Source organism: Anolis carolinensis, chromosome 1, assembly GCF_035594765.1.
Source record: "Anolis carolinensis isolate JA03-04 chromosome 1, rAnoCar3.1.pri, whole genome shotgun sequence".
Lineage (NCBI taxonomy): Eukaryota > Metazoa > Chordata > Lepidosauria > Squamata > Dactyloidae > Anolis > Anolis carolinensis.
Window position 1 is genome coordinate 157,269,259 of NC_085841.1, and position 144,179 is coordinate 157,413,437.

Sequence of the window (144,179 nt, forward strand, 5' to 3'; positions counted from 1 at the left end):
TGATGTTATGATGGCCAGACCAAACATCTCTACAAAAACGCACAGGTGGTTTCCCAACTATAACTGTCCAAACACCACCAAAATCTGGTCACCCAGTAAATACTGGAGCTGAAAATCCAAGTTTTTAGGAACAGTGTCACACTGTTTGGCAGAAACTGAATTCACATTCTCTGATCTTCATTTTGACTAACAAGGAACACGTCTGTATTCTTCAGCCAAAACTACAGACTGGAGCCCCATATCAGATACAATTTACAAATCAGAAAGGATCCAAACAATTCTTTTCCACAGTGTTGTACTAATTGTGTGCATGTTAAGTGGTCTACATTGTGCCCTCACAGAACAGTGTTAACAGGCTCCTGACTGAGAAAGCTGGTCACAGAGCAGGGCTTCAATTGGGTTCTACCCAATGCCTGGTTAGACTTATTCCAGGTTTTCCATCAGTGAGGCTCCAGTCACCATTCATTTACCACCACCAGATGGCTAGAAAACCAGGCAGCTTACACCATTTCCTAGAATGGGATGCTCAGCGGCCATTTGTTTATTTCAGAAGTTGACCAATATTTAACAAATTTGCTTGACTGCACAAGACCTAATATCAAATTAATTTTTTTCTATAAGCCTTAGCTGGTTCAGAAAAAAAAAACAGGCTGAATGGCTTGGCAAATATATGGGGCTAGACAGTACTGGAAACAGACGCCAGGAAAGAAACTGAGTGCCAAGCCAATGCTGTCAAGGTAACCTCAGTGTAAAGTCTTCCAACACAACAAGCTGAGGGAACTCTACGCCCCCTGACATAACATTTTATCATAAAAATCTGATGGAATGGTGGAAGGGGCTGGAAATCCTCTCTGGTCTCTTTCCTTGAAATTTCTTGTCTTTTCTTGTCTCTTCCCTTGAAAATTTTTGTCTGTTCTTGTTATTAAACTCATAGCAATATTGGGTGGGGGGTATTAATGAAATCATGGTTTGAATAAATTGATTCCACTAAAAAAGAGAGTAAGTTTATAGGCCTTGTTGTTTAGATCTTTGGTTGGAATCAGGAATACTTGGCTACTCTGAATGAATTCAAGTCTCTAGGACCAGATGAACTACATCCAAGAGTATTGGAGGAACTAGTGGAAATATATTTTCCACTAGAACTACTGGTAATAATTTTTGAGAATTCTTGGAGAACGGGAGAAGTCCCAGAAGACTGAAGAAGGACAAATATCATCCTTATCTTCAAGAAGGGGAAAAAAAGAGGACCCAAACAATTACCATCCAGTCCGCCTGACATCAATACCAGGAAAGATTCTGGAGCAGATTATTAAGGAGGCAGTCTGCAATCACTTAAAAAAGGGATGTGGTGATTACTAAAACACAACATAGATTTCTCAAAAACAAGTCATGCCAGACTAATCTTATCTCTTTTTTCGATAAGAGTAACAAGCTTGGTAAGGTAAAGGTTTCCCCTGGCGTTAAGTCCAGTCGTGTCCGACTCTGGGGGTTGGTGCTCATCTCCATTTCTAAGCCGAAGAGCCGGCGTTGTCCGTAGACACCTCCAAGGTCATGTGGCCGGCATGACTGCATGGACCACCGTTACCTTCCAGCCAGAGCGGTACCTATTGATCTACTCACATTTGCATGTTTTCAAACTGCTAGGTTGGCAGAAGCTGGAGCTAACAGCGGGCGCTCACTCCACTCCCTGGATTTGAACCTGGGACATTTGGGTCTGCAAGTTCAGCAGCTCAGCGCTTTAACACATTGAGCCACCGGAGGCTCAGCAAGCTTGGTAGATGCAGGGAATATTGTGGATGTAGCATATTTTGATTTCAGTAAGGCCTACAACAAGGTCCCCCATGACCTTCTTGCAAACAAACTAGTAAAAATGTGGGCTAGGCAATGCTACTGTTAGATGGATCTGTGTTTGGTTAAATGATGAACCCAAAGGGTGTTCACCAATGGTTTCTCTTTATCCTGGAAACAAGCAACTAGTGAAGTGCTGCAGGGATTTTTCCTGAACCCAGTTCTGTTCAACATTTCTATTAATGACTTGATGAAGGTTTAGAAGATATGCTAATCAAGTCTGCAAATGACAACAGATTGGGTGGGATAGCTAATATTCGAAAAACAAGTCTTTGAAAAATAACATATCTTGTTTACTCACAATATCTTGTATTAATTCACCATATAGGCACATTTCTTATTAATGTTCAGTTATAGATAGGATGTAGTTACGCTGTAAGAGCCCATGGTGCTCTTACAGATTGCTGGTTGGAATCTGGGGAGAGCACGGATGAGCTCCCTCTTTAAGCTTCAGCTCCCCATGTGGGGACACGAGAGAAGCCTCCCACAAGGATGGTAAAACATAAAAAAAACTCATCCGGGTGTCCCCTGGGCAACATCATTGCAGACGGCCAATTCTCTCACACCAGAAGTGACCTGCAGTTTCTCAAGCAGCTCCTGACACGAAAAAAGGTTTCTGTTTTTAACAAATAGTCCATAGTCCAAAGTATAACTGTACTCACTGTTTCTCAAAATAGGCATATAGTAAACTGTTCTGCATAAGTCCAAATGCAAACTGTTTCCATTGAAATCCAAAAACATACACGTATCCACCTCCACTGAGGTCTAAAGCAGAGTGCAAACAGTCCTGAGTCTGAACATGCTCAGTACAATCATATATCCATAGCCCCTCCCACACCAAAGAGGTTGGTCAAACTGGCAAATCAACACATAGAGTCCCACTTATTCAACGTTCTGGATTATCCAACGCATTTTTGTAGTCAATGTTTTCAATACACTGTGATATTTTGGTGCTAAATTCGTAAATACAGTAATTACAACATAACATTACTGCGTACTAAACTACCGGTACTTTTTCAGTCAAATTTGTTGTATAACATGATGTTTTGGTTCTTAATTTGTAAAATCATAACCTAATTTGATGTTTAATAGGCTTTTCCTTAATCCCTCCTTATTATCCAACATATAATAATAATAATAATAATAATAATAATAATAATAATAATAATAAACTTTATTTATACCCCGCCACCATCTCCCCAATGGGGACTCGGGGCGGCTTACATGGGGCCATGCCCAGAACAATACAATATAACAAAATATAATAGAACAACATATTCGCTTATCCAACGTTCTTCCGGCCCGTTTATGTTGGATAAGTGAGACTCTACTGTACATACAATTGTTGTTTATACGTTCAGTTGCTTCTGACTCTTTGTTACCTCATGTATCAGCCCACGCCAGAGCTTCCTGTCAGCCATTGTCACCCCCAGTTCCTTCAAGGTCTGGCCATTCACTTCAAGGATACCATCCATCCATCTTGCCCTTGGTCAGCCGCTCTTCCTTTTTCCTTCAATTTTCCCTAGCATCATTCTCTTCTCCAAGCTTTTCTCGGAGTACTTTATCGTTGCCTCTAATATTCTTCCCTCCAGTGAGCAGTCGGGCATTATTTCCTGGAGTATGGACTGGTTTGATTTTCTTGCATAAAATACAGGTTAGCAAATACATACATTAACAAATAGTGAGGGCTTGGAAGGTTGCTATGTCCAACAAGCAGACTCAAAGAAAGTGCTTGGGATTTTGGCCGGTTGGCCAGACAACAGCTCAGCGCTGGCACACATACTTGTTCTGGGTTATAGGCCTGTGTGGAAGGGCCTACTGTTAGAGCTGCTATCCCAGGGCCCTTCCATAGCCCTATAACCCAGAATATCAAGGCAGAAGATCCACAGGATCTGCTTTGAACTGGATTTTATGTGTCTACACGGTCACATAATCCAGTTCAAAGCATATAATGTGGATTTTATACAGTAGTATAGAAGGGGCCTCTTCCACACAGCTGAATAAAATCCCACACTATCTGCTCTGAACTGGAACATATGGTAGCGTGGAATCAGATATCCCAGTTCAAAACAGATATTGTGGGGTTTTCTGCCTTAATATTCTAGGTTATAGGGCTGTGTGGAAAGGCCCTCAAAAGGAAGCCACAGGATTGAAAGCAGGGTGCACACTACCTCTCCCAAGCAGAGGGAGGGAGCCTCAGGGCTGAGGAGACCTTCCAAACTTTGCTCGCCCGCAGGCAGCGCCAAATTGTGAGGTCTCGCGGGATTTGCGGCCGGCCTGGGTGCGCGCCCCCTCCCTCACGGCTCCTGCCGGGCCCCGCCCCCATTCCCTCAGAGGGAGGGAGGGAGGGAGGGAAAGCCCCTCCTGGCGCCTTCCTCCTCTTCCTGTGGAGAGCCCTCGCTTCCCGCCCCGCGGATGGGAGAGTCGCCGCGCCCGGCCTGAGCTTGGCCTCGGCTCCAGAGGGGCTCCTTGGGGACGGCGGGGTCGGCTCGTCAGCCCTGTAGCAGGGCTCCCGCAGTATGGGTAAGGGCCTGCTTCGAGAGAAAGCGAGACGTGGTGGGGGAAGGGGAGGGGGTCCCTCAGCGGCGGTTTCCTTGGCGACGCTTCCTTTCCCTTCCCCTCGCCGCGCTCCCTCCCCCTTGTTGTGCTGCGTCCCCCGCGTGCAGAGCGCAACGTGGCCTCCTTGGCGCCCGCCCCGCCGTCTGCTTTCGCTTCAGGGAGGGAGCTCTTTGGGCCGCCTCCATCCGCCACTGGGAAAGGAGGCCCGATCTAGCCCTGCGACCAGATTGAGCTTTTCCAGACAAGAAACAATCAGGGCTAGCTAATACCTCCCAACAAAGGACCCCCCCAGGCAGGAAGCAGCCAGGCTTTGAAGCTGCAAGGCCATTCAGTGCTAATAAATGGGGGCTGTTGCAATGTTCACACCTGCCTCAAGCAGACAAGAGTTTCTCTCATCCTGGACATCATTTCACAAATATATAGTACAATATAGTAATATATAATGCTAATATTGTGCTATGCTAATAATATAATGCAGTGTATGTACATATGACTTGTAACCCACTCTGAGTCCCCTTTGCGGTGAGAATGGTGGGATATAAATGTAATAAATAAATAAAAACCCCACTTGCCTAGTTTCCAATGGACCTCACAACCTCTGAGGATGCCTGCCATAGATGTGGGCGAAACGTCAGGAGAGAATGCTTCTGGAACATGGCCACACAGCCCGAAAGACATACAACAACCCTGTGATCCCGGCCATGAAAGCCTTCGACAACACGTCAAGAGAGAATGTTATTGGAACATGGTCATACAGGCCGGAAAACTCACAGCAACCCACAGATTGAGCTTTGTTTTTTGTATTTTTGTCCTCATTTTGGGAATAAGTGCGAAGGCACCTCTTTATAAACCCACTTCCTTTACTTCATCCTTGTGTTAAACTGGACATTCTGCCTTACCTTTCCCATTGTGTTTGGAAAGTGTGCTTACTCCTTTCGAAAACTCTACTCATGATGTTTGGGTGACTAAAGCGTTTGCTGCAAATGTTTGTATCACATGGAGCCATACTCTGTCCTGTAGCATCGAATCATAGTCTATTGAAAACGGATTCCTAAACTGGGTAAACTTCCAGGAAGTGGTGTTGGAAGACATGAAAGGGTTGGCTTGTCTGTGCCTGTTGGCAAGTGCACCTCATTGTCTTCCTGAAGTTGGCATACTAGTTGCCAGATACTAGAGAAAAGCCAAAATGTATTTATTTATTTATATCCCACTTTATCTTTCTATACGGAGACTCAGAGCAGCTTACAATAAAAAATACTACAACTTAAAAAAATGTGTCAGAAGCAACGTGAGAACATACTGAAAGTCACTTCTGGTGTGAGAGAATTGGCTGTTAAAATATACAAATATACAATAATAAAAGTATATCATATATTATTATATATTATCAGTAGTAATTATATTTGATATATTAGTATTATTATATTACAATATTAATATTATATATTATTTTATTGTATTATATTGTATTACATTATAATATTATCAATTTTATATGTACAGTAGAGTCTCACTTATCCAACATTTGCTTATCCAGTGTTCTGGATTATCCAACGCAGTCTGCCTTTTAGTAGTCAGTGTTTTTGTAGTCAATGTTTTCAATATATTGTGATGTTTTGGTACTAAATCCGTAAATACCGTCATTACTACGTAGCATTACTGCGTACTGAACTACTTTTTCTGACAAATTTGTTGTTAAACATGATGTTTTGGTGCTTAATTTGTAAAATCATAACTTTGATGTTTAATAGGCTTTTTCTTAATCCCTCCTTATTATCCAGCATATTCGCTTATCCAACGTTCTGCCAGCCTGTTTATGTTGGATAAGTGAGACTCTACTGTATATACAGGGTGTTTGAAAAAGAACTCCCTAGTTTAATGTGATTTAACTTAAAACTAGGGAATTATTTTTCAAACACGCTGTATAATATGTTATATGGGTTGTTGTGAGTTTTCCGGGCTATATGGCCATGTTCCAGAAGCATTTTTTCTGAACATTTCACCCACATCTATTACAGGCATGCACAGAGGTTGTGAGGTCTGTTGGAAAAATATGCAAGAGAGGTGTGTATATATATATATATCTGTGAAAGATCCAAGGTGAGAGAAAGAAGTATTAGCTGTTTGAGGCAAGTGTGAATGTTGCAATTGATCATCTTGATTAGCATTGAATGGCCTTGCAGCTTCAAAGCCTGGCTTCTTCCTGCCTGAGGGATCTCCTTTGTTGGGAGGTGTTAGCTGGCCCTGATTGATTCATGTTTGGAATTTCTCTGTTTTCTGAGTGTTGTTCTTTATTTACTTCTCCTGATTTTAGGGTTTTTAAAAAAATATCAGTAGCCATATTTTGTTCATTTTCATGGTATCCTCCTTTCTGTTGTTCACATGCTTGTGGATTTTAATTGCTTCTCTGTGTAGTCTGACATGGTGGTTGTTAGAGTGGTCCAGCATTTCCGTGTTTTCAATAATGTGCTGTGTCCAGGTTGGTTGATCACGTGCTCTGCAGGACTCTACTTATACTATGCAGCTGTGGACAAGTCTACATAGGGACCACCAAACACAGCATTGCCCAAACACAAATCAAGGAACATGAAAGGCACTGCAGACTAACTCTACCAAAGAAATCGGCCATAGCAGAGCACTTGATGAACCAACCTGGACACAGCATATTATTTGAGAACACACAAATGCTGGACCAGTCTGACAACTATCATGTCAGACTACACAGAGAAGCCATTGAAATCCACAGAATGCTACTGGAACATGACCATACAACTCAAAAAGCTGACAGCAACCCAGAATATGAATGTCTAACAAGAATGCATTGAATTAGGGAGATTAATTGGAAAGTGCTGCATCAGCCCATATGTATATTTGGAAACTGTTGGAAAATATTCCTAGGAGATGATAGGTGTAGCACAGCCAACATGGGGTACTGACTTGGATGGTGGATGGGGCAATTCAGCTATGGAAACCCATTGGATGAATTTGGACAAGTCATTCTTTCAACCCCAGTGGAAGGCAAGGGCAACCCCCCCCCCAAAAAAAAAACAAAAACAAAAAAACAAATCCGGCCAAAACATTCTCATGAGGGTTTTGTCTTAGGGTCACTGTAAGTCAGAAACAACTCCTAAACACACACTTATCAAGACAACTAAGATTTTTGTTTTGAAAACAATACTCCTGATTTAGTGCCTCATAACTAGCATTGGCAATGAAATAATTGAAGGAAGTGCTCAGCAGTGTTGTAAAACTTATATCCTGTTTTGATTATTTGTGGGACCGAAGACATTGTTGCATACATCGTGTGGGACCTGATAATACTTTCTTGAAATTTCTTTCCATTAGGAAGAGTGTGTAGTTTCCCACTGGATTTTGTTCTTTTTATCTGCGTATAAATTGGTATATAGTAAAATAAAGCTTAGTACAACATATATCGAATAGCAAAGAATGACTATATATGTGTTTATATAATTATCGAGATTTATTTGAACTAAAATCTTTGCTTCACGGTCTGTTTTTATGCAAATATAATCAGCCGTCTACATTCACTGAGGTTTAGGAATGCAGAACTCACACAAAAGTGGGAAAAGTGTGCATTAAAAAAATTATTATCTGAGAGAACACATCTCTAGCAATATCTGTATCCTCCAGATTAATGCTGTAGTCAACATCTACTGCAAGGTAGCTCCAGAATATCCTTAGGGGGGCTACAAATGACTAGAGAATAGTTCTTGCTAGGAATCTCTAGGTCCTCTAGCACAATTCTCTGTTGTGACCTTCTGCCATAGAAGTGTGTAGAAGGATCTAGAGCAGTGGTTCTCAACCTGGCCCCCCGAAATGTTTTGGCCTTCAACTCCCAGTTGAACTCATTACAATTGGTAAACTGACTGGGATTTCTGGGAGTTGTAGGCCAAAAACATCTGGGGACCCCAGGTTGAGAACAGAAAACATTAATTAAATCTGTAAATAACCAAATCTGCAAAAGTGAAACCTGCCAGTGTAGAGGGTTGACTGTATACAAAACTCTACTGAAATAAAGGATTTCCAGTCCAGGAGTACCATAGGGTCACACAAGAGAACCTAGAAAATCCTTAGAGAAGTCATATTTTATTGGATGTGGATGAATGCAACTGTGGAGATCAGGCCTGTAGGTACCGAGGTCATTCTACCAATACTGTATATTAATTAGACTTATCAAGTGTTCAGTGCAACGTTTCCAAAGACTACAATATATTTTGTTGTATACATATACCCACGGGCACACAGGAGTGGTCATGCTACAATACTTCATAAGTATCTACTGATTAGGAAATACTTTCGAAATCCATTTAAACTTGCTAATCGAGTCCCACCATTAATGTACATTGCTTTGAATGACTAATGCTGTCAATCTTGTTGTTTACTTCAAAATTGTAGAACTGTTTTATCAGAACATAAAGGAACAGTGTCATCATTCTCTATTAAATTAGAGATGCAGGTCTTCAAAATTGTTTTTAGGGCCCAAAATGTGAGATTATTATTATTTTTTACATAAAACAACTGCCAGTCTCCTGAAAGTGTAAAGAGTAATTGTGGTATGTGATATTTGAGAATACGGACAGCATTTAGAAATAATTAAATTGATCCTTCTTTACTTTCAGGAGTTGTGTGGGGAGACACCAGAAATCTCAGTGTGAATGTGTCTCCCCATGCCTCATGTTGCTTCTCACCCCTGTTATTAGAACTGAGGTGGCATGTTTGATTGGTAGGAAAGAGATCAAACATTAACACTGCATGCTCATAGCAAAAATGTGATCTGTTGCATGAAGGGAGACTGAAGTGACAGGTCTTTCAATACATTTAGAGTCCTGGCAGCATAGTCAAGGCATGGTAGGCAGATTTTTTTATCTCTTGTTTTTTTTTTTTTTTATACCACTTCTGGTGGAAGCGTACTATAGAATTGCCTGGAGAATCTGCGCAATTCCTAGAGAAGACTCATCTCTTAGGAATTTTTTTCGTCCTCCATGGTGATTATAGTAATTTTTGACAAAAGTTAGTCATTTCAATAGAGTTGGTTGTTACATTATTTCAGATATGGCTAGGTGAAGCCACAGTACTGGTCCAATTGGTATGGGGCTTGTTCTGTGTTACATTATCTTAATCCATTTGCTAATCTGGTCTCTCCTCATGCTTTGATGCAAACATATTAGTGCTTATTCTCCTTTTGAATTGGTTGTTCAAGTTATGCTTAGTATATTGCTGTATAATCTCTCTGTAAAATTATATGTAGCAATCCTAATTTAGACACAGGACAGAACAGGGATATTAATTTAAAGGACAGGGTTTATATATAGTGTAGTGGGAAGGAAGCAGTCAGCAAGACATAGATGCATTGTGCATTGTCCAGCAGTTGTTGGGAAATCCACCACCTTCAGCTGCCATCCTGCTAGTCATGGAGTGAGAGGGAGGCAGCCAGCAAGACACTGCTACTTCGTGTCTTCTGTATTACATAAAACTATCTAAGGAAGTCCTCAATGGCAGAACAGGCAAATGATAAAATGGTCCATGTTGCAATGGCTGTGAAGGTGGACAAAGGCTGCAACATATAAGAGGCCACCAATCATTGTAGTGTCCCGCCATTGGATTAGAACCTAGATTCTATGAAGATTTTGTGTTGATTGCTGTGCACTAACCCCCACAGATAAAACAAATTCATGCACAGGCCTCTTCCAAGCAAACCAAAACCAACAAAAGTCCCATGACAACCAGCAAGTGGCAACGGACAGAGCTATGAAATCTGGAAGCCCTGAGCTAAAAAGTGACTCTTAAGAATATTGGTCCTTATTTTAAGGGATTAATTTGAATTACAAGGTTATATTTTTACTGAGAAAAGCAGAATGTGAGGGAGTACAGTAGCTAATACTTTTTTGCTTAGAATTTGAATGATACTTTATCCTTACACATGCATAGTACAATAGTTAGGCAGCTCCAGTTTTGGAGAGCCTGCAGGCTCAGTGTCCCCCTTCTTCCTTACCTTGATTGTTGCTGCCCATTTATTTTCCTTTTAGTTTTCTCAAGGGTTGCAGTAAATTATTTCCAAAGTCAAATTCAATATACCTACATATAATTCATACTGAATTGGGTAAAATGTAGCATAATTCTTCATTTTCTTTAAAATTGTCTGTGCTTAAGGATGGTTTATAAATTTTGATTGCATAGCACTTCTGGAGGAAACTTGCTAGAGTAGCTGCCTTGGTGTGTGTGATACTATACCGGCTGTTCATAAGGCCCTCTATGTATAAATCATCTTTGTCTCTTCTCTCAAATGCTTTACTTTTGCTTTTCTCTATTTGTTTTTCCCCTTTGGAAAGTGGTAAACCTAATGGGGAGAGGGATTAAACGGTATACACAAGTCAACAATAGTCATTTGCAATCTCTCTTTTCCAGCCAGACTGGTTATCTTGTAGAGCAGCTTATAGTCATAGACTTGTCCAAGGGATTTAAAGTTAGCTGGACTAGCTTAGTGTCCTGTTAGAACTTTCATAATGTCATTTTCACATAGTTTTTGCTACATGAGTAAAGAGAAACCCAACTTATAAAATATTATTATTATTAATAATAATAATTTTATTCTTGTACCCCGCCTCTATCTCCCCTCAGGGGCTCAGGGCGGCTTACAAATGCAAAAGAGTATACATACAAAAACATCAAATACTGAAAACACACAAATGAAAAATTAAAACATACGATTAAAATCAAACCATTAATAAGACAAAGTTAAAACACATCAATAAAAACATAAGGATGGGCTGATAAAAATAACTACTAGAAAAAGGAATAGTTTGAAAACTAGTTGGATTATATATGTCTTGAGAACCGTAATATTTTCAGATACAGTAGAGCCCCGGTTATCCAAGTTAAACGGGTGGGCTGCGCCTCGGATAGCCGGATCTCTTGGATAATAGGGAGGCCCAGTAAAGGCCTGACGGGGAGTGGGGAAACACAGCGCCCACTGCTCAATTGCACTGGGCGCTTCATTTCCCCAAAGCCCAGCACCTTTACTGAAGGGAAGGGGAAAGCCTTCCTTTCAGTAAAGGCGCTGACAGGGATTGGGGAAATGCGGCGCCCGCTGCTCAACCACAGCAGGCGCCTCGTTTCCCCAAAGCCCAGCTCCTTCCCTTCAGTAAAGGCCTGACGAGGGCTTGCCCCTTGGGAAGCACCCCGAGAGGGGGCACTTCCTCCTCCCTCTCCTTCTCTCGAACTCGAGAGAGGGAGAGGGAGGGGCGCCCCCGGCAGCGCCTCAGATAACCCAGCGCCTCAGTTTACCAGAGCTCGGTTAACCGGGGTGCTACTGTAAAAGTAAAGGTACAAATGCTGATAGCATATAAAACGATTGTGAAAATTGTAAGCATTGCTCAGCATATACCTCAGCTGATCAGGTATATGAAATAGACAACATTGCTCAAGGCCGGTTCCACACAGGGGAAAAGTCTGGTCCCACCTGGGTTTAAAAATCTCAGTTCAGGCCAGATTTCTATCCCCACACTGGCAAAAACTCTGCACTTTCCAGGGGGGGGGGGTGTGGAGGAAGAAAATCTGCTTTGTTTTACTGCTTTGTGTTGAATTAATTCACTTTTACCTGAGACGTTGTTTGGACGCCCCAAGTAAAAATGCAGGAGCTCACACATTTTGTGAGCAGCCTGGATGCGCCCCAAGTGAGCATGATGAACATTTTGCTCTGTAGGTCTGAATTTCCAGAACACTAATTACTTAAAGTAACTTGTCAGTATGACAATTTCCAACATAATTGCAAAGATAGCAAGATGCATTTATCTGTTTGCAGAATGTTAATTGTTTGGCTCCTTTTACTTGTATGTATTCCAAGGTTACCACTTTCTGGAAGATTGGAGAAATTATGATTAAGACATAGTGATGGAGTTGGTGGTAGTGGTGGTGGTGGTTGTTTTTGACATATTGCTACAGTGGGAGAGAGTATCTATTACAGATGGAGTAGAATTTTTTCAGAATATATATGAGAGGTAATGATGCATATCCATATCACAATATAATTGTGTCTATTTGGAAATGCCTAGTGCAGTAGTTCTCAACCTGTGGGTCCCCAGGTGATTTTTTTTTTTACTAAATTTGTAGACTTCTATATTAGTATATGCAGTAATGTGTGCCTTTGAGTAATCTGGAATCAGTATTAATTGATTTGAAGGTAGAAATATTTTGACACAGTTTCGCAAACAGTGGTTGGCTGAACTTAGTAATAGTCATTGTTTCTTTTAGCTAAAGCCAGTCCTACCATTCTACTATGTTTGTTGTTTTTAGCTGATGGCACGTTGACGTCAACAAATGAATGAGCCCTCCAAGTCACTCCATCATCAGTAGCCCTTCTCTTACAGTCCCAGAGCCATGGCTTCCTTGATGGCATCTGTCCATCCAAAATACATCTTTTCCCTATTGCCTTCTACCTTAATAAACACAATTGTATTTCCTAGTGACTCATGTCTTCTCATGCTGTGGCCAAACCATGACAAATAAAATTCAAGCTTTATTTGCCTTGCGATCCATTTATTTATTTTTTAAACAGTATCCATAGAACTCTTCTTCCAGTACCACATTTCAAATCAGTTGACTTTACTCCTCACGTTCTCGACTGTTTACTTTCACTTCCATACCTAGAAATGGGAAACATGCTGGCACTGACTTTCCTAACTTTAGTCCTTATTGATAAATATTTTCACTTGTGGAATTCCTACAAACTGAAATTCTCTTCAGAGATCTTAACTGCAACTTCCATTCTGATAATGACTGAGACAAGGTATTTATAATCTTGAGCTACTTCAGTACTTTCATGGTATACTTGGAGCCCCCAGATGGCGTAGTAGACTAAGTGACTTGAAGGTTGGGTTGCTGACCTGAAAGCTGCCAGGTTCGAATCCCACCCGGGGAGAGCATGGATGAGCTCCCTCTATCAGCTCCAGCTCCATGCGGGGACATGAGAGAAGCCTCCCACAAGGATGGTAAAACATCAAAACATCCGGGTGTCCCCTGGGCAACGTCCTTGCAGACGGCCAGTTCTCTCCAGAAGCAACTCCGGTTGCTCCTGACACGAAAAAAAAAATTGGTATACTTTTGTATATTTTCTTTTTTTCTTCTATTTTGTATTGTCTTGCTTAATTTTCTTGGTAATTATTTTAATTATTTGCTGTATTCTACTAGTAGTCTTGTGTCATCTGCATATCTTAAATTGTTGAGTTTCCTTTTTTCAAGTTTCAGGCCTTCTTTTGTTTATTTTTTTTTCATGTATGATATATTCAGTACACTAGTTAAACAGACAATGTGATAAAAAGCAGGCTTGCCTTGACCTGCGTGTCAGTTGGAAACCATTCCAATAGTTTGTTTTTGTTGACAGATTTTAGTTAGAATCAATACAATTCTAGAGGTATTCCATCTTTCTGGTGATTTATTTCTCTCAAGTGCTCTGAGTACAGCTTTCATCTCACTTTCATTTTATTTTTTTTATTACACAGTAAGCAGATCTATGCTAGTTACCTTGAATTTTTTGTATTGATTTATTTTTTAAAAGCAGGATGCTATATCCAATTCTGCTTAACTGAGAAGTTTTATCAACCATTCAGTCACAGATGGAATTGCATTTCCCTTTCAGTGATGAGCATATATTATTTGGGCAGCTGTAACTGCGTATTGAAAAAATACCATGTCCTTTTTGTCAGTTTGTGTCACTTTCAAAAACTGGGGATTTGTCTTCATATGGTTCTTCCTCAAAATAATCTGTCATCCTTCCGTGTCTTTTATATTGTTTTTAAGTGTATTTTCCCATCTTTTTTATTTCTACTTGGTGCCTTATGTATTTATGCAAAAATGAAGTTTCAGTATTTTTTTTTAGAACTAACAAACACTGCATTTTAAAAAAAAGAAAACAAAATTAATGAACAGAAGAAAAGATTATCAAACTAGTTTTTCAAGATTTGCAAGATAGCAGTAGTGTAATTATCTTATCTTAGTGTGTCTCTTGTAGGCCCCTTAAGGACCTTAGCCTGAAATTTGTGGAAGCCTTTAAGGCCTTTGTATAAAGTACTCAGTTTGGACTGAAGTACACATTACTTATTTAACAGAAAATTTGATACTAGAGGCAGAAATGATATGGAAATCATACGTATATATTTCTGTACAAAAAGATGTGTTCAACAAGTTTCACTAAACTTTTTATTGAAAACTATCAACATGCATGTGCAAAATAAAACAACCAAATCAAGCAAGGCTTGTGTAAGTAAACAAAAACATTTTGTACTAACTAGAGACTTGAAGATTTGTTCCAAAATGATTCTAGGGAGAATTCTCTTCTTTCACTCTCCACTTTCTGTGATTTACATTGAGTTGGGCAGATTTATAGACTTTTTTAAACATCTTGAGAGTAACTTGTGAGGCAGGCTTATCTGCTGTCCCTTTTTACTCTGTGTTGCTGTTCTCACATACTTAATAAGGGATTGTGTAGGCAGCTGGTGTTTGCTTTGCCTGTAGTAGGCTGGCACACAAGCTATGGTAAAATCACATTACAGTAGAGTCTCACTAATCCAAGCCTCGCTTATCCAAGCCTCTGGATAATCCAAGCCATTTTTGTAGTCAATGTTTTCAATATATCGTGATATTTTGGTGCTAAATTCGTAAATACAGTAATTACAACATAACATTACTGCGTATTGAACTACTTTTTCTGTCAAATTTGTTGTATAACATGAAGCTTTGGTGCTTAATTTGTAAAATCATAACCTAATTTGATGTTTAATAGGCTTTTCCTTAATCCCTCCTTGTTATCCAAGATATTCGCTTCTCCAAGCTTCTGCCGGCCCGTTTAGCTTGGACAAGTGAGACTCTACTGTATTTCCCAGTTCAAATTTTACTGCACTGTTTATTGCAGCTTACATGCTGCCTTAACCCAACACTTCCTTCACTATCCTCCCAGTGCTAGTGCTGCCAATACATGCCAGCTAGAAGACAAAGAGGAAGAAGCTGGAATTAAAAAAATGTAAAAATAGCTTCTTTGCCATGTCAGAGGCTTTGCTAACTGACATGTGCCCTTATTAGTGGTCTAGCATCTGCTCTTAAAAGTTTTAATAATCAGCAGTTAAATGTGTGTTTTTATAGTGCTGCTGGATTAAAGAATGAACAGAAAGGACTATTGGAAATTCTTTGGGATTCAAATAAATAGATCAGTAATGGCATTCCAAGTCAACCTGACTTAATCTGGGATAGATTTATAGACCCCCTCTGGCTGCACACAGCAGGAGACATTTTGCACAATTGCAGATAACCTTTATGTCATCTACTGCAACACAGCCTTATTGTCAGCTACTACACTTAGCTTACATAAAAGGTCGAAAGTAGAAGTTGGGAACCGCAATGGTTTTCAAAACTATTCTGGTTTGAAAACCACTGCAGTTAACCACTTCTGGTTTGAAAAACCATTCTGGTTTTGATAAGTAGGTGGCTTTTGTAAAACAGTGCATTAAGACTTTGAAATGTCTTAATGCGTGAATTCCCTCTTTTGGCAGCTTTCATAGCGGCAGTAGGGGGGAGCAGAAAAGGGCAGACAAATGAGTTTGAATGGTTTGTAGTCAGAAGGATAGCTTTGGGTGCCACATATGACTCTTGGGATATTACTTAACACTGGTTAAACGCAAAGTAACTGAAAACTTTCTTCAACAGCCCCTATTCCCTGTATTCTAACAATATGCAGTTCTATATGTTGGAGTCAGATTTGTAAAGAGTAAGTTAGAAATGAGAGCTGAGCATACGAGGAATTCAACATCTTGAAAGTACAGTAGAGTCTCACTTATCCAAGCTAAACGGGCCGGCAGAAGCTTGGATAAGTGAATATCTTGGATAGTAAGGAGGGATTAAGGAAAAGCCTATTAAACATCAAATTAGGTTATGATTTTACAAATTAAGCACCAAAACATCATGTTTTACAACAAATTTGACAGAAAAAGCAGTTCAATACACAGTAATGTAATTACTGTATTTATGAATTTAGCACCAAAATATCATTATATATTGAAGACTACAAAAATGGCTTGGCTAATCCAGAAACTTGGATAAGCGAGTCTTGGATAAGTGAGACTCTACTGTACTAAAGAAAAAAGACAGAGAAAAGACCCAACACTGAGGAAGAGACAGTTGATAAGTAAATAAGGCAATTGTAAACAAAAAAGTAAATCACAGAGGTGATTATGTATCTTTGTTTAATCAATTTTGAACGATTCTTGTATTTTAAACTGCATAGAACAGTGTGCAATCCCAAATGATGGCTTTCAAAAGAACACCAAGGTCAGGAGGGGTAATCAACCACCTAGGAAGGAGAAATGTTTACCTCTATTTCCATCAGTCACCTTCCCTTTTATTTCACCCTATATACCTGTAATGTTCTGATGTACATCTCTTTAGGAAATTGGGGGGGGGGTAGCAAAGCGGTTTGAGGCCAATTTGTGTTCAGTGTAATCATCTTCCTGACCTCGAACTGGTTCTAGACCTGTCAGTCAAATCACCCCGCAGTACAACTTTTTGAACCAGTTCCAAGCTGGATTATAGTGTCGAAGCACCCCCACTGATGTTCTACCCTGCCCTTATTCTGAAAAAGAAATACCAAGCCAACTTTGTTTAAAGTTCATGGCGAGAGCATGGTCAATGACCTTGGAGAGCTGCATCTAACCTGCAGGCTTTAGTTTGAGGACCCGTATTCTAGGTAGTACATATTTGAAAGAATGGATTTCTTCCAATTGTCTTTTTAAGGTCTGTGGGCTAGATGTGGCCCTCCAAGGTCAGTTACCCACCCACCCTAAATTTTAGGCTTTGGATGGAATTAAGTCTGAAACAACATGTCAGATTACTGATGTGATAGATAACATGTTACAAAAATGCCATCAGATAGCAGATACTGCTTGAACATTCTGTCTAATATAAACATGGTTATATGGGCAATAGTTTAAAAGGATGTAGATATGCCTATATTGTTTTGACATACAGTAGAGTCTCACTTATCCAACATAAACGGGCCGGCAGAACGTTGGATAAGCGGATATGTGGATAATGAGGGATTAAGGAAAAGCCTATTAAACATCAAATTAGGTTATGATTTTACAAATTAAGCACCAAAACATCATGTTATACAACAAAATTGATAAAAAAGTAGTTCAATGCACAGTAATGCTATGTAGTAATTACTGTATTTACGAATTTAGCACCAAAATATCACGATGTATTGAAAACATTGACTACAAAAATGTGTTGGATAATCCAGAATGTTGGATAAGCGAGACTCTACTGTACTTGTTCTATAAACCATACTAATTTTAATTTAAAAACTGAGTAAAGGTTGTTGTCCAGTTGTATGCATGTGGGCATTTTTTTTCTATTTCAATGACTTTCTTTATGTGTTCTTGTTAAGGACTAACCTCCACAAACTTAACAGAGCTTATGTCTGAGTAAATATGCTAGTGTTCAGCCTGGAAAACTCATTGAGCATTTGTTTATCAAGTGATTTTCTTCAGTCATTTGAAACATTAAACTTTATTATTTAAGTTTACTAACAACCAAACCACATATACAAATAGTCTCCAATTCTCATGGCAGAGGGAATAGGAATAGTCATTCGGTAACATTTTGGGAGCTCATAGAATCATAGAGTCGAAAGAGGCCTCTGCCAACCCTCTGCCAAGAAGCAGGAAAATCACATTCAAAGTATCCAAAACAGATAGCTATCCAGCCTCTGCTTAAAAGCCTCCAAAGAAGGAGCCTCCACCACACTACAGGGCAGAGTGTCACTCCTGAACTCTCACAGTTAGGAAATTCTTTAGTTTTAGTTTTTAGTTTTTACACAAAGTGGGTAAAGCTAAAGAGCACTAACTACAATGTTAAAACATTATAGTTGGCCTTTTGAATCCACAGATTCTCCATCCATGAATTCAGCAGGCTGTTGAATCCATGGACAGAGAATTTGTGGATACAGAGGACCAACTATAATTTTAGAAGGCAGACATAAGTCTGTTGTGGCCCTTGATGAAAATGAGTTTGGCACCCCTGATTTACAAGTATGTGCTGAAATCAAAAATATACAGATAATCATCTGTAAACCTGTATATTTATGTAACAAGTAAAAGATATACTGCTTCTGAATATGACTGTTCCATTTTAGTTCTAAACTTCATTTATATCCTTAATCTTAAGAATTTATAGAAGAAAGCGAGCCATTTTCAAGGTAATGTGTCTGTACTGATGTTGTAAACTACTGTAGAAGCCTACTCAAAAACTATAGGAACCAAATACACTATAGTAGAAGATTCTACACTGGCTTGCAAATTTGTGTGTCTAGTTTGCACAATTTTCATCATAGAGAAGAAGCAAGAAACAAAAGTATTAGAATTCATTTTTTGATGCTCAGGGTTCATTTTGTAAATGTGTAGGTGGTAAATTGCTCCCCTGAAAGCTTTTATGTACACACAAAGAATGAGAATGAGGGAAAGTGACTAGATTTCATTTTGTGCACCATACTTTGTATAATTTTATAAAGATTATAAGTATTTTCATTTTGTTATTTTTAATATCTTTATTTGGAAGGAATCACACAGATGGACTAATTTTCAAATGAGTAAACTTGTATTTCCACATGTTTGAATTACACACTGACTTCCTTTTTCCCCTCCTAGTTGAGTATGTTGTGGAGTATGATTATGATGCAGTACATGATGATGAGTTAACCATTCGCGTTGGTGAAATCATAAGGAATGTCAAAAAACTAGAAGAGGAAGGATGGCTAGAAGGAGAACTAAATGGGAAGAGAGGCTTATTCCCTGACAACTTCGTTAAGGCAAGTACTTCATGTTCATCTCTGTTCTGTATTGGAACTTTGGACATTAAATTATGCCTTTGTTACTAAAATTTCATAAAAATGATTTAAACTATGACATGTAATTCTGAAAGTGTTCATTGGAGAATATTCTATAATGTAAAAAAGACATTTTTATTTGCGTAAACAGTTATTGTTCCAGTGATTATTTGCAGCCTCTCTCATTTTCTTACATAAAGGTATTTTGCAAAAGGTCTCTTTCCAAACATTTGAATGATGTGATTTCAACTGAAAATTTTTGTTTGGTTTATGGATGGGAATAGGTACCCAATGCATATATTTATTTTTGTTTGTTAGTTCAATTATGATTCTTCCATGTTTAGAAATTATTTGATCTCATCTATGGGTATGAAATTGTACAAGGTAGGTTAGAGGTAGAAAGTATAACTATGCTTTTGTACCTTTGGCCTCTAATACATACAAGAATACATACAAGAGAGTGGATGGTAAACAAGCGAGATTATCCTGTACGGAGAGAGACATTCCCCTATTTTTTTCATTTTCATTTTCCTCTCTTCCCAAAAATACACATGCTCATTTTTCCTTTAGTATAAATCAGGGGTTCTCAAACTTTTTCAGCCGCAGAGTCCTTTTTGAAGCAAAAGTTTCTCGTGGAACTCCAAAGAAATGTTTATCTGCTGTATTATATATTATATTTATATATTAGGCATGGGTTGCCAGTGGCAGATGAATGGGAGGGTGTTTGTGTGAATTAATTCACACAGTGCAAAAAAAGGAAAGATAGAAAGAGAGAACAATAAAATATTTAAAGTGAAGAACAATTTTAACTAACATAAACTTAACAGTATTTCAGTGGAGAACCCCCGGGGCCATCCAGTCCAACCCCCTTCTGCCATGTAGGAACAACACCATCAAAGCACCCCAACAGATGACCATCCAGCCTTTTAAATAACAATGATAGTAATAGCTGTAGAAACAGTCAGGCTGGACTAGAGCAGGGGAGGAGAAGGAGGGAGGAGGAGAAGTAAAACCCAGAGCCCCTCAGTTTGCTTCACAGAGCCCCAAGGCTTCCGTGGAGCACAGTTTGAGAACCACTGGTGTAAAATATATTCATAAGTTCATTTCTTCAAAATTAAAGGTGTGATGTTTAAAATTTCACAAACATGCTAAATTGTACAGTTACTGTCACGACCCAGGCTGCAGAGCACCAATAACCATACACAGAGGCCAGAATCTATCTAATATCTTTATTGAAGGAATATATAAAGTTAATAAAAACAAGTGTAGAAAATAGTTCAGAATTAGACCTTTCAGGAAAGGTCAGAATTAGTCCAAAAAAGCAATGTCCAATAAGAAATATTAAGGTCCAAAGTTGTAATCCAATAACCGAAACACTCACTTTGCCAAGCAAAGTGAGGGGAGATGACAAGGTCCTTTAGTCCATGAAACTTGAGCGAGGCTAGGAAATAACTTGATACTTGAAACAAGGCTTGAACGTGGAACAAGGTAACTAAGAACAAGAACAAGGTCCGTGGAATAACTTGATAAATCCGTGGAACAAGGCAAGGATTGATCCTGGGAAACAAGGCAAAGTCCGTAGATAAACAAAGGCTGGGAAGCAAGGCGAAGGCTGGATAGCTAGGCAAAGGCTTGAGCAGGAGCGAGGCTTGAATCGGAGCGCGCTGTCCAGACACAACTCGCTCCGTAGGCTGACGAATTGACTCCGCGAAGTTACTACGCGGGTAAAACACCTAAATAGAGTCTAGCTTTCCCGCCGAAGCAGTTCTCTGGGAATCAGAACCGAAAGCTAACTCTGAGACCAGATGTGAGACTCCCCAAAGATTCTCACGAGAAGCAGTCTTAATTGGCCACATTCTTAGCTGCAATCCTTGCACTCCTGCGCGAAGCTGAATCCAAACTTCTCTGTTGTTTACAAAACTCCCGGTGCAAGAATACGGGAGAAGTAGGCTCTGGGCTTGTTTGACATACTTCTGGGAGACAACTTTCTTGCAGGTGCAAGGTTCCCAGATCTGCCTGGGAAAGATCTGGCTGAGAGGAATCCAGTTCAGACTGGGAAGGTAAAAAACCCAAGTTTTCATCTTCATCAGGAATTACAATGTCCTGAGCAGGACTACAAGGCCCATGGGTCATCACACTATCCCCCTCCTCAAGGCCCCTCCCAAACTGGGGCCCTCTCCCCGAGGCGCGAGGTCGTGGTTTGGTGGGATAGGTCTGATGAAAGCGACGGGTTAGATCAGGAGCATGGACTGTGGAGGCGTCTTCCCAAGAGCGTTCCTCAGGGCCAAAACCCACCCAGTCAATGAGATATTGTAGGCGGCGGCGGTGAAAGCGAGAATCCAAAATGTCCTCAACCTCGAACTCCTCCTCCCCATTCATCAAAACAGGAGGGGGGGCCGGTTGGTCTGTATCAGGTCGCACACCATCCGCCGGAAGGAGCAGGGAACGGTGAAACACTGGGTGAATGCGCATTGAACGCGGAAGTTGGAGTTTGAAAGTCACGGGGTTTAATTGCGCCACCACTGGATAGGGACCAATGAAACGGGCATCTAACTTCCGGCAAGGGCGGTGGGAGGGCAGAAAGCGAGTGGACAGGAAAACCCGATCTCCTACCTTGATTTCGGGGCCCGGCTGGCGATGTTTGTCAGCGTGGCGTTTATAGTCCTCCTTGGCTTGATCCAGTTGCTGGAGTAAAAGTTGTTGCACCGCTGTGAGTTCCTGCAGCCAATCCTCTGCTGCGGGAACCTCTGAAGTTTCAATGACAGGGGGGAAGAAACGTGGATGGAAGCCGTAGTTTGCAAAGAACGGCGTTTCTTTTGTAGAAGCTTGAACTCCATTGTTGTAGGCAAACTCAGACAGTGGTAACAGAGAAGCCCAATTGTCCTGTTGATAGTTTACATAACAGCGAAGATACTGCTCCAAAGTGGCATTGGTGCGCTCCGTTTGCCCATCTGTTTGGGGATGATGAGCTGAAGATAAGCGAGAGTCTATGCCCAATAGTTTTTGTAGTGCCTTCCAAAAACGAGAGGTGAATTGAGATCCACGGTCTGTGACCAAACTCTTGGGCAATCCATGTAGTCTGAAAACATGTTGAAGAAATAGATCCGCAGTTTCCTTGGCCGTGGGGAGGCCTTCGCAGGGAATGAAATGGGCTAACTTGGTGAATAGGTCCACCACCACTAAGATCGTGGTGAATCCACAGGAAGGTGGTAGGTCAGTGATGAAATCCGCGGAAATTATTTCCCATGGGCGAGATGGGGTAGGAAGGGGGTGTAAAAGCCCTGAGGGCTTCTCCCTTCGTATCTTGGAGCGCTGGCATACTGGGCAGGTGTTGACATATTTTTCCACATCCTTGCGGATCTTGGGCCACCAAAAATCCCTTAGGATCAAATGCATAGTTTTAAATAGTCCGAAGTGTCCTGCTGGTTTGCAGTCATGACACAGACGCAGCGCTTTTTCCCTGCCCGGTCCGGGTGGGATATAAACATGATTTCTATAGCAGAGCAGCCCATCTTTAAGCGAAAAGGGAAAATGCAGACCTTGGCGAAGTTGGTCCTGCGCCCAGGCATCTGCTTGCTGACTAGCCCTGATTTCTTGAGCACAGATGGGTCCTGGAGTAGGGGAAGTTGAACCAATGGGAATGGATTTGGTGTTCCCCACTGTGAGCGTGGCAAAGTTCTCAGGTTGTAGCAGTTGGGATTCAAAGGTCTCCTTGCGTCCTGCAGCGTATTCCGGTTTACGTGACAGGGCGTCTGCTTGCTTGGTTTGGGCTGGGGTCACATAATGGATCTGGAAGTTGAAACGTTCAAAGAATAAAGCCCAACGTTGCTGCCTCTGATTTAGTTTGCGGGCAGTTCTTAGATGTTCTAGATTACGATGATCAGTGTGGACTTCAATGGGAAATTTGGCCCCTTCTAGCCAATGTCTCCAAGTTTCAAAGGCTGCCTTTATGGCCAGTAGTTCTTTTTCCCAAATGGTGTAATTCCTCTCTGGTGTGGTTAGTTGACGAGAATAAAAGGCACAGGGGTGGAGGTGATCTCCCACCGGTTGTAAGAGTACAGCCCCAATTGCCACATCAGAGGCGTCCGCTTGCACCACAAAAGGGGTTCCAGGATTTGGGTGCTGTAGAATTGGCTGGGAGGTGAATAGTTTCTTTAGTTGCTGGAACCCTTTCTCTGCTTGATCAGTCCAGCGGAAAGGCTGCTTTCCACGGATGCAGCTAGTGATGGGGTCGGACCAGCGGGCAAAATCTGGAATGAACTTGCGGTAGTAGTTCGCGAACCCCAAGAAACGCTGCACCTCTTTCTTGTTAGTTGGCGCCCGCCATTCCAATACTGCTGAAACTTTGGCTGGATCCATGGAAAGCCCTAGAGGCGAGATGCGGTAACCAAGGAAATCTACCTCTTGTAGATCAAAAGCGCATTTTTCCAGCTTGGCATAAAGTCCATGATCCCGCAATCGTTGTAACACCATTTTGACGTGGTTCTCATGTTCTGATTGTGATCTGGAAAACACCAAAAAATCGTCCAGGTAGATTATCAAGAACCTGTCTAGATAGTCCTGAAAAATGTCATTGACAAAATGCTGGAACGTTGCGGGGGCTCCGCATAAACCGAAATTCATAACTCGGGACTCAAATAATCCGAATTTGGTCTGGAAGGCGGTCTTCCACTCGTCCCCTTCCCTGATGCGAACTAAGTTGTAAGCCCCCCGAAGATCCAGCTTGGTGTAAACCTTGGCTCCTCGAAGCCGATCCAGTAGATCCGAGATTAAGGGCAGGGGATAGCTGTTCCGCTTGGTGATATTGTTCAATGCTCTGTAGTCCACCACCAAGCGTAGTTCCCCTGACTTCTTCTTCACAAACATCACTGGGGAGGCGGCTGGGGATTGAGAGGGTCTGATGAATCCCTTGCGAAGGTTTGTCTCTAGGAATTCCCTGAGAGCTTCTTGCTCTGGTTCAGTCAGGGAGTAGAGATGCCCTCGCGGGATCGGGGCCCCCTCCACCAAGTCAATGGCACAGTCATAAGGTCTATGTGGGGGTAATTTTTCGGCTTCTTTCTCATTGAATACATCCCAATACTCGGAGTACTTCTTTGGCAAGGTGATGATGGGCTCGGTGTCTGTGGCATGGCATACCTTGGCTACGAGGCAATGGTTTTGGCAATACGGTGAAGCAAACTGCAGTTCTCTGTTGGACCAGGAGATGTTAGGGTCGTGGAGAGTCAGCCATGGAATTCCCAAAATCACAGGGAAATGGGGAACCTCGGTAACAAAGAAGGAAATCTCTTCCATATGTTCCCTTATCCACATCCTGGTGGGTTCCGACCACTGACTTACGGGGCCCGTCTTGAGGGGACGGCCGTCTATGGCTTGCACCACACGGGCATTCTTGAAATCATGATATTGTAATCCCAGAGAGTCGGCATACTCTCTATCGATGAAATTGTTGGTAGCTCCAGAGTCTATCATGGCGTGGATCATGACGGGTCCCCTTTTTGCTGACCATAATGTGACCACGAGAAGGAACAGGACCCCGGTTGGCGGCTCTTGGATGGATTTTTTGACCGGGTTGGCGAGCCTCTCTACACCCGGTCGTTGGCTTCCCCCGCCGGCTGTGTGCCAGTCGGCTCAGACGCCTTCGTCTCCGTGGAGGACGCCGCCGCAAGACGGGCGGCAGGCTTCCCTTTGGCTGGGCACTCTCTGGCGAAGTGGCCCCCGTTCCCGCAGTACCAGCAGAGGTTTAAGCGTTGACGACGGGCCTTCTCGGCGGCATCTAGTCTGGGACGCACATTGCCCAACTGCATCGGCACCTCCTCGCCTCCTCTGGGGTATGGGGTTGGCGGTGGGGGTCTCCACACCGGACGTGGCTGAACGCTGGCGGGAGCGGGGGGTTTTGCCCCGGCTCTACTGCCCTGGCCTCGAACCCACTGTTTCCTGTTGGCAATCATGACTTCAGCCCGTAAACATTGATCAATGAGTGCCTCGAGGGTCTGGGGAGGATCCACCTTGGAGATTTCTTCCAGCATTTCAATGTTGAGACCCTCCCGGAATTGTCCCCTGAGGGCTACATCGTTCCAGCCGGTGTTGTGGGCCAGCACTCGGAACTCGGCTATATACTGAGACATAGGTCTGTCTCCTTGGAAAAGGCGACGGAGTTTGTGACCGGCTGCCTCCAAATTGTCCTCGATTCCCCAAGTCTCCTTGAGGTGGTCCAAGAAGTGTTGCGCTGATCTTAGGTGTGGAGAGACTTGGTCGAACAGTGCCGTCGCCCAGCTGGCCGCTGGCCCGTCTAGAAGACTGTAAACCCATGCCACTTTGATGTCTTCTTGGGGAAACTCGGCAGCACGGGCCTCCAGATAAGCTTGACATTGGCGACGGAAGACATGAACCTTAGAAGCTTCTCCAGTAAACTTGGTTGGCAACGCCATGGCCGGAAGACGAACTCCGCGTTCCTTCAAACCCCTTATTTCTCCATCCTGTGCATTGAGCTTATCACGGATTCGGTCCACCTCTTCCTTGTCGATGGTGTAGGTAATCGGCTGGCCACTCGGCCCAGGTACGACTCCGGTAGACATTCTGGCCGAGGTTAATTGGTGCTTAGGGTGGCGGAGTCAAACTGTCACGACCCAGGCTGCAGAGCACCAATAACCATACACAGAGGCCAGAATCTATCTAATATCTTTATTGAAGGAATATATAAAGTTAATAAAAACAAGTGTAGAAAATAGTTCAGAATTAGACCTTTCAGGAAAGGTCAGAATTAGTCCAAAAAAGCAATGTCCAATAAGAAATATTAAGGTCCAAAGTTGTAATCCAATAACCGAAACACTCACTTTGCCAAGCAAAGTGAGGGGAGATGACAAGGTCCTTTAGTCCATGAAACTTGAGCGAGGCTAGGAAATAACTTGATACTTGAAACAAGGCTTGAACGTGGAACAAGGTAACTAAGAACAAGAACAAGGTCCGTGGAATAACTTGATAAATCCGTGGAACAAGGCAAGGATTGATCCTGGGAAACAAGGCAAAGTCCGTAGATAAACAAAGGCTGGGAAGCAAGGCGAAGGCTGGATAGCTAGGCAAAGGCTTGAGCAGGAGCGAGGCTTGAATCGGAGCGCGCTGTCCAGACACAACTCGCTCCGTAGGCTGACGAATTGACTCCGCGAAGTTACTACGCGGGTAAAACACCTAAATAGAGTCTAGCTTTCCCGCCGAAGCAGTTCTCTGGGAATCAGAACCGAAAGCTAACTCTGAGACCAGATGTGAGACTCCCCAAAGATTCTCACGAGAAGCAGTCTTAATTGGCCACATTCTTAGCTGCAATCCTTGCACTCCTGCGCGAAGCTGAATCCAAACTTCTCTGTTGTTTACAAAACTCCCGGCGCAAGAATACGGGAGAAGTAGGCTCTGGGCTTGTTTGACATACTTCTGGGAGACAACTTTCTTGCAGGTGCAAGGTTCCCAGATCTGCCTGGGAAAGATCTGGCTGAGAGGAATCCAGTTCAGACTGGGAAGGTAAAAAACCCAAGTTTTCATCTTCATCAGGAATTACAATGTCCTGAGCAGGACTACAAGGCCCATGGGTCATCACAGTTACAAACAAAGCATCATCTGTTGCCAAAGCAGTAAAATAGATGTGAGCTTGATTTGAAAATAGGCATTGCAGAGATTTTCATTTTTCTGAAAAATGCTGCCTCACCAGCACTACTTTTCATGGTTTTGAAATTTTCCAGAAACAAAGAGCGGTGTCAAACCCTTTCCAAAGAAAAGGTGGCATCTGCAGTCAACTTGAAGGAGGAGGAGTATGGCACTGATGCAGCAATAGTTAATAATAATAATAATAATAATAATAATAATAATAATAATAATAATAATAAAGTGCAGACTGTGCAAGGAAACCGATGAAACCATTGATCATATCCTCAGCTGCTGTAAGAAAATTGCACAGACAGACTACAAACAGAGGCACAACTATGTGGCCCAAATGATTCATTGGAACTTATGCCTCAAGTATCACCTCCCTGCAGTTAAGAACTGGTGGGATCACAAACCTGCAAAGGTTGTGGAAAATGAACACGCAAAGATACTGTGGGACTTCCGGATCCAGACTGACAAAGTTCTGGAACACAACACACCAGACATCACAGTTGTGGAAAAGAACAAGGTTTGGATAATTGATGTTGCCATCCCAGGTGACAGTCGCATTGAAGAAAAACAACAGGAAAAACTCAGCCGCTATCAGGACCTCAAGATTGAACTTCAAAGACTCTGGCAGAAACCAGTGCAGGTGGTCCCAGTGGTGATGGGCACACTGGGTGCCGTGCCAAAAGATCTCAGCCGGCATTTGGAAACAATAGACATTGACAAAATTACGATCTGCCAACTGCAAAAGGCCACCCTGCTGGGATCTGCACGCATCATCCGAAAATACATCACACAGTCCTAGACACTTGGGAAGTGTTCGACTTGTGATTTTGTGAAACGAAATCCAGCATATCTATCTTGTTTGCTGTGTCATACAACGTCGTTGTGTCAATAATAATAATAATAATTCCTTCTCCTCCTCTTCTCTTGCTTTATATCTCTTAAAAAGAGACCCAAAGCTGTTAATAATAAAATCAATGTAATATCTTCTATATATAAAAGGCTTTTGGCATCACGGCGACGCACAAAACAACAAAATCCAAAACCCCTGTCAGGACCCAGGCTGCAGAACACCAATAACCATGCGCAGAGACCAGAATCTATCTTGAGTGGGGTTTTTGACCGGGTTGGCGAGCCTCTCTACGCCCGGTCGCTGGCTTCCCCCGCCGGCTTGGCCCCAGCCGCCTCGGCCGACTCCGGCTCCACGGTGGACGCCGCTGCCAGGCGGGCGGCGGGCTTCCTTTTGGCTGGGCATTCTCTGGCGAGGTGGCCCCCATTTCCGCAGTACCAACACAAATTCAAACGTTGGCGGCGGGCCTTTTCGGCAACATCCAGTCTGGGGCGCACATTGCCCAACTGCATCGGTTCTTCCTCGCTTCCCATGGGGTTTGGGGCTGGCGGTGGAGATTTCCATACTGGTCGTGGCTGAATACTGGTAGAAGCGGGGGGTCTCACCCCGGCTCTTCCACTCTGACCTCGGAGCCACTGTTTTTTGTTGGCAAGCAGGACTTCGGCTCGTAGACAATGATTAATGAGTCTCTCAAGAGTCTCTGGGGGATTCACCTTAGAAATTTCTTCCTGCATCTCGAAGTTAAGGTCCTCACGAAACTGCCCTCTGAGGGCGATATCGTTCCAACCGGTGTTCTGAGCCAGCACCCGGAACTCGGCTATGTACCGGGACAACGGCCTGTCCCCTTGAAGGAGTCGCCGGAGTTTATGGCTGGCCGCCTCCTCGTTGTCCTCGATTCCCCAGGTCCTCCTAAGATGGTTCAAGAACCCTTGCGCGGAGCTTAGGTGCGTGGAACCTGCATCATACAGCGCCGTCGCCCAATTGGCCGCAGGCCCATCTAGAAGACTATAAATCCACGCCACTTTGACATCTTCGTGGGGAAATTCAGCTTGGCGGGCTTCTATGTACGCCTGGCACTGGCGACGGAAAACATGAACCTTGGAGGCTTCTCCAGAAAACTTGGTTGGAAGCGCTAGGGCAGGGAGGCGCACTCCACATTCCTTCAAGCCCAGAATTTCACCCTCCTGTGTTCGGAGAGTATCACGGATCCTTTCGAATTCATCCTTGGAAATGGTGTAGCTGAGCGGTTGGTCTTCCGCCCCGGTTCCCGTAGACATTCTGGTCTTAGGTTAATTGGTGCTTAGGGTGGCGGAGTCAAACTGTCAGGACCCAGGCTGCAGAACACCAATAACCATGCGCAGAGACCAGAATCTATCTAATATCTTTATTAAGGAAATATATAAAGTCAATAAAAACAAGTGTAGAATATAGTTTAGAAGTAGACCTTTCAGGAAAGGTCAAATATAGTCCAGGAAAACAATGTCCAATATGTGATATTAAAGTCCAAAGTTATAATCCACTTCACCGAAACACACACTATTTGGCAAGCAATAGTGTGGGGAACTGTCCATAGTCTTTGAGGCTTAAGGTAAATCCGAAGGAAACTGGAAAACAAGGCTTGAAACTGAGAAGCAAGGTCCGTGGTTTAAAACGCGAGGCAAGGCGAGACTTGAAACTTGGCAAGATCAAACTGGAAACAAGGCAAACATGAATCAAGAACTGAGTCCATAGAAGTCCATGGTACAAGGCTGGGCAGGAAACTTGATCCGGGAACTGGGAACTGGAGTACGAAGTCTACACACGATCTCACTCCTCAAGCCGACGAATTGACTCCGCAAGGATTTCTTTGCGGGCAAACACCTATATAGGATCTTGTTTTCCCGCCAAGGAACACTTTCTCTGGGGAACAAGAAACGAAACCTATACTGTGTCCAGATGCATGACTCCTTAAAGTTTCCCAAGGGAAACAGACTTAATCAGCTAATTGTCTGGCAGCTATCCTGGCGCTCCGGCGAGTCGCCTCTCGAGCGCCTCTATCTTGATTATAATAATCCCGGCGAGAAAATGGGGGAGATTTCTGCTCAAGGCTTGTTTGGCTGACTTCTTGTGGGCAAACATCTTGCAGGTGCAAGGGCTCCAAATCTGGCAGAAACGGTGGGAAACCCAAGTTTTCCTCTTCATCTGCCACAATAGTACTAGGAACGGGACTACATGGCCCATGAGTCATCACAACCCCCCAAACTCAAAAATTGGCAACACAATCAATCATCCCCGTCTTAAGTAAGATACAACACAATTATACTAAAAACACAATCACAACACCAACAACCCCAACAGGCGATGTACGCATGTGCCACAATCCTCCCAACCCTTTCCTCGCGCGCGCGCACACCCCTCGCTCACCCTCTCTCGCGACCTCCACCGCCCTCGCGCCCTTCACCCTGTTGCTTCATCTTCCTGCCTTCTCTGCCCACCTGATAGGTGGCTACTCTCTGCGGGCCTCCAGGTGCCCCCCCACGGACCCATACACTTTGCCGCCTTCCCCGGCAGCCGGAAAGGCCGCGGAGGCTCCATGTGGCTGCTGCACCTCCAGGCCTCAATTTCCACCCTTCTCCAACAGCCGACACACACACACCACATCTCCATATCCATGTACACCCCCTTCCCCCGCTACCTCCTCGCCCCTTCCCGGGAGGGTGTCTCTTTCCCGGGACGGCGTCCTACATGAGGCCGGTGCTTGGGTGCCTGGCTAGGCCTCGCCTCCCTTTTCAGGCAGCAGGCCCAGCCAAACCCTTCCTCCACCTTTCCCTCCTGCAAAGGGCAGCCGCTGAAAGCCCAAGGCAGCAGGATGGCGACAGAGGACAACAACCCTCTGTGGCTGTGCTCCGACCTCAGCCAGCAAAACATTCTGGACTCCAACTCCCAGAAGCGCTTGCAAGCTTCTTCAATGGCTATGAATTCTGGGAGTTGAAGACCCAAGCGGTTCCCACCAATGCCAATGGACGGCATTTGGGACTCCAACTCCCAGAAACCCTCCCCGGATGGTTCAAAGGCCAGGAATTCTGGGAGATGAAGTCCACAGTACCGGTTGAAAAGACCATTGGCCAGGCACCAAGGGAAAAAGGACAGGAAAAACAAAGTCACCCTCCTTTTCTCTATGACTGGCCTTCATGGTCTATTATTATTAGCAATAATAATAATAAGAATAAAAATAATCCAATAATAATAACCCAACCACATATCCTAGGAGTGACAGTTAAACTGATAGTTAAATAATAATAATAATAATAATAATAATAATAATAATAATAATACATGCACAATGTCACATATAGGAGTATTATTATTATAAATTTAAACCATAACTATCCATATCTCACATTTCTGTCTATCTAAACAAACATACATGGAATTTCATGTCTACACTTTGGCCCCGTCTCCAAGACATCTCATTAAATATCCCTATTATACAAATACAGGGTATATTTATCCAAATCTAGGTAAATCCCAAAATCCATCAACATCAGTATTTCAGATTTTTCTCTATCGAAAGAAACATATTGGAATGTCACGCCTCCATCTGGGCCCATCCACAAAACATCTCATTAACTATGCACACTATGCAAATGCACGGCATACATTTATATATTAATTTACTAAATTTACATCCTGCCCTTCTCACCCCGACGTAGACTCACAGAAGCCTATAAATAATATATACATACAATACGTTATATTATTATCATCGCACAATATCAACATTACATATTACGTACTATATTCTACTATACCACTATACTGTCATATTATTTCTAATAAAAATAAAAAACAAATACAAAAAAACCCAAAATAAAATAATAAAATTAAAAAACATAAATAAAATAATATAATTAAATAATAAAATATAATGCATACAAATAATAAAATAAAATAATAAAAACACAAATAATAATAAAACAATAAAAATAAAATAAATACAAATAATACAATAAAAATAATAACAAACACTAAAAAAAATCATTAAAAACACCCAAAAACACTAAAAACACTCACTCAATAAAATACTATAATAACACAAAATAAGTAAAAATAATACAACAAAATAATAAAATATAATAAATAAAAAACGTAAGTTACAATAACATTAATTAAAAAATACAAATAACATCAAATAAACATTCCACAACAATTTTTAACCAATACCACCACCACTTTGCCACAGCAACGCGTGGCCGGGCACCGCTAGTACAGTATAATTTAAAACCTAAAAAAACAGAAACATTAAAATAAAATTGGTCATAAGACAATATAAAAATAAATAGTTAGAACTGCTTAAAAACCTTTTAAAATACAGGTTCAGGCAGATTCGTACAGAGAAATGCGATCATCCACATAGCCTGGACCAAGCTGTATAGGGCTTTAAAGGCTGCTGGAACAAATTGGCAGCCAGTGGAGCTGTTGCAAAGGGTGTGGAGTGGGGTGGGGGGTTGCTTGCTCCCTATAGCCAGTCCCACACTGCAATGTGGCTGCAGCTCTTTGGATCTGCTAGAGTTTCCAAACACTCTTCAAAGGCAGCCCCACATAGAGTGTGTGATCATAGTGAACATGAAATCAGTGAAATTACAAGTCCCAGTTATTGTAGAAAAATAGGCTCCAGTTCATAAAAATAGTCTGAGAAGCCAGCCTTGTGCCTCAGAACCGCTCAGGAAAAGATACATTGATGAAAAAGTGTTGCTGACTCCTGCCTTTTGAAGTAAGAGCTACAATTCCAGACTGAATAGAGTCATTTGATTTTCCCAAGTCAGACATCATGCACCTGGCCTTATCATGTCTTGATGCAAATCCAGCTCACAAACCTGAGAAATTTTGATTTACTTCAGTACTTTGGGTCATGGTACTACCTGCCGTTTACCTTGCAGTTGCTTCTAATGTACATTACTGCTGCATTGGAACTCAACTATTTGACTTGTTTGCTTCTGTCCCTCATCTGCCATTGAAGTGCCACATCTGTTGCCCCTTTGGTCTCCAAATGACCACACCTGAACTGGATCTGAGCTGTAGCTTATTCTGGAGCCAGATCAGATTCTGACCACCTTTCTTTAGTAAATGTTTCGTGGTACAGCCCATAGACTGGCATCACTTATTACTACAGGGTAGGTCTCACTCTACTATACCACCCACCCCCTCGCCAATTTAGATCAGTGCATAGTAGCCAGTGCTTTTGAGGTTAAAACTGTAATCCAGAAAATGGCACATTTCCCCACTAAAAATCATTTGTAGCATGTGAAAAAACATGTACATGTGGCTGAGTAGACAAAATCTGAAGCAGATGCAGGTTTTTCATTCAAAATGCTCACTAGATGGCAGCCACAATCTTCTTGTAAATAGGTCATGATTACTAAGAGACCCAGTAGTACGTGCTTTCTGAAAAATATTTTCTATGAAGCAGTTTATCAAGTAAATAAAATGACTTAATATTTCACTACATTGTGGGTAAATAGTACTTCTGATATTAATATATATGTGATTAATACTCTTAGAGAAGATCTGCTAGTTTGATTAAACACTCAGTATACTTTTGCTAGGAGCCCAGTGGCGAAGTGTGTTAAAGCACTGAGCTGCTGAACTTGCAGACCGAAAGGTTCCAGATTCAAATCCCCGGAGCGGAGTGAGCACCCGCTGTTGCTCCAGCTTCTGTCAACCTAGCAGTTCGAAAACACACCAATGTGAGTAGATCAATAGGTACCGCTCTGGCGGGAAGGTAACGGTGCTCCATGCAGTCATGCCAGCCACATGACCTTGGAGGGGTCTATGGACAATGCCGGCTCTTTGGCTTAGAAATGGAGATGAGCACCAACCCCCAGAGTCAGACATGACTGGACTTAACGTCAGGGGAAACCTTTACCTTTATCTATACTTTTGCAAGAGGGGGGATAGCCTTGTGACTTAAATAAGGTAAAGATAAAGGTTTCCCCTTGACATTAAGCTCATTGAAAGCCAGGATAGAGGTTATATGGGATATTTGTAGCAAAACTTTCTTGGTGTCATTGTCCTTTAAAAAAAACATTATATATGTAGATATTTCAAATATTGGGCATTCATTCTTGACCTACACTTGAATATTATGGGTTTTTTTCTACACTGGATAGAAGTCAGAAATGGGTGTCTGTTTCAGCGTGGATGTGCATTATAATATCATTTGGCTAGAGCAGCAGTTCTCAAACTGTATTCCTTCCTACATTTGTGGCTCATGGCCTACAGAGGCTTGCTGGGCACGTGGCATAACAAGTCCCGGGCTGAGGTGCCTTACCCAGCGCACGGCCTAACAAGCCCCAGCCTGGCAAGCCCTGGCCTGGTGAGCCTTGCATGGCAGAATGGGGTAGGACTGAAGGTACCCTGGGGCTGCTTTTCTTGGTGGTGGTGGTGTTGTTACGAAGGCTGGGTGGCCATCTGCTGGGGGTGTTTTGATTGTGTTTTTACTGCATGACAAAAGGGCTGGACTGAATGGCCTATGGGGTTTCTGCTCCTCCTCCTCCTCCTCCTCTTCTAATTCTTCTTCTTTGGCCAGATGGCCAACTGTTGGGGTGCTTTGATTGTGTTTTTCCTTCCTGGCAAAAGGGGGCTAGATTCTAGCGTTTCTGCTGTTATTTTTATTGTTGTTGTTATTATTATTATTATTATCATTCATTCATTATAAGATGGCCAACTTTTGAGGTGTTTTGATTGTATTTTTCCTGCATAGCAAAAGGGGAGTGGACTAAATGGCCTCTCGGGTTTCTGCTGTTCTTATTCTTATTATTCTTATAGTTATTACTACAAAGGCCAGGTGGCTGTTGGGGTGCTCTGATTGTGTTTATCCTGCATGGCAGAAGGGGGCTGAATATATGGCCTCTGAGTTGCTGCTGCTGCTGCTGCTGTTGTTGTTGTTGTTGTTGTTGTTGTTACAAAGGCCAGATGGCCAAATATTGGTGCTTTGATTGTGTTTTTCCTGCATGGCAGAAGGGGATTGGACTGAATGGCCCTGGGGGTCTTCCACTGAAATACTGTTAAGTTTATATTGCTTAAAATTCTTCTTCATTTTAAATATTGTATTTGTTTTATTTTTTGCACTGTGTGATTTAATTTATTCAAGCACATTCTCCATCTTCTACTGCCCCGGCCCATGCCTGAGATATACATACATACATACATATACACATTATATATAATGTATAATATAACATATAAACATTTATTGGGGCTCCATGAAAAACTTTTGCTTCAAAAAGGTCTCCACAGCTGAAATATTTTGAGAACCCTTGGGCTAGAAGAATATATTTCATTCAGTCCTCATAAAATGAGCAAAGGGAAAAGGAAGAGATTTTATATAAAATAGCAACCTATTATGATCGATTATGATGGAGCTCCTAGTGACGCAGCGGGTTAAACTGCTGAGTTGCTGAATTGCTGACCGAAAGGTCGGAGGTTCAAATCTGGGGAGCGGGTGAGCTCCTACTGTTAGTTCCAGCTTCTACCAACCTAGCAGTTTGGAAACATGTAAATGTGAGTAGATCAATAGGTATCTTCCGGCAGGATGATAACGGCACTCCATGCAGTCAGGCCAGCCACATGACCTTAGAGGTGTCTACAGACAACACCGTCTCTTCAGCTTAGAAATGGAGATGAGCACTACTCCCCAGAGTTGGACTCAACTAGACTTAATGTCAAGGGGAAACCTTAACCTTTTTATTATGATCAAGAAACTGGCTGCTTTTACCAGAGGGCCATAACTTTTTTGTAACTTGCAGAACAGTTATGTGGGTTTTAACTGCAAATCAATTGAAAGAAAAAGAAATAGAAAATGATTGGTACTCCTCATAAGGGAATTGTTTAACCCTCAGTATATATTGAATAATTTTGAATTTTACTGAAATGTGTATAAAAGTTATTTAATTTCATTGCATTTAAAAAAATCTATATGTAAGGTCTTTTTGGCAGTTGTGAATTTTGCTGATGATCATAATCATTGATCATTACCATAATCATCTCCTCTTTTTGCCTAGTGGAGTTTTTATTATCGAGTACAGATGAGTGGTAAAGTGTTGGAGAAAAAGCATGGTGCTTTGCCCGTACAGGGGTGTATTTGCTCTCACAATTGCAAAACAAAACCAGGAAGCTTGTTGAGTTATGATTTGAACTTTGCTCATAGCAGTAACTTGGTTTAAAACTTCCTTGGATGCATGCAAACATGCACACATACCTGGGTGTGTTAAAGCAAACATGTCTTTAGAACTAGTAAGTTCTTTATGTTCCTTGTTAAAGGTGGGATTTTTTTTTTGTTTGTTTGAGAATGTTGTTTGAGCCTGGTGAAATAATTGTAGTTCAATGTATTTTGATTTGCATAATTATTTAGCAATGTATGCTATTGTGTTTGAAGCAGTGCTTGTAAAATACTGTATATGACATTTCCTAGATTCAGGTGACCTTTTATTTGGGGTTCATTTTCTTTATATATTTCAATTTAGATACTGCTTTTCAAACATTTGTATCTTTATGAATGCACCAGTGTGAATTCATTTAAATGTAAATATCAGGGAATAGTGCTTGGGGCACATTTTTTTTGTCTCTGTTCAAAATATTTGCATTGTGTATATCATATTTAGTTGTTGCTATACAGTGTTCCCTCACTTACTGCAGGGGTTAGGTTCCAGGACCAACCGCAATAAGTGAAAATTCGCGAAGTAGGGACACTTTATATTTATACATTATTTTAGTAGTTATACAATATTTTAAGTCTTTATCAACCAATCGTGTGTTGATAAATTGCCTCCTTCTCCTCCCATTGCCGCTTGGGCTCCTTTTCTCTTCCTTCAGCTTCTCCTTCCTCCCTTCCTTATGCTGTAAATTGTAATTTTTTATTGAAAAAACGCAAAACAGCAAATCCGCAAAAAGCGAACCCCGAAGTAGTGAGGGAACACTGTACTGAGAAAACAAAATAGGTTTTAGTTGGCAATCCTTTCGGGTGTTGATACATTTACTGTCACTGCAAACATTCTTACACATGATTTGTCATGCTTTGCCTAAAATGTAAGAAATTCTCTCATGTAGTCAAGATTTAAATGATTACAGGCTTAGATGTTTAAACAAATGTTGTGAAGCATTAAAGGGCCAATTTCTTTGTTGTTTTTTTTATAGTGATCAAGTTCTCTGTTCTTAAAAAATAGTGTTATACCCAGCTAATATCATTGTGAATTCTGACTTTTAAATCATCATTTCCCAGTCTGGAGTTTGAAGTGCTCCCTACAATCTAAGATTGCAGACCATGGTTAGTTCTCCTACAACATCTTCTGTCCTTCCTCTTCTTTCTATATTACAGTGATTGTTGATACTACCTTTTTCATTTCTTCCATACAGTTGAATGGCCCTACATGATCCTATAACTCTTGTTTCTTCTAATTTTGTTCTTCCTTTCTGCTTCTAGATATAGGTCTACATAGCTCACTTGTTGTGACTTTCCCTCTCAGTTAAAATTGATAAAAAGCTGTTTTAAAAGTACAAGTAACTGTGAAAAAGTACAAATACTACAAGATTGCTTCCTCTTAAAAGTTCTCATTTCAGTTCTCAAACAATTGTCAGAATCTATATATAAAAATGTAATGTGCGGTTTTACTATGGAGTAAACAACAAAACCACTGAACCAAATCACACCAAATTTAACCACAAAAGACATACAGTATATACTCGAGAATAAGCCGAGGCACCTAATTTTACCACAAAAAACTGGGAAAATTTATTGACTCGAGTATAAGCCGAGGGTGGGAAATGCAGCAGCAACTGGTAAATTTCAAAAATAAAAATGGTCTCTGCCTCTTTCTTTCCTTACTTCCTGCATGCTTGTTTTGCTTTCTCGTTATCCGTCCTGAGCCCAGTTCTGTTCAACATCTTTATTAATGATTTAGATGAAGGGTTAGAAGGCATGATCATCAAGTTTGCAGATGACACCACATTGAGAGGGATAGCTACATAATACTCCAGAAGAGATTCAAAACGATCTTAACAGATTAGAGAGATGGGCCAAATCCAACAAAAGGAAGTTCAACAGGGACTCCACTTGTGCAGAAAAAATGAAGTGCATTATTAGAGACTAGGATGGCACTTATGGGGGCTTTTATTTTGGTGTTCCTGCATGAAAGCAGGAGGAGGTTGGACTATATGGCCTTTGGGGATCTCTTCCTACATGTTGTTGTTGTTGTTGTTGTTGACTGGGTTGCCACTTGTTGGGGCTTTTATTGTGCTTTTCCTGCATGGGAGCAGGAGGGGTTGGACTACATGGTCTTTGGGGGGGGGTCTCTTCCAACATTATTATTAATAATAATAATATTGTTGTAGATGAAGGGAGAGATAATGCAAAGAGAGATCCTTTTGAGAGGCCAAAAAGTCCGGTTTATTATTTCAGCTGAGTCTCTGGAAGTGGAATCTCTTCCAAAAAAGCAAACCAGAGAGACGATCAAGGCGTGGATTTGCCTTTTATACATTTTCAGACAAAGAACATGCTTCTACATACATCTCATCATTAGTACGTCACTTCACATGCTTACATACATGGGCATAAATATGCACAATCAGCATTTTCCTATCTTAAGTACTCTTAAAAGCGTATAGCAAGTCACAGACACCACGGCTGGGCTTTAGTACATTAATCATGGCCCCTTGTCGAAAGGGAGGGGGAGAAGTCAGCTCTCCTTCCATTAAGCTGTGCTAGGAACCAATTCACACTGGAATGTATAGATAACTGGGCCCCCTTCTCCCCCCCCTGTCCTGTCAGCTTGTGCATCCCTAAAATCTAACACAGAGAGAGTCTGATTTTTCTACATTTCACTGCATCTAATGTGCATACAATATATGTCTAAAAATCCATATTTTTCAGTTCCTCATCAATATTACTATTACTATTATTATTATTAGAGGCTGGATTGCCACTTGTTGGAGCTTTTATTGTGCTTTTCCTGCATGGGAGCAGGAGGGAGTTGGACTACATGGCCTTTGGGGGTCTCTTCCTACATTATTATTATTATTATTATTATCATCATCATCATCATTATTAGAGGCTGAATTGCCACTTGTTGGGACTTTTATTGTGCTTTTCCTGCATGGGAGAAGGAGGGGGTTGGACTACATGGTCTTTTGGGGTCTCTTCCTACTCTATTACCTCCATGGAGCATGCCTTCTCTTGATTTCTCTTGAAATCCACAAGCATGTGGACAATTTTAACAGAAAGGAGGAAACAATGAAAATGAACAAAATCTGACTACCAGTATTTGAAAAACACTAAAATCATAACAGTAATGAAAGAGCAAGGCTCAAAAAGCAGGGGAATTCCAGACAAGAATCAATCAGTAAGTGAGGTTTATTTATCTGTGGAATGTCCTGGGTGTGGGAAAGAACTCTTGTCTGCTTAAGGTACTGTAAATGTTGCAGTTTGCCACCATTTTATGGCCCACAGTTTCAAGGCCTGGCTGGTAGCTGCCTTGGGGAATCCTTTTTTGGGAGGTGTTACCTAACTCCTCCCAAAAAAGGATTCCCTCAGGCAGCTACCAACTAGGTTTTGAAGCTGCAAGCCCATTCAATGCTAATCAGGGTGTCCAATTGCAAGAGTCACATGTACCTCAAGCAGATAAGAGTTCTTTCCCAGGCTTCCCAGGCTCAGACTGAAATGCAGTCAAACCGAGTGGACATCCTTGCAGGTTTTGCATTGTGTTTTAAAGGCAAGGAATCCCACCATCCAACCTCAGGCCTGCCATGCTCTCTTCTTTCTCCCTGTTTTAAAGCTGTCCCCCCCTCTCTGGGAGGGAAAAGGAGAAAAGGGGGGGGGCTCTCCTTTTGCTTTTTCCGAAAAGATCAAGGGTTGGGAAGGGACCACAAAGATTGGGCGAAGGAAGCACTCACAAACACCTCCCCTTTGGCTTCTTTCTCTCCTCCTCACACCTATTCCCTTTCGCACAGAGAGACCCAGAAGAGCAGCACACAGGCTGCCCCATCCCTTCAAACTGGATCAGCTGCTTTCCAGGCTCCCATTGCAAAATCTCAGTTTCTCTCTCTCCCCCACCTCTTTCGCAGGGATCTCTCCCTTCTCCAAACACATAATCTACACACAAAGATCCACTTTTGTCCTCTTTTGCATTATTATTTTCAGTGAGGGATGGGGATTCATTGTCCTTCTATCAAAGGAGAAAACTTGCAAGTTTTGTTTGTGTGGTTCAGTCTGATCCAGGAAGGGAAGTGAGGAAGAAAGAAGGCTAATGAGGTGGGAAGAGGTGTCAGGAAAGCTCACAACTCCCTGAGATCTCTGACACACACACACACACACACCTCAATATTGGTGGAAAGCTCACAGCAACCCAGTTTTTAATCGCTTTTGTGGATCTGGGGGGGGAGGGTGTTTCTTTCTCATTGTTGATGTATTCTGGCATTGAATGTTCACCATCTTTCCTTGGAAACTACCCTGAGTCCCTTTGGTGACCTTTTGGTGACCTTTTGATGAGTAGTGTAATGAGGGAAACACGGGGGAGAGGAAGGAGAAAGAAGACGGGCACTTCCAACCCCTTCCCCTTTTGAGGTCTCCTTGGGAGGAGACGAGTGCCAGATAGATAGCCTTGGGATTGGAAGCTGGGCAAAATCACATATACACAGAGAGAGGAATGTTTGCAGAGGCAGGCCCCCTGCTTTGTGTCCCGTTTGGTGAGGATGGAGGGGGAAAGGAGAGAGTGCAGCCTCCCCTTGGGGTCTCCTTGGGAAAAGAGGGTGCAAGGAAGCCCCACTCCCTCCAGACTCACTGGCTCCTGGTGATGGGCGGGCAGGGGAGGGACTTTAGGAGCCTGCCGGCCTTCTCTCCTCCTAAAGCAGCACTGCCGCCATCGCTTTGGAAGAGGAGGAAGGAGACAAAGAGAAGGATAGCAGGCTTCCTCCTAAAGTCCCTCCCCCACCTGCCCACAGCCTGGAAATGGCAGAAGCAGTACTGGGGAGAAGCAGCAGCAGCAGCCTTCCTCCTCTTGGCTGTCCCCACAGCCTTCCTTGCCTCCTTCCCCCCTCTTCCTCCTCCTTCTTCTCCTCTTTTTTGCCTGGCTGCTGCTGCCCATCTTCCCCTTCCTCGTCCTACATGGCCAGCCAGCTAGCCCAGGAGGAGGAGGGGCAGTGGTAACAGCAGCGGCAACATTGGAGCCTCGCCTGCGAGCTACCACTCATCATCCTCCTCTGGCCCCGCTCCATGGAGGCGAAGGCCAGCCGGCTTCGAAGCCTCGCCTCCATGCTGCTGCTCCTTGACTCCAATATAAGCCGAGGGAGGTTTTTTCAGCCCTTTTGGCAGAACCTAGATGTTCAGGAGCTGAAACGCAGTCCAAACTTGGCAAGAAGGTAAACCAACACCAGGTCTACTCAAGAGTAAGCGCACCATCAGGCCGCTTGGAGCTCAGGATCAAGAGACGACGATGCTTCCCAGTCAGAAGTTAAGTTGACACCGTGCAGAAGGGTTTCAGCGCAAAACATTTTATGGAAGTTCATAAGCTCCCCCAGAGCAGGTGCTGGACTCCCCAATTCTTCCCAAGAGAACTGGTCCGCCAAATACATTGCACCAGGTGCCTGCCTCCCTAATCTTCCCAAGAGAACTGGGCTAGTCATAATCGCCTCGCTCCGCTAATCTGGCGCTTCTGAGAACGGTCTGTTTTTAGAAAAGCCCTTCGATCAAACAGTAAACCATCCGAAAAACCTGGGAGAGGCGGCACTGTCTCAAGGGCATCTTTAATTGGCTCTGGCATGGAAATGTCAACAGTAGGCATCTGGAAAGGAATTGAATCTTGCTGACTTGGGAAAAAAACCAAGTCTTCTTCAGTTTGGTCAGCAATGGCCGCGGGGTCAGGGGCCAAAGGTGCCTGAGACATCACAGTGACTTTGTCTGCAAAATGGTGCTCAAACTTGCTTCACCAAGTTGCTGAGTTCTCTGAGAGCTCCCTCACCTTGGGGTGGGTGGGTGAAGGAGCTCCCTGACAACCCGGAACAACTCTGATGATCTATGAGTTGCAGACGCTATGCGGGCAGTCGTGAAAGCCTTCCTGGCTGCCCGCAAAGCTGCGGAGTAGGCCTTAATAGCGGCTCTAGACGATGCTCAGTCGGAGACATCATGAGTTCTCCTCCAGCAACACTCTAGTCCTCTTCTCTTGTGTTTCATCACAACCAGCTCCTCAGAGAACCAAGGAGCTGAAGTAACTCTAAGCAATGAGAGAGGACGCTCGGGGGCGACTGTGTCTAACGCCCTGAGCATCTCGCTATTATAGTGATCCACCAGGGCGTCGACAGGAACGTCAGCCTCCATGATGGGAAGATCCCCAAGAGACCTCAGAAAACCATCCGGATCCATCTACTGGGGCAGACCATCTTAATCGGTCCGCCACCCCTGCTGAGATTGGAAGTTGCGGTTATTCTTAAACTGATCAGATGATGGTCGGACCATGACAATGGAATAATGTTTTGAACTTCCACTCCAACCAATCCACCGTCCGCCCCAAAGACTAGATCAAGTGTATGCCCCGCCTGATGAGTGGGCCCCGATATTATTTGGGACAGCCCCATGGTCGTCATGGCAACTATGAAATCTTGAGCTGCACCTATTTGGGTGGCCTCCACATGGATGTTGAAGTCTCCAGCACTACCAAGTGCTGGGAGGCCAGCACCACGCTCGAGACCACCTCTGCTAGCTTCAGCAGGGAGACTGCTGTGTTGCGGGGTGGACGGTACAGCAGCAGAATCCCCAAGCTGTCCCGGGTACCCAATTTCAAGTGGAGACACTCAAATCCAGAGGATTGCGGAACAGTGCATCTGACCAGGGAGATGGACTGCCAAAAGACCACCACAACTCCTCCTCCTCGCCCACCTGGCCTGGCCTGCTGGTTAACCCTGAAACCCGGAGGACACAGTTGGGAGAGGTTTACCCCCCCCCCCCAGCTCATCCAACCATGTCTCGGTGATGCAGGCCAGATCCGCCCCCTCATCCACGATCAAATCATGGGTGATGGATGTTTTGCCATTGACAGATCTGGCATTAAGCAGCAGGGCCTTCAGCACGGGTGGTCCGTCATGAAGGCTACCACGTCTATCCTTCTCCAGGGTTGCAGTAACTTCGTTGTGCTTCTCCCTGGGATAACTGCGACCACCCTTCCTCCTCCCCCACAGGACCTCAGTGGGACTCCCCCAGCTCTGGTCTTCTCCGGTTGGGGAGATAAGCTGGAAGGAACTTACATTTGGGGGCACTAGTCAGCTCTCTAACAAGAGAAAGCTTTCCAAAGTCCTGTTCTGCATAGAATGTACAGATGACTCCTGGGAGAAAAGGAGGAGGGAAACCTCTGGGGTTGGAGGTGGGCTGAATTGGGGTAAAGTTTGAGGGCGATGGCGAGATTGTGGGCTGGGTTGGGAAGGGGTCGATAGAATTTGGGGTGTCCTTGAATCAAATCCTGGCAATGGGGAAGAAGGACTAATTACAAGATTGGGAGACCTATTTTTATTAACAAGTGTAATGTTATAAGGGCGCAAACTCAGTCCAGCTATCAGGGGGCGAATCAGGGGGTCCACATAATGTTAATGGAAAATAAACCTGTCCTAAGCCCCTGACTATGTTTTTGTTAATTAAATAGGTTCAAGTTGTCAGGTAGTTAGCAGGAATCTGGGTGGTGTATGTATTGAGTAGTATTTGTTTTGATTAGCTAAAGCTGGAGTAGATCTATAGGATGTATGAAAATCCCATTTATTTCCATTGATGTAGTCAAGGTGAACTAACATCAGATTTAGCCCTTTCTGAAATGGCTTTTGTAGAATAGTTGTAGGATTTGTCTGTAGGTCTATGTGAAAGTATTTTTCTCTGATTCATGTCTTTGGTATAGATCGTTTAATCTTCCCTATTTTGTTTTCACCAGGAAGTTCAGAGAGAGACGGAAACTAAAGATGACGATTTGCCAGTCAAGAGGGAAAGGCATGGAAATGTAGCAAACCTTGTTCAGCGCATGAGCACTTATGGTCTTCCAGCAGGAGCATTTCAACCTCATTCTCAGGGCAAAGGCCTCAGGAGGAGTAAGTTGTTTAATGACTAGACTAGCATATTCCCTTGTTGTTATCTCTTCTGGGTTTTTTTGTGTGTGCGCAGGGGAGTAGACTTCTTGGTGTATTCTTAGAACATGTGGTACTATATATTTTAATTTATTTGCTTAATTATAAATGTGAAATTAGTATGAAAACAATCAATTTAAAATATATATCCTGAAGGACTTTTATGTACCTGCTTCCTAACTTCTAGGAAAGTAAAACCAAAATTCATGTAACACAGCTTGCACTTGCATAGCCACCTGTTTTGTGATGTTTTTGAGTAGTAATGAAAATCAACGGGGAGCAATAAAAGAGGCTTGTACATAATGGATGCAATTATAAATGCATTTCTATGTCGTTTTAAGTAATAATTGCAGAAAGAACGAATTGTAGATAGGAAAAACACATTGAACTGTCAGATCTTGAAACTTCCTTAGTAGAAGTATGCTCAATTATTTTAATGTTATGATAAGGTAGATGAAATGGATTTTTTTTAAGCAGGTTAAATTGGCAGATAGGCTTTTCAATCTGTTTTCAATATTAGTGGCATCAGATTATGTCCGATCAGGAATGATAAAATATCACAGAAAGATAAAACTGTATTTATACATGTTTCCCCCATATTTTCATGCTAGTTACATTCACTGTAGATTACTATCAGTACGGTGGCATCAGTAGCAGAAACTGCATGAGCGATAACACTATCTAACAAAATATGGGAAATGTTCTGTTCCTGGTTTGAAAGTGTTATTTCCTGTTTAATTGTTTCATTTTTGTGACTGCCACAAGCTGTGCTGAATTGTTTGAAACTCTTTGAGATATCAGTTGAAAACTACAGTAAAATGTGTTGCATGAAGTTTTTGCAGTTTAATAAACTTTTTCCATGTTTTTGTGATAGAACCAATTGGGAAATGACGTTTATAACCCAGAAACAAAAATCATGTTACATAGTGTAATAGAAATCAACCCAAATGGTCTAGGTGTCACAACTAATTTTAGAAAACATATCTGGAAATTAAGTTAGTTCAAGGTTGTTGAAGTACTCTGATTTTTACCATGAAAACTATTCTGTTTTCTTTCATATGAGTTTGCCCCTGTGCCTGTTGTTCCAATATGTGGATTTTTGCGTGTAATTCACATGTATACAGTTTTGTATAATACTCCTATTGACAAAACTTGTAGCTTACCAATGTACTATAAGTTTTGCTGATTCATTTGTAAATTATTTAGTGACTTAATTGTATGCTTATTGAGGTTTTTTTTAAATGTCCTAGATAGGAAATGCTTGTAGAACTCACTTGAAGTGGGAAGTGTAGCTATGTTGTTTTGTTGCAGTAAAGTCAGCAGAGAGCCTTGTGCCATCTCAATGACTTAGACATGATTCAGTTTTTAATCAGTGTGATTGCCAAAAAAAAAAAATGGAAACATCCACTCCTGCTTATGATACAGCTTGTTTTTCACATAAACTCCTGTTTATCAGCTAGGAAGCAGGCATTTTCTATCTCCTCTTTGCAGCCATTCCAGAAAAAGGAAACAGAAGGGGGGAGGAATAATGGTCAGATCCTCACCTATGATTTGATCATGTACTATTATACTACAAAGGATGTAGGCAACAAAATGGTATGCTATAGTATAAAAATGAGGATGGATGAGATAAAAGGAGTTTTGTGTTCTCTTTAAGATTAAACTATTTACTGCAACATAACCTCTTGTGGATCACAATCCAGACTTGTCCATTTGTTTATAGAAGTCAGGATGTGTATGCTCCACAAGCCCTTGGTGTGTTAATACTGTTTTTTTTTCTGTGTCCCATTTCATGCCCTCCTGCACAACTCTTGAGTACCATAACCCATAGATTATAATCCACAAAAGTTCATGCTATAATAAGTCTTCTTAAACTTAAAGACACCACACGTCCCTTCTGTGAGCCACAAGATTCCATTCACATGCTATAGAAGGAAAACAAATAGTGCACTTCGTTTCCTTTAAATAAATGTATAAAACATCCCCTGATAAACTTTCCTTTTGAATCACACATTTTCTGCTCTCAACAGGATCAAAAAAACGGCAGTGTAAAGTTATGTTTGAGTATATTCCTCAGAATGAGGATGAGTTGGAACTGAAGCTGGGAGACATTATAGACATTCATGAAGAGGTAAATAATTTTACAGAATTTAGGTAAAAGAAATGAAATGGGTATTCACAGAAATAAACAACTGATTTGTAAACCTTGAATACAAATATTCTGATATTCCAAAATGAATTTTATTCTATTAGGTTTTATTAATTAGAAGTGTGCATGTGTATGTACCTTTAAGTCACCTTTCAACCCCAGTATCCCCATTAATTCCATGGGGTTTTCTGAGGTATAGATATTCAGAGATGATTTTGTCAATTTCTTCATCGGAATTATAACTTAAAAGCACTTGGTATCTGTTGGCAGTTGTATGAATCCTTTATATAAGCTCAATTTGTACAGGAATAAAACCTGAGCCTTTTAGTGACTTTTCATCTGGAGGGCACATAGAAGGAGACAGCAAACTCCCTCTTGTGGTTGCAAAAATATTTCAATATAAATATTGAAAATGAAGTAATTGGAACATTTGAAATGAAGATGTCTAAAGGTGAAAAAAACACAGGATGAAGGGAGGAAAGTTAATATTGTGAATATATGCAGTGTATAGAAAGCAGTGAAACTGTAAGGAAACTATATTAGAAAAAGAGAAATTGACATAAAGCTGTAACCATAATCTGCTTAATCAACTGAGTAAAACTGACTGAGACAAGGGTGGAGTTTTCTCAATATATGTATGAGAATTTCCAATACTTTCAGGGAAGACATTTGCGCACATTAATGATTGAATCATCAGATATTCTGACTATGTGGCCCAGTGCAAGAGGAAATGTCTGATTAGTTTAAATGTTGAAAAAAAAATAAACAGATTGGTTAATTCCACTTTTACAAGCTTTGTGGCTCACTGCCATAAGATTGAAATGAGATTTTCATAAAAATGTCTGGAAACTAATTTGGTGAGAATCCTGCATCCTCTCCACAGGTTGAAGAAGGCTGGTGGAGTGGAACACTAAATGGCAAATCAGGCTTATTTCCTTCTAATTTTGTAAAAGAGTTGGAGGTAAAAGATGATGGAGAAACACATGAAGTCCTGGATGATTCAGGTAGTTTTTGCTATATTTCTGAGCAGATATTGTGCAGAGTACTATGGATAAATACAAACTGAACATCTCTTACTTAGAATTCCAAAATGCAAAATACTCCACATTCAAAAATAACCACCTGGGATGCAGAGATGTTGGTATTTTTGCTTTCTGATAGTCCAGTGTATGCAAACTTAGTTTCATGCACAAAATTGTCAAAATATTATGTATACAATAAACTTCAAAAAATGTGTATAAGGTGTATATGAAACATCTCCAAGGTACATATATAGAAATATTGGTATTCCAAAATATGGAATACTTCCGATCACAAGCATTTTGGATAAAGGATACTCATCATGTACAGTCAAAATCAAATAATATGGAAGTATTTAATCTAAAGCATATGTCTAGACTTACTAGAATTACTTAGCCATTAACCAATAATATATGCAAATATTTAAGGGATAAAAACTCAGTTTCATGTATTGTAGAAGGCTTTCATGGCCGGAATCACTGGAGTGTTGTGTGGTTTCCATGCTTTCTGGACATGTTCTAACAGCATTTTCTCCTGACATTTTGCCTGCATCTTTAGATCCTCTGAAGATGCCAGCCACAGATGCAGGCGATCCATAAAGAGAAAATGCTACTAGAACATGGCCATATAGCCCAGAAACTATGCAACACTCCAAAAACTCAGTTTGTTAATCTCTGTTTATGTAATGCTACATCTTTCTGCCAAAAAAGGCTCTTGATAACATTTGGATGTCTAATAGAATACCCTAAAACTAAATCTTGTTTAAATAATATAAAAATAATAATTAAAAACACAAAAATACAACTATAGCAGACATGACAAGTACCCCAACACATTGGATCCTTCAGCAGTAGCCCAACAAACATGCCAGGTGCCTCAGTGAGTAAAAATGTGGCTGCTTCCTGGCAGAAGTACACTAAAGAAGCAGCCAGGAGTCTGGCAGTAGCCATCTAGAAGGCCTTCCCTCTCTTCTCCTGCAGAATGCATCTTGGCAGGACCAAAAAAAGACTTTCCCTAAAGATCTTGAGACCAGGCAGGTTTGGATGGGTGACTACAATCATTCAAACAGCCTGGCCTTAACCCTTATACAGCAGTGAGTCGTAAAGCAATAAAGTAAATAACACATTAAATTATGACCAGAAGGAACCATAATTTGTTGTTGCTAAATGAAATTCTTTTCTCCCTGTAGCCAGGCCTAACATTGTGAAAAGCTGTACAACTTTAAACACTTTTAAAGATAGCAATTATAACAATTGTACAAATAGGCTATAACTAAGATATGTTCCACTATGATTGAACTGGTTACAGCTGGTGCGGTGGCCTCAGCTACGCAGTGAGTGGATAGGTGAGGCCACTTCCGTCACTGAGATCTGGGTCTCTGATGCAAAACATTCTTTTAGCTGGAGTTCTTTTGGCTCATGTTAAATCCCTCTTCTCTGATCTGCATTTCAACCAACTATTTTTAACTTGTACAGATTATATGATTATTTAATCTCATGTAATCCAATGCCAACTCCAACCACTGATCTAAAATAAAAACAGCTTTTTTGGATTTAGATCAAAAAGAATATTACGTGTGTGTTGCCAGAAACTCCTCGAACTAGTAATTTCAAGTGCATATTAAAATACAGTAAAACCCCACTCGTCCGAGCATCCGTGCAATCCGAGCGGGTGAACGGGAGGGCAGCAAAGGCACTCCCCGTTCACCTGTTCGCTGGCGTACGTGTTGCAAGGTAGATAGCAAGCTACCTAGCAATACGCACAGGGTGCTCGCCCCTTGGGAGATGCCCCCTGCGTGTTGCTAGGTAGATAGCAAGCTACCTAGCAACACTCAGGGGGCACCGGTCCAAGGGGCAAGCACCCCCTGCGTGTTGCTAGGTAGCTTGCTATCTACCTAGCAACACGCATGGCTGGCTCCTTCGACACGCCGGGCGCCAGTGCTGCCGGCCCCTGTCGTGACGAAGAAGCCGAGGCACTGGCGGGCGGGTGAACGGGAGGGCTTTTGTGGTCCTCCCCCTTCACCTGCTCAATGGCTGGCCCAAACGCCCACCAAAGAGAGAAGTTTCCTCTCCATTCGGCAGGTGCTTGGACCCAGAGAAGCAGCAAGCTCTTCTGGATCCAAACCGCGGCCATGGAGGCTTCCCCTGTATTTTTGTTTTAATTGATATATTGTATTACTGTTTTCTCTTTTTATAGTGTGATTTGTATTATATTGCCTATATTTAGTCCTATGTTGTTTGGGCCTCTGCCCCATGTAAGCCGCCCCGAGTCCTTGCGGGGAGATGGTGGTGGGGTATAAATAAAGTTGTATTATTATTATTATTTATTAATTTACTGAATTGCAAAATGAACAATTTATGTTAGGGCATCATTTATTAGTGTCTAAAAAGACCAACACCTATGGTGTCAAACTGCTCGCACAACAGACCATAGTGTGACTTGTCCAAGTGGCAGTTATGATAAACAACAGTAAACATCATCACGCGCAACAGAGAATGAGGCAACCTCCCAGTGTGTTCCTTAAATAGCTTAACCTCAGACATCCTATGATCCAAAGTACTATGGGAATTTTGTGCAATGACATAGAAAGCTTTCCATATCACTCCTCCTGGTGCCTTGATTCTGAAGATCTCTTAGAGCTAGGAAGTCAAAAAAAGCTGGCTCAAAGTAGCCCATCAAGAGTAGCAAACTTCCCCCCCTCCTCCCACCCACTATTATCTTCTCCCAGCATCTGTTCTCTTCTTGTTCTGCTATGAAAGAATGATACCCCTGCTACCACCTTCTCCTATCTTTCCCCCCTCTTGAAGTGCCTGTATACTTTAGAATTAATACAGTTTGGCATCACTTTAACTGCCATCGCTCAATGCTGTGGAATCATGAGAGTTGTAGTTTTACCATGACCTTTAGCATTTTTTACCAAAGGATGTTGGTAACTCACCAAACTACAACTCCCATGATTCCATAGCATTGAGCCATGGCACTTAAGATGGTATCAGTCTGCATTAATTCTACAATGTCAATGCACCCTTTATCTAATGACACAGGTGAGTGAACTATTTTAGTAACAGAAATAGGAAACATGGGATCCAACATAACTGTGCTGGTAGAGCCTTCTGCCCAATCAGGAATAAACAGAAACTGGACTGCATTTGGTAAATCCAATCCACATATTAATGTGCCCCCCCCTTAACAGCGTATTCTAAGGCTACTGTCTTCCATCTTTCCAGAGTCTGTTTTTGCGGGCCCTCCCTCTCCTCTGACTTCACCAGGAAATGGCAGTGAGCCCGGACCTGCACCAATAGCACAACCAAAGAAAATCAGAGGAGTAGGGTTTGGCGATATTTTCAAAGATGGCTCAGTAAAACTTAAAACAAGACTGTCCAGTAATGATTCAGAAGAGAAGAAGCAGGATAAAGTAATTTATATTTTCTTCTTGTCTAAAATGTCATATTTTTCAAAACATAACATTGGTTGTTTATAAGCAGCGGATATTTCATCCTATGTCTTCTGTTTTTATAACCAAAGTAAAATAATAATTATTGTTATTTATACCCTGCCTTTCTCCTGAAATGGTTTCTGAGTAGCTTTATTCTAACACTTTTTAAGAATGTTGCTTCACTGATAACATCAGCCATAGTAAACCATCCTTCAGTATTCTATTTATTGTCTGCATAGAAACAGTTAACAGTTTATCCACTTCTAAAATGTAGTTGATCTTCTGAATAGTGAAACCAAGTCATTTGCTGCATAATTAATTATCATGTATGGTAAATACATGTAAGAGTCACACATATCAAATGTGTATTTATCTTTATATTTCTTGTGTAGCCATCACCCACACATTCATCTGGACCAAAAGTAACACAATTTTCTGGTGTTATGAAATCTGAAGTGACAACAGAGGTAACAAAAGCAGAATCTGAAAACAAACAGAAAGGTGTGACTATTTTATTTTGTCTCTGCATGTTATTCTGCACTTTTCAATATAAAACAATTTTAAAAGTTCATATTTCATGTTTTGATTTGTATTCTTAAGAAATCCTGGCTTTTCTCACATAGTTTCACAGGATCTAGGGCCCCTTCTACACTGCCTTATAAAATTCAGATGATCTGCTTCGAATGGGATTATATGGCAGTGTAGACTCATACAATCCAGTTCAAAGCAGATAATGTGGGTTGTCTGCTTTGATAATCTGGATTATATGGCAGTGTAGAAGGGGCCTATGAGAGTGTCTTATTGTTTCTCTCTCTGGTGAAGAATTATGTTCCCTCCATAGTGTCCTGTGACACATTTGCTTTCTAGTGGTTCAGTGGACAGTAAGGCCCCATCTGTACTGATACATAAAATCCAGATCATCTAATTTGAATTTGGTTATATGGCAGTGTAGCCTCATATAATCCAGTTCAAAGCAGATAATCTGGATTATATGGCAGGGCAGAAGAGGCCTAATTGTGTTTCATGCAGAAAACTATTAAAATATTGTGTATAAAGTGTATATGCAATATAAGAGAATGCCTTTTTAGACTTAGGCCCCATCTCTAATATATCTCATTATGTATATGCTTATGTAGGATGCCCAACCTGTAATATTAAAACAAACCACTTCACCTTATGCCAAGTACTCAGGCTTTCTTTTTTGATTTTTCCAGGCAGCACACACATATTCTTGCACTTTAGACCAGTGGTTCTCAGCCTGTGGGTCCCCAGATGTTTTGGCCTTCAACAGCTGGTAAACTGGCTGGGATTTCTGGGAGTTGTAGGCCAAAACACCTGGGGACCCACAGGTTGAGAACCACTGTTTTAGACCCTTCATGATTGGTTACTGTGTTACTAATAAATTTTTCCCTTTGGAATTAGACAGTTTGTGCATATGTCATGTCATCATAGCAGCTCCTTCAAATTAACAGTTAGTCAGTTTGCTTATCTGCTGTGAACCACAGTTGTGTTGTTTACTGCTACCACTCCAGTCCTCACTTCTGTGTCTTATGGGAACTGCTCATAAATCCTGGCTTTCCTCCTAGCACTTCTCTCTTGCTTATTTAATTAAAACTGCTTTGTCTGGTGAGCATACAGTTTATGCTCTACGCATTCCTTATCACTTTGGTGCTAACATGAGCAGCAAATCAAGTCATGGATTAAAAAATAATTTATGTTAAAGTTTTGTGTTTTTAATAATTTTACATTATAATTCCAATTAAGCATAGTCTGTTAACAAGTTTCCCCCCAAATGTCTTATTGGAGATCTCTGAATAATTGCATTTATAAAACATTTGAAATGTGCAAAGCATGCATAACACACATAACCTTGTCCTTTCAGCTAAGGAGTATTGCAAAGCCTTGCATGCCTATGAAGGTACCAATGAGGATGAACTTAATTTTAAGGAAGGTGATATTATCCAGATAATAAGTAAGGTAAGAGTCCATATTCTAATTGGAACACTTTGTTCCATTACAACTAATCAAATCAAAATAGAGCATTCATAAGTAAAATATGCTGATTGGTCCAGTCAAGATAGATACAGACTGCTTAAGCTAATAAGAAATGACTGTTTTTAATTCTAAATAGCACCATGTATGTCTATGGGTAAAATCATGTAGGATGTTTGATAAAAAGCATATTTGTATTGAGTTTTTCTTCCATTTCTTCTTGCTGGTCTGAATGATTCAGAAAAAAAGTAATACTTTTTGTCTAGCGCCATCTTGTGAGCAAGTGTGTGTGCATGCACACATACAACTATACACATACACAAACACAGTTGTACAAATTGTACAAGGCAAGGAAGTCCAGCATGGCCTGAAGTAGCTGAGCTTATGAAAGGAGTTTATTTTGTGCAGAGGAGCATTTGAGATGGAAATGTCTAAGTATTATGGACTAAAGATACCGTATAAAGGATTTTGTACATATTCTCATCCTTGATAAGAAATTATTTTTCAACAGAATAACCTTGAAGAGATTTTTACCTCTGTAAAATAAAAAGACCAAATACCTTATTTATTTATTTATTTACCTTATTTATATCCTGCCTTTCTCTACCCCTAGGGGGATTCAAGGCAGCTCACAACCGACACTTATACAGTGCCTTAAAACATAAAACATAAACATGAGATAAAATTGGATTAAAATTAATACAATTAAAACAATAGTGCCTTCTCATTACACAAAGCACCATAGTTTTCACAAAACTGTACATTTTATAAATGAAAATATTTCAAAATATTGATTCAAAACCTTCTGAAATGCAACAAAATTAATGAAAAATACGCAAGAGCCCAATTTTAAAAAACTTTCATAGCAGTGAAAAATCTTTTTGAATGCTTTATTTTAAATACAAGAACAAAATAACCCAAGGGTTACATACCTGTTATGAACTCAAGTTAACATGTTAATGCACTGATATGGATGAGTAAGAATGATCTGTAATACACCTAAGATTCTAAAGAATACTAATGACTATTTTGTGAACTCACTGCTACCTTAAATGCTTATGATTAAGGAACCATTCTGCACTAGATGTGGGACTCATTTTTGGTTCCCTAAAATTGATGGAGCTTTATGAGATGTGTACCATTGTCTAAAACACCTAGAAGAAACCAGTTGTTATGTTTCTAATTCAACTGTATCTATAACTAGCAGACGGGAGGGGGGTCCCATGGAATAAGGATTATTTCTTTCCATGTGCCCCAAAGCCAGTTATGAGGGGCTATGAAATCTTTCAGGGGTTGGCTTTTACACAGAGTGTTGCAGGGAAAGTGGTAAGGGGGAAGAAGGTGTATTTATTTATTTGTTTATGTTTATTTGGATTTTGACCTATAGTGTTGTGTTGCTTTATGTTGGGAGACAGAGAGAAAATTGTCTGAAATACGTGTGTATGCTGCAACTGGTTTTTATTTTTCCTTTTAAAAAGCTCTGTTTGTTCTAGAACACTGGAGATTCAGGATGGTGGAAAGGCGAGCTCAATGGCAAAGAAGGGGTTTTTCCAGACAATTTTGCCTTTCAGATTACTGAACTGGATAAAGATTTCCCTGTAAGTTCTCACTAACTATTTTGAAGACCCTATGGAAATGTTTTTTATAATCTGATAAAGAATTTGTGTCTTGCATCCTTTCTCTCTCTCTCTCTCTCTTTTTTTCTTTTCTTTTCTTTTTTTTTATCTTAGCCCTTAGGACCAAAATGGGGAACCTGTTTCAACTTGAATTCAATTTCAATTAAGTTTTCAGGAGACAAAAAGCACAGGACCCAAAATATCAGCATATTTTAACTGGATTCTCTTATTACCACCAGCCAGGAGAGACCTTTTAACCTTTTACAATTGGGGGGATTGCAGGAGAAGGAAGTTAGAAACGGTGGCATACCCACTAACATGGTGTCATGGGGAAGCGAGTTTGATTCTTTGGGATGTTCCAGTGGACCCAACTAGGGCTGCAGATTTGTTCTCTGGCCCTGAGGTTCCCTATCCCTTTCTCAGAAAATAGTTTTATATTTGTGTATGTGCACGTCCCTTGACACCCCTTCTTGATTCATGTCAACCCATGAATCGTGTTTTGTTAGGCAAGGAACACTCAGATGTGGTTTTACTGGTTTCTTCCTCTGAAACAGTGTTTCCAACACCAGGCATTTGTTGGCTGTCTCCCAGCCAAATACTCACCGGCTTATTTTCCAAGGTCAGACACAATCTGATGCCTTTTGGGTATTATTTAGGCCACTAGTTTAATATACAGCTATATATTTTAATTCAACGTGGCTGGTGAATGGCCAAGATCACCTGAGCAGACATAATCTTGCAGATACTAGAACATATCATTAACTTGACTCATGACAGCCAGTCCAGATGGAGCTATTCAGGAACAATCAAGTGGGATTGTGCGCATGGCATAGCACAACAGAATGGAGCATAAGCTCATTATTTCTTAAGCTGCTCCTCCTGACATTCCCACAGGATGCCCAGAAGAGATGTATCCTACTCTGAGAAGTAACAACATAATATAAACAGGGAACTATGGAAATAATGTGTTTAACCAAACAGCACATGAGATCTGTCAAAGCAAAACATCTAACAAGAATATCAAATACTATAGTAGATTGGCTCAGCAAGACAACCATAAACACAAATCAGAGTGGATACTGCAGAAGACAGCCTTTCAAAGAGTAACCAGGTCTTTGGAAGACCTCTGATAGATCCCTTTGCAAATCTAGAAATAGTCAGATGTATGAGACACATCAGACCAATTATAACCATGCTGAACCTGAGAACTTTTGTGACCAAAACTCATGTACTTAGCTACTGAGCTCTGGGTCTTTCATGGCAATAAGGCAGTCCTAAGACTAAATCAAGGTTTTCTCCATTTGCAGGGAATTGTTAATTATGTCATGAATCTGTTCACTGACAGGAACATGCCTCAGCTACTTTGCAATAATTCTCAAGTACACACATTCACGAACCATTATAAGATGGATGTGTTCATCTGCTAAGGCTTCATTTAGATGACAGGTCTTCCATGGTATTTTATGATAATCCCCTATGGTTAATTCTGATTAATGAATGTATTAACAAGTCTGTGATATCCTCACTATAAGAACCAATGTGTGAAGTGATTTGAGCACTGGACTATGTCTCTGGGAACCAAGGTTTTAATCCTTTTTGGCCATGAAAACTGGTTGGCAGACCCTGGGCAAGTCACACTCTCAACCTCAGAGGAAGCCTCTGAACAAATCTTGCCAAGAATACCCTGTGCTGAGTTTACCATAGGGTCACCATAAGTCAGAAACAATTTCAAAGCATGCAAATTCTTACTGAGGGTGGTTGCTACTTTCCTTGGAGAAAACAGCAAAATAGCAAATATATAGTAGAGCACTAGTGTATTGTGAAATTTAGCAACTGAGTGTGTAATCAGCATAATATTAGATTATTATTTTATTCTTTTTTTAAAAGGCACTATTTTTAATATGGTGGTTATAATTTAATAATTAACAAGTGATCATCAACCAGTCAGTGTTAAGATCAGGGTACCATCGGACCTTAGATTTACTAATGAGTTGGATCAATGGATTACAAACAACACCGAGGTACAACTAAACAAAAGAATCAGGTGGCATAAGGTCAACACTGATGGAGATAAATAAGTCCCTTAATTCCTCAGACTTTGCTCATTGGTCAGCTACAATGCAAACCCCCTCATCCGATTGGATGGCAGTTAACTCGGTGTTAGAGAATATATGCGGCCAACTAAAAAACCATTTAACTGAGAACGCTACCCCATCAATTACCAAAAGATATAGAGCAGATTGGTTCGATACTGCCAATCCATTAGGAAAAGACTTAAGAGCCTAATGAGAAAGGGGTCTCAATCTAAGCCTATACATAACAATATGTTAGAACTGAGAAGGAAATATAAGCAAACCACTAGAGCAAAAAAGAAAACCCATTCAATATCCATCTGGAATGAGCTAGAACTCCCTGCTAAAGGGAGGAACACAGTCCTCTTCTGGAATTCAGTAGCTGGAATTCTTAAAGAAAGGAAATATGCATTTGATGCCCCTATTCCTGCAGCGAATTGGGAGATCTACTTTTCACAACTGTTTGCCCCCTTCGTCCCTTCCAAAGAAATATCTTATTCCTAGTATAGACAGCCCCAAAAATCTGCCAGACTGGCCCCTGACTACTGTACAGGAAATAAAGAGTATAATTGAAAGCCTTAACAACAATAAAGCTCCTGGAGAAGACTTTTTACCACCAGAGTTATTTAAATCCAACCCTGACTGGTTGGCCCTCCTAATAGCAGGTCTATGTAATCACATAAATAACACTGCCAACATTCCTACAGGTTGGAAATTGGCAATAATTATCCCTATTTACAAAAAAGGGTGCAAAAAAGATCCAAAAAACTACAGACCTATCAGCCTAATAGATATAGTGGCCAAAATCTACTCTAAAGTACTTATTTCTAAATTAGAGCTTTGGGAATATGAAAATAAAATCCTATCAGAAGAACAAGCCGGCTTCATATCAGGAAGATCCACCATGGATAACTGTTTTATCTTAAACCACCTAATATATAAACATCTAAAAAGAAAGAGTAGACTTTATGTTGCTTTCATTGATCTAAAAGCAGCCTTTGACAGCATCAACAGAGAGCTCCTCTGGCAAAAACTAACAGTACATGGAATAGACCGTAGATTACTACTCCTGATCAAAAGTTTATACTCCAACAACCATATCCAGGTTAGGACGGGAATCAGTGGTGCCTTGACAAAGAGAATTGACTCCTGCAAAGGTGTAAGACAAGGCTATTTATTAGCTCCTTTACTTTTCAACCTTTATATCAATGACCTGCCAGACCACCTCAGCAGCTCCGAGGTCCATATGCCTATAATTGGTAACAGACACATAAATACTCTTCTATATGCGGATGACATGGTTCTGATGTCTAATACCCAAATAGGTTTACAAAGATTACTGATTTACTTAACATCTACACCCACAAAAACGAGCTGACAATAAACAAAACCAAGTCAAAAATTATGGTGTTCGGTAAGCCCATCTAGATACAAATGGGTTCTAGATGCAGAGTATATAGAACAGGTTAGCTCATTTAAATATCAAGGCTTAGTATATTCAGAGACTGGCTCTTGGCTGACACATTCTCAGTCTTGTGCGATCAAAACTAGGGCACGCTCCAACACACTGGCAAGACTGCTAACCCACAGATATCCTGGCTCTTTAACTTCAATAATCAAAGTTTATAAAGCAAAAATCCTCCCCATGATACTATATGGAGCAGAAATCTGGGGCCTAAGCAAACTACCAATACTAGAACAAACACAATCAAAAATTTTAAGACAGATACTTGGCGTTGATGCTAAGACCACCGCTGCCGCAGTTAGAGCAAAGTTAGAAATACATTCTATCGAAGGTCTCGCCAAAATCAGGGCATTTAACTACTAGTCTAAAATAAAAAATCTTTAAAACAACAGACTGTCAAAATTGTGCTTCTTAGAACAATATAATGGCTTTAACCAAGACTCCTGGGCAGAACAAACTATCAAGGTTTCTTTGCACCTGCGGATTACAAATTACTTCATCAGACCAGAATAGGGATGCCGAAAAAAGGACAGTAATCCAAAGAATCCTAGATATTGAAACCCAAAAAGACATAGCCACCTGAAGTGATTAGGATGCTTTAAGCGTAATTTCCAGAGGGCTCTGTACCTAAAAGCAGATATGCCAAGACACCTAAGAATCACTTTCACTAGGGCAAGATTCGAACAAATGGAGTCCTTGGAGAGACATGGCAGATTCAATCATATTATACAAAGTCCCAGAATACTTGTAAAGTATCTATACACACAAACGATTGTCTATGTACAAAGAAAATGTGTCCAAATGACATATATTGTTACAGTTCCCCGTACAAAGCTCAATTTGGCCGTACCCGACAAAATGAAAAGGAGCAACAGCTCTAACACACAAGTTGTTCAAGTCTGGTATTGGTTCCAATACATATAGGCTTCAGGGATACAGTCAATGAAAATATCTTCCAAACAGATGGTTGGTCGTGTTGCTGTATACTGGATTGAAGAAAATAATGATGGAGCACCACTCTCAAAAAAGTCTTCAAAAGTAAAGTCCAAATAAAGTCCCAAGTCTACAGGGGTCCCGGGTATTTTTGACCCTGTTTCAGGGAAAAACCCTTTCTTCAGGAGTTGTTAAACTCAGCAACAATGAATTTCTATCTAAAACAAAACATAGAGTAACAAGTATTTTACCAGCAGTATTAACAGAAGTAAAGGTAACCCATATAACAGTATTATACTTACATAGTGCTAAATGCTTTCACTGAGTGACTCTGCTTGTGGTGATTTCAACTGCGAGTAATTCTGGAGGTTCATTCAAAGGTATTTAAAGAGTACTTGAAGGTTTAAAGGAAACAGCTAAAATTAAGTGATTCATTACTCCAAACACATAATCCAAATTAAAAAAAGCACTGGCATCTTCTTCAAGATATTTCAGGTTGTGATAAATTACCTATTTTTGGAAACAGGCGTACTAAAAATATTAGAGAATATTTAATCTATACAGATTTAATCACTCCCATTAGTACACCGAAGAGCACCCTGAGAGGCCATTATCCTTGTGGTCACTGTAAGTGTTGTCCTCAATCTTGGAAGACTAAGGAGATATATAATCATATATAATCATCGGAACAAAGTGGGCACCACACTAAAACATTTTTCTACTTGTAATAGCAGCAATGTAATCTACCTCTTGACATGTGACTGTGATCTCTGGTATATCGGAAAAACAACAGGTCCTTGAGAATCAGAATCTCTGAAGATAAATCCAGAATCAAAAATTTATCTACAGAATCTCCTTTATATTCACACTTCACCCAATACAAACATTCATCTACCTCATTTAAATTTTGTGCTCTGGAATGCATCTCTCAAAAACCTTTCATGGACTTGGAAAAACTATTATCCCAAAGGGAAATGTACTGGATCTTTAAGTTTAAAACCTTTTCCCCTCAGGGACTTAATGAATCACTTAATTTTAGCTGTTTCCTTTAAACCTTCAAGTACTCTTTAAAAACCTTTGAATGAACCTCCAGAATTACTCGCAGTTGAAATCACCACAAGCAGAGTCACTCAGTGAAAGCATTTAGCACTATGTAAGTATAATACTGTTATATGGGTTACCTTTACTTCTGTTAATACTGCTGGTAAAATACTTGTTACTCTTTGTTTTGTTTTAGATAGAAATTCATTGTTGCTGAGTTTAACAACTCCTGAAGAAGGGGTTTTTCCTGAAACAGGGTCAAAAATACCCGGGACCCCTGTAGACTTGGGACTTTATTTGGACTTTACTTTTGAAGACTTTTTTGAGAGCGGTGCTCCATCATTATTTTCTTTAATCCAGTATACAGCAACACGACCAACCATCTGTTTGGAAGATATTTTCATTGACTGTATCCCTGAAGCCTATATGTATTGGAACCAATACCAGACTTGAACAACTTGTGTGTTAGAGCTGTTGCTCCTTTTCATTTTGTCGGGTACGGCCAAATTGAGCTTTGTACGGGGAACTGTAATAATATATGTCATTTGGACACATTTTCTTTGTACATAGACAATCGTTTGTGTGTATAGATTCAATCATATCCCATATGAAGAAAGATTATGTATTTATGGCAGCCCTGAAGTCGAAAATTTGAACCACATTTTGCATAACTGTCACCTATATGAAAAAAAGGAAATAATACTTATGGCCTTTTATTAGTAATAAAACAAGCTGGGTTATTGAGGCCAAAACTTCATTTTTGTTGGCCGGTTATAACCCCACTCTGACAACAAAAGTGCCCCTGTATTTGTTTAAAGCTGCTAAAAGGAGATCAGAGTACATAGATCAGATTGGGGTGCAGTGTATGGGAGACGATGATAGTTGATGCATAGATCTTTAGCTAAACTACATTGGCACCAAGCAGGCAGACACCTGAATATCTGTATTTTATTTTAAGTGGACTAGATGTATGTTGTATGTTGTTTTTGTATTGTCTGTCCTTGATAAGGCCAACTGGCTAATCAATAAACTGTTGTTGAGAGAGTAATAATTAACAAGGCAATGAACCTATTAATCAGCATACCAATTGCCCAGTACAGTAGTTACCTGTACAAGAGTACCAGATACAAGGAAGGATTTTGATGGTAAGGGAGTGAAGTGGAACCATGGGGCCAACCTGGATTGCAGGCATTAATATTACTCAAAGGAGGGAGCAAAAGCCTCTCTTATGGGGAGGAAGAAATTGGTAAGTGAGAGATAATGGTATTAGGAGGAAAAGAAATAGAGGATGGATTGCCCAAACTGCTTTCTTCTTCTCTTTCTATCTCCGATTTGCTATGGTAGCTGATGATGGCATCTGCTAGGGTACATCCAGAAGCCTGGATGTTTGTATGTATTTAGAAACTCATATGCGCAGAGATCTACTCATTATTCTAGCATAGATCACCTCCAAATATAGAAACAGAGCTGTTGGATACATCTGTGGATGAGTGTCTTAATTCAGTGTAACATTCTGAAATTCTAAGAAATAATCAAACTTTCTTAGTTACTAACATTTTACTCTCATTGCAGAAGCCAAAGAAACCACCACCTCCTACAAAATGTCCAGGTAATTAAACTGGATTTTATGAGATAGCAAAAGAGGAAAACATGGCTTGAACCTTGTTTAATTTGTATATGTGAAGAACACTTCGACCCATGTTGCTCATGGAGATACACACATGACCTTTTTTAACATCTTGCCCTTCAGTTTAATAGAAAATGCACTGTTAAGTGCATTTAGAGATAAAATGTTTAGGTGGTTGAGATCTGTGAGTACCACCCCAGATTAGCTTGGGTTTGGCATACTTGAGTCAGGCTACAGCCAAGATAATTCATTTTTTGGAATAATTATCCAAAGAATGTCCCTATTTGGGCAATTAATCAATTCCTGGTATCTTTATAAACGCTGTATGAGGGTCAGTTCTGGTGGGCATATATGATATATTTAACAGTAAACAATTATTATTGTTTCTTAATACAGTAGTGCAGTGTAATTTCTATGTTCATGATTGGCCTTCAGGTTCAAAACCAGAGCTTCCATCTGGAGAGAAAAAGTTACCTCTTCTTAAGAATGAAGAAAAAGGTAAGAGCAGTTGATGAATGTTATCAAGCAGTAGTACTGATGTGTTGTCTTGTTTTGTTTTGTTTTTTTAATGGAGGACAATTTAAAAACTTACTTGCAGGAAATGGCTGTCAGTCCTTTCTGGAATAGATTATTATTTCTAAATACCTTAGGCTTGTCAAAGAAAAAGAAGATATAACCTAGTTACGAAAGTTTCTCATTCAGCCCACATGGAAGAACAGTTTTTCATTTCAAAGTTTACTGTATCTCTGTTCTGATTAGAACTTTGTCAAACTTCTGATTAATGTTTTTGACCCCCTTGAGACATGTAGCCAACGAAAGATGGCAATTTACCACAAAGGGACTGCTATTCCACTGGCATCTTATTCTTGAAATTATGACCATGATCACTTATACAGTACTTATCATTAGGATTTGGGAAGACTTTCCATTATTTATCTGTCTATCTAAAGTAAATGTTTATTTATATGTATGTTTGATTCACAAAGGCTCCTAGATGGTTTGATGGATCTGGACCAAACTTTGCATATGTACCCATCATGATTCAAACACAATGGAGTTTGGGAGTAAGGCTGATAGAGGATGATGGGTGTTATAGTATACCCACATCTGGAGAGCCACATGAATCCTACCAACAATGGATCTGGACCAAACTTCTCACATATACCCATCACAACCAACCTTAAATAGTGGTGGGGTTTGGGATTGACTCTGGATGATGGCAGTTGCAGTTCACCCACATGTAGAGACCACCGTGAGCCCCAGTGATGAGGGAACTAGAGCAGTCTTGGCACACATACCCATCATGACCAACTTAAAATACTAGCAGGGTTTTGGGAGGAGGAAGGTTGATAGATGATGATGGGAATTGTAGTTCACCCACATCTGGAGAGGAGAGCTTTGTATTACAAAATAACTACTGGATAGATGAGCAAGTACAACAAATGAGGACTCTGAATATTAAATCGCCAATCTTACTACACCCAAGCAATATATTTTCGAAGAAAGAATAAAAATCGGAAGTGACCTAAAAGAATCCATAGAGAGGAGAGGAGGCTTATCTCAGAATAGTGAAAAATGATGGAGAAAAGTCTAATGTGTTTCATCCTGTGGGTATTTTAGTGCCTTCTTAAGTATAGTAGAGTTCCGGTTATCCGACATAAAGGGGCGGGCCCAATGTTGGATAACCGAAACTGTTGGATAATAGGGAGGCCCTAAGGCTCCAAGCTCACGGCTTGGCCAGGAGGGAAGGGACTTTTGCACACCATGCATGGAGGAAACCCTCCAGGGGGTGCAGAGGGGGAGGCCAAATTCGAGAGACGCTTTTGAGCAACTTTTGAAACTGAGGTTGTGGACAGGTGCCTCGAGGGAGGCAGGCTCTGAAGGAAGTTTTAATGGAGGTTTTATTCTCCCCGCACCTCACTTGCTCGGAGGTGGGAGCTCGGAGGCTCCCACCAGTTGCTCTGGGGCGGTGAATGGCGGGGCAGGCTCCATGCAGAAGAGAGCGCGGAGCTGCGAGGAGGCACGGGAAGCCGCGCTCATGGCTGCCTCTGCTGCTGCGTCTGCCTCCCCCTCCGCCGCCGCCTCCTCCTTCGCATCTTCCTGGGGCAGCCCAAGGAAGGGAGTGCTGCTGAGCTGGAGGGAGCTCGAAAGAGGGAGGAAAACTTTTCTCTCCCTCTTCCTCGGGCTGCCCCAGGAGGATGCGAAGGAGGAGACGGCGGTAGAGGGGGAGGCAGATGCAGCGGCAGGAGGCTTCTGCGCCTCCTCGCAGCTCCACACTCTTTTCCGCAAGGAGCCCGCGCTGCTGTCCACTGCCTCGGAGCACCTGGTGGTAGCCTCTGAGCTCCTCAAAGGTGAGCAAGCGAGGCGCGGGGAGAATAAAGCTTCCATTAAAAGTTCCTTCGGAGCCTGCCTCCCTCGAGGCAACTTCCCATGGCCTCAGTTTCAAAAGTTGCTCAAAGGCGTCCCTCGAGTTTGGCCTCCCCCTCTGCATCCCCTGGAGGGGCTCCTCCATGCATGGTGTGCAAAAGTCCCTTCCCTCCTTGCCAAGCCCCGGCGGCACATCGAATAATACAGTGTGTCGGATAAGCGGAAGTCGGATAACCGGAACTCTACTGTATCTATGAATATTTAAGGCCTGTAGGTATTTTAATGCTATTTTTGTATTTTGAGTGCCTTCAGGTAATTTCCAACTTATGACAGGTCTAAGGCAAACATATTATGTAGTTTACTTGACAAGTTGTGTTCAGAATGAATTTTTCTTTTCATTCAAAATAAAAATAAATAAGAAGCAATAACAATACAAAAAATACAGAATTTTGATTATGTTATATATGATGCTAAAACAATTCAGCTAACTAAATAGCTAATGCAACAAACTATAACATGAAATTGGAAACAAATCCACACATCTATGTTGATATACACACACAAACTACACTGACAGGCAATGAAGCAGTTCGATGAACCTCTCATTCACAATCTGATGGTTTTCATCCCTTATTATTCTGCTCTCTTTAAATAACACTTTTTAACAGCACTTCTTCTTTTAATAACATTCTTCTAATTCATAAACCTTACAAGCGAAATTTGCCCCCGTCATTGTTTTGAAAAGTGATTATCAAGTTCCATCTTTCTTGAAGTTTAATCAAAAATTTTCCTTAATCAGCATAGCCAGTTTGTTCATTCCAGCTAGTTTGTAGGTTTCATTGCCTTCTTCTAAGGCTGAGAGAGAGTGACTTGTCCAAGGTCACCTAATAGGTTTCTATGTCTTAGAAATTGAGTCTTGGTCTGCTGGAGTCTAACACTCAGTCAAGCAATGCTGCCTCTGTTCAAAGAGTGTAGAAGACAATGAATACATTCAGACAGATATCACAAAGTGTAAAGTCATATTCATATGTGGACATTGCATTTATCCTCTACATGCACTTGTCGTGGTAAGGAAAACAAAAATTCTTTCTCTCTATAAAAAGTTATTTTAGTGTAAAAGTATGAAATGAATCCCTTCCATGGCTCGCGTTGAACACCTTGTTTTAATAATATTACTATGATAATCCTAATGATTTGCTTGTATTCTTTTTTTTATGAATGATGACATGGAATCAAATGTAGACTTCCCTAGGTCTCTGAAGATCAATTTCAGTCCCCGTAGCAAGAATTTATTATGACAATCCTATGAATAATAGTTCTCTAAGATCCTCAGTCATTATCCAGCCCTTGCAAACTCAGGACTGTGGCTTCCTTTATTGGATCTTTCCCTTTTCTGGTGCTTTTAACTTTTTTCCAGGATTACTATCTTTTCATATTAATCCTGTGCATAATTTCTGACATACGCAATGAATATGTCTCAAGTGTTACTTTTCAAAAATCATGTTGCATGAAGCCAGTTGTGATACTTTTAAAAAACAGCTTGATTTGAGATTGATCATAATGGAGCTACCTAATAGTGCTTACAAATGTTTCTCATATTTTATTTCCCAGATGAAAAAGCTGCTTTGGATCAGAAAGGATCTAAACCAGTAGCTCCTCAAGTACCTCCCAAAAAGCCTATCCCTCCAAACAAAGTCAATAACATCTTAAGACCTGGGATTCTGCATCCAAAATTGCCAGAGAAACCAGTTTCACAGCCGCCAGTGTCAAAGTACGTGTATCTGTGGGTTAGACAATTGGATTATTAGATTTTATTTGGAATTTTACAGTAACAGAATTCTGCTGTGTTTCTACGTAAGACTTTTCATATGCAAACAGGTTTTAAATTATGGTGACTTCCAACTAAAAGTCAGTTGAGGATGTTGCGATTGCTTCACAAATAAATATACTAGCTAGTAGAGTTGTGAACAAGAGGCAATTGCCCCTTTCTTCTTGAGCTCCCAGAGCAGCAGGAAATTCATATGAAGTGAAATCTGTTTTCTGAGGTTTACCAGCTGCTACTAGTGGTAAGGAGAATGAGATGAATGGAAGTTGCTTGTGGTAGGGTGCAGAAAGATGAGAGGTGTGTGTGTGGTTTCCTTATTTCCTAGCTAAAACCAAGTTGTGGCCATGTGTTAAAAAAAACAAAACGTGTGTATTGCTGAGTCCTCTAATATTTCACTAGGATAAAACTTGAATTGAACCTGACCTGTCTGATTTCAAAATTTTGAATAGATGCTGCAGACTTTCATATTTTCTTTCAAGATTGGGTTCCCTGCTGTGCTTTCTGCAGTTACAATCAGTTTATCCTACTGTTATGATTGTTCCATCAAATTTTGGGTTGAAATCATACCTTGAAGCTGCTTGCAGACTATGTTCTGGAGGCAGTATTAACCATCATTTGTTGTTTGTTTGCTTTATGGAAAGCTATGATTAAGGCAAACTAAATAATAGAGGTTGGGACCAGGGAAACCATTTAGATTCCTGGGCTGGTCCATGACATCTGAGGTATCTTCTTGTTTTGTGAAAGCTTGTACATAGAGCATTTATAGAGACATTTTTCTTTGCTGATTGGATACCTTTATATATTCAGTAACAAATACATTACAGATGTTTCTTTCTTTTCCCCCTCAAATATAGAACAAATGGAGACATTGTTTCCTGGCGACCAAAATCTGAAATTGAACCTACAACAAAACTTAAAGATTCTGAGCAGTTACCATTGAGACCTAAATCAGTAGAGGTGGACTCAGTTGCAATAAAGAATATGAAAGAAACAGGTATTTTAAATGTATATAATTTGGGAAATCCACTCTTATCATATTATAATAAAGAAGAAAGACTTCGTTGGTATGTTCATAACTATTTCTATTGCATAAACTTCCCTGAGATTGAGTCCATTCTTCTTTTTTTAAAACTACAAGCATCTAACAGGGCTTCCATTGTGGACGTATTGGAATATAAATCTTTGGTTAATCCTCAGGGATATTGGGAATCCATGTGGTTTTGGGAATTGTTTCAACATATGAAATTACAGAATTTGGAAATTCCACAATAATGTGTACCACTGAAAAAAACATTCTTGTTTAAAGTTGGTAGCTGGGAACAGGCAAATGGCAAAATATTGGGAAAAATGAAGAAACTTTAGCCATGATAAATAGTTACTTTTAAAGAGAAGTTTGTCCTGTCAATAGTTGTACAAGTGTTCGAGAAAGTAAACCAATGGCCTAAATCCAGTGGCTAACTCCAACTAAATAAATTCATTGAAGTCGCAGTTATCTAAGTGTTGAAGAAGAATTCTGCAGTTGGTTCAGTGACTACATTGTAGTTGGAACTAACCATTGGACACACACAGTTGTTTGGCAGCAGTTTGTTTACAGTTTCTTAAACTTTGCAGAATTTCTGGGACTTGTGAATTGTGAAATGTATGAATTCATGAACTTGACTCTTGCAAGAATTGCCTCATTATGGTATTCCTCAGCCTACAAGTGGGATAAATGATGAGATGCTATGTAGTTCAACTGAGGCCTTTACATCAACATTTAATGGTTCACATCAGTATATTGCAACTCAGCCCCTTCTTCCTTGCAATCACCTTTTGGCTTTCCCCAGTCTCCAAAGTCTGTCATATTCCTTCCTCCTAAAAATATATGCCTTCTCTGCAACCCTAGCAACTCTTATGTATTTACCAACCTCTCATTTTCAACCAGTTGCCTAATACTTTCTTTCCTGCTCATCTTCTGTCATTCTGATTCTCAACCATTTTTCTAAGCCAGTTTCCAAAGCATCAGCATCCAAAAGAATCTACTGTTTTTAAAAACACATCTTTTTCTCAATTTTAAAAAATAAGTATTCACTATATAGGACTTAGATTGCAATATTTTGTGTAGGCACACTACACAACCCGTTCAGACACAAACAAGCATTCCCACTCTGTTAGAAAAGAAAAATTGTATCAAAACCACAGTATCCAAGAAGTGAGAAAGCAGTGTGTCAATGGGAAGAATAAATTTTCTAAAAGTGTTATTTTACTTTCAGAAGTTTAATAATTTTCCATACATCTAGAATAGAAAGGAATGTTTCAGTGCTCTCAGTTGTCCCTTTATCATAAACATATATTTTAAAGAACCGGCTGAGAAGAAAAATGTTTTGAGAAGTATAGCAGCTAAATAAAGTAATACATGGATTGGAACAGAGGGCCTGTGTCAAGCAGGTCGAGCACAAAACATCAACTGTGCACTGCTGAGTGTTCAGGGGAAGTTGCTGCTGCTACTGGTGGATATGGGAAAGAGTTTGGCAGCCAGGTAGAGGTTTTTGGTGGTGCACAAAGATATCTGTCTGTATGCGCCATCTAAAAAGAGACATAAGTACATGTATGTCACCAACGTGGTGCCAACCTGAGACTAGTGTGAATAGATATATTTGGTCTTGTTTAAATTAGCAAAACAGAGGATGAAAATAACAAACTGATGCATTCTGGATCCTTACTTCTTTGATACATGGGATTTTGAAATACCCCATTCATACATTCTTTAAGAAAATTGAATTCAGTAGTTTATTTAATGACACAGTGCCAGTTGGAAGCTCAGGGTTCCATCCCAAACAAAGTGATAATCCAACTGTATATAGAATTCCTAGGAAAATTTACAGTGGCAGCAACTGAGTGCCAGAAGGGTATGATATAATATACTAATAAGGAGAAAACACTGTTTCCAAACTGTTTATATTACATTTGTTGTCTTTATTTATTTATTGAAATATTTATATTGTCTCTTTTATACAAAGATCTCAGGGCAGCTAACAATTAAAATCAGCTTAAAACAACAAACAATAGTTTGTTTTGGCAGGCTTTTGATCTCCGCTATTGCTGTTTTTAAATTGCTTAGATTTTAGCTATTTTTGTAAGCCACTCCGAGCCCTGGGGGAGTGTTTTTAAGATGTTTTTTAAAGATATTTTAAAGATGTTTTTAAATTGTTAGATTTTAGCCTTTCTTGTAAGCCGCCCCGAGCCCTAGGGGAGTGGCGGCATATAAGTTTAAATAAATAAATGTTAATGATTAAAATATATTAAACAGCTTCTTTGTTTAACAGCAGACAATTTAAAACTAGTTAAAACAATACTGAATAACGCTAACAAAATTTGAAAAAAAATATGTTCCTTGTTTGAAAGTGTTATTTCCTGTTTGATGATGCGGTACTTACTTTGAAAGTAGTTGTTAAACTCCAAAAACTCTTGTTTTTGTGGCTGCCACAAACTATGTTGAATTGGTTGAGACTCAATAAAATATTCATCGAGCTGCAAAATGTTCCACAAAAACAAAGTTTTTGCAGTTTTATAAATCTTTTCCATGTTTTTATGATAGAACCAACTGGGAAATGACATTTATAACCTAGGAACAATAATTGTGTTACATAGTGTAATTTTAGCTATAAATTGTGCTACAAAACAATTTGGCCCAAAGGCTTTAATGAAAAGCCAGGTTTTAACTTGGCTCTGAAATTATTCTAATGTTGGTGCCAGTTGAGCATCCAGAAGGAGGGAATTCCATATTTGGGGTTCCACTGCGGATAAGCCCCTACTACTATTATTATTATTTATTTGTTATGTGCCTCTCCTCACAGCTTGAGGCACAATTGTAAAATTGTAAAAATTATAAAATTTCCTAAAACGCAATAAAACATGTTTAGCTGTTGAATCTCCTCTGGCAGGTCATTCCACAGATGAGTAGGGTGGCGTGGCAATGAAAAGGGCCTCTGGGTGACGGTTGCCAGTCAGGTTCTGACTGGTTGGAGTAAATGCCCCTCTAGAGGACCTCTGTGTTTACATGGGAGATGGTGATCCTGTGGTCACTGCTTTTTAAATTATGGGTCCCAGCTCCAAATGGGGTCTATTTAGCGCACAAAAAAATTAGCAACAGTAAAAAGTTACAGTGTACATTGCAGAAATTGCTTCAGCTATATTTCATAAAAAGGAAATTAGCCTGGTCAGCAAGTCTTGTAAATGCTGATTAATTATCAGTAAAGGTTTGATTTGTACACCTTTTTATATACTATGTGAGCCCTGGTGGCGAAGTGCATTAAAGCACTGAGCGGGAAACCAAAAGGTCCCAGGTTCAAACCCCGGGAGCGGCGTGAGCGGCCGCTGTTAGCTCCAGCTCCTGCCAACCTAGCAGTTCGAAAACATGCCAATGTGAGTAGATCAATAGGTACTGCTCCGGCAGGAAGGTAACGGCGCTCCATGCAGTCATGCCGGCCACATGACCTTGGAGGTGTCTATGGACAACGCCGGCTCTCCGGCTTAGAAATGAAGATGAGCACCAACCCCCAGAGTCAGACATGACTGGACTTAATGTCAGGGGAAACCTTTACCTTTTTATATACTATGTACCTGCAGTCACAAAAAATTCTGGGATGTAAAATGGTCACAAGTGGGAAAAGTTTAAGAAGCCCTGTTGTAGGTAACCTGAATCCAAACCTACAGGGCTTTAAAGATTATAACTATCACTTTGTACTTTACCCTCACCCTTATCTCCCACAATGTATTTCCCCTACTGCCATGACACCAGTGAGGGCCTCTCCAGTAGATCTCAATTATTTGTTAGTCATATATGAAGAGAGCTTCTCCCTGAGATATTGAGGTTCCAAGCGATAGGGTTTAAATGTTTTTTGTCACACTTTGAATTCAGAACAGAAACATATTGAGAGCCAGTGCAAATTCTTCAGATGGGTATTATATGATACCTGGATGGATATCATATTACTGTAATGCCCATTTGCACTTGCTTCAGTTTCCAAGTTGTCTTTGAGAGTGGCTGCACAAAAATGCACTGTAGTCTAGTTGAGAAGTTCTTATCTTATTTTGGTGTTCTATGTGTTGTGATATTAGCAGAATATATCAAGATGTTTTGGAACATAGCTCAGCGTTTTGTTGAACGTGAATTTGCTGGGATTGTCAATATTTTCTGCATCAGAGCAAACTATTTTCTTCAACATGGTTCTACATCATTTAGGCCTTATGGTCAGTTACTTACCTTCCTTCTTACCTTCCTGTCTAAACTGTAATCAGGACTTTTCTTTAAGAAGCCAGGCTTTACCAAGCCAGCATCCACCTGTCACTGTGTCATAAAATTGTGGGATTCAGTCTACTGTTAGATTCAGTTCATGAAACTTTGAATGCGATTTCCTGCTTCTTGGCAGGAGGTTGGACTGGATGGCCCATGAAGTCTCTTTCAACTCTATTCTATGATTCTAAACCTAAAGAGTTTTTTTAATCCCCTTCATGGCTCTGTGTAATTGAATCTATTATGCTGGATGTTTTATACTAATCTAACATTGCCTCAACTTAAAAGTGTTTTCAGCTGTGTGTTTTAAAGCTATGCTATACTAAAAATGGGGCCCCTGGTGGCACAGTGTGTTAAAGCGCTGAACTGCTGAACTTGCGGACCAAAAGGTCCCAGGTTCAAATCTCGGGAGCGGAATGAGCGCCCACTGTTAGCCCCAGCTCCTGTCAACCTAGCAGTTCGAAAACATGCAAATGTGAGTAGATCAATAGGTACCGCTTTGGCAGGAAGGTAACAGCGCTCCATGCAGTCATGCTGGCCACATGATCTGGAGATGTCTATGGACAACGCTGGCTCTTCGGCTTAGAAATGGAGATGAGCACCAACCCCCAGAGTCGGTCACAACTGGACTTAACATCAGGGGAAACCTTTACCTTTAACTTTATACTAAAATTATGACTATCTAAGAGAGGAATGGTACAATTCAACTTGTGCTCGCTGGTCTCTTTTGTGTTGTCTTCAGTGTTAGTCTTCAGCAAAAAATGCAAAAGCAATTTGTCCTCTTATGCCTCACATTGTTTTCTCCATCACAATTTGATTTTGATATCTCTTGCTGTTAAGTCTAGTGCATCATGCTGCTAAGCTGTAATTGGCTAGTTTAATTTTCTACACTAGCCAAAGCTAAAAGGAAAACAAATGAAAGCTTGCTTTGATAAAATTTCTAGAAAGGTGAATCCATGTTGGTCTTTCCGCAAGGGTAGAAACACTTCTTTCTATCACTATAGGATGTTGAAACCACCTCAAAAGGGAGGAGAGATCTGAAATACACCTCCCCCACATGCTTTCTGGTATTATGTGGCCCTCCAGATGTTGCTGAACTCCAATCTCCCATCAAGCCAAACATGATAATGGCTGGTGGTCAAAAATGATAAGAACCTAGCAACATCTGGAAGGCCAGAAAGTCCTGGCTTCGTGTTTGCAATTAGCTTCTGTTATGGTTGCTGTTTGCTATGAGGAATCCTGCTTCATGGCCATGTCATCAAAGGAAGAGAGTTAAATACTACATTGCTAAATTTAAACTTTTCGGACAGCAAATATTTCCCATTCCTTTTTTAAAAACCTACATTCCTTTTAATTCCCCAGAGTTTTGTTCTGTTACAGAAGCCATAGAGGACTTGGCAGACAAGTTAGCTTTTACTTTCCCAAAAAGAGGACAGAACAATGTTCTGTCTCCCTATGTTTCATCCATAGACAAAAGCATACCAGGATAAATGTTGCTCCAGCAAGACATTTTCATTATGTTTTTGGATATCTTGCTTACACAAAACAACAGTTCCAGGTTTTGGGCTCTGAATGTTTCGATGTCATGTTCAAACAATGTCCTTGATTTTGATGCAAAAACATTCATGTAGAATAATAATAATAATAATAATAATAATAATAATAATAATAATAAACTTTATTTTTATATCCCGCCCCATCTCCCTAAAGGGATTCGGGGCAGCTCACAACAGGGACAAGCCCAAAACAACGACACAACATATTTGACAAAAACTTAAAACATTTCAACGATACACAAAATAAAATAATGGACAATACATTAAAATCCAAGCAGATAAAATCAGAATAATTAAAAGCAAACCAACGGAGACAGGTTTCATAAAGTGCTGTATCATGGAAATGAGTAACAGTGATAAAGTGCCATACGCTTTTAAAACATAAAGAAGTATTCTGATGACAGCTCTTTGGGCCTATTCATTTAAACGTAAGAGTTCCAGAGCCGGGGGGCCACTGCCGAGAAGGCCCTCTCCCTCGTCCCCTCCAGCCGCATTTGAGACAAAGGCGGGAGCGAAAAGAGCGCCTCCCCGGATGATCTTAGGGTTCGCGTTGGTTCGTAGGAGAGGAGGCGATCACGGAGATATATTTTTATATAATTCATCCTAATAAGGTGCACATTAGATACGCATAAATATGGTATTTCTGTATGATGTTTGAGGAAAATAGCTAATCCTCAGGTCAGAGGATGACCATAAGGCCCTAGATCAAACTATACTAGACTATCAGTCAATTCAAGTAGCCAGAACTCTCAGTCAACAACAAAAAATAATTGAATAATGCACTCGGAAAGTGTTTTTATGATATAGTAAAACTATCTCATTAAGTTACTTTTGTTTGTATTTGTTTTTAATGACTGCATTTCAATGTTAATATCAAGTCAATACAGGGCTTATAGTATGGTATAGTATGGGGTATATATAGTATTAGGCCTATTTTTGATGGGAACTCTCAAGCAACAGGGAACTACATTTATCTAGCAATCTAGCAATCCCAAGGGTGCTGGTTAATTATTACCCCTTCTACACTGCCATATAAAATCCAGATTATCTGTCTTGAAATGAATTGTATGGCAGTGTAGACTCATATAATTCAGTTCAAATCAGATAATGTAGAATCATAGAATAGTAGAGTTGGAAGAGATCTCATGGGCCATCCAGTCCAACCCCCTGCCAAGAAGCAGGAAATCACATTCAAAGCACCCCCGACAGATGGCCATCCAGCCTCTGTTTAAACGCCTCCAAAGAAGGAGCCTCCACCACAGTCCAGGGGAGAGAGTTCCATTGCCAAACAGCCCTCACAGTGAGGAAGTTCTTCCTGATGTTCAGGTGGAATCTCCTTTCCTGTAGTTTGAAGCCATTGTTCCACATCCTTGTCTGCAGGACAGCAGAAAACAAGCTTACTCCCTCCTCCCTATGACTTCCTCTCACATACTTGTACATGGCTAAACATGCCCAGTTCTTTAAACCGCTCCTCATAGGGCTTGTTCTCCAGACCTTTGATCATTTTAGTTGTTTTCTTCTGGACGCTTTCCAGATTGTCAACATCTCCCTTCAACTGCGGTGCCCAGAATTGGACGCAGTATTCCAGGTGTGGTCTGACCAGTGCAGAATGGAGGGGAGCATGACTTCCCTGGATCTAGACACTATACCCCTATTTATGCAGGCCAAAATCCCATTGGCTTTCTTAGCAGCCACATCACATTGTAGGTTCATAGAATCATAGAATAGTAGACTTGGAAGAGACCTCATGGGCCATCCAGTCCAACCTCCCGCCAAGAAGCAGGAAATCGCATTCAAAGCACCCCCGACAGATGGCCATCCATGTTGGCTCATGAGATGGCTCATGTTTAACTTGTTGTCCACAAGGTCTCCAAGATCTTTTTTCACATGTACTGCTGTCTAGCCAGGCGTCCCCCATTCTGTATCTTTGCATTCCATTTTTTCTGCCGAAGTTGAACTTCATTTTGTTAGTTTCGGCCCATCTCTCTTGTCTGTTAAGATCGTTTTGAATTCTGCTCCTTTCTTCTGGAGTGTTGGCTATCCCTCCCAGTTTGGCGTCATCTGCAAACTTGATGATCGTGCCTTCTAACCCTTCATCTAAGTCATTAATAAGGATGTTAAACAGAACCGGGCCCAGGACGGAACTCTGCGGCACTCCACTCGTGACTTCTTTCCAAGATGAAGACAACGCATTGGTGAGCACCCTTTGGGTTTGTTTGCTTAGCCAATTACAGATCCACCTAACCGTAGTTTTGTCTAGCCCACATTTTACTAGTTTGTTTGCCAGAAGGTCATGAGGGACTTTGTCGAAGGCCTTGTTGAAATCTAGATACACTACATCCACGGCATTCCCTGTATCGACCCAACTCGTAACTATTGAAAAAAGAGATCAGATTAGTCTGGCATGACTTGTTTTTGGTAAATACGTGTTGACTATTAGCAATGACTGCATTTGTTTCTAAGCGTTTGCAGACCACTTCCTTAATGATCTTTTCCAGAATCTTGCCCGGTATCGACATGAGGCTGATCGGACGGTAATTGTTTGGGTTGTTCTTTTTTCCCTTCTTGAAGATAGGGACCACATTTGCCCTCCTCCAATCTTCTGGGACTTCTCCTGTTCTCCAAGAACTCTCAAATATGATTGCCAGTGGTTCTGAAATAACTTTAGCTAGTTCCTTCAATACTCTTGGATGTAGTTGATCTGGCCCTGGTGACTTGAATTCGTTTAGAGCAGCCAGGTGTTCCTGGAGAACTTGTTTCCATTTCATGTTGCTGAGGTTGAAGATGGCTTTCTTTTTGTGAGAAGACCGAGGCAAAGAAGCCATTAAGCAGTTCTGCCTTTTCCCTGTCCCCTGTCGCCATCACCCCATCTTCTCCTCGCAGAGGCCCTATCACCACCTTGTTCTTCCTTTTTCTACCAACGTAAGCAAAAAGGCCTTTTTGGTTGTTTTTAATGTCCCTGGCAAGCCTGAGCTCATTTTGCGCTTTAGCCTTGCGAACATTTTCCCTACAGGAGTTGACTATACGTTTGAATTCTTCTTTAGTGATTTATCCCCTTTTCCACTTCTTGTGCATGTCTCTTTTGAGTCTTAGCCCGGTTAGAAGTTCTTTGGACATCCATTCTGGCTTCTTCGCACTTATTTTTTTTTCTTTGTTGGCACTGTTTGCATTTGCGCCTTGAGTATTTCACTTTAAAAAAACTCCCATCCATCATTAACTCCCTTGTCTTTTAATATTGACGTCCATGGAATGCCGCTCAGTATTTCCTTCATTTTTTGGAAGTCAGCTCTCTTAAAGTCCAGAATGCGTGTTTGACTTGTCTTAGTTTCAGCCTTCCTTTGTATGGCAAACTGCAGGAGCACATGGTCACTTACCCCTAAGGATCCGACCACTTCTACTGTATTGATCAGGTCTTCCACATTTGTTAAGATTGGATCAAGAGTTGCTGATCCCCTTGTTGCCTCTTCTACCTTCTGGACCATAAAATTGTCTGCAAGGCAAGTGAGGAATTTGTTGGACTTCGTGCTCTTGGCCGAGTTTGTTTTCCAGCAGATATCAGGATAGTTGAAATCGCCCATGACTACTATATCTCTTCTTTGTGCCTGTTTGGTCAGCTGCTGACAGAAGGCTTCATCAAGTTCCTCATCCTGGTTCGGAGGTCTGTAGTAGACACCCACAACGAGATCTTTTTGAGTCCCGGTTCCTGTCACGACCCAGGCTACAGAGCACCAATAACCATACGCAGAGGCCAGATTCTATCTAATATCTTTATTAAGGAAATATATAAAGTTAGTAAAGGCAAATGTAAAAGATAGTCCAGAAGCAGACCTTTCAGGAAAGGTCAAAATTAGTCCAAAGAAATAATGTCCAATATGAAATATTAAGGTCCAAAGTTGTAATCCAATAACCGAAACACTCACTTTGCCAGGCAAAGTGAGGGGAGTTGACAAGGTCCTTTAGTCCATAAACTTGAGCAAGGCTAGGAAATAACTTGATACTTGAAACAAGGCTTAAAACGTGGAGCAAGGTAACTAGGAACAAGAACAAGGTCCGTGGAATAACTTGGTAAAATCCGTGGAACAAGGCAAGGTTTGGTCCTGGGAAACAAGGCAAAGTCCGTAGATAAACAAAGGCTGGGAAGCAAGGCGAAGGCTGGATAGCAAGGCAAGGCTTGAGCAGGAGCGAGGCTTGAATCGGAGCGCGCTGTCCAGACACAACTCGCTCCGTAGGTTGACGAATTGACTCCGCGCAGTTACTACGCGGGTAAAACCCCTATATAGAGTCTAACTTTCCCACCGAAGCAGTTCTCTGGGAATCAGAAACGAAAGCTAAACTCTGAGACCAGATGTTAAACTCCTTAAAGATTCTCACGAGAAGCAGTCTTAATTGGCTACATTCTTAGCTGCAATTCTTGCACTCCTGCGCGAAGCTGATTCCAAACTTCTCTGTTGTTTACAAAACTCCCGGCGCAAGAACACGGGAGAAGTAGGCTCTGGGCTTGTTTGACATACTTCTGGGAGACAACTTTCTTGCAGGTGCAAGGTTCCCAGATCTGCCTGGGAAAGATCTGGCTGAGAGGAATCCAGTTCAGACTGGGAAGGTAAAAAACCCAAGTTTTCATCTTCATCAGGAATTACAATGTCCTGAGCAGGACTACAAGGCCCATGGGTCATCACACTATCCCCCTCCTCAAGGCCCCTCCCAAACTGGGGCCCTCTCCCCGAGGCGCGAGGTCGCGGCTTGGCGGGATAGGTCTGATGAAAGCGACGGGTTAGCTCAGGAGCATGGACTGTGGAGGCGTCTTCCCAAGAGCGTTCCTCAGGGCCAAAACCCACCCAGTCAATGAGATATTGTAGGCGGCGGCGGTGAAAGCGAGAATCCAAAATGTCCTCAACCTCGAACTCCTCCTCCCCATTCATCAAAACAGGAGGGGGGGCCGGTTGGTCTGTATCAGGACGCACACCATCCGCCGGAAGGAGCAGGGAACGGTGAAACACTGGGTGAATGCGCATTGAACGCGGAAGTTGGAGTTTGAAAGTCACGGGGTTTAATTGCGCCACCACTGGATAGGGGCCAATGAAACGGGCATCTAACTTCCGGCAAGGGCGGTGGGAGGGCAGAAAGCGAGTGGACAGAAAAACCCGATCTCCTACCTTGATTTCGGGGCCCGGCTGGCGGTGTTTGTCAGCGTGGTGTTTATAGTCCTCCTTGGCTTGGTCCAGTTGCTGGAGCAAAAGTTGTTGCACCGCTGTGAGTTCCTGCAGCCAATCCTCTGCTGCGGGAACTTCTGAAGTTTCAATGACGGGGGGAAAGAACCGTGGATGGAAGCCGTAGTTTGCAAAGAACGGCGTTTCTTTTGTAGAAGCTTGAACTCCATTGTTGTAGGCAAACTCAGACAGTGGTAACAGAGAAGCCCAATTGTCCTGTTGGTAGTTTACATAACAGCGAAGATACTGCTCCAAAGTGGCATTGGTGCGCTCCGTTTGCCCATCTGTTTGGGGATGATGAGCTGAAGATAAGCGAGAGTCTATGCCCAATAGTTTTTGTAGCGCCTTCCAAAAACGAGAGGTGAATTGAGATCCACGGTCTGTGACTAAACTCTTGGGCAATCCATGTAGTCTGAAAACATGTTGAAGGAATAGATCCGCAGTCTCTTTGGCCGTGGGGAGGCCTTCGCAGGGAATGAAATGGGCTAACTTGGTGAAAAGGTCCACCACCACTAAGATCGTGGTGAATCCACAGGAAGGTGGTAGGTCAGTGATGAAATCCGCAGAAATTATTTCCCATGGGCGAGATGGGGTAGGAAGGGGGTGTAAAAGCCCTGAGGGCTTCTCCCTTCTTATCTTGGAGCGCTGGCATACTGGGCAGGTGTTGACATATTTTTCCACATCCTTGCGGATCTTGGGCCACCAAAAATCTCTTAGGATCAGATGCATGGTTTTAAATAGTCCGAAGTGTCCTGCTGGTTTGCAATCATGACACAGACGAAGCGCTTTTTCCCTGCCCGGTCCGGGTGGGATATAAACATGATTTCTATAGCAAAGCAGCCCATCCTTAAGCGAAAAGGGAAAATGCAGACCTTGGCGAAGTTGGTCCTGCGCCCAGACATCTGCTTGCTGACTAGCCCTGATTTCTTGAGCACAGAGGGGTCCTGGAGTAGAGGAAGCTGAACCAATGGGAATGGATTTGGTGTTCCCCACTGTGAGCGTGGCAAAGTTCCCGGGTTGTAATAGTTGGGATTCAAAGGTCTCCTTGCGTCCTGCAGCGTATTCCGGTTTACGTGACAGGGCGTCTGCTTGCTTGGTCTGGGCTGGGGTCACATAATGAATCTGGAAGTCGAAACGTTCGAAGAATAAAGCCCAACGTTGCTGCCTCTGATTTAGTTTGCGGGCAGTTCTTAGATGTTCTAGATTACGATGATCAGTGTGGACTTCAATGGGAAATTTGGCCCCTTCTAGCCAATGTCTCCAAGTTTCAAAGGCTGCCTTTATGGCCAGTAGTTCTTTTTCCCAAATGGTGTAATTCCTCTCTGGTGTGGTTAGTTGACGAGAGTAAAAGGCACAGGGATGGAGGTGATCTCCCACCGGTTGTAAGAGTACAGCCCCAATTGCCACATCAGAGGCGTCCGCTTGCACAACAAAAGGGGTTCCAGGATTTGGGTGCTGTAGAATTGGCTGGGAGGTGAATAGTTTCTTTAGTTGCTGGAACCCTTTCTCTGCTTGATCAGTCCAGCGGAAAGGCTGCTTTCCACGGATGCAGCTAGTGATGGGGTCGGACCAGCGGGCAAAATCTGGAATGAACTTGCGGTAATAGTTCGCGAACCCCAAGAAACGCTGTACCTCTTTCTTGTTAGTTGGCGCCCGCCATTCCAATACTGCTGAAACCTTGGCTGGATCCATGGAAAGCCCTAGAGGCGAGATGCGGTAACCAAGGAAATCTACTTCTTGTAGATCAAAGGCGCATTTTTCCAGCTTGGCATAAAGTCCATGATCCCGCAATCGTTGTAACACCATTTTGACGTGGTTCTCATGTTCTGATTGTGATCTAGAAAACACCAAAAAATCGTCCAGGTAGATTATCAAGAACCTGTCTAGATAGTCCTGAAAAATGTCATTGACAAAATGCTGGAACGTTGCGGGAGCTCCGCATAAACCGAAATTCATAACTCGGGACTCGAATAATCCGAATTTGGTCTGGAAGGCGGTCTTCCACTCGTCCCCTTCCCTGATGCGAATTAAGTTGTAAGCCCCCCGAAGATCCAGCTTGGTGTAAACCTTGGCTCCTCGAAGCCGATCCAGTAGATCCGAGATTAAGGGCAGGGGATAGCTGTTCCGCTTGGTGATATTGTTCAATGCTCTGTAGTCCACCACCAAGCGTAGTTCCCCTGACTTCTTCTTCACAAACATCACTGGGGAGGCGGCTGGGGATTGAGAGGGTCTGATGAATCCCTTGCGAAGGTTTGTCTCTATGAATTCCCTGAGAGCTTCTTGCTCTGGTTCAGTCAGGGAGTAGAGATGCCCTCGCGGGATCGGGGCCCCCTCCACCAAGTCAATGGCACAGTCATAAGGTCTATGTGGGGGTAATTTTTCGGCTTCTTTCTCATTGAATACATCCCAATACTCGGAGTACTTCTTTGGCAAGGTGATGATGGGCTCGGTGTCTGTGGCATGGCAGACCTTGGCTACGAGGCAATGGTTTTGGCAGTACGGTGAAGCAAACTGCAGTTCTCTGTTGGACCAGGAGATGTTAGGGTCGTGGAGAGTCAGCCATGGAATTCCCAAAATCACAGGGAAATGGGGAACCTCGGTAACAAAGAAGGAAATCTCTTCCATATGTTCCCTTATCCACATCCTGGTGGGTTCCGACCACTGACTTACGGGGCCCGTCTTGAGGGGGCGGCCGTCTATGGCTTGCACCACACGGGCATTCTTGAAATCATGATATTGTAATCCCAGAGAGTCGGCATACTCTCTATCAATGAAATTGTTGGTAGCTCCAGAGTCTATCATGGCGTGGATCATGACGGGTCCCCTTTTTGCTGACCATAATGTGACCACGAGAAGGAACAGGACCCCGGTTGGCGGCTCTTGAATGGATTTTTTGACCGGGTTGGCGAGCCTCTCTACACCCGGTCGTTGGCTTCCCCCGCCGGCTGTGTGCCAGTCGGATCAGACGCCTTCGTCTCCGTGGAGGACGCCGCCGCAAGACGGGCGGCAGGCTTCCCTTTGGCTGGGCACTCTCTGGCGAAGTGGCCCCCATTTCCGCAATACCAACAGAGATTTAGGCGTTGGCGACGGGCCTTCTCGGCGGCATCTAATCTGGGACGCACATTGCCCAACTGCATCGGCACCTCCTCGCCTCCTCTGGGGTATGGGGTTGGCGGTGGGGGTCTCCACACTGGACGTGGCTGAACGCTGGCGGGAGCGGGGGGTTTTGCCCCGGCTCTACTGCCCTGGCCTCGAACCCACTGTTTCCTGTTGGCAATCATGACTTCAGCCCGTAAACATTGATCAATGAGTGCCTCGAGGGTCTGGGGAGGATCCACCTTGGAGATTTCTTCCAGCATTTCAATGTTGAGACCCTCCCGGAATTGTCCTCTGAGGGCTACATCGTTCCAGCCGGTGTTGTGGGCCAGCACTCGGAACTCGGCTATATACTGAGACATAGGTCTGTCTCCTTGGAAAAGGCGACGGAGTTTGTGACCGGCTGCCTCCAAATTGTCCTCGATTCCCCAAGTCTCCTTGAGGTGGTCCAAGAAGTGTTGCGCTGATCTTAGGTGCGGAGAGGCTTGGTCGAACAGTGCCGTCGCCCAATTGGCCGCTGGCCCGTCTAGAAGACTGTAAACCCACGCCACTTTGATGTCTTCTTGGGGAAACTCGGCATCACGGGCCTCTAGATAAGCTTGACATTGGCGACGGAAAACATGAACCTTAGAAGCTTCTCCAGTAAACTTGGTAGGCAACGCCATGGCCGGGAGGCGGATTCCGCGCTCCCGCAAGCCCTTTATTTCTCCATCCTGGGCGTTGAGTCTGTCGCGGATGCGATCCACTTCGTCCTTGCTGATGGTGTAGCTCAGTGGCTGCCCACCGGGCACGGTTCCGGTAGACATTCTGGCCGAGGTTAATTGGTGCTTAGGGTGGCGGAGTCAAACTGTCACGACCCAGGCTACAGAGCACCAATAACCATACGCAGAGGCCAGATTCTATCTAATATCTTTATTAAGGAAATATATAAAGTTAGTAAAGGCAAATGTAAAAGATAGTCCAGAAGCAGACCTTTCAGGAAAGGTCAAAATTAGTCCAAAGAAATAATGTCCAATATGAAATATTAAGGTCCAAAGTTGTAATCCAATAACCGAAACACTCACTTTGCCAGGCAAAGTGAGGGGAGTTGACAAGGTCCTTTAGTCCATAAACTTGAGCAAGGCTAGGAAATAACTTGATACTTGAAACAAGGCTTAAAACGTGGAGCAAGGTAACTAGGAACAAGAACAAGGTCCGTGGAATAACTTGGTAAAATCCGTGGAACAAGGCAAGGTTTGGTCCTGGGAAACAAGGCAAAGTCCGTAGATAAACAAAGGCTGGGAAGCAAGGCGAAGGCTGGATAGCAAGGCAAGGCTTGAGCAGGAGCGAGGCTTGAATCGGAGCGCGCTGTCCAGACACAACTCGCTCCGTAGGTTGACGAATTGACTCCGCGCAGTTACTACGCGGGTAAAACCCCTATATAGAGTCTAACTTTCCCACCGAAGCAGTTCTCTGGGAATCAGAAACGAAAGCTAAACTCTGAGACCAGATGTTAAACTCCTTAAAGATTCTCACGAGAAGCAGTCTTAATTGGCTACATTCTTAGCTGCAATTCTTGCACTCCTGCGCGAAGCTGATTCCAAACTTCTCTGTTGTTTACAAAACTCCCGGCGCAAGAACACGGGAGAAGTAGGCTCTGGGCTTGTTTGACATACTTCTGGGAGACAACTTTCTTGCAGGTGCAAGGTTCCCAGATCTGCCTGGGAAAGATCTGGCTGAGAGGAATCCAGTTCAGACTGGGAAGGTAAAAAACCCAAGTTTTCATCTTCATCAGGAATTACAATGTCCTGAGCAGGACTACAAGGCCCATGGGTCATCACAGTTCCCTTGATGCTTTCAAGCTGGTTTCCCGGATTACAGTCTTGCATTTCTTCTGCAACATAACTGTTTTTGACATATAAAGCTAACCCCCCTCCTCTCCCCTTTGTTCTACTTCTGTGAAAGAGGTTATAGCCCTCAGTGGCTACATTCCAGCCTGCTTTGATAATCTGGATTATATGGCAGTGTAGAAAGGGCCAGAGAGTCTATTTTGCTAAATTTAAGGGCCAATGTTGAGATACTCCTTATGTTCCCACCACCCTCTCTGCTGTCAGATTTTTAGCTTCTCAACCTAAAGCTCTAGAAAAAGAACTGTTTCCTCCTTATTCATCTCATGCAAGAGCAGGGGATTCCTCACTGGTGGAGCAGAAGCAGTGATAATAATACTTTGCAAATCTCTGATTTTCAGAGTGTAGATCTTATGGGGCATCTATAGGATTGAATTATTAAAGTTAAAAGTATGTATACCAATTTAAAACAAATTAATTTTATTCTTTCACTAAAAAGCTCTAACAGTGGCTTATATATGATCAATAAAAATAATATATCTATCGGCAGGCTTATTATCTAAATGACACAGAATAAAAAGAGGAAAAGGGATAATAAAGGAGGAAGGCAAGCAAAACTGGACAGTCTTTTGGTATATGATGATTACTTGCCATTTGCTTGAGTGGCAGGAATACTGCTTTTCATAATATTCTTCTGTGTAGTGTGTTTCTCTTTTGGACTAAATGCATTGTCTGCGAAAAATTAATAGAGAAACATTCAGTGCTGCAAAATTGGATTTGCATATATACTGACCTCAAGAAGAATAGATGAATTGTGCAATGGAGCAGTGCAGTGGCTTTTACAGGAAATTGTGCAATTTGACCACGGAACGGCCTAGATTCTGATTCTGGACGACGTATTTTAACATTGGAATATATTTTAAGTATGCTATTATGCAAGCACGAATTTTAATCCAGTTTATCTGTTGTTTTTGTTTTATTTTTAAGGCACTGACAAGTGCCGTTTGTAAGCTGCCTTGAGTCCCCCTCAGGGTAGAGAAAGGCGGGGTATAAATAAGGTAAATAAATAATAAATAATAGTGTGTATAGGAGAGAGTTAAATTCCCATTAGTCTTCCCACTCAATTTGAATTCTAGTTTCTGTTGTGCTTCATATCTGAGTAGATTTCATTCTGCCTTCTTCATTCTAATCTTCCTTTCACTAAGAATGTCCTATAACAATCTTCTCACTTTAGACCTGAGGGCCAAACTTAGATGTTATAGTGCAATTCTATGGGGGTCTGTCCTGGTCATATGTAAAATAGAAAAGAAATGTCCCTTCTCAACTCAGCCAGAGAAGTCAGCCATAGCAGAGCACTTGATAAACCAAGCTGGACACAACATATTATTTAAGAACACAGAAATGCTAGACCACTCTAACAACCACCATGTCAGACTACATAAAAAAGCCATTGAAATCCACAAGCATGTGGACAATTTAAACAGAAAGGAGAAAACAATGAAAATGAACAAAATCTGGCTACCAGTATTTAAAAACTCTAAAATCAGGACAGTAAATAAAGAACAACACTCAGAAAACAGAGGAATTCCAGACAAGAAAACAATCAGGGCCAGCTAACACCTCCCACAAAGGATTCCTTCAGGCAGGAAGCAGCCAGGTTTGAAGTTGCAAGGCCATTTAATGCTAATCAAGCTGGCCAATTGCAACATTCACAGTTGCCTTAAACAGACAAGAGTTCTTTCTTCCACCCTGAACATTCCACAGATATACAAACCCCACTTGCCTAGTTTCCAACAGACCTCACAACCTCTGAGGATGTCTGCCATAGATGTGGGTGAAACATTAGGAGAGAATGCTTCTGGAACATGGCCATACAGCCTGGAAAACTCACATCAAGTCATTGTTCCTTCTGTATCAAAGTAATGTGTTTGGGAGTGGCAGATTTCCACGTCCTGAGTCATACCATTTTAATACACCACTCATTTAACCAACCTCTTAGATTTGAGGTAATGCGCAACATAATAAAACAGAACAATTATAAACCATAGAAGTCAAAATATTAAAATTCCCAGTCCCTTAAAGGTTATCATTTTGGCATCAGACAGTTGCCAGGGGGCATGGACATTTATAAATGAACCAGGCAAATAAGGACACATCTATACTGTACAAGGTGTTTCAGAAAGATGGACTTCAGAAAGATTTGAAATTGCTATATCTCTGCAAGCATGATCTGCTCTTGAATGAAACTCTTACCACTCAAGAGCGTGGAACCTTGAATTCCAAAGGATTCCCAGTAGATGCCTCTCCCAGTGCACAAATGGACCTTAGCCTCAGTCATTTGCAAAATTCCCATTGCGCAACGTAAGGCCTAATAGGTTATATTTCAGATTGAGTTCCCTTCCGGAGAGATAAAGAAAAAAATTGTTATTATAAAGAATAATAATAATAATAATAATAATAATAATAATAATAATAATAATAATGCCAACTGCAAAAGGCCACCCTGCTGGGATCTGCACGCATCATACGAAAATACATCACACAGTCCTAGACACTTGGGAAGTGTTCGACTTGTGGTTTTGTGAAACGAAATCCAGCATGTCTATCTTGTTTGTTGTGTCATACAACATCGTTGTGTCAATAATAATAATAATAATATGTTTTTGACTCAAAATGGTTAGGATAATGTTATAACTCATTAAACCATGTGTTACTTTTTGTGCCATTGCAACATGTTCCCATCGGGAAATATGCTGTTTTGAAATTGAGTTCATTGTTTTGAAACACCCTGTAGAATTATTGTCATGTCAGGTGGCACCAACATGCTTTGGCAGAGAAGGCTTAGGACCTTGTAAAACTATAACACCCATTATTTCATCGCAGTTAAAGAGGTGTCAAACTGCCTTAATTCTGCGGTGTAGATGTGCCATCAGTAGCAGCCCCACCACATCTGCTCTCTCCTTGAATAGTTCATAACTATATGTTCAGTTAATATCTCGGCTCTGATGTTGTGACAAGACAATGTTCTTCTTTGTGATCTCTATGAATCACAAAAAAATGAGTTTACTGTGTCTGTGGCACTCATCATTCAGTACCTTGTAAAGCTGTGATGTAAGCATTTTGGTGGTAGCTGCCCCTCTCCTCATTAATGTAACCAAGCTGATTCCCGTTTAAACTCTCAGCAGCAACATCAGAGATACTGTTGGTGAACTATATTTGCATTTTTGGCTCTCTGGCTTTCTCTTTTCCGTTTACTATTTGGCTTTCTTTTGGATTCTGTATTTTGGCTATATGTTTCCATCAACTGTAGTTTATGTCAGCAGTTCGGTGTCAGTAGACTTCTATGGCTTAATTCAGCTATTTCAAAAGATGCATCTTCTGAAGAGTAAAAATACCTGAATGGATTTGTCACTCTTTTGTTTATTGTGCCTCAGAGAATGTCATAATGTGGGGTCTTATATCCACTGCAAGGTTTTTATTCCACACTCATATAAAACCTGCTCAGCCGAACTTAGGGGTTTTTCTCTGTGAGCAAGTCCTGTCTGCTTTGGTCAATCCCATTGAGATAAGTAATAGCTTGCTTCCACCTCATTCTTTGGAGTCAGCTGCTTCTGGTTCATCAGTCCATCTGGCAATAAAGAGATATTTTTAGAAAAGATCGTTCTAAATTTCATATTGGTGACACACTATTTTTATACATGCATCATTTCGTGCCACAATAATTCAGTTTTACTAGTAAACCAGAGGTTTAACCAACCCCTTATAAGAGAACACATACATAAATAATAACGGAATTTATGGAGGCACAACATATATCATAAAAACCTTTATATGATTTATTGCTTATTTCACATTCTTAGAGGTGTTGGTTATGTTCATGTTGCATACCTACAAACTTCAGGTGACACACTACTGTTGTGACACACAGCTTGGAAAGTGCTCTAGGAGTTAGGAGTTGCATGCCATGATAAGCAAAAGTTCTATAGCCCTGCTGCCAAGTGTTTTTTTTCCCTCTAGTATGACAAGCCATGACCTATGGTCTGTTGCTGGTGATGTCAAAACCTGGCAGGAGGTTCCTCTCTCCCATCAAGACAGAGGGGGAAATATGTATGATTTTGGGTTTTCTTCTTTGGCTGTGGAGAGAGAAATAAGCTTTACTGTCCCTCTCCTGCCAAGTTTGGACATGACAATGGACAACAACATGAACAACATAAGCATATTCCCTTTCATCCTGGCTTGTTCATAATGGGACCTGCATTTAGCAGCAGCCAGCCATCAAGCATGGGCACAGTTTTATTAATTGCTGCTGCAAGTGAAAGTGTTTGGCAAGAGGAGCTACATTGTGGTTATGAAAAGATAACCATGCAGAGTCACCCATACTCTGAATTTACTGTGTAATTTAAGTTATCTTGCTGTGTAATATACACTGTTAACATCTTTAATTACTTTTGCATTCCTTCCAATTAAATTTTTATTATTACTAATTTTAGTGTTAATCACTATCTTCAGATAGCTCTTAGTACTCCTGTGAATAAGTCTGAAACTGACATCAATTTGGCAGAAAATCCTCAAAACATGCCCACAGGGCCAGCATAGAAACGACCAAATTGTCCAGTTCTGAGGCTCCTATGTCATACAATCCTAGCATCCAGTTTGAAACTGCTCTTTTTATTTGTCAGCCAGATGTTGATATTCCCATAAGTCTCAAACTGGCAATCTGCTTATACTTGTTGCACTTGTTCTTGTTATGTCCAGATCTACAAAACTGGTATAAAAAGATACAGGGATTTTATTTCTGCATTGACAACATGCTTTTGGAAAATAATTCACTGCCGTTTATGGGGTTTCCTTTGTACCAAAGGATATGTTGCTAGGTTGAACATAATATTGCTATTCCAAAATGTTCTTCTCCTGCACGATATTTTGTCCAGAATCTTTTCTAGATTTTCCTCTCCTTGACTTTTCTTTCCAGATTTTGTTTCCTATCCTGCTTGACATGTTTCCCTTCTTACGTGTCAGGAAATTACCCTTCCCTTCTCCATTTTGGTAAGATAACTTTCTATATATGGCAATCCAAATTCTTTGTACCATGTGTGAGTTCTTGATTCTAAATTAATTCTGTAGTAGCTTAACTCTTACCTAAAATAACATTTAACGTGCAAAGTATTTATTTGAACACCTCTTCCTTGGCAAATTAGTTTTCTGTGTTTGCTATCAGTGTCAGATGACAAAATGTAATTTTTGGATGATTTTGACACATCATTCCATCAAAGAAACTGCACTGTTAATAGTAAGGGAGTCTCCCCCCCTCTCCCTCCACCAAAATTTGTCTTGATTAATGAAATTATATTAGCCATCGACACTGTCTGGTAGTAGGTTTTGCACATTTCGCATGGGCCTCGGGTTAAAGCGACCCACCAGGTTGAAAGCTCTACCAGGCCTTTTGCTGTAGTCCTCAACTAGGGTTTGATAGAGTTACAGGAGAGGCCCTAGTGTCCATTTATTCTCTTGTAGTAGCTGAGGAAGATGGAGCTGGGAGTGGAGGCACCTCCAACACACCAATTCATGATTAGAGCTTGTGTCTCTGCCTAGCTTCCAGTGAGTATATACAGGGTCTCCACTAACTCTCTTCATAGATCCAGGATTGCAGTCACAGTATTTAATGATTGTTCATTCTTCCACAGTTGCTAGGTTTTTCTATATTAAATGTAGCCTAATAGATTGTTTGAACTTTCAGTTTGTCATGTTAAAGTATACTTAGATTCGTAGATAGATTTTGAGGACAATAATCTGTGCTTAAAAACAAGATGTTTTCTATGTTTGCATTCATTCTATAATGTCGGTGTTTCTAATATTACATTAGTTTGATTGCATTGGATTTAACACAAATAATAATCCTTAAAAATATATGTTACATGTGTTTAATAAATTAGGAGATCTGTGAAAATAAAATTTTATGCTTTGCTTGCTCACCCAAATGAGCATAAAATACTCATGTTTCATTTTGTTTCACAGTATAAATTATGGATGCAATGAAATAATAATATGTGTGCTTTGTCAATTAAAGGGTTTTTTTGGCAGCCTCAATTTTACATTCACCCATGCATAAAAATAATTAGAGAAATTATTTTTAAAAAATTACACTTAGAAAAGAAAACAATTACTATGGGCAATTAAAGTAGTAGAATGTGAAAAGGGAGTTGGTTTGCTTCATAAAAAAGACACACAGACTCATAAACAGTACTATTCCAGAAAACAAGAAAGGCAAATAGTGCCTTTCAACTAATCAACAGACTCAGAAATTAAAACTTGGAGAGACCAAGTTCAGAATACTGTCAACAAATGCTTGCTCCAAACCTTCTTTCTATTATTCAAAGCTTTTAACAACAACAACAACAAAGAGATGCAGGACTTAGTGCCCACTGTCACTTCAGTGGCTTTACTTAGCCGGCAAGAGTCTTGTCTCAAGTTGCAGGATAGAGCCATCGTTGAGCAAAGCACCTTTTCCCCTTTGCATCGGACCACCTTCATTGTCGTCATGTGACCATGTTGGAACTATCCCGACCTTTCTCCTATATTTGAAGTCTGGATCAGACTGTGCTATTCTGCTAGAACCAAATTATTTCAATATGTTGTCAAAGGCTTTCATGGCTGGGATCACAGGGTTGTTGTATGTTTTTTGGGCTGTATGGCCATGTTCCAGATGTATTCTCTCCTGGCTTTTTGCCCACATCTATGGCAGACAACCTCTGAGGATGCCTGCCATAGATGTGGGTGAAACGTCAGGAGAGAATACTTCTGGAACATGGCCATACAGCCCGAAAAACATACACCAACCCAAATTATTTCATTCTGATTCAATTAAGAATCAAATTGCAGTTGTCCAAAACAAGCAGACTTTTTGTTTAAGACTTCGTTTCTTTTTCATATTTTAATAATACTGCAGATTTACATGTTTAAAAGTGTGTTTGCTTCTACTGAGTATCCTTATAAAATGGTGATATACCTATACACTATAACAACAGTGTGTGCTCGTGGTGCATTGTTTACATGGTAAGAAAAATTGAAGGCACTAAAAATATCAAAATAAGTTTATCATAATCAAAAACTAGGCTTTGGTTCTATCTTACTCTGTAGATAATACATCATCTCACCATGTTCTATCAAAATATTATCTCAGCATAATACATTTACCAGACACGTCAAAGATAAAATACCTTGTATTTGCTTCAAGGTAAATAGGCCAAATACAGTACTGCCTGTAAGATATTAAAAGAGTACCAATTGTTTCTCTTTAATGAGTTAAGTTTAACTGCTGAGAGCTAAAATTGTTGATAGTGTCACTGGCTACCAGTCTTTGCCCTGTAAAGGGGATTCACTGGATGGGCTAATTGGCTTAATTAAAAGATAATTAATGCCTTCCTGTTGGAGAGGAATGGTATCAACTGCTCTTTACAAAGCCTTATTAATTACAAAGCCTTATTAGTATTAATTACTGATTAGTCTCAAAATCTTTTTGTGGAGAAGATACTCGGCTGTATCGTGGCTATATGATTTCAAGTTCTCCTGAATGAGATAGCTTCTTGAGATGGCCATCAAATGGTATTCAGGCCTTTTTGTCAGTACAAAAGTGAAGCATCATCAAGTTGACTTCATTGACTTTTGGCTGATAGCATCAACCACCATTTTATTCTATCTGTGCTCTGTGCATGATGAATTTGGAGGTGTGGTGATATGGTGGATCAACCTCTCCTTGTAGGTGATGATGCTGAAAGAAAAGCTTTCATGAACCGTATCATTTGAAATATGGCAGGATTTTGTCTTGTTCTTAAAAATTAAATGAAGCTACAAATCTAAAATTTGGAGTCTAGTGATATCAGTATTCTGGTAATTTTTTGGCTCTGCTTCTTGACATCTGAATTATGTGGGGCAGTAGAAATTCTGAATATAAGCTAGAAGAGAGAAAATAAGCTGACATTAAGACCGCTATTTCTTATAAATATTAAAACAGGAAAAACTGTTTATTTTCAAGCTCAATTAAAGATACTAGTAATGATATATCGTGTTCCAACTATTTCATCGAGGAAATATTTTGAATTCATTTTTCAAAATTCATCCTCTCGGACTTGTTACTAACCAGGGTACCAGGAGACTCTCAGGGAAACGAAATGGGAAGGACAACAACTAGGGTGCAGCTGGTGGAAAACTCGACTTTTATGTGACAAGACACAATATAGAGGGCATTTCCATTCCTATAAGCTGGCAGTACGTGCAGTGAAGAAAACCTTCTCTGCACATATTGAGCCTGCAGAGTCACATCCAGCTGAGCTGCTCAGAGTTGTGAGAGGTTCAAACTAGGTACCCTACCCTTCAAACCCATTGATAGGACCTTCAATAGCTCACTGTGGTGCTTTTAAAAACATTTTGTAGGTAAAATCTCTTGCATAAGAGCCAACGTAGACACTGCCGTTGGAGCAGAAGTTGATAAAGAGTTGTCCAGCAACTCTGTAAGTGGGATTACACTAGATTAGTTTCAATTGGTGTGGACAAGATGTGGACAAGATGCTAGGGCAAGTAATGAGGACAACTTGCTTTCCATAATCCCTGCCTTTCTTGACTGGTTGTCCAGGGAGGAAATGCAGTTCAATCCTCAAATACAACAAATTATCACTGTTTCTCTCAGGGAAGTGAATTTTTCATCCTGTTAAAAGAAACGGTAGTGTTAGTCCACTGCTGAAAAGTCCCCTCTGGATCCCCTATATCTTAATAACAACTAACCAGGTGATTGAGAAGGCAGTTGCCCTCCTACTCCAACCCGTCTTGGATGACACTTCCTTGATCCATTTCAAACTGGTTTCAGAGTAAGATGCGGAGCTGAGACTGCCATGGTTGCCTTGGTGAATGAACTCCATCTTAACATTGTCAGGGGGAGTGTGTCCCTGTTTGTACTTCTAGATTTCTTAGCAGTGTTCAATACCATCAGCCTTGGTATCTTTCTGGAATGCTGGGGAAGGGGGGGCTGAAAACACTGTGCTGCAGTGCTTCCAGTCATACCTCTCAGGCATGCTCCAGATGGCGATGTTTGGGAATAGCTGCTCCTCAAAAAAGGAGCTGTTATGAGGAATCCCACAAGGGGCCATTCTATCCCCAATACTTTTCAACATTTACATGAAACCGCTGGAAGAGATCATCCAGAGGCATGGGGAGGGGTACACTGATGACACCCAAATATATTTCTCTATGCCTTCAAAAACAGCTTTAGCTAAGGCTAACATTCTTCTCTGAATGAATGCCTGGAGGAGATAATGGGCAGGTTGAAGAAAAATATATTGAAACTGGATCCAGATAAGGCAGAGGTGCTTGCCATCAAAAGTCCTAACCTAGGAACGGAGGTGTGTCACCCAGTTCTAGATGGAGTTACACTCCCCCTGAAAGACTGTGTTCACAGTTTTGGGAGTCCTCCTGGATCCGTCTCTAAATGTCAGCCCAGGTGGATGCAGCGCCCCTTCCTAGGATCAGAGGACCTAAAGGTGGTAGTACAGATGCTGGTAAATTCAAGTTGGACTTCTGCAATGTGCTTTACATTGGGCAATCTCTGTACCAAGTTCAAAAACTCCAAATTAGTGCAAAACACTGCAGCCAGATTAGTTACAGGACCATCTTAGAGTGAGTATATCACATTCACACTGAAGTCACTCCACTAGTTGCCAAGTATTTTCAGGGCGGAGTACAAAGTGTTGATTTTAATCTTTAAAGCCCTACCATGGTTTGGGTTCAGGTTACCTACAGGATCACCTTCTCCCATGTAAACACTGAGGTCCTCTGGGGGACACTTACTCTAACCAGCCAGAACCCAACTAGCAACCATCACCTAGAGGACCATTTCATTGACTGCCCCAAGACTCTGGAATGACCTGCCAGAAGAACTCCCAACAGCTAAATTAGTTGGCAGATTTTAAGATGGAAATGAATGATGATGATGATGATGACAACCCATCTCTTCAGTCAATTTTAGCCTGAATTTTAAGCTGTATTTTAACTGTGTATCTTGTATTAAAAATACTGTTGTATCTTTTTGTTTTAATGATGTACCCTGCTTCGAGCTGCAAGGGTAGATGACTAATAAATACATGGTGATTGTTAGTTATTACCATCATTATTATTATTGAGTAGGTTGCCACATGGCAGCTCAAGTAACTGAGTGACTAAAGAACTTCCCCTTCTTTTTTAATATATGTGGTATGTGTTGTTACCAGTTGCATTGTTGGTTGTACTTTATTAATATGAACTACTTTTCAAACTAATTGATGCCATCTCTGATTTATATTATTTTCAGCAATGTAGAAGATCTTAATGTATTTGTATTTTGTAATGGAATGTAATGTAATTTCAAAGTCTAAATTGAATCTTAAGTTGTAATTATGGCTCTGCTCCCAACTTTTTCCTAGACCTCTTAAGTTTTGATGACATTATATCTACCTCAGAAAACCTATCACATCCCACAGCAAATAGGCCAAAGATGCCTGGTAGGAGACTTCCTGCTCGTTTCAATGGCAATAATTCTGTGAGTATATAAACTCTTATCTTCTTCTAGATTAATCTTAGGCATATGATTTTCACCGGAAAAGGTTTTCACTTGAAAAGTCATATTATTTTGGTAGTATACTGTTTTTCTATCAAAGACTAATGCTGTACAACCAGAACAACAAATAATAACAGTTCTGTGAAGCAGCCAAACGGTATGGATGGAATAGTAAAATAGATGTTGAAAAAATGGACTTTGCTGTTACTTCAACTGAGGATTCTATCAGTTACCTTTTCTGGCCTCTAGAACAAGGAAATCACCTGAGCAGTCTTCTGAACCCAAATAAAGCCCCGATTTCTAGAAACTGATAGTGATGTTAGTGGGATTACAACCAGAGTAGCCTTCGCAGAAAAATTGGAATGAGCTAACCCAAGGGTGTAAAACAGTATGGGACTACTACTCCCACACTTTGATGGGCTATATTTGACACATGATGTGCTCTGTGCTGACGCCCAGTTTAGCCAAACTTGGACTAAAACCCACTTGAAAACATTGTGTGGTGTTGGCAGGAAAAAAAACTTATTATTTCATTGCCATAGAGTTGTCCAGTAAAACTTTTTCAAGTTGTCAAAACCTTGTTACATTCTTATCCACAAGAAGGAAGTGTCACCAACTTGGTGAAAAATGCAGAATTGTACAGATCCATTGTGACTTGGATACTAAGGTTGATATGCCCTGTGCAGATAACAGGCCTCTGCTTATCCAGTAAAAACTGTTATTTTTTCCATTTGTTTATTCCAAGGATGTAGAGAAGATCCTTGGCTACAGGAATCATTTGCTTTCTGTGAGTTTGGTTTTTTCCACCCTCATTCATAACAATAGAAATGGAGATCTGGCCCGCTAAAGAAGAGGAAAAAGAAATGTCTATAGTAAGGCAGAGTTCTTGTGTGCCTAAAGGGGGGGGTGGTATTAAGAACTTAGATGAGAAGGCTCTCCATTAATGCCATCATATTGGATCTTTGATAATTTCTCACATTCTGTTCTTGGACACATGGTAGACTATGTGATAGCATATCTCTGGATGAGACAAATCATTTAGATCCACTGGAGTCTGCTTTCAGGCCTGGTCACAGCTTTGGCTGCCTTGTTGGATGATGGTGTTACTACTTAGAATTGAAATGGGATTCAATTGGCATTGTTACCTCTTGATGTGTATAAGATACTCAACATGGCAAAAGTTCAAAATATTTTTATTGTGAAAATTTTTAATTTAACAAAATCAAGCTGGCATTTGCTTGTATAATGTATAATGCATATACCATTTGATTGTATAAGTATTCACCACAAACATTTGAGCCAATAGTTGGTGGGGAGAAAGGAAGAAGAAAAAAAGAAAGAAATGTGGACCAGCCACTGGCAATCCCTGCCACAGATTGTTAATTGGACTCAGTTTTGTTGTCAGGGAGATCCTTAATAATTACTGGTAAAGATGTAAGTGTTGGTTTTATGCAACAAGGAAGAGCTAGGTTGCTTTTGTGTACCACAAAATAATTTACAGCTTCACAATTGAGTATTTGGGGTATATCGAGTGGTAACAGTGCCAGTTAAAGTCATTTCAATTCCAGTTGGCAAGACCATTTATATATGGAAAAGCCAAAGGAGACGAATAAACTTACAATTATCAGATTTCCCATAAAAGCAAAATACGCTGAGTGTTATTAAAGATGGGCAAAATCTGTAGAGCTGTGTCCATAACAACATTTACACTAAATAGGCAGATATATACACTTTTCAAATATGACTGATTTCTCTTTTTTGTCTTCTCCAGCCTACTCAAACATTAAGCATGGAGAAAGCTGTGAAGGTGCATAAAGAAGAGGAAGAAAGTGCCAAACTAAAGCCATCTGAGATTAGAAAGGTATAATGCTGACTTGTCTGTATTACAAGAAGATGTTTCACAGGTTTAGTGATTATCTTAAAATCATTGTTGTATTCATTGATATAGTGATACATCAGGGTTGGGCAACTGCTAATGGTTTCTATCTATATTGGGCCCTGGAGGACTGCACTTACCTCAACCCAGTTGGGGTCATACTAGCCTCCCTCCTTCCCAGTGCTACATACTTGTCTTCAGTAGATTTTGGTGATCTAGTGAATTTGCTTTAGTAATTTGTGATGCAAATGTCAGATGAATGAACAGAATTAGAACACTCTGAAATAAACCCAGTTTTCTCTGTATAGTCATTGAAAAGAGCATGCTTTAATCACAATAGAGTGTCCATCATCAAAAATAATATTTTAAATTGCTGTTCTGTACAAGAGTGCCAGATGCTTAAGGGTCTTTATTTCTTGTTCGAACCAATGTGACAGCACTTCCCACCACACTCCCATTTAGATTATTTTTCTCTCTCTTTTTGCAGTCATTTGTATTTACTTCACCACTTCTGTCTTCAATACCAAAAGTAAATGCTGTTTCCGGGGAAATGAAACTTAAACAAGAAATAGATGAAGGTGGAAAGCCTTCCTTGGAAGAGCTGAGGTCTCAGATCTTTGACCTTCTAATTGTGGTAGAAACGTTAAAAAAAGAACATGGGTAAGAAACGTTCACATCTTTTCACCTAACTTGAGTAGATCTTTTGGAGCATAGCTATTTCATCTGTATTATCACTGTCACCATGCTTTTGCTAGAATATACCTCTAGGATTAATACTGAAGTGATTATTTGAGTCAGTGAAAGGTCACTAGTGTCCCCAGATTTCAAGATAAGGACCTACACCCGTAGGGCTGGTTTCTCCTCTCCGGGTTGTAGAATAAAGAGAGCAATCTCAGGACAGGAGTTTTGCTCTTAAGATGGATTTTTTTAAATTGTGCTGTTGGCCCTTACTAAAGCACAGTTTACTGTAGATCTTTTGGAGAGAAGCCCTTTTGCCACCTCTTCCCTCTCTTCCTCTACCTCAAAAATTTCTCCCTCAAAACAGCACCAGGGCTGAGTGGTCATCATGAGAAAATACTATGTTGCTTCTGTATTTCTTGCAATAGTAATCAGTCACTAAATGTGGTAGTGCTGCTACTTTCTGTCTTTTTCACACTGCACAATTGTGACAGCGTGATAGCACTGTAAGTTTTGTACTTATATCATATGTAATTCTTGGGTTTGTAATTTGATTCAGGCAGGGAATTCTAAATACAGTGGAGCCTCTGGACCTGTGATTTCCACCAGCTGTGGATTGTCATATCATGTAGATAAAAAGGAGGCAACATGAACAGGCTGAAGTATCCACATGCAGGTCACTGTCATTTAATAGTATAGGACAGGATCATCTAATTCTTTTGGCAGTTGCAGGGCCCCAAACCCCCACAGATCTAAATGCACACTGTATCTTCTGCAGCTATAAACCATAGGATTCTATAGGATGGAGCCATGACAATCAAAGCAATATGAAAGTGCTGTAACTTAGCCATTTTCCCATTCTGTACAGCACACTTCCCTAAATGTGTGAAGCAACAGTATTATTTTCTTTTCTTGGTTTGGGGCACACTCAATAGAGTTTACTTTTGTTGATCTATTATCTCCCCATTCCCTATATGTTAATGACTGTTAATAAGTCCCTTCAGGGAGAGAGGGCAGGTTAAAAATAAACAGCTATTTTCATTATTATTATTATTATTATTATTATTATTATTATTAGGAGGAGTGTAAATTTTATTGTTATTTTGAAGATGAGAGAAGATGCTACATTATGACTATTTAAAAAATAAAGAAAATATTGCCAATGAGGTGTACTGGTTAATGGGAAGAACTAATTTAAAGCAACCGTTTGGAAAGTATTTTTATTTCGAAAATTTTATTTGGTTGGGCTAAATTTCCCACATGTTAAAATTAGAGAGGGCAAAAGTGTTCACAGAACTGGCAAGACTATGTGTGTTTTTTATTCAAGGCAGAGCTTGGAAAGTTCACTTGGTCGGATTGCTCATGTGTGGTGTTAAAAACAGTGCTGCAGAGGTTTTAAACTAACTGTGGGCGTTTTGATTGTTTCCAGTTCGGTGTTGAACTTGAAAAAAATTCCAACTAATGAACTGCTTTCTCATTTATAATGTACACACATATACAGTGTCCCCTCACTTTTCGTGGGGGTTAGGTTCCAGGCCTGCCTGCGAAAAGTGGAAAACCGCGATATAGCAGCACTATATTTATTTCAATAAATATAGCCTCTCTCCCTCCCTCTTTGCCTCTTTAAACATACTGTTCTGTCTTCCTTGTTGTTCCTGGGGCGATGAGGTGCAGGCAGGGCCTATTGGCCCTGCCTGCAGGCAGCTGAGGAGAAAGCGCAGGCTGGGTCACGTGACTCAAACTGGGCCCTTTTGTGCCTGAAAAGGGAGGGCGGGCCAGATGGAAAAATCCGTGATACAGCGAATCCACGGAACCCGAACCGCGGATTAGCGAGGGAACACTGTATATAGCACAATTTCACAGTGTAATAGGTGCCTCTGTGTAATAGTCACACCCCCATTTGGGGGTGCATAATTGGTATTAATCACATAGTAGCTGTACACTTAGTTCACTCACCCTTACTTGCCTTCTTGGAGCTACGGGGCTTCACTTAGCCGCCAGCTCAGTGAATCCCCGTAGCTAGAATTCCTTCACCCTATAATAGTCTCCACTGTGTAATAGTCACTCAAAGGGGGTGGGTGCGACTATTAACTGTGAAGTATGGTATATATTGAATTACACACCCATAGCAAGCGTGGTTGATTCTGCCCCTATAAAGACTCTGGAGCCTGCCATTTGTTAACATCACCAGGAACCACCTGATGACGTTAAGGATACTTCTTCTCTGATGCTTCTTATCTGACATCTCTAAAATCACATCAAGTAACATGGATATTGCTTCTACAAAAAAAATAAGGTTGTTTCATCTCTTTAGGTCAGGGACATTCTGTATTGAAACAAATGTATGGTGTTTCTGATTCATTTATGAAGAAGAGGCAGTGCTTTGTCCTATTCCCACTCTAGCTCATTTGAGCATCCTATGTTGTTAATATGGAGTCCAAGCCAAGTTTGCATATTATAGATATTTTTTCAACCACACAAGTAATGAGATTTTCACATGATAACATTAATTAAGGTTATCTTAAACTTTTAAAGGAAAGAACTGAACAAATTAAAAAAAGAATTGGAGGAGGAGAAGAAGATGCGTAGTCACCTAGAGGTAATGTATTTGAGTAAGAAAATTGGAGCAGTAGTAGGCTTTATTTTGTACAGATTCCATTCTTTATAGTTTTGTGAATACTCAGGTAGTATGGAATCAAGCATTGTTTGATCTTGGATGCTTTGCCTTAATCCTTTTGCTAAATACATCCTCATAAATGCACCCATATGACATTTAAGGCATCCATGCCACTGTATTTTCTAAACTGCCAGCTGTATTTCATTGAGGTTAATATGGCCCAAAGCAAAGCATTTCTTTCCTCCCAGGACCCTCTGAGGCCCCTTCTACACTGTCATATAATACAGATTATCAAATCAGATAATCAACATTATCTGCTTTGAACTGAATTATATGACTCTACACTGACATATAATCCAGTTCAAAGCAGATAGTCTGGATTTTATATGGTAGTGTAGAAGGGGCCTTAGAGTGCATCTACACTGTAAAATTGATGCAGTTTTTCTACACTGTCCTCCTATCGCAGAATCTGATCCCAGGTTATCAGCTTTGAACTGGATTATATGAGTCTCTACTGCCGTATAATCTGGGATCAGGGATATTCAATGTAGAAGGGGCCTAAGAGCCCACTTGGAGCAGGAACTACTAGCTATCCTCCAAGCAGTGACCTAGAAAACATCCTTGAAGCTGTTGGCAAGAGGCTGCTTGTTTTCTTGTTTTTGCTGATGCCCAAAGGCAAAGATGAACATTTGACAAAAGGAAGAAGAAGAAGAAATACTGAAATGTGTTTTCTTTCTGTCAGGGAGCAAAATATACCTTCCCCACAATAGAGATCAGTAGGGGCTTTTAAAAATCTTGAGCCCTAGGTAGGGGCAGGGAGGCTACTTAAACTACCAACTGATTTTTCTTACATCAGGAACTAAATTGGAAAAATATTTCACATAGAATTTGGAAGCTGTCAACTGTTCCCACCACTCCCTAGTTTGCCTCACGTTTATGTGCATATATATATTGACTTCCATATCAGTGCTTGTATGCTCATATACAGGCTTCCAGGTAGCCCTTTAGAATATGTCCAAAAGCAGCCCATACATGCTTAGTTTTAAGGCAAGCTCAGCGGGCTAAATAATGAATAAAACCACAGTCACAGAATCAAGAGACAGGCAGTGGAATTAAAGACACATGGGCACTTCCAAAGTAAAAAATAGAATTCTTTGGTTTCTGGTCAGCTTTTCCATAATGCAGTGGTTCTCAACCTGGGGTCCCCAGATATTTTTTGGCCTACAACTCCCAGAAATCCCAGCCAGTTTACCAGCTGTTAGGATTTCTGGGAGTTAAAGGCCAAAAGCATCTGGGGACCCCAGGTTGAGAACCACTGCCATAATGGGATTTGCTCATGAAAAAAGCATGACTTTATTCCAAGTGCAGTAATTCGATAAGAATAACTCTTATAATAATGCCACTAAGCCTACAGGCTAAATTAAAATGGATAAAATACATAAAAAATTAAAATTCCTTAGAAATCATATCCAAGAAGTTTGCTTCTATTTTGTATAATAAATTGCCTCCAGCAATACCTTCCTTCCAATGAGTTCAATAAGTACTGTTAAAATATGTTCGATGTCTGGCAGATTTGTATAGAATTAACATGTATCATTTGTGTTATTAACATTTCAATTTGTGTTCTCCACAGGTAGAAATAGAAAAACTCAAGAAAGCGATCATAACATCTTGAAAGAGCTATAGACCATGGGTCTCTATTGTGCCAGGAGTTCAGTCTAAAAATGAATGAACTTGTCTTTTTTATTTCAAAGAAACAAATTGTTGCATTCCATTTTTTAAAAGAGAATAAATTAATCTTATATTCAGTGACTTTAAGAGGATAAATGAATATTTTTGTTTTGTTTTGTTTCCTGCCAATATAGGAGAGGCCTTATTTCTTACTGTGCTGGAATAGCAGACCTTTATTTTCTTGGTTTGCTTGAAATACTACTGAAGCTGTATTTAAGAGAGAGAGAGAGAAGAAGGGTTCTAAATAGATTTTTATTGAAGATCTATAGTATAATTTTTTAAAGACCTGTGCTTTAATTAAGGCAATATATCTTTGCAAAGAAATCTGTTAAAAAATTCTATAGGGAGGCACATAGTGTAGCCTTGTAGATATTATAGTCACTATTTTTCCCACCATGGTAAAGGGAATATGATATATATATATATATATATATATATATATATATATTCACATTCCTATCCAGGATTACACGGTTGTGCCTGTCATCAGTGAGGGTATTAATAATATGCTGTTTTGTAGTTCAGGATGATCATGAGAGTATATTCTTACTATGAAGCAGATGAGTCACCAGACCTACGCCATACAATGTATAGATATCTCCTCAAGAAGAGAATTTGGTCAGTTGCACTATAGGATGCATGAAAGGGATTTATGTTTGGACCACACAAAAAAGCAGCATGATTGAAGCTACAAGAGGGCTAAAGACTTAAACTGACTTTGTACTGCAAAACAAGACGTATTAAACGTGATATTGATCAGGATTCTCAACCTTTGATCCTCCAGCCTTTTTATACTTTGCTAGCATGATGTTGGATTCTGGGAGCTGAAATTCAAACCATCTGCAGGATGAGAATCATTGCTGTAGATCCTAAATTTCTGTGCTTTCATAAATTTTACTACAACACTACAATATCTTGCAATTTTCAATTTTAGCACTAATTATACTATTGTTAATATTTTCCTATGACAATGAAATGTTAAGATCTACTAGCCTGTTAACTAAATGCACTCTTCAAATAAGGGTTCGTCACCCAGAAGGCTATTTTAAATAGACCAATAAATAAATATTTAGCACGTATACACATAGTCCTGCAATGTGTTCTGAAAACAACTCAGTAGGTTTTGTTCAAACAATATACTTTTTTCTGCAGGGCTTTCATTTCATTGCTTCCACTCCTCAATTTTTCCCTGTGATGGACTGGAGATGAAATCATACAATGTTGTGGAACACTGCACTGAAGCAGAGGCTAAAAATGCAAACCCATCCTCTCTCTCTCATTCGTTCTGTGTTATTATCCTAAAATCCTGTTTTCAGAGTGATATTTAGACTGGCCAAATTTATTATAAAGTAAAATGCTAACTCTAGAACTGTCACTGAAAACTTTGGTCCTCAGCATCTGGTTTTAGAACAAAATCTGAAATTGAATGGCTTTGATATATTGTCTCAGCTAAATTATAAACTATGTCATATATGTATGTAGTTTGCAATTTAAAGTTGCCATCTTATTTACTCGTAAGTAACTATGTGTGTATATAAGAGACTGAAGTCTGTTTTCCCTGCCATCCCGCTTCTCCTAGGGCACATATAATCCAGAATATCAAGGCAGAAAAACCCACAATATTTGTTTTGAACTAGGTTATCTAAGTCCACGCTGCCATATATTCCAGTTCAAAGCAGAAAATGTGAGATTTTATTCAGCTGTGTGGAAGGGGCCCTATTCTGGAGTAAGAGGGGCTAAGTAAAGAGGAAGGGACCTTGTTGCTACCCATAGAGGTCTTATCCTTTTTTGGGCCCTGGGGAAAGCATCAAAATTGGGGAGTAGAAACAGGCTGGGGGAAAAGTTTGAATCCTTCCTATAAAGTGTGAGAAAGAAGCAGCCTCTCTTCATTTTCAAAAAAGAAATAATCTTTTCCTACCTTGAGTTGGGCATGGGTGATGAACACCAACCTGTCTTCACACTATCTTTCCAAAACAATAAAAGTTCAGAAATGGGAAAGGGGAAGAAATTGCCATATAGGATAGGGAATAATGTAGGAAGCTTTTCTCTTTTCCTGTTAACTTTTTTTGCAAGCAGCTGTCATTATGCACAGTTGTTGCTTCCACTAAAAGATCCACTTTGAAGCAATTCTTGTGGAAAGAAAAGAGAAATGCTCCTACACATATTCACACAATTTGGGCTTTGGGAGTACGTGCCACAAGCAGAACCCTCTTCTTTCTCCTGAAAAAACTGAACAGGAGGGGAAAGGAAACGATCCCATTCTTTTCCATGTGTTAAAACAGGGAGCTTCTTGCTTCTTGATTGTGTAGAAGCAGAAGCGAGCGGCTCCTGGCACTTGGCAGCACTTCTCTTCGCCCCCAGAGACCTACTTTCTCACAAGCCTAGCTTTTGCTGGAAGTGTGAATTGGAAGGAACTAAATTTGGTTTATTGTACCAATGTATTGATTCTTTAGTTGCATCACATGAAAACAATCTCAGTCTGTGCTATCTTGGATGAATGGATAACAAAAGAGCTCTTCTTTGATACCAACTTGATTGAAATTCTCCTCTGATTATGCAAAAGAAGAACTGAGCCTAATGAAATATTATGTCTTTCATATATTTTTCACTGTAGTCCAAAAGAGTGTAAAGCATAATGATTAATTTGTCTGCCTTGAAGCTTGTAGGAGATCAGTAGGACAAGACAATCAATTAGTTAATTACTGAATGGCCTTCTTTGCTGTAGCAATAAATGACCAAGTGCAATGATGATTTATTTTTTCAAATCTTCTGCAAGTTGCTACTCTGAGTATTTTTAGCGACAAAAGTCTCCCTTAACATGACATCTGTCTTAATATTGTGAATTTGGAGAGGGTATGCAGACATTCCAAAGAATACAAGTTATTTCAAGCAGTATGCTTCACTGACTTGTTTACGGGTGCTGTAAAAATCATGCATGCTGTCAAAATCTCACAAATAAAATTGTATACTATTATTATATTGGTGTGTTTCTGTTGTGAAATATTCAGAGTATGTAGGTGTGATTCAGCTGGATCTACCAAAGAATAAATACAATCCATTTAAAAATGCCATACTGTAAGACATAGTATGTACATGAAACAAGGATGTCTTTATTACCACTGATACAATTTAGCAAGAAATTTTATGTGTTTTGTGTATCTAGAAAGCTGGAGGCTTGGAAGTTGTTGTTTCCACGGATGTTGATGATCCAGTGAAATACAATACTGACCTTTTAAAAGATGACAGAACAGCAGTGGAAGTAGACAAAATGTTCAACCTAACGAACAGGTTGAAAACTCAGTGACAAAAACATTTTACCCAAATTCTTTTTTCATCTTGTTTATGGCTTTTAAAAAACTCCCAGAAATACTTAACTGATATATAAACATCCCAGGGATAATTAGTGTTATGGAAAATTGAATGACTGTAAATATATTTAACAGAAATGAAATGACCATAGGTCAGTTGTGGAATGAAAGTCCACAAAAGCACAATAGTGAACAGCTGTTCTTATTTACCCTTGAGAGGAGGATCGTGATTGTCCTTTATAAAATCTCACATACAATTCAATCAAAATTACGAAACATTTAGGACCGATTTTTTTAAAGGGCTGGTAGAAACATTTTAAGGTTTCTTTGTTTGCAAAGTTTCGAAACAGTGAGAAATCTAATTATTTGGAAAACATTGGTAGATATGACCACAGTCGCGGTGTAGTTAAATATTGTGTTTAGTTTACTCTGCCTTTAATTCAGATGCTACTTTTCACAATCCATTCAGTTCTGAGCACAGCCCTTTTTCCCTTTCTTCCTTTCAATGCATTTATCAAAGCTTATGCAAATATTGATCTTCAAATACTGGAATTCGGTATGTCTGGACCATTCTGGAAGATACTCCGATCTGTCACAAGCATTTTCTAATCGGAGCATTCATAAAATCCAAAGCAAACAATGACTATTTCTAATGTTTATTCTTACTAAAGACTTATTTTGGTACCTAACCTAATGCTTAAATAAAAACCAATTAATGTGAAAGGTGCTGACACATTTCTTCTCTTCCCTTTCTTTCCTCCTTTTTATGCTGCAAGAGACTAACGTGACTTCTTCTTTGAAAAGAAAGTCTCTTGAAGAGGTTTTCCACAAAGATTTGCATGACCAAGCAATTTTCAGGGAAGGTAAAAGAAAATCAGATTGCAACTATCCACCTAATGTGCATAACTATGATATGAATTACTTGTCACACTAAATTGTCCGGAAAGACATTAATATTTCTGACAAATATGAAAAATGTATGCATGTGTTCAGGATGGAAGAAATATTCAGAGATAAAACTGAACAGGGTGCTTGTGTAGCGTTGGTACCACCAACAAGAAGCCTCCTGGAGCGCCTTTTTGCCCACTCCCCTCGCCCATGACCAGACATGGCATAAACCAGGGATTCCCAAACTTTTTCAGCTGTGGAGCCCTTTTTGAAGCAAAAGTTTATCGTGGAGCCCCAAGAAATGTTTATATGTTATACATTATACTATATATTATGTATATATATCAGGCATGGGCCGGGCTAGTGGAAGATGGAAGGAGAGTGTTTGTGTGAACTAATTCACACAGTGCAAAAAATAATAATAAATGAAAGACCAATACACTATTTAAAATAAAGAAAAGTTTTAACCAACATAAACTTAACAGTATTTCAGTGGAAAACCCCAGGGGCCATCCAATCCAACACCCTTCTGCCATGCAATTAAAGCACTCCCAACAGATGGTCATCCAGCCATCCAGTAATAATAAAGGCAGCCTTAGTTGGAATCAGTATCTTTAGAGGGCATCTGGCTTTTGTTTGCAGGGAAGCTCCAAAGTCTACCAATAAGGGCAAGTTGTATATCCGAAACTGTAGTTCTTCGTGGTTTCTGTGAATCACACAACTGGCTATTCTGCCCTTGTGCAGAGCGCTGTTTGGAACCACTAGGCAGTAACCCCGCCCACCATCATGAGACTATAAAGCCCAGTTGCTACCGAAACCCCTCAGCTCATGTCATCTGCGCTGCAGCCGGTTTCAGGAACATTTGCACTTCAAGTTTATTCATTTTTTCGGATTTTCCTTGCTTCTGAAAGCGGATGTTAATTCTTGGTGCTTCTTGTTGGAAGGGCTTCCGATTCAGTCTTGTTTCAGAGAGGCTCCGGCAGTTCACCTTGCTCTGTGAGTCTGGTGCTTATTGTTTTGTCCAAAATGGCCTCCACTACTTGCTTCAAGAGGTGCAAGCAATGTGTGGGTAAACTTCCTGACGCTGATGGGCACTCTTAATTGTCTCCTTTCCTTGGGTATGGGACACTCCATCCAATCCTGCATTCATTGTCAGACTTTCACATCACAGGCAAGGAAAAATCTGGAGGCCAGAATTTGTTCCTCCCTATGCCAGCAGGCTTTATTGTTGGAGTATGGTTGTATTTGTATGAAATGTAAATCAAGTGTTTACTGCTGATGAGCTAGAGTGTGTATTTTCAGTAATGAAATAGTTAACAGCAGGCTAGTTTTGACTGACGGCCTGTTGTGATTGTTATGACCTATCAGGATTGATTTCCTGCCTTTGAGGGTTGGAACTTCTTCCGGACTGAGGAATGTTGTTATCTAATCTCTGTGGTGTTCGGTATGAGCATTTCGCTGGAGATGGACAATGAATACTATGCTCCAAAGCCGGGAAATGTAACTGTAAATATGTAAATAAAGTTTAACAACAGTTGGATTTACAACTGAACCTCAGGCTGCTGGAATTCTGTTGGCCAGTGCTGTTTCTCCGCAAGAGAAGTCAGCCTGTGGAAGAAAGGGGGCGGTGAGACCAGAATGATGATTTTTGGAATCCACTCTGCTACCCATCATCCCCTGACAAGGGTTATGGGCCCAGCACGCTTCCGCTGCGCAGTGAGTGGAAATGTTGATGGCTGGTGTGTTTTCAACAACTGTGTGGCCGAGAGAGGGAATCCAGAGACGGAGGGGACCCAGTGAAAGCTCCAGTGAAGCTGCAGGAAGAAGATTGTGACTGCCTGAGTCTGCACTTGAGTGAGTGGCAGTACGGCTTAATCTCGGGGACCGAGGGTCACGGAGGCAGCTGATTCACCGGGAGCCTTGGGTGTTGTTGTTGTTTTCTTGATGGCAGAGATGGCTGGGAAAAGCTTCATTTCCAGCATAGAAAAGCTGTCTGATGATAATTATGCTTTGTGGCCAGTAATGATGCGATCTCTGCTGGCATCTGAGGATTTGGAAAATACCCTTGATGGATCTGACCAGAATGCACAGCACAGGAGGAAAGCCAAAGCATATTTGGTACTGTGCCTTCAACCAAACCAACTTGTCCATGTGAGGAATAAGGACACTCCTGAGAAGATTTGGCAAGCTTTGAGAGATGTCCATCAGAGGGAGACTTGCATGTCTCAGATGATTTGGACTAAAAGGCTGTATTCAGCAAAGCTTGTTCAGGGCCAGGATTTCAGAAAACATTTGGACAATCTAAAGCATTTATTGGTTGGAGCAGAAGAAAGGTGGCCTGCAATATACAGAGGTTATCTGGTGCTTTGCAGTTTGTCCGAGGATTGGGACTTTCTGGTACATTCTTTTCAGAATGTGAGAGTCCAGGACCTAACATTGGATCCAGTATGTGGAAAAATCTTAGAAGTGGACCGAAGATCTTTTGAAAAAGCCTAGAAGCAGACGATGGCGCAGCGCGACCAGGAGGGGGCGCAAGTGGCCGGCTTTGGTCCAGATGGTGTTCCTGGGAATCGTGAGGAAGCTGCAGTTCTCCAGGTCAAAACACGACGATGTTTTGTCTGCAACAAGCCGGGGCATTTTGCCAGGAATTGCCCAAACAACAAGGCTAGAAGTTCTCGTGGGAACAGAGGAGCAAGAAGTTTGTCAACAATAACAAAGCCCCAGGTGTTCATGGCTGCAGTGAATGGGGGGATCACCGAGAAGAACAAGTGGTATTTGGACTCAGGTTGTACACACCATATTGTTACTAATATTAAACTTTTGAAAAACATAAGGGATGTGACAGGTACAGCAGTGACTTTGGCTGATGAAACTGAGAGAAGGTTTAACAAGTGTGGCACTGCATTCATCCCTTGTTTGGGTGTAGATTGGGAGAATGTACTTTACATCCCAGAGTTAAGTTCTCAACTGTTAAGTGTGGCTACCTTAATCGAGAACGGATATAGAGTGGTATTTAGCGGAATCTATTGCTATATTCAGAAAGATGGCCGAGTAGTGGCTAAAGGTGTAAAAAGGAACAAAATGTATATGATGTTTGATAAGAACAATTTTCCAGATGGGGCACAAGTTCATTGTGTGAAGCAGAAGATTATGCATGACAGGTGTATCCATCATCTTCACAGAGCGATGGGTCATGCATGTGTAGAGGTGCTCAGGAAAACTCTAGAGATTTGCACAGGATTCGAGTGTGAGAAATGTGAAAATTTGTTAGACTGTGCAGTTTGCTCAGAGGTGGCAATAGAAACAAATGAGCTCCCTAGAAAATCTGGACTCAAAGCAAAGGAAATGTTTGAAATGGTTCATGTGATTTTGACAGAATCTGATATGAAAAGCCAGGGAGGTTCTCAATTTGCTTTGCTGTTAGTAGATAGACACACGAGATTTGGTTATATTTACTTCCTCAAAGATTCGAGGGAAGTAGTATCAAAGGTGTCTAATTGGATTGACATGGTTCAGAGGGTCTATGAAAAACATGTAGGTCAAATAATTTTTGACAATGGTATTAATGTGTGTAATGAAGAAATGAGGACAATGTTGAGCGAAAGGAATATAAGATTTAAAAATGTAAAATCATATAAGCCATATGAAGAAGGTGTGGCTCAAAGTAGAATGAGACAAATTCTTTATGTGAATGAATGTCTAATCAGAGATTCCAAAGGCTCAAACAAGAATTGGCCCGAGTGTTCACACACAAGCAATTATATTTTGAACAGGTTATGGGATGAGGGATTGGATGACATCCTATTTCGGAGAATGTACAAAAGACCCCCAAATCTAAAACACCTAAGAATTTTTGGCCAGTACGCCCAGGTACTAGTTCCAGCCAACCAGAGGAAAAAAGGGAGAGCCTAAGTGGAGAAGAATGCAGTTCTTAGGCTACTACCAAGACAAGCTTAAATTTCACAGTGGTCTTGGGAGGCTTATTTTCTCAAAGAAGGCGTACTTTGAGAAGGATGAAGGCTGGGACAGATTACATTTGAATAGAGAAATTTTGTTTAATAACAATTCCACTACGGAAGCAGAGGTACAGAATGCTTCAGGTGGAGGGAATTGTGTTGCGGAAAGAGGTGTGCAATAAAACATTAAGGAGGAAATGGTTACTCCAGAGAAACACGGGGAAGTACAGATTCCCCAGAAGAGTCAGAAGAGAGGGGGTAAAAGGAGAAAATCACCTAAGCTTGAGAGTGAGAAGCAGGTGACAGAAAAGAGTGAAGACGTATCTCTTGAGACCGAAATTGAATCGGATGACTGATGGCCCCCAAAATGTCTTTTGGCTCGAGTGTTGCCAAAACGCCAGAAGTGGTAAATAGAGTGTGACTGTTTATTTGTCTGAACGGAAATTGAAATATGTGTATATGTTCAGAGAGAGTTAAATCATTTTTGTGAATAATTGTGATGAAAAATAAAGATGTAATAGAGATTGAGAGTGAAGGAAAGAACTCTCTAGTTTTTGGTGTGAAGTATGATTATGAGATGAATTGGATTTAAGAGAAATTGAAATCCATGAATAAGCCAGCAGTGAGTTGAAATATAGACTGGCAGCATTAAGTGAATCAATGTGGAACAATGTACCAAGTTTTCAGAGGTTATGAAAACAATGGATAAATGAAGTGAAACGTAAGTGTATTGTGTTATGTTGTTAGCATCGATTGTGTTAATAAAGATGCAAGAAGAGATTTGATGTATTGTAACCAAATGTATTTTCATGTATTTGAATGAGACTGCATATGTAACATGTATAACCTGTGGAACTCCAGGAGAAAAGGAGTTGAATGCTTTAGAGTGATATATGTGATAGAGTGGAGAGTGTAAAACATTGATTAACATTTCAGAGGGGAATTGTTGGAGTATGGTTGTATTTGTATGAAATGTAAATCAAGTGTTTCTTCTGATGAGCTAGAGTGTGTATTTTCAGTAATGAAATAGTTAACAGCAGGCTAGTTTTGACTGACGGCCTGTTGTGATTGTTATGATCTATCAGGATTGATTTCCTGCCTTTGAGGGTTGGAACTTCCTCCGGACTGAGGAATGTTGTTATCTAATCTCTGTGGTGTTCGGCGTGAGCATTTCGCTGGAGATGGACAATGAATGCTATGCTCCGAAGCTGGGAAATGTAGCTGTAAATATGTAAATAAAGTTTAACAACAGTTGGATTTACAACTGAACCTCCGGCTGCTGGAATTCTGTTGGCCAGTGCTGTTTCTCCGCAAGAGAAGTCAGCCTGCGGAAGAAAGGGGGCGGTGAGACCAGAATGATGATTTTTGGAATCCACTCTGCTACCCATCATCCCCCCAACATTTATCACCCTCATCCACAGTCTCTGCCTCAACTTTGAAATCCCAGGCTGGGTTGAAGCTTTTGACTACAGGCCCGTTAAAGTCAGTCTCCAGTTCTGCTTTGAGGAAGCCCGTTCCTCATTTGATGTCCTCAATTAAGGACACAATGAAACATTTAGCTGGGAAGGCCACAGCCTCTTACTTGAAGAAAATGAAGTCTAAGGAGCCAACCCCTTCACCTGAGAAACCCCCAAAACCAAGGTAGGCCTACAAAGCTGAGGAGGCTAGAGAGAAAAAGGCCAAAAAATTGGTGAAGAAGGGTGAGCCTGGATTATCCAAAGAACTGCCAGTCCTATCCACTGAGTTACCAAAGGACCAAAGAGTAACCACTGATCTGTCTCCATCTTCCTTGCCTCAGCTACATCCAAGAGTATTGAAGGAACTAGCAGAAGTTATTTCAGAACCACTGGCAATTATCTTCAAGAGTTCTTGGAGAATGGGAGAAGTCCCAGCAGATTGGAGGAGGGCGAATGTGGTCCCTATCTTCAAGAAGGGAAAAAAGAACGACCCAAACAATTACTGTCCGGTCAGCCTCACATCGATACCAGGCAAGATCCTGGAAAAGATTAAGGAAGTGGTCTGCGAACACTTAGAAACAAATGCAGTCATTGCTAATAGTCAACACGGATTTACCAAAAACAAGTCATGCCAGACTAATCTGATCTCTTTTTTTGATAGTTACGAGTTGGGTCGATACAGGGAATGCTGTGGATGTAGCCTACCTGGATTTCAGTAAGGCCTTCGACAAAGTCCCCCACAACCTTCTGGCAAACAAACTAGTAAAATGTGGGCTAGACAAAACTACGGTTAGATAGATCTGTAATTGGACAAGCGAACGAACCCAAAGGGTGCTCACCAATGCGTCGTCTTCATCATGGAAAGAAGTGACAAGTGGAGTGCCGCAGGGCTCCTTCCTGGGCCTGGTTCTGTTCAACATCTTTATTAACGACTTAGACGAAGGGTTAGAAGGCATCAAGTTTGCAGACGACACTAAACTCGGAGGGATAGCTAACACTCCAGAAGACAGGAGCAGAATTCAAAACGATCTTGACAGACTAGAGATATGGGCCGAAACTAACAAAATGAAGTTCAACAGGGACAAATGCAAGATACTTCACTTCGGCAGAAAAAATGGAAATCAAAGATACAGAATGGGGGACGCCTGGCTTGACAGCAGTACGTGTGAAAAAGACCTTGGAGTCCTCGTGGACAACAAGTTAAACATGAGCCAACAATGTGATGCGGCAGCTAAAAAAGCCAACGGGATTCTGGCCTGCATAAATAGGGGTATAGCGTCTAGATCCAGGGAAGTCCTGCTCCCCGTCTATTCTGCCTTGGTCAGACCACACCTTGAATATTGTGTCCAATTTTGGGCACCGCAGTTGAAGGGAGACGTTGACAAGCTGAAAAGTGTCCAGAGGAGGGCGACTAAAATGATTAAGGGTCTGGAGAACAAGCCCTATGAGGAGCGGCTTAAAAAGCTGGGCATGTTTAGCCTGCAAAAGAGAAGGCTGAGAGGAGACATGATAGCCATGTATAAATATGTGAGGGGAAGTCATAGGGAGGAGGGAGCAAGCTTGTTTTCTGCTGCCCTGCAGACTAGGACACCGAACAATGGCTTCAAACTACAGGAAAGGAGATTCCACCTGAACATCAGAAGGAACTTCCTCACATTGAGGGCTGTTTGGCAGTGGAACTCTCTTCCCCAGGCTGTGGTGGAGGCTCCTTCTTTGGAGGCTTTTAAGCAGAGGCTGGATGGCCATATGTCGGGGGTGCTTTGAATGCGATTTCCTGCTTCTTAGCTGGGGGTTGGACTAGATGGCCCATGAGGTTTCTTCCAACTCTACTATTCTATGATTCTATGCCTTTGGAAGAAAGGCTTGAGACCACTGAATCACACTCTGATGGCAAGGACCTGGATCCTCCCCCAGAAATGATTGTGATGCCACCTCCAACACCTTTGGTCGACTATGACATTGACTCTGACATTGAAACGGTTGCAGTGGGGCAACGGTAGGAGCTGTAACCCCTCTGGTACCACTGCAACACCAGCAGAAGGCAACACAAGGCTTAAGTGGTACCTCGATACCATGGAAGAACTATACAGGGCCCAAGGCTCCCAACACTTTCCCCCAGGTATGCATCTCTGCATGCTTCCAGCGGGCATGACTCCCCTCCAAGGCCTGCTCATTCCTTTGATGAGGACTTTGTAAAGCCTCATTCCCCTTGTGGTTGGAGACTGGCTCTTAAATATCTTCAAGCTATTGCTTCCCAGACCACTCGCCAGAACTGAGAGTATAAACTGGACTGGAGAATTCATCTAATCACAAACTGTTTCGCATATTGCCCCACTGCATTCCAAGCGCACTGGGCTTTGGATTCCCATTTCACAGTTTCACAGAAATCAATCATCATATTGAAAAAGCCCTACAGGAAATCTATGAGTGGTGAAAGGAAAGGCATAAAGGAAGCAGAACTAACTGTAATTAAGGCTGATGTTACCACAAGGGTAACATCGTAGAAGCCTTTGGATGATTTCGCACCTTGGCTGGGGAGGACATTTCCTCCTGCCTTTGTGTTGCCAAGACACATTACTGTTATTCAGTTTGTACTGTTACCATAAAGGGACTTGTTCCGGAAGTTATTTTGGGATATATACCTCTCCACAACTATTCTGAAAATAAGAATTGGTATATAAAATCGATTTTTGGAGCAGTTCATGTATTAAAAAGTGTTAAAGTCAGCAACTAATGCTATCCTAGGGAGGCAATGCCTAGTACCTTAAAGATTGCTTCTCCACGCTAGCTCTTAGAACAGGCATGGGTAAACGCCAAGTGTTTTGGACTTCAACTCCCACAATATAATAATAATAATAATAATAATAATAATAATAATAATAATAATAATAATAATAATGCTTTATTTATATACCGCCCTATCTCCCAGAAGGGACTCAGGGCAGTTTCCAATCATAAGAACAAGTGCATTACACAACAGTATAATAAACATATTATTAAAACAGATAAAACTATACAATTAAATAAGCAATAAATAACAGCAACCTTGATCAAGGGGACAGGGACCATTCCTAACAGCTGGTAAGCTGGCTAGGATTTCTGGAAGTTGAGGTTCAAAACACCTGGAGGGCCGAAGTTTTCCCATGTCTGCCTTAGAGAGTAGGAATGCAGGACACTAGTCAGGCCTTCTAACCCAGTACAGGCAGTCACCAAGTTATGAACATATGACTTACGAGCAATTCATAGTTACGAACAGGCCTCCCCTCTCCCTTGCTGCCATGAAATCTTAGTGCTGAGCCAAAGTGTATCTGTATCTCTCCATCCCCCTTTCCTCTTTCTTCCTATCCATATCTCTTCAAACTCCTCTTCTTGGTTTTCCTGTCACTCTCTTCTTTGTTCTCCCTGTATTTCTCCTCCTCTATGAACAGACTCTTAATGAGACTCACTTGGAGAACAGAGCAATTGGCCTTTTCCTTTGTCAGACTCAAGGGAGACGTAAAGTCAGAACTGATCCACAATTGTGTTCTGTGTCTCTTATATAAGCCCATGGGTTCTTAATTATACCCATAAACCTCAATAGAGCAGTCAGTTGACCATTTTTGAAAATAGCACCTTTGATGTAAAATCCTCTTCACAATTACTTCCCAATCTGAATCTGATAGAGTTGACCTCTGGGGTGTTAAGTAGAAAGGTTGTGTTGCTTACTTACCCCTTTCAACTACACAAAATGTTACCCTCATCTAAGTAGGCCATGAAGCACCTAGGGCATCAATATTTCCAACTGAATAAGTATAAGCAAAATCCTAATTTGTCTGAACTGTGAACAGTGTGAGTGGCGATAAAATGCTGCTATAATTAATAGCCTGCAAGTTACTTAGCTGTTGCAAAAACAGTGTCTTTCAGGCATAAACACGATGGCAGAGTTGCGCCAATTTAAATGGAGATTTTCAGTCTGGATAGAGAAATGACATGGTGAATCATGTAGAGATTTTCATTTCCTTTTATTTTTTTGCCAACAGCACAAAGATCACAGTATTAACTGTGGAGCATCCACAATGTCATGCTAATGCACTGGACTATGGTTTACTGTCACAATAGAATATTTCATGAGGGTGCCTGTTTTGGTCATGAGCAAGAATTTTGGAATCTTACTACCATTTTCTACCCAGTTTTTGTAGCTTTCAGGTGCATCTAAGGGCCCTTCCACACAGCCATATAACCCAGAATATCAAGGCAGATAATCCACAATATCTCCTATGAACTGGATTATCTGAGTCCACACTGCAACACAATCCAGTTCATTGTGGATTTTATACAGCTGTGTGGACTGGGCCTAAGGGTACAGTTCTATTACATGTTCCATTAGGAAGGGGTCTAACTACCCTGATTACACCCTAATCCATGCATTACTCCCAGAGCTATTTTCAAATCAGTTCATCTACAACAGTAATTCTCAACCTGTGGGTCCCCAGGTGTTTTGGTGTACAACTCCCAGAAATCCCATCCAGTTTACCAGCTGTTAGGATTTCTGGGAGATGAAGGACAAAACATCTGAGGACCCACAGGTTGAAAACCACTGATCTACAGTTTAACCTGTATATACCTGTAATTATGTAACTAGTAAACCCAAGGTGGCTGTTGGCTTGACATCAAGGACCCTTAAAATGAAATGGATTAAGCATTCAAACTAATGTGTTGCCCAATGAAATAAATGAAAGTGCTGGATTACAATTCAGTTCTAATTCCTACTTGTCCATCAGACAAGATTTGTTTCAAAAAGTGTCTTATCTTGTCAACCCTACCCCTTTCCCCCACACTGGGACTCAAAGTAGTTTACTCTGTGACTGAGAGCTTTGGCAGACACATACAGCTGAAATGCTTATGAAATCAGTACTGTAGTATGTTATGACTGAAGCTTCTCATATCCCAGACAGACTGGGAGGATGGAATGACCCTGAAGCTGATATAATGGCAGGTTTGGATTTGGTCACTGTTGCTACTGCTGCAACTCCTTCCTCTTGCTACTACCATCCATGTACAATGGAGAAGAAGAGCTACCAAGTAAGCAGGTGGTGTCGGTGGTGGCAGTCTTCTTCCTCCCCAGCACCATCCATGCCTGTGAACCAGAGCATTCAGATAAATAAGCAAGCAGCAATCACGAGGAAGACGAGCCACCACATGCCCCAGAGCCTGCTGAGATCAATGAAGCCAGCAGCCAGAGAGAAGGCAGCAAGTCTGAAGTATTTCACGCCAGAGACATCATTACCCGGCTCTGGCTGTAAGTTTCTAACATTGCTTTCAAGGAGTCAGGATACACAGTCATTCTAACACCTAATACATAGGCTGTAATTTATAAATCGATAATTACTGCCAGCAACATAACACAACCATATTTTCAAGCAGTACAAGCAGTATTTACATTGCTTGGCTTGTTCAGGTCATGAAGCTGGCAAAGAAAGCCATTTGAATCATGTGGCTGGGAAAGGAAAATAGAAACAAAACCCCACATTATGCGGGTATGGCCAACCCAATACATGAATTAAACATGGCACAATGTGATTTCATATAACTCACTCGTTGTTTCTAGGAAATTAAGAGAGCTAACATTGATCAACTACGGGTCTTATGATATTTGAAGTGCATTCTTGGGAAGCTCCCTTCAGGCTTCCACAATTGACACATGCCCACAATTGAGACACAGAGTTCTGGGGCATGCTGAGGTCTTTGCTTCTTCTGTTTACTGTCTTGTTGCTCAATAATCACAATGTATTTGAATTCACCATAGAGAAAACATGGCAAATGTACGCTACGTGATAGCTGTTAAAGGAGTAAATGATGTAAACATGATGATTGAGGGAGGCTTTAAAATACTATACTATGCTGCATCCCGGATGCAATTGGTTTAGCACACCATCCATGACTGACCAGTGGCCATTGGTAGGATTGACAGAAGTTGGAGTACAAAATCTGGAATGCATCAAATTGCCTACTTCTATTGAATATTGTTGAATACAATTCCATGAAAGAAATCTAGAACCATATCGCTGGAAGAAACCCTCTGTGTCACTCAGTCCAATTCCAATCTGCCATGCAGAAACACACAAAGTACTTCCGACAGATATCTACACCGCATCTCTTTTTTTAAACCAAGGAAGAAGATTTAACCACACTCCACAGCAGATTCCACTGTAAAACCACTCATCATCAGAAATTCTTTCCAATATGAAGGTGAAATCTCTTTTCCTGCAAATGAATCCAGTGTTCCATGTCCCTGAAGCAACAGAAAACAAGTTTTCTCATGCACTCAGATATTTAAACATGCCTATCGTGTCCACTTTTAACCTGTTCTCCAGGCTAAACATACCAATTTCCTAATCTAGACCCAGAGCATCCCTGGAAGTTAACTGTTTGCCCATTGTTTGGAGAAAAGGGGGAACAGACAACCATCCTTCTAGAGATTGATTCCATTATCAGACTGTTTCTATCATTAAAAATATTTCTCCAATTCTAGCCCAAATCTACAGTACATTAGGTAAAAGTAAAGATTTTCCCCTGACATCAAGTCCAGTTGTGTCCAACTCTGGGGTGTGGTGGTCATCTCCATTTCTTAGCCGAAGAGCCGGCGTTGTCCATAGACATCTCCAAGGTTATGTGGCCGGCATGACAAAATGGAGCGCCATTACCTTTCCACCGGAGCAGTACCTATTGATCTACTCACATTTGTATGTTTTGCGAACTGCTAGGTTGGCAGAAGCTGGGACTAACAGCAGGAGCTCACCCCGCTCCCCGGATTCGAACCATCAATCTTTCAGACAGCAAATTCAGCAGCTCAGCGGTTTAATCTCTATTAAATCTAGTTCTAGTTCTGTGGATGGGGCTAAAAAGCCAGCAGCTTGACCAAGAACCTGAATATGTTAAAGGTATACCTCAAATACAAAGTACTCTGAAGTCACAACTGTCTGCTCCAAGAGAACAAGAGTAGTAGTAGTAGTAGTAGTAATAATAATAATAATAATACTTTATTTATGTACCGCTCTATCTCCCTGAAGGGACTCAGGGCGGTTTCCAACATGAGTGTGAAACAACTTACAATAACTTAGCACAGCAAAATAAACACATTGTTAAAACAAGACAAAGACAATTCAGTTAAAACAAGCAATCACAGTCAGAACCTTCAATCGAGGGGTGGGAATCATTAGTCAGGGCAAGGTTGACATGATCCATTTTTAGGGATAGGTAACTTCTATAACATATCTTAGGGCCAAGAGGTGGGCAGTGTACCAGAGTAGAGTCTGATTTGATTAATGAGACTAATCTCCTTTGATGCTAGAAAACAAGTTGCTCAAAGATCTGAACATACAGCAAACATGGTTACAGAGTCTCAAACCAGTTACTTCCTCATTCAGTTAATCACTCAAAGTGTCCTTTTTCTTCGTGTACTCTGTGAATGCACACTAATGGAGAGACTGCGCCTGCGCAGGTTCCAACGGAAACTCTTCCCAAGCTAAAGTTTTAAATTTTGGCGGTAGCCACGCCCCCCGTCCCCAGAGGGCATATAAGGCGGCCCTGGGCGCCCGCTCTCCAGTTCCTTTTTTTCCGCCGCAAGGTTCACTTCGGATTCTCATGTCTACTACTCGCTTCAAACGCTGCACTCAGTGTGCCGCTAAAATCCCTGACTCCGACGGCCACGCCAAGTGCCTCTTCTGTCTTGGAGAGGCCCATGTCGTCGGTACCTGCTGTTTTTGCCTAGCCCTAATGGCTCAAGCAAGGAAAAATAGAGCCGCGAGGCTCAGAGCAGCGCTCTACGAGAAATCACTCGCCCCTGAGCCCACTCTGTCAACATCGGGCACGACGTCGACGCTGAACCCGAGACCGATGTCGGCACCGGCTGCTAAGGCCCCTTCAGTTTCGTCAAGGACGTCCAGGGCCTCCAAAACAGCTAAGCCCGTCAAACCGCCGTGCACGCTCACCACGGCCACCATGTCGACTCGTTCTGGCAGAGTGGGCCCCTCCTCGACGTCGAGCTCTGTAGCCTCCGTGTCTTCAATTCAATCCCATCTTGGGTCTCCTCCGTCGACCTCCGCGATGAAAATCGCCTTTAAGAGAGCCCACGAGGAAGCTCGTCGAACCCAGTCCGATTCGGCAATGGTCCCTCCGACGCCGGGAAAATCTCTGAGGGTTCCTTCTAAACAGCCGCTTGCTAAAAAGAGGGCGACCCAACGCTCCTCCTCTTCTGCCTCTTCTAAAAAAGATGCCCCTTCTTCTTCGGCGACTTCCTCTAGAAGATCCTCTCCAATCGCTCCTGCCCAGCGGCCTCGTCAACCCTCTCCTCAGGTTCTGTCCGATGGCGAACTTCAGGATTCACCCCACCACTCCACCCAAACAGTGGTCAGGGTGCCGTCGCCTCGACCTGCTGCCGTGCATCGTCCATCACGCCAGCAGCTCTTTCCCCCGACCTCGACACCGGAACGGGGTAGACAAACCACCCGCTTGGCTCGGGCTGCCCAAGCTTTGGCCTCCAAAGAAACTCGGACACAGATGGCTCCTGCTCTTGAGGCTTTGCCTCCCCCAGAGACTGTGCTGTCATCTCCCCCTCAGTCCCCTCAAGGGGCTGAGGAAGATGAGATTGATATCGACCGCCCTGACTCCGCTCTCTCGGCCTCAGTGGTATCTCTGGGTCTCGACCTCTCTCCTCCTCACGATGCATACGAGGTGGATCCTCCCTCACCCACAGACAATATTCGGGCCTTCTCGGACCAAATGGTGAGGATGGCCGATGCTCTAGGTTTAGAGATCAAACAAACTTCTAAGGCTGTGTCTGATCCGGTTTTCAAGCGGGTCCAAGCCCAAGCCCCTCCGGCCACGCTGCTGCCGTTTTTGCCTTACCTTCTGGACGTCATCCAGGCATCCTGGAAGACCCCTTCCTCGATCCCTCCTACCTCAAAAAGGATCGAATCCTGGTACCGCACCGATGACGATACCTTGGAGTGGCTAAAACACCATCCCGACCCGAATTCTATGGTCGTCAAGGCTTCACAGACTTCCGGTCGTGAGTCAAATACTCCTGCGGATAGAGAAGGCAAAAGGTTTGACGCGGTGGGCTGAAAGCTCTATTCTGGGGCCCTTCTACTTTGCAGAATGGCGAACTATGGGGCCTGTATGGGTGCATACCAGCAGATCCTTTGGGAGAAAGCTCAGCCCTTCTTCTCAAAGTTGTCTGACGAGGACCGTTCGGTGCTGTCCACCCTTCAACAAGAAGCTGACTCCCTAGCCCATCATCAAATTCAGATGGCAAAACATACAGGCGATACGGCCCACGCCATTGCCATTCGCCGCCACGCCTGGCTGAGGTCGTCGGGCCTGTCTTCTTCTTCCAGACAAGTTATTGAAGACCTTCCGTTCGACGCCTTGGGCCTCTTCAATTCCGGCACCGACGATAAACTCAAAACTAACCATGATTTTAAGGTCCTAGCTACCAAATGTGGTGACCAGCCTCAAACTCACCGCACCAGATGGTTTCCTCAGCGCTTTCATCGTTTTCCGCCCCCTTCTTACCGTCACCAATCCTTCAGGCGTCCCTCGGTTTCGAATAACCAGAACCGCCAACAACCTCGCCGTCCTGCTCATCCTCAGAAGCAGCGCGGCTGTACCACTCCTACCTCCGGTCAGCCTCATCGGCGTACCTGACGCCACCTTTCCTTGTCAGGACTCTACCTCCGATATCGATGCAGGACCCACTCCTCCGCATCCCTCCCCTCTGCTACATCAACCTCACGGCCTCTTTTCAGATCGCCTGGCTCCTTTCTTCCATCAGTGGGAGTCTATTACTTCGGATGCTTGGGTTCTCCGAATTGTTCGAGACGGTTATGCCTTGGAGTTCGAAGAGCTCCCGCCCACGGGACAGATCCTTCTCTCCAACCCTTCTCAGGAAATTCTCGCCGAAATCGACGTCCTCCTCGCCAAAGGGGCTATTCGGCCTTCTCCATCAGTACAGGACCCTCAAAGCTTCTTCTCCAGGTACTTCACGGTCCCGAAGAGGGGAGGGGGGCTCCGCCCCATTTTGGATTTGCGTGTGCTCAATACGTTCATACGCCCGACCAAATTCAGAATGGTATCCATCACTTCCATCCTCCCTATGCTTCAGCGCGGAGACTACTTTGTGTCCATAGACTTACGAGACGCTTATTTCCACGTAGCGATTCGAAAAACCCACAGACGCTTCCTTTGCTTCAAAGTCCTCGACCAGACCTACCAGTTCACCGTTTTACCCTTCGGCCTCGTCACAGCCCCAAGGGTTTTCACCAAGGTCGTCGCTGTGGTGGCTGCCCACCTCAGACTCCAAGGGATCACAGTTTTTCCATATCTGGACGATTGGCTTCTGGTCGGATCCGACCCTGTCCTCCTCCGACGTCACGTCGACATTACCCTCACTCTTCTCGACTCTCTCGGTCTCCAGATAAATCTCGACAAATCTCACCTCATTCCGTCGAACAAAATCCGCTTCATCGGCGCCCTGTTCGACTCACTCTCTCAAACTGTCTCTCTCCCGCTCGACAGGTTTCTCGCCCTTCGACAACAAATCTCCCTCTGCGAAACCAAACGGAGAGTTCGAGCCCGGTCCATCCAAGTACTCCTGGGCCACATGGCCTCCACAGTTCTCACGACCCCGTTTGCCAGGCTCCATCTTCGCACCCTGCAGAGATGGTTTATAGACGTTTTCAAGCCATCCCGCCACCTCAACTCGAGGTTTCTCTCCATCCCGCTCCATGTTCAACGGTCGCTCCGCTGGTGGAAGTCCCTCTCCAACGTTTGCAAGGGCCTCCCGTTTCACCCGCCTCCTCCTTCGGTTACCGTAACCACGGACTCCTCCAACTACGGCTGGGGAGCCCACATGGGCAGTCTCACCATACAAGGTCTTTGGTCTCGTTCCGAAAGGACCAATCACATAAATTTTCTGGAACTTCTCGCCATCTTCAAAGATCTGAAAGCCTTCTCCCGCCTGATCTCCCAGAGGTCTGTCCTCGTTCAATCAGACAACACAGTGGCAGTCTTCTACATCAACAAACAAGGCGGCACGGGTTCGAGGAAGCTGATGCTCCTCTCCTCTCAGCTGTGGTCCTGGTGCATAAGCCGCGACATACAGATCCTGGCAGTCCATCTTCCCGGGATCCAAAACGACTTGGCAGACGCCCTCAGCAGGATGACGAGTTCCTCCCACGAGTGGATGCTCGATCCCGAGACTCTTCTCTCTCTCGTCCACAAATGGGGATTCCCCACTCTGGACCTCTTTGCTTCTCCCCAGAACGCGCAACTACCTCGATACGGCGCAAGACTTCCTCCGGCCTCCTTTCCGGGCTGTCTGGGAGACGCTTTTCTTCTAGACTGGTCGTCGGAACCGATCTACCTCTTTCCGCCTTTCCCTCTGATACCGAAGGTCCTCCAGAGACTCCGGTCGATTTCGACGTCGGCGATCCTGATAGCACCAGCCTGGCCTCGGCAGCCTTGGTACCCGGCCCTTCTCCATCTCTCCAGAATGAACTTTCTCACTCTACCTCTTCTGCCACACCTCTTATCCAGAGAAAACGGCCAGATCCTGCACCCGGATCTCCCCTCTCTACATCTCACTGCATGGAGAATTCTCGCCTAACCTCCCTTCCGCAAAACCTGCAGGAGGTCCTCCGTGCAGCTCACAAGCCGGCTACAACCAGGTCATACACTTATAAAATCTCCCGCTTCCGTGCCTTTCTTCGGTCCCGGGACATCGCCGCCTTTCCGACCTCGATACCGATAGTGTTGGACTTTCTTATGACTCTTGCAGACCAGAAGCTTTCGCTTTCCTCTATGAAATCTTATTTGGCTGCTCTTTCGTGGTGTTTCCAACAACATGGTAAACCATCTTTATTCTCTGATCATCTTGTGAAAACCTTCTTAAAAGGATACAACAACATCTGTCCGCCCTCCCAGCCGCCTACGCCGGGCTGGAACCTCGAGCTCGTGCTTTCCCAGCTCACTTCCTCTCCTTTCGAACCTCTAGCATCGACCGACCTCCGTCTACTCTCTTGGAAAGTAGCTTTCCTGGTGGCTATAACTTCGGCTCGCAGACCCTCGGAACTGGCGACCCTTAGGGTTGATGAACCTTATCTCCGTTTCCACCATGATCGAGCCGTTCTCCGCCCGGACATCACCTTCCTCCCCAAAGTGGTCTCGGCCTTTCACCTTAACCAGGACATTGTTCTCCCTGCTTTCTTTCCAAACCCCTCGTCTCCTCTGGAGCGGAGGTTACATCTCCTCGATGTACGTAGGGCTCTCCTCTTCTATCGCGACCGCACCAAGGACATTCGTAAGACTCAGAGACTCTTTATAGCCCATGCCCCAGATAAGCTGGGCAATCCTATCTCCTCGCAAAGGTTGTCTCACTGGATTGCACAGGCCATTGAACTTGCCTACGAACTGGCTAAACGTCCACCTCCCCCGTCCGTCCGCCCGCGTTCGACGAGAGGTCTTTCCACGTCGACTGCCTTTCTGAGGGGCATCCCTCTGGACTCTATCTGTAAGGCAGCGATCTGGTCTAACCCCCTTACTTTTGTGTCTCACTACAGAATAGACCAAAAAGCCTTAAAAGATTCAGCCTTTGCTAGATCGGTTTTATCGTCCTGTCTGTCCTGAGGATCTCTATCTCCCCGCCTTTATCCTCAAAAATTGCCTACCATTCAGCCCCCTGAGGGGCTCCTCCTCATGTTTTTCGTTCTAAGATGTCCCCGTGTTTGGCCATCTCGTTATGCCACGTCTATGGTCTGGTTTGCACTGCTTTTTCCTAAACGATTGTGCCTTATGTACTGTCGCCTCTTTCCCCTTCGGAAATGATGCACTGTACTTGTTTGCTCATGCTTGAAATTGTTTATTTCGTGTCCTACCGAATTCCTCTCTCGGCATGATGCTTGTGTTTACTTATATGGGTCCTTCGGACCATGTTATTTATGTTTAATAAAGATGTGTTTGGACATCAACTTGTTGTTAAGGTTTGCCTTGTCCCACCATCCGGGACCTAAGCGTGCTAGTCTCCATTAGTGTGCATTCACAGAGTACACGAAGAAAAAGGACAGGTTGATTACCTGTAACCGTGTTTCTTCGAGTGTACTCTGTGAATTCACACATGCCCGCCCTTCCTTCCCCTCTGGCAAACCCTCTTCCTTTCTCGTTGCCTTGGCGGCGCAGGAACTGGAGAGCGGGCGCCCAGGGCCGCCTTATATGCCCTCTGGGGACGGGGGGCGTGGCTACCGCCAAAATTTAAAACTTTAGCTTGGGAAGAGTTTCCGTTGGAACCTGCGCAGGCGCAGTCTCTCCATTAGTGTGAATTCACAGAGTACACTCGAAGAAACACGGTTACAGGTAAGCAACCTGTCCTTTTCTTTCATAGGACTGTATCACAGGAAGCAGGCAAATCGCAATTACAAGAGTACAAAAAGGTCTTTGTCTTGGATTTATCATAGGATATCACTCTTTTCATGCTTTTCTCCAAGTGGGAACCAGCTTGGAAAGTATTTCTTTTACAAACACAGATAATTAGGTAATTATTTCCTTCTGTAAAATAATCACCCTCCAATGGTCTCCTGCCGGAGGAGTGATGGGAAAGGAGCAATGTCATGTGATAGGTTCAAGGCACAGAGGCTGCTGTTCTGCTGTAACTGTGATTTACATGCCATGTGTGATAACCTCCACACACACTCTACCTCAGAGCTTTCCAAACATTTCATGTTAGTGACATGCTTTTTAGAAATGCATCATTCTGCAACACAGTCATTCAGTTTGACTACTAAATCAGAGGTTATGAGATACATAAATGGTAATACCAAAATACATGGGGGCACAATATATCATAAATACCTTTCATTATGGAGTCCCGGTGGCGAAGTACGTTAAAGCGCTGAGCTGCTGAACTTGCAGACCAAAAGGTCCCAGGTTCAAACCCCGGGAGCGGCGTGAGCGGCCGCTGTTAACTCCAGCTTCTGCCAACCTAACAGTTCTAAAACACGCCAATGTGAGTAGATCAATAGGTACCGCTCCAGCGGGAAGGTAACGGCGCTCCATGCAGTCATGCCGGCCACATGACCTTGGAGGTGTCTACGGACAACGCTGGATTTTCGGCTTAGAAATGGAGATGAGCACCAACCCCCAGAGTCAGACATGACTAGACTTAACGTCAGGGGAAACCTTTACCTTTACTTTACTACCTTTCATTATATATTTTTAAAATATAGGATTTGTAAGATAATAACATACATTTCAAAGATTTTTTGTCATTTATGAATAACAATATGTTACTAAGACGATATTAATAATGTTACTGATACTAATCAGTGCCTTTGCAGCATAGAAATGCAAATTGATATTGTTTATATCACATAGAGTGACAAATTTCTCATTGTGTTCATACTACATATCTACATCCTACAATATTATGACACACAGTTTGGAAAGCTCTACTGTACACAGTTCCTTAGTCCAGAATCCAGTCACTCAATTATCTCTTTCAGGATTGTGCCATCTCAGGACCTCATCAGATTAGTGAAGAGAAAGTGGGGAACAGTGAGGTCAATTTAACCCCATATCCCTCCCACCGAAGTCCGTCTTCTCCCATCCCACATTCCTTCCCCTGTTTTGTGCCATTTGGTAATACCTAACTCCACAAAAGGTACTCTGGACTCTGTTTCTCTATGCTGACGTAATGGAGCCCCAGAGTCCTACTGGAAGTTGCTTTGCATCACATGATGGACTCCGTGGGTCTCTGTTTTGACAGCATAGAGAAATAGGGAGAAGATGAAGAGAAGAATGCATCTGATGAGGTTGTCAGTAACATACTTTTTTTTTTGCTCACCCATACATAAAAACAACCCAAAGAGAGAGCCATCCTTGCTTGCTTTCTCCTGGCTTTCTTTGGGTGTATTTGTATCTATGCAGCACACCGGAGAATACACGTGGGAAGCAGCTGCAAGTCAAAACTTCACTATGAAGAATTTTAGTATTATTTAAAGCAAAACAAAATAAGATCGCAATGCCCATTGCAGGTAAAGGAAGATGTGAGAAGAGCAGGAGTGATTCTCCATAAGGACAACACTGCCTATCTCCAGAACAAAAAGACCAAGGAAATTTACAAGGTTCACCCACAGGAAAGAAGATTTCTGATGTCATTTGACAAAACGTTGTTTTTTTTTGGGGGGGGGGGGGATCCTGTTCTGCCAGGTAAGTAAGTTCTGTTGGCAACTCAGTGATATGTGAATGTGTTTATACAATGTGCAGCTAACCTGTTCATTGCAAGATCAGATGGGCTCAGTGCATGCTGTTTGATATTTCACAGACTTCTCTAAGCAAGCGACTGTGAAAGCTTAGTCACACAAGTTTAGGAGAAACTGCAGGAATTTGCTCATGCCTAAGTCCACTAGAAAGGACAGGATTCAATCCCCTTCGCTTCCACAGACCCTTCTTGAAGAGGATGCTTTGTTTTTTACTATTTGCTAGTGTTGTGTAGTTGAATATTGTGTAGCTTTGGAAATATGGATTGGAATCCCCACTCAGCCGTATATATAGTTTGACATCACCACTTGAACTCCCATGGCTCAATGGAAAACCCATAGGGTGACCATAGCTGAGTCACACTCTTTCATCTTCAGGAAGGCAAAGATCCCTCCCTACAACTAATCTTTTGATGAAAACCCCATAAGAGGTTTGCCTTAAAGTCACAATAATTTGGAAACAACTGAAGGCATACAACAACAATGCTTTTAATGGTTTTATGTTGTTTATAATCTATAATTTTAATGTGCTGATTTTTAATTGTGTTTACAATTTTATTGTTAGGTTTTAAATTATTCTTTTTGTGAATCATGGGAGAAAGACAGAATACAAATCAAACAAACAAGTGAAATATTTTGTGAAATGAAAGTAATTTGGCCAAGATCCTGAGTACAAGATCTAAAATGATATGCCATAAAAAGTTATTGTTTTAAAGAAAGTTTATTCCTTTGGTGACAGGCCAGGTAGGGGTGACCAAACTGGTTTTGGCCCAACTGTATGGTCTGGACTCTTCTCCTCTCACTGCTGTGGGCTGCTAATAGAGCATCTGAATGATGCCACAGGATCTGAGGCCAGTCCAGAGCATGTCTGCTCCAACCCAGCCATGAATTAAGATGAGGCATTAGTGGTAAAGTATAGGTGCATCTATGCCATAGAATAAATATAGTTTGACATCACCACTTGAACTCCCTTGGCTCAATGCTATGAAGGCAAGAAAGTTGTAGACAGATAGATAGATCTGTTTATTTATATATTTCGTACATTTGTATCCCGTCTTTCTCACCCCCGGGGGCAGCCTCACAACCGGCAGTCATTAGATGCCAAAAACAGTTATAAAACAATTACAATTAATTGATTAGTCCATATCAACAATAAAAGACAAAAAATATACACAGACAAATATGCACTAATCACTATCCTCAAACTCATCTAATAGTTAACTCGAATAAATTGAAAAACAATAAAACTTGATTAAATAATAAATTTGGTAAAATGGGATTAAATTACAAGATGAAAGGAGGGGGATTAGAGTGATGAGTGTAAAAGAATCAGTCGGAGAATTTAGGTAAGTTCATGGCCATGACAAGGGACCCCATTTTTTGAGATAAAGAAATCTCTCAGGTGGGCAGCTTTTATAATGAATCCCCAGACCACAAGATCTACCTGGTTCAATAATGACTGTGCTAGGGCCAAGAAACACCTAAGATCAGCCATGCACCAGACTCAATACCATCCTTCAGCAGCTAACCATACAAGGATGTTAACTCTCAGGCGCAATTACAAGAAGCTCTCGTGAGTAAATTGCACAGCCAGGTTATGGGTGGATCTGGAACTATCTGCCAAGGGATCGAATACAACCATTTTCTGTAATATAGTAAATGATATATTGAAAGAACCAGGATTTCTTTCAAAGGCCCCCATCTCAGCCTCAGTTTCGGAGGATTACTTCACAAGTCTATTCCAAGACCTTAACCATGGCCTGGATCTACACTTCCCTATATCCCAAGAGTTGGTCCCAGATTATCTTCTTATCCCAGATTATCTGGCAGGGTAGACTAATATACTCCAGCTCAAAGCAGATAATCTGGGAGCAGATCCCGGGATATAAGGCAGTGTAGATCCAGCCAAGGTCGCACAGCTGATTCAACAAATGAACATTTACATTTAATGGAGCTCCCCTTGTGCATTTCGGTCAAAGTGGTAGAAAATAAATACATTACACAGTCCCTAAAACCCAACAGAGCCCGAGGTGAAGATTTAAGTAAAGGTAAAGATAAAGGTTTCCCCTGACGTTCAGTCATGCCCAACTCTGGAAGTTGGTGCTCATCTTCATTTCTAAGCTGAAGAGCCAGCATTGTCCATAGACACCTCCAAGGTCATGTGGCCGGCATGACAAAATGGAGCACCGTTACCAGAGCAGTACCCATTGATCTACTCACACTTGCATGTTTTCGAACTTCTAGGTTGGCAGTAGCTGGGGCTAACAGCGGGCACTCATTTCGCTCCCCACATTCGAACCTGTGACCTTTGGGTCCACAAGTTCAGCAGCTCAGCACATTAACATTACTGTGCCACTGGGGCCCCCGGTGAAGATTTACTTCCCCAGAAATATTTAAGACCTATGTGGATTGATGGGCCCATGTTTTGACTTTTTTTTTTAACCTTTATTAACAACACAGGTAATCTTCCATCTGGATGGAAACTTTCCATCATTGTTTCCATATATAAAAAGATGACAAAGGGGACCCCAAAAAACTATAGACCTGTGAACCTTATTTACATTGTGGCCAAAATGAAACATCTAGGCAAAATTGAGGACTGGATTATTGATAAAAACTTGTTCATGGAAGAACAAGTATGGAAGTTGTATTTTTCAAGGTATTTTGCTTTCTCTGCTAAATAGTGCTGGTGCCTCACCAAAACCATAATTATCATGATTCCACAGCATTGAGTCATGGCAATTCAAGTAGTGTCAAGGTGCATTAGTTCTACAGTGTGGATGCACTCTATGATGACCTTATAGTACTCCTAGGTTTTCCATGTCCTCCATTATGGTTCTACCTTCTGTGTCTGGGATTTTGATGATCATGATGATGATGATGATGATTAAGTATATCAGAACTATACCAAGTTGGCTATTTTGTGCTAGCCAAAAGAGGATTAGAATTGTAGGGACACAAAAGGACTGAGAAGGTGGCATTTCCACAGAAAGTAAGGGTGGGGTCATTGCTGTTCGCCTAGATTTCCCCTTGTATAAATGCCGATCATTGTAAAGAAAACGGCTTATGAGAATATACAGATGCAGATCTTGAATCCAAACACCATCTCTTCTGATGTTATAGATATGGGTAAGGAATTTAACTTCCTCCACATAAATGCAATAGTGTTCACTTAAAAGTTTGAGTTTATTCTGTGACCTTGATAAGGCAGTTTTTGTACACCCACGGTCAACATTAGCCTTGTATTCACACATTGCTGTTTTATTCCAGACATCCGCAGAAGGTGTAAATGTAATGCAAACTGTCATTTCAGTGAGATGACGTTTTTCTTCTCATGACAGTACGCCTTGGCTCTGGGGAGTATGAAAACTGGCTTTAGTGGTCCTTGTGTGAAGCACTTTGTTTTTTCATTTTAAAAGGCAAAATGTAATGTTATAGTTAATTGCTTTAATATTGGTGCTGTCAGTTTTAAAAAATCAAATTGGGAATGGTCAAAAATATATAATTCTTTTATTTATGTATTTAAAAACAATCTACACATACACTGATATTAACCTTAAATTCTTTTGTATACTTTTTCTTTTAAAGATAAAATTTTGGGGTACTTTTTTCTCCCTTTTATCATAGGATATCTCACTTAAGTGTGGAAAGGAAAGGTTGCTTACCTGTAACCACCTTTCTTCAAGTGGCTGTCTCTGAAATTCACACCTATGGTATTTCCTGTGCCAAGCAGCTGTTCTTTGGATACTTTAATATCTCTCTTCAATTAGTGGACTCCAGCCCCACCCTCCTCCAATAGGATAAATGAAGGCCTCAGGGACTGGCCCTTTAGTTCCAGAGCCGGAAAGCAGCGGCTCTGGACAGGGCATGATGATGTGGGGAGGATGGGCGGGTTGTGTGAATTTCACAGACAGCCACTCAAAGAAAGGCGGTTACAGGTAAGCAACCTTTCCTTCTCCTTCATGGTGTCTGTGAAATCCACACCTATGGTAGACTGGCAAGCTTTCCTCAAGGAGGAGGGAGTCATGCTAATGCAGAAAATAAAACAGCTCTACCAACCACTGCATCTCTCTTAGCAAGGATGAGACACAAAAGTGAGTGGTGCAGACCATATTGCCGCCCGACAAATGTCTTCCAGTGGTACGCCCCTGAGGAAAGCAGTAGAAGCAGCCATTGCTCTAGTGGAATGAGCTGTCACTCCAGATGGGAAGTCTAGTCCTGCCTTTTTATAGGCTAGTTTGATGGTAGATATAATCCAGGCTGCAAGTCTCTGGCTAGAGACAGGGAGGCCTGCTGCATCATTACGGTATTTTAGGAATAGCTTCGTTGATTTCCTAAAAGAAGCAGTTTTTGGACATAAATGGCCAGGGCCCTCCGTACGTCCAACAGATGAAGCGACTGCTCGAAAGGGAAAGAAGGATTTCTAAAGAAGGCCAGTAATACAATGTCTTGTGACATATGGAAACGAGTTACCACTTTAGGAAGAAATGCAACATCCATTCTCAATACAACCTTGTCTATATGAAATCTAAGATAAGGTTCATCCACCCGCAGAGCACACAACTCACTTGCTCTTCGAGCCAAGGTGATTGCCACCAAAAAGGCAGTCTTCCATGTCAGATATGAAATATCAATTGTAGCTATTGGTTCAAATTGTGGTTTGGTGAGTGCAGAAAGGACAACATCAAGCCTCCATGAGGCCACTACCAGAGTTACCTGGTGTAAAGATGTCATGATCATTGTGTTTTATTCATGATTGCTATGTTTAGGTTGACTGTTTAAGGTTATATATTTCAGCTATTCTTATACAGAAGTTGGGAGCCTCTAAGGCATGGCCAGGAAAAGGGGCGTGGCTTCACCTTGCTGGTGGAAGCCTTAGAATTCAAATTTAGCAGTTGGAATTGGGCAGTTGGAGTTTGACGGTTGACCAGAGCAGTTGGTTCTGTTCAGTGGGAAAGGAGTGAGATCGAGAGAAGGGATTGTGGGAGCAAGTTGAGCAGCTAGAGAGTTTTAGCGGAGAAGGGCTAAAATTAAAGTTGCTGAGCCTTTAGTAGGGATAACTAAAGAGCTGAGGCTACATCCCTAAGTCAAGGAGGACTAGGGTTAACCAGTTAAACTCCCCAGTCCAAGTTTGATCGGGTACAGATCAACTAAGTTCAAGAGGGACAGTATTCCTAACTGAAAGAAACAAGTCATATAAAGCTGATATCATACTAAGCTCAGAGAAACTATTGAGAAATCTTGCAACACTTACTGTGCAGAAGTAACATCGTTCAACTCAAGATATAACATTCTTGCGACCATCAAGCTTTGTGCTATAAATAAACAAGTTACTGTTTCTTCAATTGTTGCTTATTATTTGAGCAAAGCATCTTTCAAAGGTGGTGGCAGCGACAACATTGAAAAGTGGGATACATAGAGGTAGAAGTTGAATCCTTCGCAATTTGGTGGCAGCGGTGGGATCCAAAAAGATCCCATCCCTGTCATCATACTTCTTTACATTTGGTGGCAGCGGTGGGATCCGTGTAACAAAGACTGATTCAGTGCCTAGGATCCGTGTAACAAAGACTGATTCAGTGCCTAGGATCCGTGTAACAAAGACTGATTCAGTGCCTAGGATCCGTGTAACAAAAACTGATTCAGTGCCTGAAATTCGTTTGGCAAAGGTTAGTTTGGTGCCGGAGATCAGCTTTAGGTAAAAGGGCTGAAGTAAAACTTGTCTGGAAATGGCCACCAGGAAACAGAAAAAGTTGGCAGAGGAGGCGGAAGAGCTTTCCTCCTCAGATTCAGAACAAGTAACCTTGTCTGAAATGTCTCTCAAGTATCAATTAGAGATGAAGAAATTAGAGATTGAGGAGAGAGAGAGAGCCAGGCAGGCTGAATTGGAAATGAAAAAGATGGAGGAAAGAGAGAAGGAGAGAGCCAGACAGGCAGAATTAGAGTTGAAGAGAATGGAAATAGATTTGGAGAAGCAAAGATTGACACACTCTCAACCTCAAGCTGATACCCAAGAAGGGGATTTGAGAGCTGAAGCACCTGATGTAATTTTAAAAAGGTTTCCCAGATATAACAAGGAAGATGATATAGAAAAGTTCCTTATATCCTTTGAAAGGTGCTGTAAAGATTTTAAAGTGAGTGAAGACAAATGGATGTTATATCTGAGGCCACAAATTAGTGGAAAGCTTCTGGAAATATATAGTGATATGGCTGAAGACACTCACAGAGATTATAAGATGTTTAAACTGCAGGTACAACAAAAGTTTCAGTTGACGCCTGAATTTTACAGATTAAAGTTCAGAACTTTAAAGAGGGACAGACACCAAAGTTTTGCGCAAGTTGCTTCAAAGCAAGCTCAATACTTTGACAGCTGGGTGAGGACTTCTGAAGTAGATTCCTTTCTGCAACTTAAGGAACTATTGAAGCTGGAACAGCTCTTTCACCTAGTTCCCTCAGAATACAGATGGCTAATTCAAGACCGAAACCCAAAGACAGCCAACAAAGCTGCAGTTATGATTGACCAGCTAATTACCTTGAAAGAAGGCTTTAGGAAGGAGGAAGAACCAAAAGAAAAAAAAACTCTAAAGCCGACGTTTTACCCTCACTCACGCACACAGATGCAAAGGGGAGGTTCAGGAGAAAACACCGCCTATAGGAAGCATGAGGCAGTTGCAGGCCAAGCCAAGCCTGAGGAAAAGATAAAATGTTACCATTGTGGAAGGCCAGGGCATCTTAGATATCAATGTAACTTAATCAGGAAAGACAGGTCTACTTTCTTTGTAAATAGAGCTCCAATAGAACAAGAAGTGGAACCTGAAGTTAAGTCTAGAAGCCCTGATGCGAGGCCAAAAGAAAAACAATGTTTATTTATCCTTTCAAGAGAAATCTCTGAAGACTATTTAGAATCTATTGTCATAGATGAGATACACACGCAGGGATGGAGAGACACTGGGTCGGATGTCTGTATTATACGTCCTGAAGCGGTCCCACAGAGATACCAACATCCCTCTTCAGAGATAAATTTAAAGGGGATAGGTCCGTCGATACCAACCCCTGTAGTATCCTTACCCATCAAGTACAAAGGCTGGGAAGGATTATGGGACTTCGCGGTCTGCGCGGAAATCCCATACAAATGTTTGATTGGGAATGATTTAAATGGAAAAGTTAGGAATTGGCAGAAAGAAGCTGATAAACATGAAAGCAACATGGAGGTCCACACTCCAAAAGCCAAGTGTTTGACCATCCAAGCTGGCTCAGAGCAACTTCCTGAGTCTAGTTCGAACATCACTGAGTTGGTCAGCGGAATAGAGGGAAAACAAGAGATACTGCGAGAGCAGCTAGCAGATGAAACATTACAACCTCAGTCCTTGCAAGCTCAGAGCGCCACAGGAACAGAAGAAAATAAAACTCCTAAGTTCGTACTTAAGGAGGGAGTTTTGTACAGGAAAAGTACAAGCCATAAGACTTTGAATAAACCAGAAACACGTACCCAAATAGTGGTACCTGTAAACTACAGGAAACAACTGTTAGATGTGGCCCATGACAATCCACAAGGAGGGCATTTGGGGGTTAGAAAAACCGCCCAAAGAATCAGCAAGAACTTTTTCTGGCCTGGCATGTATCAACATATCAAGGAGTTTTGCAGGTCGTGCGATACTTGCCAAAGGTTTAGCATGGGAAGAGATAAGACCAAAGCACCTTTAGTTCCCATGCCGGTTGTTGGGGAACCCTTTTTCCGAGTAGGGATTGATCTAGTTGGTCCTTTGTATAAGCCCAGTCGGAGAGGATACAAATATATCCTCATGGTAATAGACTATGCAACCAGGTATCCAGATGCAGTGGCTTTGACCAATATTGAAACTTCCACCATAGCCAATGCGCTGTTATCAATTTGGGGAAGGACTGGATTTCCCAGAGAGCTTGTGTCAGACCTGGGGACTCAGTTCACCTCGCGGCTAATGAAGAAGTTATTAGAGTTGTGTGGAATTAAACACCTAACGTCCACACCTTATCATCCGCAAACGAATGGCCTAGTAGAAAACTTGAACAAAGCACTAGTGAAAATGATCAAGGCCTATAGCCAGAAGAGACCCCACGACTGGGACACCAAGTTGCAGCAGCTGTTATTCGCATATCGATCAGTCCCACAGGACAGCACTGGTTACTCGCCTTTTGAATTGTTATTCGGAAGGAAGGCTCGTGGACCCCTTGATTTGATCAGAGAGCACTGGGAAGCAAGCCCTACGCCAGATCCTGTTCCTGTCGACAACTACATCAAAGATCTTCAGTCAACATTAAAGATGGCCAGGGACATCGCCCAGGAACATCTTATGACGGCCCAGGAGCAACAAAAGACCCGGTACGACGCAACGTCGAGACCCCGAGACTTCAACGTCGGAGATGAGGTCCTGTTTTTAACACCCAACAAGAACAACAAATTATTGAGATGGAGTTTATCATTACAGGACTTTACATTTGATATTAAACATATAAAGGGCAAATGTAATGTAGTAGCTGATGCTCTATCCAGAGCACCTTGATCGGAAGACTCACAGGTTTGTATTTAGAGTTTAAGGTATGATGTTATGTTTATGTATAGATATGTATTTTGTGTTACTCTCTATTATTTTTGCTTATTCTGGGTTTAGAAAAAGCAAAAATAATCTTTCCGGGTTGGAAGGTATGTAAAGATGTCATGATCATTGTGTTTTATTCATGATTGCTATGTTTAGGTTGACTGTTTAAGGTTATATATTTCAGCTATTCTTATACAGAAGTTGGGAGCCTCTAAGGCATGGCCAGGAAAAGGGGCGTGGCTTCACCTTGCTGGTGGAAGCCTTAGAATTCAAATTTAGCAGTTGGAATTGGGCAGTTGGAGTTTGACGGTTGACCAGAGCAGTTGGTTCTGTTCAGTGGGAAAGGAGTGAGATCGAGAGAAGGGATTGTGGGAGCAAGTTGAGCAGCTAGAGAGTTTTAGCGGAGAAGGGCTAAAATTAAAGTTGCTGAGCCTTTAGTAGGGATAACTAAAGAGCTGAGGCTACATCCCTAAGTCAAGGAGGACTAGGGTTAACCAGTTAAACTCCCCAGTCCAAGTTTGATCGGGTACAGACAGGGCCGGCCCAAGGAAATTTTCAAGTGTAAGCGAAACAGGATTTTGGTGCCCCCCCCCCCAAAAAAAACCCAATCACCGAGAAATAAAAGGTAGAAGGTAGAGGTGAATAAAATGGATAAAAGAGTTTACCTTACAACCAGAAGTTTATTAACAACATTATGTTCATATAGTAACATTACATAGAATTAACACCAATCTTGCATTTTAATAAATAAATATTTTAATAAACTTTGCAACAATTTTAATTTTTTTGTTATTTCTAGTCTACAAGTACTACACAAAGGTTTCCTGGTCATGATATGTCTTCAGAAGATTTTTCAGACTTCGGACTAGCTTCAGATCAGTTTTGTTTGGGAGAACGGAGCCCCAGGAGAATAGACACCTCCTTTCTCAGGAAGTGAACTCTTGTCCTTCAGAAGTGCCACTCCAGCGTGGACCATTGTAATGGGTGTAGCAAAGCAGGGGAAATCCAGTCATGAATCAATCAGGGCCAGCTAACACCTCCCAACAAAGTATTCCCATCATCAAAGTCTGGTAAATCCTCTGTTTTCTCACGGCCACAGACGGCAGAAGCACATACCATATCGCAAAGAACGCCACTCTGAAAACGGGAATTCCAGACAGGAAACAATCAGGGCCAGCTAACACCTCCCAACAAAAAATTCACTCAGAGAGGAAACAGCCTGGCTGTAAATCTGCAAAGCCATTACATCCTTATCATTTTTCCTAATTGCAGCATTCATACTTGCCTCTAACAGACAAAAAAAACCAATCAGAAATATTGTATATTCACAACCTTTAAGAAATAATATCCCCTGATGGCACAGCATGTGAAAGCGCTGAGCTGCTGAAATTCTGGACTGAAAGGCCGCAGCAGATTTGAATTGGGGGACCAGAGTGAGCCCTCACTGTTAGCCCCAGCTTCTGCCAACCCAGAAGTTCAAAAACATGCAAATGTGAGTGCAACAATAGGTACTGCTCCAGCGGAAAGGTAACGCCGCTCCATGCAGTCATCCCACATGACCTTGGAGGAGTCTACGGACAATGCTGGCTCTTTGGCTTAGAAATGGAGATGAGCACCAAACCCCAGAATCAGACATGACTGGACTTAATGTCAGGAGGAAAACATTTACCCTTTAGGGTTGTTGTATGTCTTTCGGGCTGCGTGGCCATGTTCCAGAAGTATTCTCTCCTGACGTTTCGCCCACATCTATGGCAGGCATCCTCTGAGGTTGTGAGGTCTGTTGGAAACTAAGCAAGAGAGGTTTATACATCTGTGGAAGGTCCAGGGTGGGAGAAAGAATTCTTGTCTGTTGGAGGCAAGTGTGAATGTTGCAATTAATCACCTTGATTAGCAGTGAAAAGCCTTGCAGCTTCAAGGTCTGGCTGATTCCTACCTGTGGGAATCCTTTGTTGGGAGGTGTTACCTGGTTGTTTCATGTCTGGAATTCCCGTTTTCAGAGTTTGTTTCTTTATTTACTGTCCTGATTTAAAATGCTGTTTGCCAGATTTTGTTCCTTTTCATGGTTTCCTCCTTTCTGTTGATATTGTCCACTTGCCTCCTCCTTGCCCAATTCTCCCTTCCTGGACGCGGCCGCAGGTCGCCAGGGCGAGCTGCGGCCGCGTCCAGGAACGAAGGGAGGATTGGGCGATCTCTGCTGTGTGCGTGCACACAGCAGAGATCGCCCAATTCTCCCTTCCTGGACGCGGCCGCAGGTCGCCAGGGCGAGCTGCGTCCGCGTCCAGGAACGAAGGGAGGATTGGGCGATCTCTGCTGTGTGCGTGCACACAGCAGAGATCGCCCAATTCTCCCTTCCTGGACGCGGCCGCAGGTCGCCAGGGCGAGCTGCGGCCGCGTCCAGGAACGAAGGGAGGATTGGGCGATCTCTGCTGTGTGCGTGCACACAGCAGAGATCGCCCAATTCTCCCTTCCTGGACGCGGCCGCAGGTCGCCAGGGCGAGCTGCCGCCGCGTCCAGGAACTAAGGGAAGATTGGGCGATCTCTGCTGTGTGCGTGCACACAGCAGAGATCGCCCAATTCTCCCTTCCTGGACGCGGCCGCAGGTCGCCAGGGCGAGCTGCCGCCGCGTCCAGGAACTAAGGGAGAATTGGGCAATCTCTGCTGTGGCGCTATGGGCTGCTGTCGACGCCTCGACAGCGCCCCTAGCGGCCAGCGCCCGAGGCCGCCGTTTCAGCAGCCTCATATGTCCAACCGGCCCTGGGTACAGATCAACTAAGTTCAAGAAGGACAGTATTCCTAACTGAAAGAAACAAGTCATATAAAGCTGATACCATACTAAGCTCAGAGAAACTATTGAGAAATCTTGCAACACTTACTGTGCAGAAGTAACATCGTTCAACTCAAGATATAACATTCTTGCGACCATCAAGCTTTGTGCTATAAATAAACAAGTTACTGTTTCTTCAATTGTTGCTTATTATTTGAGCAAAGCATCTTTCAAAGGTGGTGGCAGCGACAACATTGAAAAGTGGGATACATAGAGGTAGAAGTTGAATCCTTCGCAATTTGGTGGCAGCGGTGGGATCCAAAAAGATCCCATCCCTGTCATCATACTTCTTTACACCTGGGGTCTAAAATTCTTAAACCCCTGGAGAAAAGACTTGACAAAAGGGTCGGAAAATACAGAATGGAGGCTTGCCACTTGTCTATAAGCTGAAATAGCAGCTAGATAGCACTTCAAGGAGGATAAGGATAGACCCTCATCCGACAGAGAGAAAAGCAACTGGAGAAGTGAAGTAGAAGCCGTAAGAGGGTCTGAACCTTGTTGTGATACAAAGGTAGAAAATGAGCCCACTTATAACTGTAAGACTTCTTTGTAGAAGGTCTACGGGTCAACTCAAGAATATCCTTTATTGGTTGGGGCAGGCTGCTGGTGTGATGCGCCATGCCGTCAGCCAGAGGTGATGGACGTCTGGGTGAAAGATCTGCCCATTCTGACATAACAGTCTGCATGGCAACTGTACATAATTTCCTGCCACCAGATGATGAAGGGTGGCAAACCATGATTGCCTTGGCCACCATGGAGCAATCAGAATGCAGTTGACCTGTTCTGCTAGGATTTTGGAGAGCACCCTGTTCATTAGATGCAGAGGAGGGAGTATATATAGCAGAGTTGAGGTCCAATCTAGAAGGAATGCATTCCCCAAACAGCCAGTAGGATGGTGAGGAGGAAACCGAGTTGCAAACTTGCGACATTTCGTATCATCAGGAGTTGTGAACAGGTCTATATGCAGTGTTCCCCACCTGCTGAAGAGGACAGCTGTTTCCTGCGGGTAAAGGGACTATTCGTGGTTCGATGGAGAGGTACAGTTCAATAGATCGGCATGGGCATTGTCGATTCCTGGATCGTGGGTCGCAATGATATCTATGTCTTTGGCGATGCACCAGTCCCAGATGTGCATAGAGAGCTTGGTGAGAATGCGCAACCAGGAGCCACCTTGTTTGTTTATATAAAACATTGCGGTGGTGTTGTCTGTAAGTATTTGCACTACCTGCCCTGCAAGCCATGGCTTGAATGACATGAGAGCCTTGAGGATTGCTAGAAGCTCTAGATAATTGATATGCTTGGAAGCTTCCGCTGCTGACCATGTCCCTTGAATGAAGATGTTGATGAGATGTGCCCCCCAGCATTGGTGGTTAATATTATTGTCGGCGACCTGGGCTGAAATGGAATCCCAACGCAAAGGTTTTCTGGAAGTGTCCACCAATGAAGTGACCATCGTACAGCATTTGGGGAATAAGAAGCTTGGAGGAACTGTGACGTGAGGGATGGAAAGTCCTGAGGAACCACATCTGCAGTGGACGCATTTGTAGACATGCGAACAGTGTCACCGCCATGGTGGATGCCATGTGGCCGAGCAGACGCTGAATGTCCTTGGCCCGAACAACATGCTGTGTTGAGATGTGGAGTGCCAGGGAGTGTAGTGCCTGAAACCTTTTGTCTAGTAAGTATGCTCTTACGAGAGTGGAATCCAGAGTGGCTCTTATGAACTGCATCTTTTGATAAGGTTGAAAATGTGATTTGGCCTCGTTTACAATCAGGCCTAGGCTCTGCAAAACAGAAAGAGTGAACGCAATATCATGGTGAAGTTGATGTGCAGAAGGAGCGACCAGCAACCAATCATCGATATACGGATAGACAGTTACACCATTTTCCCCGTAGATAAGCCTCTACTGCTGCCATTACTGTAGTAAACATTCTAGGGGCAGAAGAAATGCCAAATGGCAACCCCCGAAAAGAAAAAGCCTGGCCTTCTATCATAAAAGAAAGAAATCTATGCCAACGAGAATGAATGGCAACATGAAAATAAGTGTCTTTTAATCAATTGTGGTGAACCACATCCCTTTAAACAATAATAACATAATAGTAGCTAATGTCAGCATTCTGAATCTTTTATAGGCCACCTGCGATAGGTGTTCTGCGGAGTGTACCCTATAAGAAGAAGTGGAACGGGTTGGAAAACCATATTTTTGTGCTGCTTGGTGAACTTCATGTGAGCTTTTAAGCTGAGTATCAGTCTCAGGATGAAAAACAGTAGTAACATCCATAGGCAGATCTTCTGCCCTGGCCTTCCCTTCCTCAGAAAGATTAGATGAACACAACCAAGCATGTCTGCGCATAGCTGTAGCTGAGGCAAACAGTTTGCCTGCAGTATCTGCAGAATGCATAGCCAAATCTTTCTGCAGTTCAGCTAACAACAGAGTGTGATGGTAAGCATCTGCCCGTTGGCTATGATGGTTGGGAACATAATGTAAAAATGATGACATTTTGCCCCACAAGAAGGTTTGGTACGCCACCATATACGTCTGGTAATGCGCAATACAAGTGACTAGCCCTGCAGAAAGATGAACTTTCCTTGTCAGGGTATCCATCTTCCTGTCCTCCTTATCTTGAGGGCTAGGTTGAATCCTTCCTGATCGTTGTGAGGATGGAACCTCCACCACCACCAAATTGGGCTTTGGAGGTTTAGCTATCCATGGGGCTGATGATATATCTACTTGATAGAGATTATCGATACTCCTTGTCACTGCTGGTACAGCTGCTAGAGCGACATCTGGTGACTTTGTCAGCTGAAAAGGTATGGTAAATCTGGAATCATAGCTGATGTTGGTAGCTGTTGTTTTTCTGCTGGAAACATCGGATCTTCCACTGTCTGCGGAGCAGTTACAGCAGGAAGCTTTAAGGCATGGGAGAGGTGAACCATCAATGCTGCAGAATTAGAGGAAGAGTCTAGTAAAGCCCCAAAAGGTGCTGACACAGAACGCATGTCATACAAATCTTCATCAGATAAAAAAGATTCCATATCTGAATCAAAACAAGGGACATCAGAGCGAGAGGCCCCTGAGTATGATGGAGGGTAACCATGCCAAGAGGTAGAGGGTCTCTCTCTTGGAGACAAAGGGTGGCCCTGAGAGGGGGGAGGCCCAAAGTAATACCAGCCTGGAGCTGCAGTTGATGTAGAAAGCTGGGATGTAAGAGGCTGCCCATAGGCATGACCTTTTGGTGGTTGTAGTGACTAAATAGAAGGCCCCAAAGACGGCGTAGACTGCTCACTCGGCTGGAATTGGGGCAGGACCAGCAGAGGTGCGGAGGAAGGTTGCCTCCCAGCTTCTGTGCCCTCCACAACAGTTATGTCTTTAGAGAGGGAAGGTGCCTCGGTTACAAGGTCTCCTGCCGGTTGGGGCTGCGCTGCTTGAGGCGCTGGCTGCAATGCGCCCACAACGTCATCAGCTGCAAGCGATGCGTGGGCGGAACTCCGAGAGGAAGTCGGCTCAGAGAGGTGCTTCGACTTCCTACGTGCCTTTGCCGGCGGTGGTGCCGGCCCCTCTCCCAACAGCAGCATTGCTGCTCGGCAAGAAGCAGCACGCTTGCCTCCCTGACTGCTCCTAGACCTTGGAGGTAAGTTTGCTGCTTTCGTTGCTTGAGGTTCTGGTGGTGCCAGGAAGGGAGGGATGAAGGAAGCCAAATCCGCAGCCGCATGGCCCGAAGCTGAAGGCGAGTCATCTTCCCTGCAAAGAATATAAAGAGCCAAGGAGTGCCCAGGAGGCAAAATGCTTTTACAAGAGCAGCATTTTAGGGAAGGCATACTGGCCTGAAATAAAGCTGAAGTCCACAAACGGTCCTGGTCAAACGAAGGAGAGATTCAGTAAGGCGAGTCAATCACATTTAAAGCAATAGGGATTATTCAAAAGCTAAGTTCCAAGCTGCTGCTTTCATGGCAAAAAAGGAACTAAAGAGCCAGCCCCTGAGGCCTTCATTTATCCTATTGGAGGAGGGCGGGACTGGAATCCACTAATTGAAGAGCTTATTAAAGTATCTGAAGAATACCATAAATGTAGATTTCACAGACACCACAAAGGAGAAAAGAAAAATATGAGCACTGAGGAATTAAGATTGGTTATTATCTAAAATGGAGCACCCAGTGGCACAGTGGGTTAAACCGCTGAGCTGCTGAACTTGCTGACCAAAAGGTTGGCAGTCGAATCCAGAGAGTGGGGTGAGCTACTACTATTAGCCCCATTTTCTGCCAACCTAGCAGTTCGAAAACATGCCAATGTGAGTAGATTAATAGGTACCGCTCTGGCAGGAAGGTAACGGTGCTCCATGCAGTCATGCCGGCCACATGACCTTGGAGGCGTCTATGGACAATGCCGGCTCTTTGGCTTAGAAATGGAGATGAGCACCAACCCCCAGAGTCGGACATGACTGGACTTAACGTCAGGGGAAAACCTTTACCTTTACCTTTACCTTTACAGAAACTCTGAGACTTTCTAGGGTCCAACAAAGAATTAAGCTACCCAGTTCTTCAAATTTTCCCTTTGATTATTAAGTAACAATCACTCAAGTTACTAATATCTATTATTTGTGTTGGCCTACATTCTTGGTTTTTCCTGTTGCAAACCAGTAAGAAAAATGGCATTTTGTGCTGCGAAAAAAATGAAATCATAATTTGAACCAAAATGTGGCAGGAATGTTATTATTTTTTCAAATGCACAAATTTAGTTACCGAAAGTGCTCAAGCCGTTGCTTTGTTTTGCTGAGAAAAAAACAATAAAGTTCATAGCTTTAAATTAAAAATCATCTTGCAAATGTACTTTGATCATTCAACATGCATGTATCCAATGTCGTTTGTAGTTATGTTTCTTTATCTGTCTTCCTTTAACTTTATTCATGACACAGTTTCATTGGCCCGATTGTATACTACAAAAATAATTCTGAATATTATTTCATATTTTGGGAGAGTGAGATGGAGTTTTGAAAAGCCAGTGAAAGCATCCTAGAGCTTGATGGCCCTTTTTACAGAAGTGTGGGATGGATTATTCCCTAACGGATTCGTCTTTTTCACACCATTCAAGTAAATTGATTGTAACATTTCTAATGCATTCCTGCGGCGATGTAAAAGCATCATGGCCCAAATGCTGAAAAGTGTGGCATGCATTGTGGAGCTGTGGAGCTGGATGGAACAGAACATCAACTCCGTTCTTCACCACTGCTATCACATAAGAGCTGTGATTAACCTACAAAGAAAGTTTGTACACAGGAATATATATGATTTTTAAAAGAAATGTATGTAAATGGAAAGCACTAGTCCTACAGATCCAAACAGAGAGTAGAGTAGAGTTAACTCTTTCCTCTCATGCTACAGTCCCGTTGAACACCCTTTTCCTTAGGCTGCTCCTTGGCAGAGGAGGGAAGCTGTTTTCTCTCCATGCCAGATAGACTGGAAAATAGTTGCTCGAGTGAAAACTAGAGAAACCTCCTGTATTTTTTAATCGTTATACCGTATATAAGAGAAAATACTAGCATGTGTTGTTGTATGACATGAAAACTATATAAAAATGTAATGTGGCACTTTATTATGGAGTAAACAGCAAAACCACTGAACCCAATCACATCAAATTTGCCCACAAAAGTCATAGTCATCCAAGGTATGTCTTTCAATTTAAAAAAAACTAGAAAAATAGTCCAAATGACAGAGGAGAGGAAGAGCCTTTCTCCCACTAACTGCCAGTTAGAAAGGTAGGCTCCGCTGCCTTTAGCCCCCCCCCCCCCCCCCCGCGCTGCCTTTAGGCCCCGCCCCCTTCATGTCCTAGCAAATCCCTCAGCCAAAATAGCGCCCAGGGCAGAGGCAGAGTGCACTTAGGCCTCATCCACACTGCCTATAAAATACAGATGATCTGATTTGAACTGGATTATATGGCAGTATAGACTCAAGGCCCTTCCACACAGCTATATTACCCAGAATGTCAAGGCAGATATAATCCACAGTATCTGCTTTGAACTGGATTATCTTGAGTCCACACTGCCGTATAACCCAGTTCAGTGTGGATTTTATACAGCTGTGTAGAAGGGGCCTCATACAATCCCGTTCTAAGCAGATAATATAAATTATAAATATAATATGTAATAATTACTGTGGTATAATAATACAGAACACTATAATCTCTAAAACCAGGACATATAATGTTTTCCTAATATGTATATATATATATATACACTAGTATCATACTAGAAGACAGATGGAGTCTTCATTTGTTATAACCCCTGTTGGGTTAAGGAGGTCTCTGCAAAAACTTAGCCAATACTGTACTGAAAATACCCTCACCATAAATAAAGAAAAATCCAAAATAATGGTCCTTTGGCAAGAAAACTAAGGTTTTCAACTGGCACTTTGATGGGCACAAAGTGGAACAAGTGAAGATATTTAAATACCTAGGCCTACACTTTGCAGTCTCTGGGGCATGGTCCCAACATCTAAAATTAAGTATTGCAAAAGCTGATAATGCCCCGCAGGCAATTCATAAATTATGTAATCATAATTACCCGGGATTGTTACGTCCCTTTCTGAAGGTTCTCAAGGCCAAAGTGTTCCCCATTGCTTTGTATGGAGTTGAAATATGGGGGGATCAAGATCTGGCATTGGTAGAAAGATTCCAACTTCGCCACTTGAAAATTAGCTTAGGTGTGGAGAGATCATCCCTGTCAGCTGCTGTGAGAGCAGAGATGGGAGTATCCCCAATTTCCACAGTAATCCTGAAGAGACAGATCAATTGGTGGTACAAAATAAGACAAATGCAACCACATAGACTCCCAGCCATATGCCTATTAGAACAAGAAAACCACAAAGAGTGGTCATCATGGCTAAGCAGACTCGGTCACACAGTCAGTAAGATAGGTTTTGCCCCACACGAGCTAATAAATTTCGGGGCTAAAGTGTGCTCAATTGTATACCAGTGAGCCCTCGACATTGCTGCACAAAATGATCTTATGATCATAGCGCAAGCTAGAGCCACTCCTAACCTGGCCAAATTTAAATGCAACGTGGGCATGGAAACCTAGTTCTTCTTGACTCTTCCATTATATATTAGAAAACTTTTTACCCGGGCTAGCTTCGAGCAGCTCGACATTAAGTCCAAGCTAGGTAGACATCAGAATCTCCCCTATACAAAGAGAACCTGTGGGTGTCGTGAGGTAGATGCAGAAGTGGAGGACTCAGAACATTTTTTCTTAAAATGCCCCTAGTACACCAGGATTCAATCTCTCTATTTAGACCCTCTGCTGGAGAATCATACTCACTTAGAGAATAAGGAGAAATTGCATATCCTTCTACAGGGTTCAGATAAAAACTCTATTTTAAAACTGGCCCTTTTTATGCAAAAAGCGCTGGCCATTCGTGAGAAGATGGAAGCTGAGAGCTGATACATTATTGCCATTAACAAAATCCAAACTTAAAATTTACTATGGACAAGACACTTGTTTTACTTATCCCTGTCCTTGTTCAAACCTTACCTTAGGAAATTACTAATGTTAACCTTTTTACTCTGTATTTGTCTAGGAGACGGTTATTAGGCCGCAGGTTGGGATGTTTTGCATCTTTACATAGTTTTATTGTATGTATGCGTAAGTGTGTACATATTGTATGTTTTACATGTTTTGATATGGTCAAAAGTGACTAATCAATAAAGAATTGTATTGTATTGATTTGTTATAATGTGTGTGTGTGTGTGTGTGTGTACACATACACACACTGCATAAATCAGTCATAGCAGAGCACTTGATGAACCAACCTGGACACAACATATTTGAGAAATGCAGAACCACTTTAACAACCACCATGAATACAGAGAAGCCATTGAAATCCACAAGCATGGGGACAATTTCAACAGAAAGGAAGAAACAATGAAAATGAACAAAAGCTGGATACCAGTATTACAAAACTCCAAAATCAGAACAGTAAATAAAGAA

General features: G+C 41.9%; 1 protein-coding gene across 4 annotated transcripts; it reads left to right on the forward strand.

Moving 5' to 3' along the window:
* Positions 1-4,188: 4,188 nt before the first annotated feature.
* cd2ap (CD2 associated protein) lies at positions 4,189-102,880 on the forward strand. Of its 4 annotated transcripts, XM_062957197.1 has the most exons (18): positions 4,189-4,371; positions 19,119-19,283; positions 43,731-43,880; positions 45,947-46,047; positions 46,949-47,069; positions 50,313-50,500; positions 50,914-51,022; positions 52,404-52,498; positions 54,007-54,111; positions 61,213-61,249; positions 61,703-61,765; positions 65,246-65,405; positions 66,314-66,453; positions 92,868-92,983; positions 94,773-94,862; positions 95,365-95,537; positions 98,091-98,154; positions 99,806-102,880. In XM_062957197.1, the coding sequence occupies exons 1-18, from the start codon at positions 4,368-4,370 to the stop codon at positions 99,845-99,847; spliced, it is 1,923 nt and encodes a 640-aa protein (XP_062813267.1). In that variant the 5' UTR covers positions 4,189-4,367; the 3' UTR covers positions 99,848-102,880. The 4 variants fall into 4 exon arrangements, with proteins under 4 accessions (XP_062813267.1, XP_062813283.1, XP_062813271.1 ...); XM_062957213.1 differs by lacking the exon at positions 19,119-19,283 and having other exon boundaries at positions 43,727-43,880; XM_062957201.1 differs by lacking the exons at positions 4,189-4,371; positions 19,119-19,283 and adding an exon at positions 36,033-36,062 and having other exon boundaries at positions 43,727-43,880.
* Positions 102,881-144,179: the final 41,299 nt, after the last annotated feature.

Coding starts and splice junctions, on each gene's coding strand:
- cd2ap (XM_062957197.1), top strand. Junction 43,881..45,946: donor GGGCAAAGGCCTCAGGAGGA/GTAAGTTGTTTA, acceptor TGCTCTCAACAG/GATCAAAAAAACGGCAGTGT. Junction 98,155..99,805: donor AGATGCGTAGTCACCTAGAG/GTAATGTATTTG, acceptor TGTTCTCCACAG/GTAGAAATAGAAAAACTCAA.